This window comes from Trichosurus vulpecula, chromosome 4, assembly GCF_011100635.1.
Source record: "Trichosurus vulpecula isolate mTriVul1 chromosome 4, mTriVul1.pri, whole genome shotgun sequence".
Taxonomy (NCBI): Eukaryota; Metazoa; Chordata; class Mammalia; order Diprotodontia; family Phalangeridae; genus Trichosurus; species Trichosurus vulpecula.
In genome coordinates, this window is record NC_050576.1 from 314,371,197 (window position 1) to 314,515,375 (window position 144,179).

General features: G+C 35.4%; 1 protein-coding gene across 4 annotated transcripts; it reads left to right on the forward strand.

The window, feature by feature from the left end:
• Window positions 1-992: 992 nt before the first annotated feature.
• PCDH17 (protocadherin 17) lies at window positions 993-117,020 on the forward strand. Of its 4 annotated transcripts, XM_036755086.1 has the most exons (6): window positions 2,849-6,058; window positions 13,826-13,870; window positions 43,007-43,065; window positions 43,197-43,369; window positions 90,973-91,056; window positions 112,332-117,020. In XM_036755086.1, exons 1-6 carry the CDS (start codon window positions 3,470-3,472, stop codon window positions 112,991-112,993), a joined length of 3,612 nt encoding a protein of 1,203 aa, XP_036610981.1. In that variant the 5' UTR covers window positions 2,849-3,469; the 3' UTR covers window positions 112,994-117,020. The 4 variants fall into 4 exon arrangements, with proteins under 4 accessions (XP_036610983.1, XP_036610984.1, XP_036610981.1 ...); XM_036755088.1 differs by lacking the exon at window positions 90,973-91,056 and having other exon boundaries at window positions 993-6,058; XM_036755087.1 differs by lacking the exon at window positions 13,826-13,870.
• The last annotated feature ends 27,159 nt before the right edge of the window (window positions 117,021-144,179 follow it).

The following is a 144,179-nucleotide window of genomic DNA, read 5'->3' on the forward strand; positions in this document are numbered from 1 at the left end:
GGCGGGGAGGGCTGGTCATTGGGAAACCTAGGAGGGAGATCGCTGTTTGTTGATCCTTAGGTTGAAATAGGGGTAACCGAGGGGCGTTGGCCCCTGAGTATTATAAACCTGATTTAATTTGTGGCTGTCTAAGCTTCCGGTATCTATGATGAGTGTGTCTCTTTAAAAGAGAGGCGGTTTTATGTTGCTAATACGGTACATCTATCACTGCGGTTCAGCTTTTCTTCTGAAAACACTTTAATAATCGAGTGACTCTCATTGCACGGATACAAGGGGACAGCCGATTTTCCCCGAGGTTGAAGAAAGTTGCATATCGATTCGATTCGTGTTACAAGCTGCAAACGTACACGCGTGCAGTCACGCTCTCTCTCTCTCTCTCTCTCTCTCTCTCTCTCTCTCTCACACACACACACACACACACACACACACAGAGCTGCATTGCTTTCAGAGTAAGCCACATTAAGATAAGTGAAGTGTGGACAAAAAGGGTGTCCGTATGTGTGTTTCTGAGAACGTGTGCGTGTGTGTGTGTGTGTGTGTGTGCGTTAAAGAAATAGATACCTAATAGAAAATCCAGAATCTGCTGCAAGGTTCCGAATCTTACACACACCCTGGGATTCCGCTTTCCTGTGTGCCTTTGACACAGAGAAAAATTAAATTGCTTTCAACCCCTCCCCCCACCTCGTTTTCTAGTGAAAGACCACGGAGAAAGCTTTTTATATGTAGTTAAAAGGCCACAGAGACTCTGCAGTGTAGAAATGAGGCGCTGCAGTTTACAAGCGACAAGCCCTTCTCACATTGTTAGTCTCCAATCTAACTGATCTAATCAATGACACCGAAGCATTGGGGATTCTAGCACCGCCTCCCCAAGCCTTTTAGCTCTTTTTCATTGGAAGCTGGAATAGGAGGCAGGTTCTTGTTCTTAACGCTGATTGGCTGGCAGGGAATCAGTATCAATGTTTAAGCAGCGGCGTGAGGTGAATAGAGTCAGTCAGCAAGAGGCACTGGGAGAGAGCGAGAGGGCTGGGAGCCCAGCAAATGCAGCAACAGCAGAAGGGAGACTGAAGAGACGCTACTCCAACTGTTGATTGAATTCGTCTTATTATTATTAATTTTAATTTTCTTCACTCACTCGATTTCGGAGATGGATTTATTTTCTCTGAAATCAGAACATCTTTTGCATGCTGTTGGCTGATCCTGATGAATGCCTGATTGAAAGAGGCCACCCACCCATAACAGAGAGGGGGGAAATCCCCACTACAACAGATTGCAGAATTAACTATGCACATTGGGTCTGGACTTTTATGAATAGAGGACAATTGGGGGGAACATACCGAACTGAGAGCCGAGACTGAGCTGTGGAGAGTTACTGGAAACCTACTATATAATTTTTTTTTATTTCCCCCCAAATCAGAAAGATCTCGGGGTGGCTCACGCCTAAAATAGAGGACAGATTAAAAAAAAAATACACCCAGCAAAGCAGACGCCTTCTCGGTGCTGTGGATAACAGCCTTGTTTTCCTGATCCTCAGCCTCCCGGAGAAAGAGGTATAGTAAAAGTGCAGCTGGATTCAACACCCCCTCCCTTTCTCCTTTTTCTTCTTCTTCAAAACATGATTCTGATTTTTCTATCTATAGAGTGAGTCAGAGAAGTGTTAGGAAGAAGCTGCAACTAATGTCTGTGAAGGGAGGAACATGAGGCGATAGTGAATGCGATTTGTTCCGCTGGATCTGACTCATCTAGCAGATCGGAACACCTGAATTTCTGGATGTGTCATTCACTTATTTTGGGGGTGTTTTAAGAACCTGAAATTAAAAAATAAAACACTTCTATCTATTAGCCCCTCGAGAGGTAAATCGTCCTGACTTGGCTTACTGCTGCTGTTGCTACTCCCCATACCAAGATGTCCAGAAAGACTGTTTGAGCTTGAGACTGCAGAATGCATTACACCAGACATTAATTTGTATTTGTTTAATCCATTCCCCTTCAAAACAAAACAAACAAACAAAAAAAAGGACATACTTTGCTCGCTTAAAATATTTACCACTTTTATTCATCGCCAAGATTTTCTTTTCTAAATGAAGAGGATTGGGAGGCGGCAGTGCCATTGGAAGGAGATGCTGAATAGAAAGAAAAAAGAAGCACTTGACAGCACAGCCCTGTGAATGCAGAAACTGTTTCCCTTTTAGCCACAGAGTGTATGTATGTGTGTGAGTACTGGGTGGATTTTCTTGCTTTTCCTTTTTCTTTTTTTCCCTCCCCCAATTCTGAACATTCAACCATGGGTTGCCTGTTGATTTCCTTTCTATCGGAGAGGAAAGCAAACTGGAATTAAACTGCATAGAGCAAAGTGCTGTTCCTTGAGAGGATGTGGTGGTGGCGGCTGCTACTGGCCTGTCTTAGAGAAATCCAAGAGTGTATATGCGAATGAACATAGACTGAGATTTTTTTTTGTTTCCTGTACACACATACGCATACACTGCTGCTGCTGATCTGGTTGGGGGTTTCCTGGTTTCGAGAGAGCATTTTTCAAGACGAGAGGGCGGAGGCTGGTAAAGGCAGGAAACTACAAATCCGGACACTAGTTCTTTGCTCTGCATTCCCCTCCTCCCCTCCTCCCTGGGGTTGCTTGGAAAGGAAAGGGAGAACTACGCCTGCCAGCGAGATGCAGTCCGCCGCTGCCGCCGCCGCCGCCGCTGCAAGCAATGCAAGATTAGATCTCTAAATGCAGCAAAACACTCCCTGAAAACCAACAAGCCCGCGGGGCCACCAGACATTTCTCTGTACACAAGGGAGGGCTTCAAATCTATTTCCGAGACTCGTCTGTTTCCTTTCCCTTATCCCCGTCAATCTCATCGCGGGAGATGAGTAACAAGTAAGGATTTCACTTTACAAGCCTGCTTAGAGACACACCTCCCCGCTCTCTTTATCTCCCTCCGCCTCTATTTTTAATAGTATTTCGGAGACTGCGTGTGAGAGTGGCTTTTCAGCGCACTGGTGGAGGGGGGGGAAAGAAAAGAAAAGAAAAACCCTGCGTATTTCTAAAACCTATTATCGCCGCCTCCTCCCTCTCCCCCTCCCCCAGCCCCGGACGATTTTTTCTTATCATCCACTTCATCAGTGAAGTTTGTGGATCCTGAACTAGAGCTGGGGTTTTCCTGTAGATACGAAGCACTTGTTTTACCCCTGCGCTAGGAAGCTGCTTTTATTTTCACTCAGTGACCCTTAAGCTACGGTCCATTTGCTGCTCCTCGCTCTGGGCAGATGCTGTAGCTCAACAGGTTCAAGGAACTTGGGGAAGAAACAAGAAGAGCCTGAATCAAAAAGCAGCTAGAGGGAGAAGAGAGACAGACCCTGTCTCACGCACGCACACATAGGAGCACACACACAGAGCCCTGTTGTGTTGTACGCTCGCGGCACACAGACACGCACAGTCCTGCAGCTCCTGCCCCCACCCCGTTGGTCTGGGATGTACCTTTCCATCTGTTGCTGCTTCTTGCTCTGGGCTCCCGCCCTCACGCTCAAGAACCTCAACTACTCGGTGCCGGAGGAGCAAGGGGCCGGTACCGTGATCGGCAACATCGGGAAAGATGCGAGGCTGCCGCAGCAGGGGCTTCTGCCCCCAGAGCGAGGCGGCGGCGGCGGTGTCAGCATCGGAGCCGGGCGCGGCAAATCGGGCAGCTACCGCGTTCTGGAGAACTCGGCGCCGCACTTACTGGACGTGGACGCTGACAGCGGGCTCCTCTACACCAAGCAGCGCATTGACCGCGAGTCCCTCTGCCGCCACAATGCCAAGTGCCAGCTCTCCCTAGAGGTCTTCGCCAACGACAAAGAGATCTGCATGATCAAGGTGGAAATCCAAGATATCAACGACAATGCGCCCTCCTTCTCCTCCGACCAGATTGAAATGGACATCTCAGAGAACGCCGCTCCAGGGACTCGCTTTCCACTCACCAGCGCCCACGACCCCGACGCCGGTGACAACGGGCTCCGCACTTACCTGCTCACCCGCGACGACCACGGCCTCTTCGCCGTGGACGTCAAGTCCCGCGGAGACGGCACCAAGTTCCCGGAGCTGGTGATTCAGAAGGCGCTGGACCGTGAGCAGCAGAATCACCACACCCTAGTGCTGACCGCCCTGGACGGCGGAGAACCTCCCCGTTCCGCCACCATGCAGATTAATGTGAAGGTGATCGACTCCAACGACAACAGCCCAGTCTTCGAAGCCCCCTCCTACCTGGTGGAGGTGCCCGAGAATTCCCCTCTGGGCACCGTGGTTATTGACCTCAATGCTACAGACGCGGATGAGGGCCAGAACGGCGAGGTGCTGTACTCCTTCAGTAGCTACGTGCCAGACCGGGTGCGGGAGCTCTTTTCCATTGACCCCAAAACAGGACTGATCCGCGTGAAGGGTAACCTAGACTATGAAGAGAACAGCCTGGTGGAGATTGACGTACAGGCCCGAGACTTGGGGCCCAACCCCATTCCGGCCCATTGCAAGGTCACGGTCAAGCTGATAGACCGCAACGACAATGCGCCCTCCATAGGCTTCGTCTCGGTGCGCCAGGGGGCGCTGAGCGAGGCCGCCCCACCGGGCACTGTCATCGCCCTGGTGCGGGTCACTGACAGGGACTCCGGCAAGAACGGGCAGCTGCAGTGTCGCGTCCTGGGCGGAGGAGGGGCGGGAGGGGGACTTGCAGGGAGCGGGGCCGGAGGCCCAGTGCCCTTCAAACTGGAAGAGAACTATGACAACTTCTATACTGTGGTGACTGACCGGCCGCTGGACAGGGAGACCCAGGATGAGTACAATGTTACCATCGTGGCCCGGGACGGAGGCTCTCCCTCTCTCAACTCCACTAAGTCATTCTCTGTGAAAATCCTGGACGAGAATGACAACCCGCCCCGTTTCACCAAGGGGCTTTACGTACTGCAGGTACATGAGAATAACATCCCGGGTGAGTACCTGGGTTCTGTGCTGGCACACGATCCCGACCTGGGCCAAAACGGCACCGTTTCCTACTCCATAATACCCTCGCACATCGGGGACGTGTCCATCTATACCTACGTGTCTGTGAACCCCACGAACGGGGCCATCTATGCTTTGCGCTCCTTCAACTATGAGCAAACCAAAGCCTTTGAGTTCAAAGTACTAGCTAAGGACTCAGGCGCCCCGGCTCACTTAGAGAGCAATGCCACGGTGCGAGTGACTGTTATGGACGTGAACGACAACGCACCTGTGATTGTACTGCCCACCCTGCAAAACGACACAGCCGAGCTGCAGGTGCCCCGGAATGCGGGCTTGGGCTATCTAGTGAGCACTGTGCGGGCCCTGGACAACGACTTCGGGGAGAGCGGGAGGCTCACCTATGAGATTGTGGACGGCAATGAGGACAACCTGTTCGAGATCGACCCATCCAGCGGCGAGATCCGCACTCTGCACCCCTTCTGGGAAGACGTGACCCCCGTGGTGGAGCTAGTAGTGAAGGTAACGGATCATGGGAAGCCCACCCTCTCAGCCGTGGCTAAGCTCATCATCCGCTCGGTGAGCGGCTCTCTTCCAGAGGGTGTGCCCCGGGTGAACGGCGAGCAGCGCCGCTGGGACATGTCCCTGCCACTGATAGTCACTCTGAGCACCATCTCCATTATCCTCCTAGCGGCCATGATCACCATCGCGGTCAAGTGCAAGCGGGAGAACAAGGAGATCCGTACTTACAACTGCCGCATCGCAGAGTACAGCCACCCGCAGCTAGGCGGGGGTAAGGGCAAAAAGAAGAAGATCAACAAGAACGATATCATGTTAGTGCAGAGCGAGGTGGAGGAGAGGAATGCCATGAATGTCATGAATGTGGTGAGCAGCCCCTCCCTGGCCACCTCCCCCATGTACTTTGACTATCAGACCCGCTTGCCCCTCAGCTCGCCCAGGTCTGAGGTGATGTACCTGAAACCTGCCTCCAACAACCTGACTGTTCCTCAGGGGCATGGGGGCTGCCACACCAGCTTCACTGGACAAGGGACTAATGCAACCGAGACCCCCTCCACTCGGATGTCCATAATTCAGGTAGGAGACTTTTAGCATAACCTGGGACTTGACTTTAAAGCTTTGTTTTTGGAGTTGTCCTGACACCTATCGAACAGGACTGAGACACTGCCAACAGCAGTGAAACCCTCTGGTTTACATTCTGAATACTGTGTGTGTACATACTCTAAGATATACACAGAAGTATCATACATGTATGTAAATAACAGCACAAAAATTACAAGATGTAAATGTCTTGTTTCTGTTACTTATTTTAACGTGGTTTTTTTTTTTTAAATAGACTTCATTTAAAAAGTCGAGCAGTGTTCAGTGTTTGTGGTTTGGTTTGGTTTATTTTTTATTAGTACATATTTCACTTCATAACAAACAACAAAGAACCCTCCCACCTTTGGGAACTTTGGTTTAACTTGTTAATGGTTCTTTGTTAACACTGCAAATAATAATAAATAATAATAAATGTTATGCTACAAAACGAAAAGGTTGTCATATTGGAACAACAAAAATAGCAGTCAGATTTCCAGTAGCTTGAATCAGTTGTGACCTACTGTTTACACTAATATATTTAAATATAGTTTTATCAAAGCACATTTTAAAAATATATGGACCTAATTTAATATTCAGCTGGAACTACATCTTAATTCACTTGTGTAGTTTAAGTTTTCAAATCACAGATATGCTTTGAAACTACTTTTTAAAAGTTTGAGTGAAGAAATGCTCTGGATAATGAGTATTACTATATTTGAAATGTTGCATTTATGTTGTCTAGTTGTTTTACTAATATTCTCTTCTGAGTCTTTGGAGAAGTGAACTGAGTATATCAGAAAGAAGTGACACAGACTCATTTTGTGTTCCCTGAAAACGGGAGGAAAAGTTGCACTATAGTCACTTGTACCAAAAAAAATATTTAGGATGCAATTAAAATCATAAATTGTATATTTGATATGAACAGATAATGTCAAATTCCCCAATACTTTAAGTATATATGTGTATATAAATGCATATATACACACACATATATATTCTATACTTTAAATTAAAGGCCATTGACACATGGCAAAGGGAAAATATCCTGATCTTTGATCCACTATAGGTATGTATTTTGATAATTGCAGGAAAAGTCCCTCTGCATAAGTCAGTTGGAGCTATTCCTTAAGCCATTGTGGAGTTCTATCACAGCAGCAACTTCATTTTATGCTTATCATGCATTTCCATGGCTACCAATTACTTTAGGGGAGAAATACTTGAAATCTAAAATTGAACTTATTAGAAAGTGACACTTAGGGAAGATGGACAATGCAGGGGTAAAAACATGAAAATTTGATTTACACTTATGTGCTTTAAAAGTCAAATAACTTTTGATGGCACTTGTTTTGGGTAGTTTTTTTTTTAATTTATTGTTAAACTTGAGTGCTTAAAATGATAAGTCCACTCTTTTTTGTTTTTTGCATATAACTGTAATAGTTACTAAAAAGAATCAAATTATATTTTCCCACAATCATGTAATGTCTCCGTAAAGTAACTAATACATGTACTGATTAATGCTACTGAATACAAAACTATCATTTGTAGTGTTAAATCCCAATGGTTGGAGATTTTTTTTACAGTGTTTACTGTATGGTTAATAATGATTTTTTTTTGGAGATCTATATAAAACTGAAAGAGGAAATTCCTCCCTTACAAAGGTGTTTTGTGGTTTCTATGAAAGTCTTTCTGTGGCTATTAAATCTGCTTTTCATGGTCATCCTCTAAGAGAAAGAGAGTTTTATGCTAAAAAAAATATGTATGTAGGCAGTCACCAGACAAATGCACAAATACATTGGCTTCATTTTTTAAAAACTTCCTTGCCTAAAATGGTGGATAAGTGCCCAGCCTCTCACCATCTATTTCCATGAGTCAAATTCTTACTGGAGTTCCAGTGGAAATGGAATTGGAGTAGCAGAATACCAAAACAGTCTGAGGCATTAGTCAGATTGGGTAGAATACACCTGGGATTGAATCAGTCAGACCATTTTGAGAGGACAAGTTACAAGTGTTTCCACAAACACTTGGGAAGGCTTTGATCCATCCTAACCTAGAATCTAGTCAGTAGATTGAGTTCCTTTTTTTAAAACTCAGTTCCAACATAGAAAATTTCATATTTAGTCTACAGAAAGCAAAGGACATTTCGGCTCTGTCCTCCTTCCCTTCGTCCCCATCATAATACATTTCAGCAAAATATATAATAGGCATTGTTCCTGAAATTAGTTCTAGTTTTAGAACCTGAAACAAATTTTGGTCCAGACATGGCATTCATTGGTGTGGGACCTCCACTAAAGCAAATCAGCAATATATAGGCTTTGACACTTTTCTGGGATGACGCGAGGGCATGGAGAGGTTATATACTTGCCTAGTCAGACAGAAAGTCAGATCCTATGTGAGACTTGAGAGTCAGTCTTTCAGAACTCTGAGGCCTATCCTCTGTCCTCTCATAATACTTTTGTCAACACAGTTTCCATCTTCATATTATTTTTCAAAGTGGTCTTCCTCTGGTACTTCTATAAGTGGCCTGGAATGCCTTCAAAAACACCCTTGGGGACTTGCCTCCTTTTATTGCCCACTTGATCAAGATTGGACGCTTTGGCCCATGTTACGTACCTATATTTAATTACCTTTTGACTGTGTATGGTTTAACTCCAAGTATAATGTATATGATGCATTAAATTAAGGGCAATGAATGATCCTTTTAATTTAGTTATGTTTTGCAAATGCTTTAAAATGGAGCATAATACCTTAAGCACCTAGGTACACCATCATCTTATTTCAGGTCGATGAGTTGGTTGTATGCTCTTAAAATGACAGCAGAAATACACAACTCTGAATAAGAACTTGACATGAATTTCTGGGGAGATATTATAGCTATGTAATATGTATTTGATTTACTTATGAATGCAAAGGAAGTTCAATACTTGTACTAGGTACACGTATGAGTATGTTAAGGACTAACAGAATTATAAAATCTCACATTTTATGTCTTTTCAAAGTAGAGTCATATATAAGACCAATATGAGAGCTTCACAGATTCAAAAATTATGGCTATATTTTGTAGGCATATCTGTGGCAAAACCATACTTTAATTGAATTCAGATACATTAAGAATTCTATTTGTGCCACACCCAAAATAATGCACTTTTTTATTCACTCAGCATTAGGATAAATCCTAATATACTATTTGTCAGCTAGAGTAGTAGGAAACCAAACTTTGTGCAACAACATTTAATTATCAGGTGTGTTTTCCCCATAAATTCTTCGCAGAAAAGCATGATGATGTAAAGGTGGACAAATTGAAATATACCTTTCATATTATCTAATTATAGTACAAAGTTTAGCCAATATACACATAAAGTAGAAATATCTTTTAACATATGTTTAGATATTTCATTAATTTAAAGTATACAATTAGAAAACATACTAAGGCCACTTCCTTTGAAGAATGTTAATGGGACAAAAGGAATTTGGGCCTGAGATAACAATTTAACTAGACAGGATCAAATGGGGCTTTAAGTATCTTCTTTTCTACGGTCTGATGAACATGCATACCTTAGGGAATACTCATGTGGCATGCTAAAATGAAACACCGATCATTATTGATACTTCAAAGCAGCCACTGTTCATGCTCTGTCAACAAATGTAATAAGTCTCAGAATAACTCTATCAGGAACTGATTTGGGGAGGGGGAGGAAATATTCCTGAGTAGCTGAGGGAATCCCAAATTTACTTGCTGCTCTAATGTCTTCAGACTTTCTTTAATGTTACTACAAGTAGCTTTTATGTGCACCCATAGAAGGAAACGTGCTGAGCCTACATTTTTAGTACAACTGAAATAATTAAAAGAAAAAAAGGAAGCTGCATTCTCTTCCAATGTTTTAAAACTCCAATTTCAAACAACTCCCATTAACTTTAACTTTATAGACTTTGCAGAAAGGGAGTAACATCATCTTGATCTATGTTCGTGAGCTTTTCAGTCGAAGAAAGTGAAGTACATGTTTTCAGAGAGGAAATGAACCCTTGAAACATGCAACATTTAGCCGAGGTAGTTTCTAATGCTTGCACAAAAATCTAAATGGAATAAAATAAGTGATGATTAGATAAATGAACTCTGTGAAAAGAAGGTTCTCACAAGAAGCCTTAGTACTTTTGAGTGAAAGGAGGTAAGGAGAAACTTCTGTATGTTTTATTGATCCCATTGGACAATGCCTAATGCAGTCCATGAGGCAATGAATGATTTTGAGTTACTAGAAGCTACACTGGGGATGTGGTACAAGCAACTCTGCTGAGCATGTGTACATATTCACCCTCTCCAAATCCTCAGGAGCCATAAAGATTGAGTTTGGAGATTCACTGGATTCATACTATGCTAATTATACAGAACTCACCTAGAATATTTTTCAGTATTATGTGGCAAACTAGCCTTTTTACCCTTTAGCTCATAAAATGTCAGGTTAACTTGAAGATTCAGTCACTGGTTATTCTGGTGAATATTCAGATTGTACAGACATGTACAACCTGACTATTTTTTCTCTCACAACATTTATGGAATTCTAGAATGGATATTAAAGATAATATAGTCCAATCTCATTTTTCATAAAAACTAAAAAATAACCGAGACCCAGGGAGGTTGTGACAAACCAAAGGTTACGTTGTGAGTTGATGCCATAGCTTAGAAGAAAACCTGAGTTTATTTACTCCCAGTCCAGTGTTTTCTAGACCAAAACCCTAATGCCTTAGGTCTGTGCTTATTTTGAATGTCTGGGACTAATGTGGCTGAGAATATCCTTAGATAAATCTCAACACAGATCCTAGCTTGGCCATTGGTTTAATTAAGTGCTGGATACAAATTCTTAAAGATAGAGTTAAAATGGTGCAGAGAGAAAAGGCATAAAAAGAGACAAAATAATATGCTAGCCTCAAAAGTGCTTGAAGAACTTTAGAATGAATCTAAATTATTATTTTGTTATTATTATTAATCATTTGAGAGTCAGGATGCTGTTTCGTTGTTTTTCAAATATTTAATAATCCTATTGAATGTGATTTTCAGTACACAATATGGAATATGAAATTAAAGAAATGAATGATAAAGATAAATAGAAGTAAAATGCTGCATAGAAACATTTGATTTTCAAATATTTAACTTGATAGGATGACTTGATATGATTAAATATATTTTTTGTGAATTATCTATAGCCTTCAGTAAAATTAGCAAAATGTTAGCTATCTCTATATCTCTATATTTACATATGAACCATATGTAGCCCCCAGGTGAAAATTCAACAACCTTTTCCTAAAGAAAATGAAATGCTTTCAGTCTCACCTAAAGAATTTTGAAATTTCATTTAATCCCATCAAAAATTAAAATTTGTGAAAATTTAACCCATAGAATTTTCAAGTTGTATGAGGCACAATTTGGTGAATAAATATGACTTTACTTGGGAGAGGAAATAGACACATATACTTAAAACATTTCTCAACAATGTGAATATAGTGAGTACATAGGAAACATTGATGCTATCTTAAAGTTTACATATATCATCCTAAATCTTTACATGTATACTACTAAAGCAATCTTGACCAAAGGATTATCGATTTCATATGTTCAAAGAAAAATTTTGAAATTAACCTTCAACATTTTCTCATTTACAATATTTAAAACCAAATTTTGCTATGTTTCATTTCTACAGATTAATCAAGACTATTAACCTGTTTTTGCTATTGGCAATGCATAAATTATGTAATATGTTATCATGATTTTTCATAAGCAAATATGTACATTACAAAAATTATCAGAATATGTTATAGGCAAGATCTAAACTGATGTTGGCTTGTATATTTGATGAAAAAGGAAAGCCATCTCTAAATATAATGTGAAGCATTAAAGTGTTTGTGTTTCACCAAGCAAAGCACTGATTTGATATATAATCCATGTATATGTTTGCACGTGTATATATAATGTATACACACTTATTAATTCTAGCAAGAACACACTCCTATGCTTATTCATCATTACATAAATAATTTCATTATATCACTATAGCTTCTAGGATACTTACCCACCCCACAGGCTACACACCTCAGGAAATAGTTTGGGAACTTAATGTTATAATAGCATGTGAGACCTTAAAAGATCCTAAAGTTAAATAACTTATAAGGGAGAGGGCTATAAAGATCAGAGAACTCTGTATGCAATGGTAGTATTATAGATATTCATTAGGTAGCTTAACAATAAACATATCAAGAAGAACATTAGATATACATGTATAATGTCCACATGTATGTGTGCATTTATATATGTGTCCACAAGTGTACATGAATATACGTATACACACACACATATACTTATATGTATATATTCCCACATGTTTGTAGATTAAAGCTCTTGTTAGGATAATAAGTAAAGAAGGAATAAACTACTAAACCTGGGCTCCTGACAATTATAAATGAAAACTTAGCTCCTTAAAAATGTTGGCAACTTATGCAATATTCTCAATAGCAGGCAAATTCTTACAAATCCCCAGTTAATTTTGATATTAGTCATTGCTTTAGAATATATTCCCTACAGTAATGCTATTGTTTAATAAATCCCATAGGGCACTACCTCCAATTTATATTTTTGTAAGATACATGTGATTATATATATATATATATATACATATATATATATATATATATGTACACACACACACTTGCAAGCATATATGTGCATATACATACTTGGACATGCAGACACAGGTGCACATACATGCATGTGTATGGATTCATGCAAGCATGTATGCTTCAAATAATGCCTTCACATTTAGCATAACACAAAGATCTGTTGACTTTTCACTGCCACTGTGAAGATAGAATGGCTCTTACCCTTCCCCCAGTTAAAGTTAATCAGTCCTTCTCTGATCTACTGATAATCCACTTTAGCCATGGGTGATACAGACAAATATGCCTTTCCAGTGAACTTAGTATTTTGCAGTTAGTCACAACCCTCATTGGTAATTTTGACATTGACATATCATGGTCCTCCAGTTACTTAAAATAAATTACCTTTAATAGTGAAGGCTATAATGGTATCAACAATCTCTGCTGTGACTAAGCAAAAGTGTGCTGGAGTCTCCTCTGCCTTCTACTGCAAAACTGCAAACCCAATATTTTCAAGGTAAAATGAAAAAAAAATGATCAAAATTAAATGTACCATTTTGCTGTGTGGGTGGCATCATTCCTTGATGTACTGTAAGTTCTTTCAGTGATAGACATATGAAATGAGTTTCAGACTGTGTTTGAGAAAATCTATTGATATATGTGTAACATACTTTTATTTGTCTGTTCCAGTACTAGTGACACTATGATTACTGGTATTTGCAGTCCTTGCCCTGGAATTCTTCCAGGCAGTTTTATTGTATTGAAATGGCTCTTACAGTTCATTGAGCATCCAGCATAACATTGCTGAATATGATTGGCGCGTTTGCATATATTTATTCGAAAAAAATCAGGCAGTTAAACTGCATAATTATGGGAAAACGAATCATAACAATAAAAGACCATTTAAGTTAACAAGCTTTGTGATCAAAGGATAAATACAGGTTGGATAAATGAGACTCTAGATGTAACTAATCTACATAAATAGGCTTTGGTCTGATTAGAGGAAAGGAATATATTAAAATAATTTAGTGGTATTAAAAACATTTTGCTTCAGTCATTTTTATAACATCAAGACTTACACCATCTTATTTTTTTTTCTTCTTAAATTTCTATTCAATTCAATAGCCAGGAACACTATTGATGGTGGAAGGACGATGTGAAGCAGCTCAGGTAAACAAAAATACCATTTCATTAGTTTCCATTTAGTTTTTGAACACATTGTGTGTCCAAAACGCGTAATGTTTTAAAAATTTGAAATGCCTTTTTGATTGATTTTTAATTAAAGAAAAACATTAAAGGGACAGTTTTTTGTTTACTGTCTTTATCAGCTAAAAGCAGCCTTTGTACTGTTTGAAAGCTGAAGCATTAAAAATCAATTTCTAGTCTTCAAAGCTATAAACTCTTACTTGCTTTGTAGATATATACTGTTTTAAAAAACCATTGCATGCATGCTTGTCAAGGAAATTAAAATAAACAGTAAATAATGGCTTTGTCATAATTGTGAAAGATTTAAATGTATTATTAATGATAGCTAATGACATCTTCAAAAGTAACTTAAGAATCACACTGTGAAGCCTTCAAACTGTTTCTTACAACAGTATTGCCTTTTAAAAGATTTTCTTAACTTTTCTTGGCAGTAATTAAAAAAGAAGCATGGTAATTCAGATATAAGATATTAATCAATATTGTTACTTACAATATTTCTACCTGCATCATTACAGATTACTAAGCATCCATTTAAACATAAAATTGTAGCCTGCTGTTCAATAAAACATGCTGAAGTATACAAAATTGAATTAGGAAGCATCCCAAGTGTCAATATTTTAACTCAGTAAAATAGTCAAGCTGCAGGTCTTTTAATGTATATGGATATGAATGTCCATAAGTACAAAGAATCTTTCTTATTAAATGATTCCAACATCATTCTATAAAATTACACAGTAGAAACTTAGAAATGTGAACTCATTTAGCATAAAAAGAGTTGTGCTCAGAGACTACTCATATTCAAAGCATACAGTTTGTTTAATCTAAACAGTAACTCTCCATTTTCTACAAATGGCCAAATATATTCCCCCAGATCTGTTAATTTCATTTAGCTTCATAGTGCATCTGATAGTAGTCTATTAAGCTAATTCTGATGATTGAATATTTGATAGATTTGCTGTTTTGCATAACACTTGTATAATTTGATATGCAGATTTGAAGATCATAAAAGCAATCCGGATTTAATGATCAGGAGCAGGATTATCTAGACACAGCTGTACAGTATCTAGTCAGTACACTTTTTACCATGATCTCATCATTTCAGTAGATCCAAAAGAATAAGAATAAGCATGACTTTTAGCACTTGGAAAAAAGTTTAAAAGCCCAAAATATTGCTATAGAAATCTTTGTGAGTTATTTCAATATTTGTACTGCCCTTCAGACTAAGTAAATGAAAAGATTTCTTTTTTTTAAAAAAAAGAGAAACCTACAGTGTTAAAAATAAGTAAGGTTGATTCTTAACAATATACTTCTAATTGGTTTCATTGAATACACATACAGAGACACACACACATACAGAACAGTGCATAGATATTTTCTAAATGGACTTCAAAACATTATTAGGTGCTCATTAGGCAATCTATCAATAGCCAATAGAAGAGACCATCTAATTGTAGATGAATTCTATTGCCATGTTTTCTTGGGATGGCAGTAGAGCAGGAAAGCTTCCATTTTTTACTATGGAGCTATGGATATACATCCCACTTACACATCCCACTGTCAACCTTTTCATTTGAGAATAATGATGAAGAAAAAGTGTAAGTCATGTGGAGTGCAGAGTAATCAACTCTCCATCATTTTTATTGATGACAATGGGTATTAAAAAGTACACATTCACTTGAATTCACATAGTTTTAAGGTAAGGTCCTAATCAGTCAACTGTTTAGCCAGTGGGCATGAGATGGTAATTGTTGCTTTCTGATTGCCCTAAGTCTACCTGATTCTTCTGTCTGTTTTATAAATGGGCTATTTTTAGTTTTAAGCCAACTTCTGATTTCTCTTTTGTTATGCAGGGTGTGATCACACCAAAATGGCGAACTTAAGAAATAATAATAACAATAACAAAAATAAATCTCCCTCTTTTTGTTTCTTCACAATGGAGTTTAGATAGAAATGATACTGGGACAAAGTGTCATTCCATCATTATTGTTATATTTACTCTTCTATGCACTATTGTTCAGGTGGATAAAATAGCTGGTTTAAAAAAAATTGACCAAAAGTATTATTATCATCAATATTAGTTATCATTATAAACATTATACATACTGTGAAGGATTAGATCATTAAAAACAGTAAACTGGCACTTGTGTGTGGAAATCTATCTGTCTGTCTATCTATCTATCTATCTGTCTACCTATCTATCTGGATCAGTTCATAAGCAAAAAGGGCACATTTCTATCAAAAAGACTTACAAATGACCAAATAAGGATTTTCATTTCAACTTACATTTAAAGTATGTGACTTTACATTTTGAATTGTGGCATTTGCATCTATGACAATTATTAGCTAGATTTCCAGATCTTGACCTTCTTGGTGAAGCTACTGTTTATCCCCAGATGAGAGTAAGAGAAGAAACAGAGAATTTGTGCTGTTAAACAAATATAAGCCACAGGAATTTGGGATAGTTATTGGTGCAAATCTATTGTAAATTGCCTGCACTGGCATTAGATGTGGCTGTACCAGCAAATGAGGAAATAGGCCCACATATTGAGAAGCTGGGGGAGGAGGAGAATACATTTAAAAGATACTTTTTTTTGGTTCTGATTTAAATTTTGAGCAATAGGCTTTCCACAGTATTTTATAATCAAGACAATTACATAGTAATTTGGGTTAGAATGCATGCCCAGTTTCCCATCTCAAAACCCAATTTGTTACCACCTGTGGCTATTTCTATTAAAAAAAGAAACATAATTACTATGAGTCTCAGCAGTCTAAGAGTAAATTTTTGCAATTACAATACCTCCCTTGGGCAGATGTGTGAAAATGGCAGATTAATTCCTGCCAGGATCTGTCTGTTCCTTGTGTAGTTTTCAGTTTGCAAGTGGTTTGGTATAGCCTACTCATTAGAATGGCACTGTTTGCTATGGTTAAAGGTTATGTCAGTGTTTCCATAGTAAATCTCTAGAAATAGAGATCCACAAATCTCCTATTAAATTTTGCTCTAGGCAAAAGTTGACATGTAAAGAAGGTCTTAGAGGGGAGTAAAGATTCACTCCTAACTCCCTCGTTCCCCCAACCTTTCCTATTGCCCCCTTCAAGTTTGAAGAAAAGGAAGTTAGGCTAACTGCCAATGTTGAGACAGTCAGAATTGTTAAGCAGGCAACTGCTAGGAAGCCTTTTGGAGAGTAAAAACACCCCAGCAGATAACATCTTAAGGGCTATCTGTGATCTGATTTTTTATCCAAAGTATATTATATTACTTAATATTTCTGAATCTAAAAAAAAACTAGGAATTAGAAGAAGGGAAGCTTCTCTAACTCTGTTTCTCTTATAAACAAGTATGTATTTGAGGAATTGAGGTACATTGGAAATACTTCTCTAAGAGCTCTGTAAATTCTTAATGTGCCAAATTGTACCTGATTTTAAGTGTAAAAAAATATTCTCTCTGATCCTGGGGAAAGAGAGAGAGGGAAAGGGGGAGAGAAGTGGTTTATGTTTCTTTATCAATCGAAGAATATTTCTAACACCCACCTTATCTACCAAGTAGTTAAAAGAGGCACCAACCTCAATCTCATGGAGGCCATTAAAAAACAACAGTAACACTGTTATAATCTATGAATACTGGAGTATTTTATCAAAAATGGAGTTAATTAAAACTGACAATTTGTTAGAGGATGATTTCCATAAATAGATTTTAAAAATATATTTGTTATTAAGTTGTAATTTAAGAGTAAATTCCATAGAAAAGACTAGGTAATACTAATACTTTGCCTTGCATATCATTTTATACATTGTATTTTATACAGCAATGAAAGATGTATCTTGCAGTAGTTTGGAGTAAAAAAAAATCAAATTAAAAAAAAGTGATGGGGCATACTTTAGTAATTTCAAAATATATTTGTAAATGCTTTTTTTCAAAATAAGCACAAATATCTCAATATGAATTTAAATACAATTATGCACGAAAATAAATGAACAATTAAAATTATCTGCTAGAACACAATTGAGTTGGTCTAAAATTCTAAGCTTCAAGCCAGAAGCCAACATGTGGCATTACCTTGCAAACAGCCTATGCAGGAGATATATTGTTGTTTGTATTATAATAACCACTCTTTCTTTGTGGGGGTGATAAAATGATTTAAAAAAGGATAATTTTCTTTCGATATAATGTGATTTTGTGAGGAGGTCTTATTTATTGGGTAATCAAGGAGTTAGTTCTGTAGGTATCATTTATTTTATGCTATATTATTTAATCTATTCCTAGATGATGTTAAACGGTGGCTCCATGTACCTTTTATGAAATGAATTGAGACTGTTCTTTTAACAGATAATTTGAAGAACTTTTAACTTCTCATAAATTACAGATAAAATCATACTTCATTTCAGTTACTGATTCAATTTGATGATAAGAATACTATAAACCTCACCACTCACCATGTTGCTCCTGAAAAGTTAAGCTTCAGCAATGCCTTCTCCATAACCCAAAATTCATTATCCAGTTATATTAATCAACTTTTTTGTTGTACATTCATTTCAGTTGTGTCTAACTCTTCCTGATCCCACTTGAGGTTCATTTGGCAAAGATACTGGAGTAGTTTGTCATTTCCTTTTCCAGCTCATTTTACAGATGAGGAAGCTGAGGCAAACAGGGTTAAGTGACTTGCCCAGGGTCACACAACTAGTAAGTGTCTGAGGCCAGATTTGAACTCAGGAAGATGAGCCTTCTTGACTCCAGGCCTAGCACTCTATCCACTACGGCATCTAGCTGCCCCACTAATCAGCTTACATTCAGGTTTATGAAAAATACATATGTGTATTGGATGACCACAAGGCATAAAACTATATGCTAAATAATGCTTCCCAAACCAGCATAGTTAAACAAACTCAATTCATTAAAATAATATAAAAATATGGAAATAAAGAACTAAAATCATTATTGAAAAAAGCTGAGCCTGTCGAAAACTCTCTGAAGTGAAATTTTATTACATTGACTCTTTAAATTTCAATTGGACTTTGAATATAGAATAGTCCTAAAATTTGGTTTGGGGAAAGAGAAGAGAATATGATTTTATGTAAACGTAGAACCAGAGTTAAAATTCAGATTGAACTAGAGAAGAATAATCACACTTGAATTTCATTTACTTGCCTAAAAGTTTTGGGGGCTTAAAGCGGATCAAGAGTGATGTGTAGCAGAGATATATAAAATCAAAAAGCCTCGAAGTCGCAAGTTGAAGAACTGTAAGAAATTCAGATAAAGGATTGTCTAAAATAATATAAGAAAAAGGCAGTTTTAGTAACTCTACCTCTTTCCCAACGCTGCTCCCCCAAATTGTCTTTTACTTGTAGCATTATGCCAGTGTACCACTCATCACTGCAATTCAATGCTAACCATAAGTTTACCCTAAAGCATTTGAATATTTGAAAGGGAAGTAATATTACTTATCAGGGATAAGGTTGATACTGGATGCTGTCCTTAAATATTGTTTCAGGAAGGAAGTATGAGGCTTCTGTGGTCAGAGCAAGGACTTTCTTGGAATCAGCTGTGTACAAATACTTCCCTGCTGACACTTCTTTCAATCTACTCTCTGATTTTTAGTCACCACCAGTGTCATCCACACACACAAACCTTTATGACTCCAGGTTCAAAACTCATGCTCAGCATAGCACCGTACTTCCTCTCCTAGGGATAGAACAGAAACCTAAAACTGTATTTCATTGATAAAGGGAGAGCTCCCCTTTTGCCTGTCCATGTCACCAACTTCTATATAATTTATAGTATTGGAGAATTACCTAGAACACTGAAAAGTTAAATGACTTGCTTCATTATATATGCAATATATGTCAGAAACTAGACTTCAACCTGGGTATTCTGGCTTCAAGTCCATTTTCTTATTCATAATGCCATTTCCCACCCCATGTTTCAGATAGGTAGGTAGATATCTATGTCTATATTATGTATACGTTATACATACAATGTGTATATGAATGCTCCACAGGTCACAGGTTGGATTGTCCATTCAACTACATATCATGATCTGGACATGATTTTTTTTCCTTTGTGAATAGTTAGGGTAAATTTTTGAGAGATTATGAATTTCACTCTGGTGACTTTGCAGTCTTCTAGAGCTTGAGAGTCAGCATGACGTTATTTACAAACAGGAATATTTGGAGCATCTCACTTTCTTTAGGCAAGCAATCTTCCTTTGACTTGATCTGGGCCATGACAAGGAAGAGCACGTTTGGTGTGAGCACACATTTACCTGTTTTATTTCTCACTGGATGTTGATTATAAGAGGATCATTAATGAAAGTTATCTCTGTTGCTATATCTTTTGAGGATTCTTAATTTAATTTTGACATATGAAGAGGATACATATCATTGGAAATACTAATACTGAAATCACAGGTACTGTTGATTCTTTTAACTAATATACTTAATAGGGTTACTGTGAGGTTCAAATGAGATAATGTAAGTAAAACACTTTTAAAAAGTCAGTGCATAATATAATTGTTAGGGAGTGATAGCAATAGCAATAACATTGCTTATTATTTTAATATTATCTTGTTCCTTTCATCTGTTTTGATAGAGTTCAGATAGAAACTGTCCTAGGACAAGATAGTTCTCTGAAATTATTGTTATATTTAATGACCTGTTGGATATTGAGGAGGTAAATAGAATGACAGCTTTTTGTAATTGAATAAAAGTATTAGAATGTAGGCTTAATTTCTGTAAACTCACTGAATGCATGATAGGATATGATGATAGGTAATGTGCTCTTTCTTTGTCTTGTTCCAATATGATTTTACTTATTATTATTTTCAATTTTAGGCCTAGTTATTTCCTGGATTTGAAAGGGAGGGGGCTATGTTAGTGGATATTTGTAGGGCACTGGGAAGAAGTGTAACTTGTATAAAAAATGAAAATCTTACCATTTCTGTTAGGATTTTTTTAGGGGGGGAGTACTTTCATTTACCTCATAACAGCCTAAATGTAATTTTAAGAAGTAAATAAAATGCTGACAGTTTGAGTCACCTAAGAAGCAATAAAATAAACTCCTCAGCCTGATTTTCCCTTTCCTGTTTGTTCTGCAGGGCATAACAATGTGCATTCTTAAGATACTTTAGGGAATAAAAATTTCCATCTGCTACTCCTCAAAGGAATAGTTGAATTCTCTTACTCTCTGAAAAAGCCTCTTTACAGGTTTATGCCACCTGGACCTTTAATCTGCAGTAAGAGAATAAAGCATATTCTCTTTGATCAGAGGTAGAATAAAAAGGGCCAAGTTTTGAGCTTGCAAAGCACAGGCCATAATACAAAGGAAGCCAAGTTGAAAACAGTTTACTGCATGGAAAATCACCTTCAAAGATATTATTTCATTTCTAATATCCTAGGATTTATGTTTAGTTTTCCTCTATAATTTGAATTTAATTTCAATTTGATAGGTATATATTAATCACCACTTTATGTGTAATAAGTGCTTAATGTTTGTTGACTGCAATGCATTCATTTGGGCACCAGAAGCTTTGTATTAATAGCTTCCATCATTTTCACTGATTAAAAGGCAGTACTTATTCATGGGAATCATGACCACAAGTAAAGAAATGTTATAGTGTCATAAGGCAGAATGGTCTTGGTTGGTACCTTTGCCAGTGCTGGGGTGGGATGGACGAAGGGAGAGAGGAAAGTGGTAGTTCTGTTCCAAAGTAATATGATATGGGTGATGGAAGAGTGGAGATACCATTCCAGTTAGCTAATTGCAATAAACATAATATCTTGTTAGGAATACTAAGGTAGAATCAACATGGTGGGAAACATAGATAAAAGGTGCATTAAAGCAATTCAAATTCAATCATTAGGTTTCATTGCACCCATCTGCTACCAGGGAATATAATTGGTAACTTGATTCATTGACCTTTAGCTCTCATTTTGGACCAGTTTTTAAAATCTGCATTTTCAGGTTAGGCTCCTGGAGTTAATTTGATTGGAGCAAAACCCAGCACGTTTTTAATGCAATTACTTTTTTAAGCAAAGATTTTTTTTAAATACATAATCAGACTTAATGGGCTGTTGTATATTCTACTAATCCAGTCAATGTAGTTATTTAATACTGGATGTGGTTAAAAGCAACTAATGTTCAACTTCATTAAGGCTTCTATTAACTAGAAGGATTGCTGAACTTTTTACTCTTATTTTATGCATGAACTACTACCTCTCATTAATTATTTCCAGGGGTCCATGTGACACTAAAATTATACTTACAAGCTACAATTACACCAAGATTATATAGCATGACAGAAGAACTAAATAAGTACAAAATTATGGAGTACTTCAAGTATTTTTCCTAATTAAAAAAATTCTATATCTCATTTTTTTCTGGCATAGACATTATGTCTTACATGTGGTAGAGCAGAGACTCATCTCCTAGTAGAGTTGTTGAATTGTTTTTTTTTTTTCCTAACTCTTTGGTACATGTTTGGGATATCTAGAATAAAGACAGGATTCCTTGGATAAAAAGGAAATGGACTAAGACAAGGGAGTATGATTTTCTCCAAGTCTTGGTTTGCTGCTGTGTTGTTTGAAATTTGTGTGATGGGAAAAGGAAAATGATTAGACAGGTGTTTCTTCAGCCTGTGGGATCAAATTTCTTGAAATATTTATGTAGTGAACAGCCAGATGTACACAACATAACCTTATAATCCCATTTCACAGCTTTTCCAAATACTGGGGAGCTCAATAAATAGGAAGCCGATTATATTGGCAGCACAACTCCATTAATAGGATTCAGATCTGCCTTATTGACAAGCCAATGTTGTTAATATGATTCAGTATATTAAATTGACAGGGGAAAATACAATGATAGAATCCATCTGCAGGCTAATTGACAGGGAAGCTCTTTCTAAAGGTTTTTAATGTGTTTTTTATTGACAGTATTGTCTCAGTAGGTACATACCTTTGGTGAATGATGTAAATGTATTAGATACTGTGCTACTACTACTATGTGATAATGAAGGGATTATTGTTGGGTATCCCAGACTTAATTTTCACTTTTCTATAGGGCACAAAAAGCTTATATACATGATCTTCACCAACCTGCAATCTTAGTAGCATCTCAAACACAAAGGCTTCCTGGAATTTGACATGTTGTGAAATTATTTTAAATGTGCTCATCAGTTTTTTTAAATGAACAGAGACAATTCAGAGTAATGTAATATGGTGTCATAATTTTCATTATATTTATTTATTGGCTCTGTAATAACAGGCAGAATTATTGTTAGGCTTTTAATAAGAGCTAATGTTGTACTGTGGTACTGGGGGCACTTTTGAATATGGGAGGTGTTCTGATGGCTTAAGAAAAGTAGAATCACGGATACACAAATCAGATTCAATAGGGTAAAAAAATTGTCCTTTGAATTCTTTGGAGCAAATACTTAAAATTTTAAGTTACTTGAAATTTATTAGAATAAGCTTTTAGGAATAAGAGGAGGAAAAATGGGAGGATGTTCATTCTTTTTCAAAATACAAGGCAATATGGTGAAATAATCTTGGTTGAAGAGGTGGAGGAAAGAGCAGATTATCCTGAAATGCTGACTACTACATTTGTCATTAATTTTCTTACTGGATAACTACCATTTATTGTTAAATTTATATCAAGATGGAGCTAATTCGTAGATTGTATGGTATATAGAGGACAGATATCAGTTTTGCCCATAGATAATATCATCAATAAAAGTCAATCAAGTAGAGATCAGATGGGGGAATTAGTCTTTGGACCACAAGTTGGTTAGGCCATCTCCGGTATTTCAGAGATAATGCTTGAAAACTCTCTGCTTTTAGTACTTTTAGTTGAGATTTTTTGGTTGTTTGTTGTTCAGTTGTTTCAGTCATGTCTGACTCTGTGTGACCCCATTTAGGGTTTTGTTGGCAAAGATACTAGAGTCATTTTCTATTTCCTTCTCCAGCTCATTTTACAGAAGAGGAAACTTTGACAACCAGGGTTAAGTGATTTGTCCAAGGCCACACAGCTAGGAAGTGCCTGAGGCTGTATTTGAACTCCGGAAACTGAGTTTTCCTGACTTCAGGCCTACCACTCTATCCTCTATGACAGAAAGTGTTAAAAAAAAATAGTTATGAAGGTCAACAGGAAGGTCAGAGCCTCTACAGGGAGAATATGTATGGTTCTGTGTGGTAGTATGCTACCTTGAGGCCGGTTATTCCTTTCCTAACTCTTGGGCATTTGTTTTGGGCTTTTTTTTTTTTTGGCAAGTCTACATTCCCATTACAAAACTACATTTCCCTCTGGCAAAAGCAAAAGCAAAAAAAAAAAAATCCCATGCAGACTCTCATGGCAATTTGAAGCCAAAGGAAGCTGCTGTTTATTTTCAGTATGCTATATTTGACAATTTACATTTAGAGCAATTGGTAGGTGACATTATGTGATAACTTAATCTTTGTTGTTTTGTAGTTGTTCAGTTGTTTCCACTCTTTATGACTCCATTCGGGGTTTTCTTGGCAAAGATACTAGAATGTTTTTTCATTTCCTTCTCCAGTTTATTTTACAGATGAGGAACTGAGGTAAACAAGGTTAAGTGTCCTGTCCAGAGTCACACAGCTAGTAAGTGTCTGGGGACAGATTTGAACTCAGGAAGATGAATCTTCCTGACTTACAGGGCCAGTGCTCTATCCATTGCTCTACTCAGTGCCCAACTTAATCTTTAGGCTCTCGAAATGCAGACCTCTATCATAGTTAAAAATATTTTCTAAAGGAAAGAAATAGCAAAGAAATTCTTTGGTTCCAGCCTTCTTAATTTATGACCATATGCAACCCTTTGTCCTTACATGTTAATCCTCATTATCTGCCTAAGCAGGCTGGGATACCTCCACTGTGGTTGATCACTCTCACTAGAAATTCGTGGGCAGGGTCCAAAGAAGACAAAAGAGATAATGGTCTGTACTTACAGTGTTATCTCCTCATTTATTGATTTCAGGAAGCCTAGAGACCTCCTGGAACTAATCTCACTAATGATTTAAAAAAAAAAATTAAAGGTTTCTAATGCTAAACTCTCCCATAAGGAAGTTGGGCTTAATGTTGGCCTCTAGACTACACTTAAGAGAAAGACTAGGCAATGAGAAAAGCATGAAGGGTAGCTGAGAAAGAATAGTAAAGCAAGAGTGAAATAAAGAGTAGATCCCTAACCATTTGGTGCAATAAGGGACCTGAGAGATGATCTTATTCTAATCCCTACATTTTACATATGAAGAAATTGCTATCCATAGAGGGAAAATGACTTGTTCAAAGTCACTATTAATTAATGATAGAGCTGAGATTTGAATCCATTTCTTTTAACTCTAAACCTAATGTTTATTTTTCTAGCAAACCAAAGCACATTTCATGATTTATAGGACTTTATTAAATTCTGGTACTCTGGGAAATACAGGATTCTATAACATTTTAGGAAATGCCTAATTGCTATATAACAGTTAAGGAATATGCTGTCTTCAGAGGTGTTATCAAATAAGAAAATGTATACACAGCACTTTGCAGATCTTGAGGCATTATATAAATGCTATTATAGTTATTGTTGCTGTCTTTGACCTTGTATCATAAGTTCCTAGGGTTCAAAAGTGGGTCTGTGTAACCTTATCGGGTCCAAAGCTGTGATAAGAAATTAATTTCATTCACAGAATCAGAAAATCAAATTCAAAACAGTTATTTGTTATCAGAGGCAGTATGGTATATTGGAAAGACTACTGTACTTAGAGTCAGAAAGGCTTACATTGGAATGCAACAATTTTCTCATCTGTGAGTTGAGAGTATTAATTGAGATGTCTCACAGGGTTATTTTAAGGATCAAATGAGGTAATATGTATGAAGAGCTTCGAAAACCATGAAACGCTTTATAAACATAAGCTAAACAGGGACCACCCTGATTCTATGCTTTTATGCCAGAGAGTTTTCAAACAAACCCCAAACACATCAGAATCCCTGCTGGACTCTAGAAATAAAACACTACTGTGGCTTGAAATGATTCTTTAGTCGGACCCTGTGCCCTGAGTAGATTTCTGAAGCTAAAGAGGTTTACAGAGCTTGCTCAAAGCAATGATGGTGTCCGAGAAGATCTCTCATTTCAAAGCAAAACCAAAGTGCCTAGCATGTCCTCTTCTCTTGTTCCTCCTGTCAAAGAGTCACAAAGAGGCTGTTGGGAGATTTGGAATTGGAACATAGAAGTTGACTTGAATACCTTGAATGAATTTGCTTTATTTCCGCAATATATACTTTTAACTTGGGAGTATGGACAAGTTTCTTAGGATGAGAAGAATATTAAACAAAGGCACAATGAAAACTGGGTCATGCACAAGTGCAAGATATTCCTTGTGTCACCTGCTGAGCCTGTGGGTATTTAGATGTCATGGTGATACTATACTGCGAAAATAAGTAAGACAACAGAGGGAATATCAACACGTAAATTCTGTAGGAGTGAGGCCAGTCTCTAGGCCAATACCAGAATGATGTCTCTCTGGACAAGACTGGGTCACTGAAAGTCTTTTTAAATATACTATATTGTAAATAATAGTACACTAGTACACTTAATGTCTCTAAGCTCTTTCTGCTTGCAGGTGTTTCCCTGGTGGTATTGAGCTTTCTTATAGTTTAAACGGTATGGGATTGAATATAAACATGTTATAGATTGTCTAACAGTAAAATCCACTTTAAAAGTATGTTCACATAGATTTTTAACCCAGGCACTGATTACATAAGGGACACTTTGGTTCCTTGCAGAAGAGGAAAATCCCAGCATGAAAAATAAATGAATAATTAAAAATACGTATTTTTTTTAAATCCTGGAATTGTTTTCCTCCACTAAACTGTTAACTGATCTAACTTTGCAAATAGGCAAAGCATTCATTAACCATTTATTTAAAGCATATTCCTCTACAGAAAGCTCATTGTGGATTTCATATCTAGGTTTATGGAATGGAATTGAAAGTTGCATGGTAAGGCACTTAGCAGAAGCCGTCTTTTCAAGGAATCTGTCTCCTTTTAAAAAATCTAAATATATCTAAATATCTAAATCTAAATCTATATGTAGATTACAAACAGTCTCTAACAAAATCAAGACCATTGTCTGTTCTTTCAAAACTAGATTTGGGAGGATATAGACCTATTGTTTTGTAAAGTGATTGCCATTATATAAGATCACTCATTTCACAAGAGCAGAAAAAAGCTTAGAATTAAGGTCTTCAGGAAAAGAAAGAAGCAGAAGATGCTTGAATTACATATTAAGTGACAGTCTGATAAAGAAGAGAGATGTTTCATTTTATTTTCTACTAATGTTTAATTTAAAAGATGTTAAAGTCGGTAAAGACATTTTAGTTCATTTTAATTTCAGGTTAAAACACCTACATAAAATAGACTTGCATTGACTCATGCATTTTGAAGCTGTTATTCTTGTAATTCAGATGAAAAAATGATTATTTTAGTAGCCTAAATACTCATAGATGTGACCAATATTTAATTTTTCTTAATTTGTGATTACATTTTCCTTTATAACAGTTATTTCTCATGACAGTTTACCCAAATGTCTGTGTTTTATATTTTACAAATTTCTATAATTGTCTTCTTGATATTTTTCCTCACTTAGAACCCATAAGAAATGGGATGTTTTAAAATTTCTACTTCATTTTTGTTAGGATTTATAAATTATTCCAGCAAGCATACTAAAGCTTCTGGCTAAAATTTAACTCTAAGTAGGACCTTTTGGGGGTCTAAAGTTCTTCAGCTTGGTCAAATGTCAGAGTTCTCTCAAATGACCTACAAATTGTTTTAAATATCTGATAAAGGCTATCAATATCTACTTACTTAGATGAATAAACGACTCATCGACTAGCAGAAAAGATTTCATTCTCCTATATCTAGAAAGCAGTTGGTTGTCAGTCATTTAATCAGTCAACAAGCATTTATTAAGCTCTTACTTTGTGCCAAACACCACTGTGCACATAGGCATAAATGGAGTTGCTCAGCCTTACTGCCCCCCGGTTCCCTGCAAAAGTCTCTGCTTTCAAGGAGCATACATTCTAATTAGCGAGTTAACATACATGATATAAATAGAGTATATTAAGGTAATGTGAAAGAGAAAGGCATTAATAACTGGGACAGAAGGAAAGGATGCCTACAGAGGGTAGGACCTGAGATGAGAAAAGAGAAAAAAAACCAAGCTATTAAACAGGAAGCCAAGCTCTATCCCATTTCAGTGTTGAATCTTTCTATTCCTTTTCTTTTTGGAGGATAAATTTGTTTATTTACTTTGATGTTTGGTACATTATACACAATAAAATCAAATGTGTTAAAAGCAAATACATTAATATACATTGATTAAAATAATTTAATTTGCAAAATTTGGACATGTGTTCACTTAAAGTATTTTGTAATTTTAATCAATTTCCAGTTCAGATAAATGATAGACAGATGGATAGAAAGATTGATCAGTTGATAGATAATGAAAGACTCAGCATGCCATAGTAGATAGAGGGCTGGCCTTGGAGCAAGGAAGGAAGGCAGGAAAGAACTAAAGAAGGAAGGCGAGAATCAAGCATTTATTAGGTATCTATTATGTTCCAGATACTGTGCTAAGCATTTAAAAATATCTCATTTGATCCTCACAACAACCTATGAGGTATAAGTATTATAATTATCTCCATTTTACAGTTGAGGAAACTGAAGCAGACAGAGATTAGGTGACTTATCCAGCATCACACATCTAGTAAATGCCAGAGGCCAGATTGAACTCAGGTTTTTCTGACTCCAGGCTCTGCTCTCTGTTCACTGCACCACTTAGTTGCCCAAGAAGATTTAGGGTCAAAATTCAGACTCTGACAGATAATAGCTGTGTGAACCTGGACTAGTTAGTTAACCACTTTGCACTCTAATCAGCTTTCTAAGACTATAAGTAAGGTGCTGACCTCTCTTCATTGATAGAGGAATTTTTTTTTTTGTTGCTTAGGTTATTTTTTATTTTTTTATTTAGTGTTTAATATTTTAGTTTTCAACATTGATTTCCACAAGATTTCGAGTTACAAATTTTCTCCCCATTTCTACCCTCCCTCCCATTCCAAGATGGCATATATTCTGATTGCCTCGTTCCCCAGTCAGCCCTCCCCTCTTTCACCCCACTCCCCACCCCATCCCCTTACCCCTTACTTTCTTGTGGGGCAGGATAGACTTCTATGCCCCATTCCCTATATATCTTGTTTCCCAGTTGCATGCAAAAAAACAACTTTTTAAAAACTTTTTTAAGCATCTGCTTTTAAAACTTTGAATTGCAAATTCTCTCCCCTCTTCCCTTTCCACCCACCCTCCCTGGAAAGGCAAGCAATTCAACATAGATCACACATGTATCATAATGTAAAATACTTCCACAATGCTCATGTTGTGAAAGGCTAACTATATTTCCTTCCAACCTATCCTGTCCTCCTTTATTCAATTTCCTCCCTTGACCCTGTCCCTTTTCAAAGGTGTTTGCTTTTGATTACCTCCTCCCCCTATCTGCCCTCCCTTATATCATCCCCCCCCCTTTTTTTATCCCCTTCCTCTTACTTTCCTGTGGAGTAAGATACCCAATTGAGTGTGTATGTTATTCCTTCCTCAAGTCAAATCCGATGAGAGCAAGATTCACTCATTCCCCCTCACCTGCCCCCTCTTCCCTTCCAACAGAACTGCTTTTTCTTGCCACTTCTATGTGAGATAATTTACCCCATTCTATCTCTCCCTTTCTCCCTCTCTCAATATATTCCTCTCTCACCCCTTAAATTTATTTCATTTTTTTAGATATCATCCCTTCATATTCAACTCATCCTGTGCCCTCTGTCTATATTTCCTTCAACTCCCCTAAAACTGAGAAAGGTCTTATGAATTACACACATCATCTTTCCATGTAGGAATGTAAACATAACAGTTCAACTTTAGTAAGTCCCTTATGAATTCTCTTTCTTGTTTACCTTTTCATGCTTCTCTTTATTCTTGTGTTTCAAAGTCAGATTTTCTATTCAGCTCTGGTCTTTTCACTGAGAAAGCTTGAAAGTACTCTATTTTATTGAAAATCCATATTTTGCCTTGGAGCATGGTACTCAGTTTTGCTGGATATGTGATTCTTGGTTTTAATCCCAGCTCTATCAACCTCCAGAATATCATATTCCAAGCCCTTTGATCCCTTAATGTAGAAGCTGCTAGATCTTGTGTTATCCTGATTGTGTTTCCACAATATTCAAATTGTTTCTTTCTGGCTGCTTGCAGTATTTTCTCCTTGATCTGGAAACTCTGGAATTTGGAGACAATATTCCTAGGAGTTTTCTTTTTGGGATCTTTTTCAAGAGGTGATTGGTAGATTCTTTCATTTTCTATTTTACCCTCTGGTTCTAGAATATCAGGGAAGTTTTCCTTGATAATTTCTTGAAAGATGATATCTAGGCTCTTTTTTTGATCATGACTTTCAGGTAGTCCAATAATTTTAAAATTATCTCTCCTGGATCTATTTTCCAGGTCAGTGTTTTTTCCAATGAGATATTTCACATTGTCTTCCATTTTTTCATTCCTTTGGTTCTGTTTTATAATCTCTTGATTTCTCATAAAGTCACTAGCTTCCATTTGCTCCAATCTAATTTTTAAGGAGGTATTTTCTTCAGTGGCCTTTTGGACCTCTTTTTCTGTTTGGCTAATTCTGCCTTTCAAGGCATTCTTCTCCTCATTGGTTTTTTGGAGCTCTTTTGGCATTTGAGTTAGTCTATTCTTTTTAGTGTTATTTTCTTCAGTATTTTTTTGGGTCTCCTTTAGCAAGATGTTGACTTGTTTTTCATGGTTTTCTTGCATTACCCTCATTTCTTGTCCCATTTTTTCCTCTACTTCTTTTACTTGCTTTTCCAGATCCTTTTTGAGCTCTTCCACGGCCTGAGACCAATTCATATTTTTCTTGGAAGCTTTTGATGTAGGCTCTTTGACTTTGTTGACTTCTTCTGGCTGTATGTTTTGGTCTTCTTTGTCACTGAAAAAGGAATCTAGAGTTTGAATTTGAGTCTGAGTTTGCATCTGAGTTCATTTTCGCTGCCTGTCCATGTTCCCAGCCAACTACTTAACCCTTGAGCTTTTTGTCAGGATATGACTGCTTGTAGAGTAGAGAGTACTTTCTCCCAAGCTTTAGGATCCAAGCACTGCTGTTTTCAGAGCTGCTTCTATTCCATCCTCACCACAGGCTCTGTCACCGCAGCACTCCTCCTCCTCCAAGAACCGATAACCAGGACTGCAATACAGATTGGAGCAGGGCACAGCAAGAGAATCTTCCTTTGTGCCCACAAAGCGGTCCTTGTACTCCCTCTCTGATCTGCTGCTACATTCCTCCCACTGTGTGACCCAGGGACTCAGGAAGCCACTGATGCTGGTGCTCTGGAGGCAGCCTCAGGAGCTTCCTGCTGCGGCTATGGTCACCGCGGCACCGCGGTACCACTTCCTCCACCCCCAGAGGTGGCAGCCCGACAGCTCTGAACTCGATTCCACAGTTTCCCCCTAATCTGCTTTTTGGGTTTTGTAGGTTGAGAAGTCTGGTAACTGCCACAGCTCACTGTTTTGTGGCCCCAAGGCCTGTTCTGGCTGGCTGACTCTGGGTCTGGTCTGTCCCAGCTCGGCCCATGCGGGGAGGCCTCCGCTCTCAGCACGGCACGATAGACCTTTCCCAGTGATCATCCAGGCTCTCCTGGGCTGGAGACCTGTTTCCCTCTGCTATTTCATGGGTTCTGCAGCTCTAGAATTTGTTCAGAGCCATTTTTTACAGATTTTTGGAGGGATTTGGGGGGCAGCTTAAGCAAGTCCCTGCTTTCTAGCCACCATCTTGACTCTGCTCCCATAGAGGAATTACTTATACCAATGAAGTGGTATAATTCCTACCCATGAATCCATCTGTCTATAATTATCTGTCTATTCATTATCTATCTATCTATCTATCTATCTATCTATCTATCTGTCTGTCTATCTAATCTATCTATCATCTAACTATTGAAATGTTTATTAGATATCAATAGTTATTCAAACAATTTTATTTTATCTGGCCAAAAAATCATTTTATTATATAATTGTAATATTTTTGTTAAGTTTCAGTGTATTAAAGAAAATGGGAATACACATACTCAGATTGGACTATCTTGGACTTTCACTAGAAGTGAAAATATGACCATTATTTTTCCTTAATAATCCTGAAATCGCTTTTCATCTTTATAATGTGATTGTAATCATCATGGTGATAGTTATTAGGTAGTTTTCAGCAGTCTTCAGGGTGGCTCATCACTGTTGACCTTTTCTGCTGAATAATAGCATGGCAGCAGGTGTTAAGAAACTCTGGCAAATGCTATTTTGTTCCTGTTTTAAATTGTCTTTGATATGGACAACTTTTGGAAAGTGTTTTAAACCTTTCAGTTTTCATTCAAAATGAGGTTTAATGATTCACAGAATTGCAAAGTGGGGAGACGAAGGAGACCATCTAGTCCTACTCATATCTGAGCATGAATTCAATGCCTAGAATTCCCAATAAACAGTCCTTCAGCTGTTGCATGCACTCCTTTAGTGAGAGGAACTGATCACCTCCTGAAGCTGCTCTCTGTACTTATAGGTGTCTCATTGTTAGGAATTATCCTTGAATCTAAAGATATGCTGGCAATCATTTAACAATTGGTTCTGGGAGGAGAAAGACCGATACACTTTTAAATTTAATCTGCATCATTTTTTGTCACTTTCTTAAGGCTAGAACATCAACAAAACAATACATCAAGCACTGATTTATAGCATTTACTGATTTCCAAGGTGTAAATGCTCATACTCCAGGACATCTCTACTTGGATCAATCCTTAATCTGTCTCTCAGCAATTTTCTACTTTTGTTCCTAATTATGCCCTGTGGCGCTCAAGACAAACCTATTCTACACGGTAGCCCTTCAAATACTGGTGAAAACAGCTCTTATGTACACACTACCCCCACATTCCGCTTTAAAATGTTCCTCATGTATTATGATCTTGAACCTCCTGGTCACATCACTCTAGATACTGTCCAACCCATCAATGTCCTTTTCCTTCCCAAAATCTGAGGCTGTGAATTTAACAAAAGAAAAGAAATAAAACAAAACAAAAAAAAAAACTATTTTCAATGTGATCAAGGTAGTATGCACCAGGGCTATCACATCCTTGATACTGGATATTATTTCTTTCTTAACAAAATATAGGTTTTTCATTGGTTATCTCTTGTTTTTGGTGCTATGTCATACTGTTAACTTTTTATGCTTGCAATGAATTAAAAGCCAAATATTTTTTCAGACAAGCTGTTCTCTAACAGCACTCCCTATATTAAGCTTGTGAAGTCCCCACTCCCACCTCCAAGTATAAGGCTTTATACTTTTTCTTACTAAATTTCATCTTAATAGATTCAGCTCAAAGTTCTAGCCTTTCATGACCTTTCAAAACCCGGATTCTGTTATACTCTATCTATCTCCCTAGCTTCATGTCATTCCACATATTTGAAAAATATGACATCTATGCCTTTACCCAAGAAAGTGATAAAAAAGTTAAATAGCACTGGGCCAAGAATATATGTGTATATATATGTGTATATATGTGTATATATATATATATTTCAGGCACTCCACTGGAGATTTCATTTCAATTTTAAATAGAACAGATAATTGATACAGGTTGTTTTTGTCCATTCTGCCAGGTTTTTGAATCTACTTTATTGTTTTATTGTTAGGGCAACCAGGTGGTGCAGTGGATAGAGCACCAGGCCTGGAGTCAGGAAGACTAATCTTCCTGAGTTCAAATTTGGCCTCAGATACTTACTAGCTGTGTGACCCTGGGCAAATGACTTAACCTTGTTTGTCTCAGTTCCTCATATGTAAAATAAGCTGGAGAAGAAAATGACAAATCAGTCCAGTATCTTTGCCAAGAAGATCTCCAAAAAAGGTCAGAAAGAGTCAAGACAGGACTGAAATGACTGAACAATAACAAACAGTTCTGTTTTCTTGCTAAGAGATTTCAAAGAGGCTAACTGTGTAGTCGACAACACTTATTGAGATTGGATTAAAATGCAATTGTGAAATATTTAACGGAATAAATAAAAATACAACAAAGCATAGATAGTATTAATACATGGTTTTTAAAGTCAATATGTACCCACTGGAGTCTTTAGGTACAATTTAGTGTCCCCTCTTTCTATCTGAGTTTGACACTGACTTTCTGAACACCTCTTAAAGGATCATGCCATACTTTTGCATGATGAATCCTTTCTTAACTACTCTTGTTTACATATTGACATACATGCATATTATTTTTTAAAATAAAATTTCATTGATATATTTTGTTTAGGTATCACCTATACTCCCCAATGTATTCTTCACTTTGCCCTTACCGGACCAAAATATTTCTTATAAAAAAGTTTCAGAAAACATACCTAACACACTGAAAAAGTGAAGTTGTAGATGAATTTTTAAAAAATTGGTGTGTCATTAAGTTACCTATACCTTCACATTGGTCTTTTTAAATGGTTCAATGCTTCAGCACTCTCCCCCACCTTTTTGGTGAGGGGAGACTTTGGAATTTGATTCTTGGGAGATTACCATTTTTTTCTGGGATGACTTTCTGTGTTGAACTTTATGCAATGGGATAACGACCATCTTTTCTCTGAACCATTTGAAATTTGTTCTCACAAATCCATGGTACTCAGGAGACAATACCCAACTTTTGTCCCTTCTATATCTCCAGATTCTCCTCATTTCTACTTCATCAATTCCTCTTTGGTGGTGAGATTCAATTCCTCTTTGATGGTGAGATTCGAGTCCACAGTATCACTTCTAATGACTTCCTTAACCTTTTGAAAAATGAAATTATCATTGAAGCAAGCCCATGATTTATTTGCTTCTCTGCATTTCCAGTAGATATCGACATAATTGAAATTTCCTTTATATCATGATTCCATATAAAGCTTCTGATTGTCTTCTTAATTCATCTATTACTTCTTTCTGTCCAAGTTTTGTGCATCTGTATCATTGTATACTCCGATGAAAATACCACTTTCATTTTATTCTCCATTAATTTCCACCCTAATATACTCTACCATTCTGTCCTCTTCTCATTCTGGTTGCTTTTCTATGAGAATACTGATATGCTATGTTACTACCCACTCCCACTTCTAATATATGCCTCCAAAGTCATATTCAAGTTATAGGCACCATTCTACCAATTCTCAGTATAATTTGAGATTAAATTTGGCTTTTTCTGTGGTAGTTCACTTTGCCTGTTATCTACTGACATCCACTTTGAGCACTTGGGTATTTGGCCATCTGAGATCATGGGTTTTATAAATGCTTCCTCTTTTGTTTTTTTTTTCCTCCTATGAATTTCTGATTACTTATGCTGCTATTTTTCTTTCTACATTGTTGCTACTCTGTTTGCTATCCAACTTGATCAAGATTTCTAAGCAGTTGTGTCCCCTTCCCTCTTTCCTTTCCTGTTTAAATCTATTTAGAACAAATTTGGAAGCCTAGAGGCAAATGCATTCTTAGTAATCCTTGTTAGGTATACTCCATCTCAGTCAGAAAATGCAACACCTATTTTTAGATACTACTATTTAACAAGATATTTGCATCCCAATAATAACTCATATTTTAGTAGCACTTTGAGGAATTAAGAAGCACTTTTACTGTGGACTGTGCCCAGGCATTCTTCTAGGTCCATCTTAAAGATGATTCCTAATATGGCAACATTCCAAGAACCCAGAACCTAGAGAATAAAATAATCCTTTTCTTTTGGTGTGTCTTTTGGAAGTATGACTTTGGCATTGTTACTGATGGAAATATATTCCTGAAGGAAAATCCATAGGCATAAGCCATGTTGAGGTTGAAAGGAGCTGGAATGGGATGTAGGACATGTGGGCTCTCAGAAATAACATAGATGAATAGACCAGATTCTACACTGAAGATATGAAAAATTAGGTACAGGAATTTTTTTTCATCAATATTCTTACATTGATAAATATTATTAGTTGGCTGCTTCACCTCTTCAGACACCTGTGATTTTATTCATATGTCTTCCCTCTACCAAGAAAGTTTGCAATCATAGGTAGCCACTAATCTTTTACTGATAGGGCTTTTCAGACATTATTAGGCAAGTCTTCAGAGGACAGAAAAATAGTCTGGTCTTTGTAGAGTCCATATCCCAGATCGTTCTAATTTGGAAAGTGTCAGATTCCTCAAAAACAAAGTTAGTTCTGTAATGTGAATGGGTATGAAAGTAGGAATTTAGTAGAGGACAATGAAGTAGCATAAAAAAAAAAATCATTTCAGAGTGCCAGGCAATGCCATTTATCCAATATACCCAAGGCAGCATAGTAAACAATTTTCATTCTGGTTCCCAGATGTTCCCCAAGAAAAATTTCAAATGAATCTTTGTCTCTATCCATTTTTCTATTTGAACCAATTTCTTCTCTTTTGTCCTTTCCTGTTGCAGAGGAAGTGACTAATGTCCTCATACTACCCTACCCAAACAACTCCTTTTTGAATTCCTTTAAAGTTCCCTAAATTCCAACATGACTTTTCATCCTCCAGGTGCTAGTCCCTCTCACCTGATTGACTTTATATGTTTTATAAATGCTCAATAAATACTTTTGATTGGTTAATGCCTTTATACTTTCTCTTCCCCAGTCAAAACTCCAAGCTATCATTTTCTAATTAATAAAGCAATTTATACATCTCAGTGATAACTGTAAAGTTTATATAAAAAAAAAAAGTTGAGTTACTTTTATCCTGAAAGGGTCATTCTTCTTCTCCTTCCACATTTTTATATCCATACTGGTCCGTGGAAGTAAAATGTGTGGTCACCATTCAACTAATCAATCAACACACATTTATAAAGTACTCATTATAGACTCAGCACTGGGATACACATAGAAAAACAAAAGAAAAAAGTAACATTGAATGAGTTCCTCCTCGCAATGAATTTGCATTGTTTGAGAGAGGATAGAGAGATACATGTCAATGATTTGTTAAATGCTTGACATATTCCAGACTTGCTGTTAAATGGTAGGGATATAAAGAAAGGCAAAAATATAGCCCCAAACCCTAAGATGATTGCATTCCAATGGAGAAGACAACATGCAAAAAATTGTTCATGCGAGATATATGCAATGTAGAAACAAAGTAATATCAGAGGTAAAGTAAGCAAATACATTCCATTGTAAATTGCAGCTATAATCTCTCTTTCTTTATCCTTTTAAAACTTAAAATCCCCAGAAACATAGAGATATTCGAAAATAAGGGCCTAATCTCTATGCAATAGTGTACATTGGTCTGGGGCACACTGAATAATTGGGAGCATGTGGTAAGAGATATGACAAACCTATTCTATACTTTTGATTTTCTTAATTTCTTTCATATTTGTTGAGTGGTCTTTTATGATTCATAAATTACACAATTAAATAGCAACACTGAAGATATTGGCAGCATTAATAATGGAATATAGAACTGATTTTTCAATATGAGAGGGTTTTTAGTCTTTCACTAACTTTCTTGAAATTCACATTCTCCTGGTTGGTGTTGGACTAATTAACCCCAGGTTTATTCTAAGTGTGTTGGGTCCTCATGTACAAATTTTAGTTTGGAGGAAATTTTATTTTTCTATTCTGAATGAGGAAGGAATTTGGAGATTCTTATCTATCCTTTAGTAAAAACAAACAAAACACATACAAATGTTGACTATACTATACTTCTGCAAAATGTTTTATTTTAGAAATCACTGATAAATATAGTTATTGCCACACTTCATGTTGTATTAAAATATATTTCCACAGTCATCGGTGCTGTCAGATACCTTTATAAGTAGTGGCTTACAAAACTGTTGTTTACTCTTGCCGTGTAGAGAGAAGCACACCATATATTCTATCGAAGGCAAAGCCATCAGGAGCTATGTCAGTATGAAAAGGCTTAAAGTGAATTATTCACCTCTTAACACTCCCTTGTGTTCACTCACTGGCAAAAAGAATACTTGTTATCAATGCAGAAGGCAGTACCTGTAAATTTAGGGAAAAGTACACTCTGATTTTCTACCTAATGCTACCTGTGTATACAATCAAAGGCATTTTTCTTTTCCTTTCCTTTCCTTTCCTTTCCTTTCCTTTCCTTTCCTTTCCTTTCCTTTCCTTTCCTTTCCTTTCCTTTCCTTTCCTTTCCTTTCCTTTCCTTTCCTTTCCTTTCCTTTCCTTTCCTTTCCTTTCCTTTCCTTTCCTTTCCTTTCCTTTCCTTTCCTTTCCTTTCCTTTCCTTTCCTTTCCCTTTTCCCTTTTCCCTTTTCCCTTTTCCCTTTCCCTTTCCCTTTTCCCTTTTCCCTTTTCCTTTTCCCTTTTCCTTTTCCTTTTCCTTTTCCTTTTCCTTTCCTCTTCTTTTCTTTTCTTTTCTATTCTTTTGGTAAATAGTATTTTTATTTTTTTCTAATTACACGTAAAGATAGTTTTCAACATTCTTTTTTAAAATAAGATTTTTAGTTTCAATTTTTTTTCTCCCTCTCTTCCATCCTTCCTCCACAAGATGGCCAGCAATCTGATATAGGTTATACATGCACAATTATGTAAATGTATTTCCACATTAGTTATTTTGTGAAAGAAGAAATAAAACAAAAGGGAAAAGCTACAAAAATATCCCTTCTTTGTCTATTTTTCCAAGTAGTTAATATAGTACTAGAATTAATTGTTCTTGAATATTTGGTTGGATTCACTGGCAAATCTATCTGGCTCTGGAGACATTTTCTTAGGGAGTTTATTGATGGCTTATTCAAGTTCTTTTTTTCTAAAATGAGGTGATTTAAATTTTTATTTCCTCTTCTGTTATTCTTGGAAATTTATATTTTTGTAAGTATTCATCCATTTCACTTAGATTGTCAGATGTATTAGCATACATTTGGGCAAAATAGTTCCTAATTATCGTTTTAATTTCCTCTTCATTGGTGGTTAATTAACCCTTTTCCTTTTTGATACTGGTGATTTGGTTTTCTTCTATTTGAAAAATCAAATTAACCAAAGGCTTATCTATTTTCTTGTTTTTCTTTCATGAAACCAACTCTTAATATTATTTATTAGCTCAATAGTTTTACTAGTTTCAGTTTTATTAATCTTTGCTTTGATTTTCAGAATTTCTAATTTGTTATTTAATTAGGGATTTTTAATTTGTTTTTTTTTCTAGCTTTTTTAGTTCTGTGCCCAATTCATCAGTCTCCTCTTTTTCTATATTATTCATGTAAGCATTTAGAAATATAATATTTCCCCTAAGAACTGCTTTGGCTGCATCCCATAAATTTTGATATGTTGTCTGTTTGACCACCTCATTCTTTAGGATTAGAATTAATTTTTAATCCATCTTTCTATGTCCCTTTATTACATGCAATTTTTATTGTATCATGATCTGAAAAGGATGTATTTGATACTTCTGCCTTTTTCATTTGATTTTGAGGTTTTTATGTCCTAGTACATAGTCAATTTTTGTGTTGGTGCTATCTACCACTGAGAAATAGGTATATCTCTTTCTCCTGCCAATCAGTTTTCTCCAGAGGTCTATCATAGCTAACTTTTCTAAAATTCTATTCACCTCCTTAACTTCTTTCTTGTTTATTTTGTGGTTAGATTTATCTAGTTCTGAGAGGGAGAAGCTGAGGTCCTGCACTAGTACAGTTTTCCTGTACATTTCTTCCTGAAACTCAACTTCACCTCTAAGAATGTGGATGCTATACCACTTGGTGCATATATGTTTAGTATTGATATTAATTCATTGTCTATGGTACCTTTTAGCAGGATGTAGTTTCCTTCCTTGTCTCTTTTAATTAAATCTACTTTTGCTTTATCTAAGATCAGGATTGTTAGCACTGCTTTTTTTTTCCTCTTCAGCTAAAGCATAATATATTCTGCTGCAGGATTTTACCTTTCCTCTGTGTGTTTTTCTGTGTTAGCATTTTTCAAAAGGAAACCCCTTTTCCCCTCCCCCATCATAGGAACAGTCTGAACCTCTTTCTAAACAAAATTGTACCTGAATATGTTGTGCGTCTGTTATGACATATAATAGTACATTCCAGCATTGTCATTAGAAGAATTTATTAAGTGACCATGAGAATGAAGCCAGTTACAAAACCAAAACCAAACAAAAATGCCACCTTGGAATATTATAATTTTCTTGGCTCACACCAAGATTCGGTCTAGTCCTAGAGATTGTCAGAGAGAGAGAGAGAGAGAGAGAGAGAGAGAGAGAGAGAGAGAGAGAGAGAGAGAAGAGAGAGAGAGAGAGAGAGGGAGAGAGGTGGGGGGATGGGGAGAGGGAGATGGAGAGGAAGAGGGAGAAGAAAGAGAGAGACAGCAGGTTATATAAAAATAAACAGAGTGATAGATTCTTAGGTGCCTGCTTCAGTTCATTTATATTTACCATCTATAAGCTAATTAGCTAAACTTCTGTATAGCCACCATCATTAGCCATAGTAAAAATAATCTGTGAAAATAATTTAAAACTAAGTTCTGCCCACTAATCTGAGCTTTTTGAAAGTAGCTTTGTATTTCAGTTTCATTGGCTGCTTTTTCCTTCACTTAAAATTATTATTATTATTAATTTGTTTATTCTCTTTAAAAAACTATTTCATACTTCCTCTCTCTTATTCTGTTTCCTTTACTCTTTTCAGTTACATTTTTATTTGAAATTTCTCCATTTTCCTTCCCTCCAATTTTTTTCCGTTTCTTAATTTTGTTTCCTAAGCTTTTACATAAGAGGATTTTTTCTTTGTTCTCTTGAACACTTGCAGATTATAAATGGTATTACCTCATAGAACATAAAATCATTGAGAAAAAATGGGTGTAAAGAGAACATGGCATGAGATCTTTTTTTCTTTTCTCAGATTCTGATGCAAGCAGTAGATGGGAAGATACACATGTGTATATACATACACACATATATGTATATAAAATGTTTTAAAGGTATAACCATTTAAAAAACTCATTAAAATTGAACTTTTTTCTTTTTTTTTGAATTATCAGTTTATGATCTTTATTTCACTGATCATACCTACAACTTTAATTATAAAGAAAAGATACTGAATTGTTCCTCTTATTAAGCTGATAAGCAAATGTTTGACAGATTCTTTCCTTCTGACCTGAAGAAAGTTTGGGATCTAATAGTACAGACTCATGCATAATTGAAATTCTTTAAGATGTCAGAGCTTCAGACAACTGAAATATTCTAAGGCTAGCTGAAACCTCACCTTGCAATTGTCAGGAGTTTTAATTTTTCATAAATGGACCCTTTTTGCTAGCCTCCAATATTTGTTTTTCACTGACTACAGTAATGTGTTGGCCTTCGTTCATGGTCAAAAATGATCTGTGAAAAAATTTCAAAACAGAGTTTCACAAAATATCAAGGACATCAGTTGTATTCTACATGCAGACAGTTTTACCTTTTACCTTTTGCATACAGCTTTTTGTAACTGGCACATCAAGTTTTCCCTGAAAAGCCTGTATTTCCCCATTACAGAGACAAGACTAATGACGCAGCTCCAAAATTAGAACCCAGTGCAGTGTTAATGAAAACATGCCTGAAATACTAAAGGCTGATGCCAAGGGGAAAAGTGTGAGGAAAAAACCTAATAAGACAGAACACTTTTCATTGCCTTCTCTTAATGTTTAGCTTGCAATAGGCAATTGGACAAAAGAAAAAAAAATGCACAGCTAGATTAACCATTGGATGATTTCCCTCCTACCTTTTCCAAACTTCTAAGACAAGAATAAGATGTGGAAATTAAAACATTTTGTTCCTAGAAGTCTTTTCTTTTCAGCAGCATAACTCAGGGAAGTCAAGTGCAAAGGAAGTAGTTTGTGGGGAGGTAAAAAGTACCACGATATTTAGAATTAGCTGTTTATTTAGGTATTCAGTATACGACATTTAGACTTATCTCGGGCCTTTTGCTTCAATAATTGTACATTTTCCACATTACCGGTCCTTATGTGCTAGAAGAGGTTTTTAAAAAGCCATAGTTGCTCACAGCGTAATGGCGTGATATGAAGTGATGCAGGAAACAAGAGATGCTTTGTCTCTAAGTCAGCTGCAAGGAGAAATGATGTGTATGAATGTACAGTAAAGGGACTTCAGTGAAAGATCTAGTCTCTTTCTCCAAAAAGACTCTGGTTGATGATACAAGGAGAATTCAGTTCTTTTTGGCAGATCTCCACATTAGCCTGGGTACTGTTTAAAAAAAAAAAGATGAAAAGGAAAAAAAAAGTTGTAGCTCTACAATTTGGTCATTTGAAGTGTTAGTTATACTTTAAAAATAATGTGTATTCTCCCCCTTATTTTTGCATCATAGTCATTATTAACATATAAATTCATACTATATATATATATATATATAAATAATATAGAAGAAACCAGCAGTAACAAGCATTTCAATGGCATTTTCAGATGCCATTTCTATACTTTCAACATGCCTATTAATAAGAATGAGAATTAATTGTAGAGATGAGATCAACCATATGTGCAATGCTTGTATTTGTTATGGGCACATTTTGAAGAAAAGACTCCTAGAAGATCACCCTATTTTTCTTCACTGAAGACCAATGCAGTAGATTACTTCAAATTATATTACCTCAATAAGGGCATCAGAATCCCCACAGATGATATAATTATCATTAAAACCAGCATTATTAAACAACTCACTTTTTTAATATGCAGAAATTAGGTCATTTTCCCACTCCTCCCACAAACATTCAATCTTAATATCTGACTAATGAAACAACATAAACAGTGTCATCCATCAGGTTCCTAACAGAGAATGCCAGTTATGACAGCCTCATTGTTTACTTTAGCAGGTAATTTGTGGACCGGAATCATTTAATTGTTCCGAGTACATAATTACATGCCAGCATTTTCCAATTTAATTAAAATGTACAAATCTGAAGATTAAGGGAATTTTTGAATTATTAATCATTTCTCCACTAGGAAATCTTGTTGCTCTGCAGGAGATTTGTCCAGTGTACAACTATACGTATTTTTTTCCTTCTTTTTCACAGACAGACAATTTTCCCGCAGAGCCCAATTACATGGGCAGCAGGCAGCAGTTTGTTCAAAGGTAAGGCCTATTAAATAACTTTCTCAGCTTCCCCATTTGCATTCTTGTCAAAATTGCTTTGCTAGACACTACACTTCAGATTGAAACTAGTAGAAACAACACTTTGTCCTCTTTTCTTCTGTGTATTACAGTAGCTCCACGTTCAAGGACCCAGAAAGAGCCAGCCTGAGAGACAGTGGGCATGGGGACAGTGATCAGGCTGACAGTGACCAAGACACTAACAAAGGTTCCTGCTGTGACATGTCTGTTAGGGAGGCACTCAAGATGAAAACTACTTCAACTAAAAGCCAACCACTTGAACAAGGTGAGTGAAGTTTCCCAATGCCTATAAAATGTAAAGAAAGCTTAAGCACTCACTAGAAACCTATTAGTCTTGTAGCCACATTTATCACATAGTGGAATGGCCCATTGATAATATATCAAAGGAAACAGTTAATCTTGCAATTGCCCTAGAAAAATGTTATTTAATATTTTAATAACAACATAATATGAGTCTTAAAGGATCTTAGCTTTTCATCTAATGCAGAATTCTTCTTTAAAACAACAACAACAATCAAGAAAACTCTAGTACTCATATACGAAGTATTGAAACTGTACCAAGTTGGGTACAACATGTGCCATGTTCTGTTGAGGCAGACGTGGAATATACTAAATATGTCTTTTATAATATATGTGCATGTATTTATGCAATATAAATATGCATACCTATGAAAAATTTTGTTAATATTGGCTAAATTTGTTATTGCAAAAAAAACCCACATGGTATCAGAATTTGCTTTTCTGAAATATTTAATAATTTAAGAAATACAGCATAAAGTAATGATGTAATCTGATGACCAATAAAACATCCATTTACAGCTAATAAAGTTTCTATAAACTCCATAAATTATGAATTAAAGTACATGATGGACAAAGGTAGTAATCTTACCTTATTATAAATTATTTTAAATGTGTTTCTATCTAAGAGTCAATGTCATTATTTTCTTAAAATGTTTTTTTTATTTTAATATATTTAATTTTTAAAGAACTAAACATTTGCTAACAATGTCACCTACATATAATTAAGCCATTAAGATTAATTAAAGATGGATTGGAGTATGTGGTTATTGTTTTCTTGTCTCACAGGGAAAAAAGGGAAAGCATGGTTATGTTATTCTGAAAGACTTTGGAATGCTAATGGTTGATAAAAGATGTTATCTAGAAAGTGATTTGTAATAGTTAAGAGTATTTTAAGTTGAGTCTTTAAGCTTAAGAGCAATATTTATTAATTGATTATTAGTTGGAACCAGATTCTTTTTAGTAGTGTCTGATTTATAATCATAATAATAATCAAATATAACACTACTTCATTTTTATTGTTACATTTTTTTTTTGCTCTGTAGAATATTTAGAATGCTGCAGTGAAATTATTCTCTATGGTATAAGGGCAAACCTCACAAAAGACTATGTTTTCCAAGTAATAAGTACCAGAAAGATTATTTTTTTCTTGCCTCTTTACCACAGTGACTCTAATTATAATTGGACATTGATCTGTATAAATATACAATGCCTCCCCCAACCCCTTTAGAAATAATTTAAGTACTGATGAATTTCCTAATTTTTTTCATAGTTGGCTTGTAATAAGAGTCTTCAACCATTGTTATGAAAAAAAGACACATATTATGTGAGATATAAGACATGGCTTGCTCTAAATTCAATATATGGCTTCCATGGAAAAGGGTTAAATGATGGCCTGTTTGACTCATACATATGCGGCATGATACATATCTGAAGTGTTGTCTTCAGGTATGATACATAAGCACATTTCGCCAAATATTCCTATTACTTGTGTTTGTAAAATTGCAAAACCAGTGAAAGGTTTGCCTTCATCATCCTATCTTGATTCGTCAAAAACAGCTCATGCTATTTATTGGCATGAATTTTCTCTGTTTTTTTTTTCTTCTGATATATAAAATGAACTCTAGGTCTTAAGAGAGAGAAGCTAGCAAATACCAGAAAAAAATCACTGTGGAAAGAGGGCAGAGGGTCTTTTCTCCCTGACAACGTAATTTTAGCATAGGAACTGAAATTCTGCTTCCAGCATTGATACAGAGATGTAATGATATATAGGCAGTTTATTGATTTTTTTTCAAGACTCAAATGTGCAAAAACAAGGTCTACATTATCAACTGAGGATAAAATGAACTTGGACATTGTTTTCCCTTTAAGAATAAAAGCATCCTTCTTTTATGAAAGAGAGAAAATATCTATAGAAATGGATCCTTTAAAACAAATAGTCATTTCAGAGCCTAACCTGCAAGTGTGACTGAAAATTGTGTAAATTGGAGTGCAGTGTGTAAGAAGTTTTCAAAATATAGTGCAATCAGAAGAGAAAACTTGCAAATAATTCTTGAGAGTCATAACTCTTAGGACATTTTGACTACATATGAAAAAAATGAGCAATTTTGTGTCATTACGTGAACCTGTAAAATGGGAGAACATTTTAACAAATTTTTTTAAATGTGCCACTGCCCACTGTACAGCATATTGAACCAGGCTGAATGACAAAGCTGAATCCCTGGGCAGGGAAAAAGCACAGTTCCTTCCACATAATAGACAATTAAGGCTTGTTAACCAATGAATGAGGTGATATCACATTTAATAATTGTCCTCCCTTTACATAAAATCATTTGGTTGAATTATGTTAATTTATAAGGCATTATACAGGATATTTTAAAGACAATAAGGATGACTTTGCTATTTTTAATAATATTTTAAAATGCCATTTTTAAATTGATTTAACAATTTGTTTGTTAGGTGTTAAGCAGGATAAATATTTTTCTGGTGAATAAGTGATGACAAATTTAGGCCCTACATGTATATCCAGTAGAATGGACCTAATATGAAGTTACACATTTTTATTCCTATTTTTAATTTTCTGGAAATTAAGGTAAACTTCCTGTTACACTTCAGAAAATCTTTGGCTCCTATGTCATATTAGTATTTTAAACTTTTTAGTAGGGTCCCATTTTTCCCTATCCTTGAATTGGACCAGTGGGCTTATTATTCTTAATTAAATGTCATTATTTATAAATGATTCTTAAAATTCTACCTTGAACTTTTTTGTATAGTTAGGGAAATAGTAAGATTTTCTTTAGCTTATAGTAAATCATGGAATCAGCTTCATTACTCTTATTAAATTTTGTACTAAAATAATGAATTTTTTTTGAAGTGGCCACTCTCTAAAATGCCTGGAATTTCTGTAGGTGGGGTCTTGTCTTACAGGAGAAGCATCATTTATTTTGAGTCTGTATTATCTTTAGTTTATTTGCTTATTAATCTTCCTCATTTATGTTAGAGTGCTGGGTTCTTGTCATCTTGGCCAAATCCTAAAAATTAGGAGTTTTTTCATAATGTGATTATCACTGCTAAATTGAGATGGGGTATAACTTAAATACTGTTGTTTTTGATAGGTCGTTAGATAATGGCAAAAATTGTTCACTAATGATCTCTATAATCCTGCAGCTGGAATGGGAAGGGTTGGGGATTATTTATTTTTGCTTGTTTACTTTGCCAAATAATTCCATTTCATTCCTTTGGAAATGATGTTTGGTTGTATTGTTTTGAATTGGTTAGTGTGGAATTTCTCTACATCCCTTGCCTGTGGCCCCTCCCCCTCAACTTGTAACCAGGACTTCTAATTAGTACTTATTAATAATACATCTTTAATGTAAGGATAATTTGCTTCTTTAAAATCGCCATTTTAAATCTTCCTAATAAGTTGCCAAAATGAAGACTTCTATTAATTAATTAATTTTAAAATATTTTCCTATTTAAAAAAGTGAGCAGAGGATCACAGGAAATGAAGCAAAAAGGGCTCCCCCCATATATTTAATTATGCATTTATTTGGGGGTCAGCGAACATGTAAGTTTGAAGTGGCAATCAAATAAATCAACACATATAAATATAAATAAGATGATATTTCAATGCAGGATAAAAACTCCTACTTTTAAAAATGAAGAATAAAAATGGAACAAGTTTACACAGTTCATACACCTTTGAACATTGTTATGGATTTCTCTTCTTTAAGGAAATTCTTTACATTTGAGCATCTATTTTCTAACCATACCCTGTAAATTATAGGCTTTTGACTGCCAGTTGATACTTTTTACCCTCTAAGCAAGATTTCAATAATCACTGACTGAAAGTCAGCACTCTTCATTGATTCTCCAATAATAAATGTGCAGTCTTCAGAAATGTTGACTGATGAATCCTGTGAGCTCCTCATTGATAGATAACCTAGTCTTAGGTCTCAATTTCCCCACAGATAATCAGTCCTCTAATATCTGTATAATTGACTGGAATTGGGGCCTTGAAGCCTGAAGCCAGTGGAAAAGAATTCTATTTTTGTTGTCCTCTAATCCTCTAATCCTAGAAAGGAGGAGGGCTGCTGCCCTCAGCTTTCCACATTAGTAATGGGCTATTGTTAACTCTATCCTCTGGGAATGTTCTCTGAACATCCTCCCTGGTCCTTTGGAGATCCTGCCTTCAGCTTCTGGTTCCATTATCATTTCATTTATTTTTCTATTCTGTCATCCTCCTGGCTCTGTCTCTTGTTACTGGGAAAGGATGTGGCATAGTGGATGGGATTTTGGATTTGAAATCAGGAAGATCTGGGTTCAAACTTTGCTTCAGTCAGTGACAAGCTGCAGTACCTTGGGCAAGTCGTCCCATCTCTCTTTGCCTCATTTTATCAACTGTAAAATGAAGATGATATAATCAACTACTTCATAGGGTGGTTGTGAGGAACACAAGATATAACACATGCAAAGCATTTCCATCCTTATATTCTGATATAAATGCCAGCTAATATTATTATTGTCAACTTTTGAGAATGAGGTCACTAATTAGAATACAGTGAGACTAAAATTGTGTTTTTGTCCTTCGTTTTTGGAGAGGACCATGACATCAGGGAAATGATGACATGACTTGTAGTTGACTTTGATTTGAGTGAGGGAGGGCTGTGCAAGGTTGTGACCTCATTTTCTCCTCCAGAGCCATCTGGGTCCAGTAGCCTGATATTCATCAGGATGACTGGAGATGACCCAGGATGCAATGAGAGACCCTGGCCCTTTTAGGCTAAGGTCTTTTCATGTACTCACTTAGAGTGAGGTAACACCTATTCAGTGAATAGGCCTCTTTAAGAAGTGAATCAAGGGATGGCCTCTTTAATTAGAAAAAAAGAGAAAGAAATCAAGCTGGGAGGAGAAGACCCTCAGGGTTGCTGTTCTAAAGAGAAGCAGTTACCATTGACATTCACTCTAAGGCAGTAGGACCCCAAATACAGCCATTAAGTGGAGCTTGGGCAGCGACCTATTGTGGTCCAATCTATGACATAGTTCTTCAAATGTGGTCAGATTCTGGCTAAAATATTCAGCTTTGGGATATACTAATTTAGTTGGGAACATGTGCACCTTTTGATTGTTACCATGAGAGTCCCAGACTGGCCTCAACTCATGCTCAGGCCCAAGAACCCTGGAGAGATGACTAATTCTGTGGCTTCTGTGAAAACTCTACAGATACAGTTTGCCAGGGAATCTCACTGTTAGATCTTCAGTACCTAGTTTGACAAGTAACACTTCTAAATTCCTCTGAAATTTTAGCCTATGTATATATACATATGTGTGTGTATATATATATATATATATACACATATGTATATATATATATATATATGTATTTGTTATTAAGATCATAATTACAGTGAGTTACTTAGTTTTCTTTAATATGGAGAGGAGAAGGCAGGGTGATGGTAAATTAGCTTACCTAAAGATTCAAGTGATTATTTCATTTACTATAATGCTCTTATGAAATTTGTGGTTGAAATGTCTACCATATCTTTTAACATTAATATATAAACTTTTGAAACTTTGTGGTTCTTTTTTTCCTGTTCTTTCCTTAAGGTACAGCAGGGAATTAGATAAGCCAAATGAAAGAATGCTAGAGTAGTTACAGTTCAATACATTTAGATGATGGATCTCATATGAAATGAATATAGACTTTCTCTATCAGCAGAGCTACAGTAAATGAATTTAGTCAGCCAGAATCTGCAAAGAACAGTGCATTCTCATTAAGTGAATTTTGTAGTTAGCTGAGTGTTAAGTGGGAAATTCTTTGGGTGTTACAGCTTATTGTTGAAAAACTTTACAAGATATATAATTCCTTGCTTCAATAAGTATAGTATGATAAATAAAATTAAATCTTTCTTTAGTGAATAAGCCATTCTAGTGCTGCAGTATTCTCATTGTACAATTCTATAGATGTAGGAAGTACTCTATTATCTATATTAGTGATTAATATTAGTTCAGTGATTAAATTAATATTAATTAGTTTAATTATAACTAATTGGTGTTTTACTTTTTTCTGTGTGTTTCAGAGAAGCATAAATCTACAGAGAGTGATAGGGGCATAGGTAGAATTTGGAGAGGTGGGTAAGCAAGAGGCAGAGATATTTAATTCTATTAAAAATAAAATGTGTAAAAATAAATTCAAGTTATCTAGGTACCTGGTAAAGGCAGTTTTATTGTATATTGATCAAGAGAGTCATTACAGTTGCCTTTTGTTTTTGAACTCTGAGTGGGGCCAATGCTTTCTTTCATGGGTTTCCTCTCCAGCCTCAATTGAGCAGGTCTCCTACATATCTTCATTTTGTATGCCTGTTGTGATGGAGTTAGTGGGACATAACTATGCCATATACTATCAGGTCATAACTCCTAAGACTTGAAGTTCTTGGTAAAGGCTACTGTAACATGTTGAAGGCCCTTTTGAGAGGTATCTTTTTGTGTTATTCAGTCATTTTCAGTAATTTTACTCTTCATCACTCCATTTAGCGTTTTCTTGACAAAGATACTGGAGTGGTTTGCCATTTCTTTCTCCTGTTCATTTTATAGATGAGAAACTGAGGTAAACAGTGTTGAATGACTTGGCCAGGGTCACCCATCTACTAAGTATCTAAGGTCAGATTTGAACTCAGGAAGATGAGTCTTCCTGACATTGGGCTCAGCACTATATATACTGCACCACCTAGCTGCCTTTTTGTTTATCATCACACACTTAGGAAATCTAAGTTGCAAGAGGCAGTACAAATACAATTGATTCCACTTTAGTTCAGGAAGCTTTGGACCGTGATCCTCATCCACTGGCATTAGTTTTCTTCCCATATTTGGCCTGGGACTGGAGTGGAGAATGGAACACTTTAGTAAATACCATCATTAAACACATTCGTTGGGATCCTCTCTTTTTTGGAGGGAGGAAGGCAGGGCAATTGGGGTTAAGTGACTTGCCTAAGGTCACACAGCTAGTAAGTTTGTCAAGTGTCTGAGGCTGGATTTGAGCTCAGGTCCTCCTGACTCCAGGGTTGGTGCTCTACTCACTGCACCACCAAGCTGCCCCATTGGGATCCTCTTAAAGACTGTTTTTAAACAAAATACTCTCTTTCATGAATTTGGGTTTTATTCTTTTTTTTAATTGCAAACCCATGCAATAGTAGTAAATTAAAATGATGTCTTAAAGATGAAAGAGTGGAATGCACATGGTAAGGAGACCTAATAAGCATTCCATTGTTCCTGGTTTCTTTCTAAATAAATAGCAGAGACAATTATCTGGTATCATGATCAAGTGCATTCTCATTTCGAGTGCAAACCTTACATTGTAGAATTTGTGAGGGCAGATTTGCTGGTGGTGTATGAACTCATTCCATTGATATAGACCATCAACATTTATGATATTTACATTATTAGATCTTGGAACACTGAGAGATCAAAATACTGGATCAGGCTCATAGAGCTATCTGTATCAGATGCAGCACTCGAACACGGGTCTCTGTGACTTCAAGCCTGACTCTCCACCATGCTATGCTGCTTCTGCATAATATAACACATTTCTATTATAAATGTTATTGTTATTACTTTTGCTATCTTGTATGCATGAGTTGGTAGGAAGGTGGAGATATTCCTATTCTTAATGAACTTATGATCTAATGGGCAAAAAAGTCCTACAACTTAAATACCAAATTATTATGTTACCTCAATGCACTGAATTAATTTATTTCTGTTCCTCGACTCAGAAGTTTTGATTTGGTGTAATATATAATCATAGGAAGAAACCAATGTATTAAATAGTATAATATTTATATTGCATTATGTCAAGCCAATTTTTAAATGCAAGATTAGAAAACGTTTTAGGGAGAAAGCTCCAGTGAAAGTGAGATACCAAACCAAACCAATTGTACTAAATCACGTACTTCCCATCATCATTAAAGAACAAAGGGCATATTTTTTTCCTGTGAAAATAGGTGTTTTGCTCCTAATTTCCTCAATAAATTCTAGTATAGGAAAACTGCAGTCTTTGTAAACAAGAATCCATTGCAGTTGCAACTCAACATTTGCATCAGCGCTGTGTCAAAGAACAAATTATCTCAACACTTTACCTAAGTTCTGGAGACGTAAAGAGTCTTATTTCTTATTTGCCATTGTGGTTAACAATTGTGATATTTGATGCACTATCTGGGCTTTCATTCAGAGGGTTTCAAATTTTGAGAAATGTAGCCAATGTTTTTATTTTGTCTTCTGAGCTGAGTCCAACACTGCTCCATGTGATTAGATCACTCATATCAGAGGAATATGTTTGCCTTCTAAATGTGGCAGGCTCAGTTCACCCATCTGAATCTGAGAGGGAGTTAACAATTTGCTCAGGCCAGACAGGAAAAAAAAAAGAAATCTTTTTCGCACTTTTAAAAGTCTCCTTGAACAGCTAGCAGCCTCCCACGGAGCTGGAAAGCTATCATTGCTGGACAACATTAATGGCTTAGCTAATTCAGAAGAATAGCTAGTCATACAGTCAATGATGACTGTAAACTTGTTACACTTCTGACTGAGCTAATTGAAGTAGTTCATATATGAAGCAGTAAATTAGGGAATAATTTTAATTGTAGTTAGCATTTGCATAATGCTTTACAATTTGCAAAGAACTTTAAAAATATTATTTCATTTGATTATCGCCACAACCCTGGGAGTTATGTGCTATCGTTATACCCATTTTATAGGTAAGGAAACTGAGTCAGAAGTTAAATGACTCATCTAGATCACACAATTAATAATAATAGCTTTTATTTATATGTATATAGCACTTGTTTTGCCTCAAGTACTGTGCTGAGTGCTCTCTTTACAAATTTCATCTCATTTGAACCTCACATCAACCCTAGGAGATAGGTGCTATTATTATCTCCATTTTTGTAGTCGAAGACATGGAAGTAAACAGAGATTAAGTGATTTGCCCAGGGTCACAGGGCTAGGAAGTGTCAGATTTATTTGAATTCAAATTTTCCTAATTCTAAGCCCAGTATTCTAACTACTACACAAACTAAATGACAAATAAAAATGATTTGTTCTCTTTAGTTAATCATGTAGGTAAAGAATTTATAAACTGGATTTTATATAACTTGATCCTGGTAAACCTGTGCCTAGCCAGAAACAGACAAAATGTTTTAGGCGTAGAATAAAAATTCAGCATGAGAAATCTTTCAAAACTATGATTTTTTGAACTTATCTAAGTGAGGAACATCCTACAAACATATGTGATGACTTAGAAATACTGGATTTTCCATTTTCATAACACAGAAGCCAACAAAATTGACTTTTGAAGTCACAATTATTTGACCCCAAAACCTAAAGACTATTTAAATTACATCGAATTTTGTAATTGCTTCCTACTTACAATTTGCTAAGAATCTTTGCAAGTTGTAGGAGAGTCAACTCTAGCTAAAAACTATCTAAAACCTTGAATAAAACAGCAATTAGTATAAATTCCATGTCTGTCTTCAGAAGTGATTTTTTTTTGTATTTTTTACTTATAGTTTGTGTATGTGAAAGTTTTTACATTTGGAAAATTTATATTGTAGTCTGAAGGGCTTCCCCTCACCCCTTACCTCCTTGATTATGTTATTTCTCTTTTGTACTCTTTGTACTTCATTTCCATTACTCATGTGTATGAGATGATATAGGTTAGTCTTTTTAACTTATCCTCTTGTTTTTGACTTTTTTAGAAGTGCCCTTCAACCTGGTAAATGGATCAGGGAAGAGGGACAATTTTTATTTATTTGTGTAACACTTTATGTGGATAAAGTACTTTTCATCTATTATCTAATTTTTTTCTTCTTAACAATCCAAAGACAAATATAATTTACCTCTTTTGTAGATTTAAAGAAAGAGAGGCTTAGGAACATTCAGTACTGTGTCCAAGGTCAAATAGCTAGTCAGTGGCAGAGAGTCATGTCTTGTGGTTTCAATATGGTGAATTTCTTTCATTTATATTGTTATGAAGGACAATTAAGTTTTATTGGTTTAATCAAAAACTATCATTGGATCCATTCTGTTCATGGTTCAGCTGAATAGGTTAACAGAAATGACGGGGGAAGAGGGCTTCAATGTGAAAATGTCCATGAAGTCTCTCTATGTGTCAATCAGTCAATAAGCAAGTCAATCAATATATATTTATTAAGTGTTTACTATGTGCTAGGCACCATGCTAAACACTGGGGATAGGACAAAAACAAAACACAATCTCTGTTCTTAAGGATCATGAAGGCTTATGGGAGAGATAAGACATAAACATCTAGGTACATTCATGATCTATTCAGAGCAGATATAAGGTAATCTGAAAGGGGAAGAAATTAGCCCTAAAGGGATTGAGAAAAGTCACCAGTAGAATGTGGGTTTTGAGCTGAGATTTGATAGACATTAGAGAAACTAAGAGGCTTATCATAAAATTCTCTTTGATGTTGCAACTCTCTTATAGCGTATCTGGCCCCTAAACTTCAATGTACTGAAATTCAAAAATGAATTTTGCACCTAATGCAAAAGGCTAAACACCTACAGTAAATGAGACTGTCAGTATACCCACTCAGATGCCAACACATGCGTTGGTCTTATAAGCCATGATAATAATAATGTTAAAGGATTTATCATATTTACATACTTCTAATTAAGCAGCGAACTGTATTATTTCTGAAAATTTTGTATAACATGGAGGTCCATGTGCTCACATATGGATCTGTACTGTCTTTTTCTTTTTCTTTCTCTCCCTTCCTTCCTTCCTTCCTTCCTTCCTTCCTCCCTCCTCTCTCCCTCTCCCTCTCCCTCTCTCTCTCTCTCTCTCTCTCTCTTCCTCTCTCTCTCCTCTCTCTCTCTCTCTCTCTCTCTCTCTCTCTCTCTCTCTCTCTCTCTCTCTCTCTCTTTCTCTCTCTCTCTCTCTCTCTCTCTCTCCCTCTCTCTCTCTCTCTCTCTCTCTCTCTCTCTCTCTCTCTCTCTCTAGTTCTTACTTATATTAATATGGGCAGCTAAATGGTGTAGTGGATATAGTGTCAGGACTGAGTCAGGAAGACTCATCTTTGTGAGTTCAAATCTAGCCTCAGACAGTTACTAGCTATGTGGTCCTGGGCAAGTAACTTAACCCTGTTTGCTTCAGTTTCACTATCTGTAAAAATAAACTGGAGAAAGAAATAGTGAACCATTCCAGTATCTTTGCCAAGAAAACCCCTAATGGGGTCATGGAGAGTTGTACATGATTGAAAAGAATGAATAACAATTTGTGTTAAAGTGGTATTTTAAGACAAATTTAGTGAACATGCCACTGAAGAAAATGCCTTGCCCAGAAAATTTGGCTGTATGTTTTTCTTAAATCTATTGTAGAATCCATCATTTTAAATTTTTTTTAGGACTTTGGTGTAAATTGATAAACTAGCTTTACCTATATGCCCTCTCATTGCATATATATATATATATATATATATATATATATATATATATATATATATATATATGGAGAGAGAGAGAGAGAGAGAGGAGAGAGAGAGAGAGTATTTGTGCACATGTATATATATATATGTATATATATGATGTATTTATTATGTTTATTTGTATATATTCATATATGTAAATATTATTTCTTTCATTAGAATGTAAGCTTCTTGAGGTTAAGGACTATTTTATTTGTCTTTGTTTTCCCAAGAACCAGAACATTATCTGGTATACAGTGGGCACTTAGATAAGTGCTTGATGGTTCATTGATGGACTGATTATTTCATGTCCTGAAACAGTGGTGCTAAGGTCAAGCACTTTTTTGATTCTTCTACAAAGTAGTCAGGTTTATCTAATGAACAGCTAGGTTTCATGGCTAGGGAGTAACCCTGTTCAGCCATTTTCCAAATGGTCAAACAGAAGATTGCACTATAGAGTACAATCTAAATGGCTTAGTATAAAATCATCACCATTACAAGGGGGAAAAAACAGTCATATTATCCCTATGGTAGTTCATCTTTATTTAGAAGGAATAAGACTGCATAATCATATGACCTGGCATGGATAAACATGTAAGAATTCTTTAATATGCTGTTGCTTTTTTTCAAGTGCCACAGTGATATCTCTGATTTTGAACATCCTAAACCCATTCTGTATAGAAATGGCCACATGTTTTCATCTTAGTATTTGTCATGATTGATCCATTTGCTACATATAGAGTTAAATGGTATTTCTTGAGGTCACAAACTAAGTCATACATAAGAAGGATTCAACACATCTCGAGAAAGGAATATTCTAGCATTAACAATCCCTTAAGTTTTAAGCACCAAATGCAACACTAAGTAATTCCTGTGGGTCATTGGGCATTGCTGGCAGGCCTAAGGGATAGACAAATAAAGAAGGAAGCAAAAGCAAGGTGAAAAAAAGCAATTGACATAGTTATAGAGGAGAAATAGAGAAGCAAGGAAAAAGAATAAAAAAATTAATAGAGCATGAAGTGGAGTGCCACCAAATTTTTTACTTTTGGTTCCACTCCATGTCACTAGTATCATGAACCAAACACCCCTGAAAGAAGACGTCAGGGAAAGATAGATGACAGTGTCGTAATGCTCTTTTGAATGACTATAAGTAATAAGGGATTTAAAGAGGATTAGTGTATAGTATTAAATGCATGTATAGGCAAATGTTTCAGGGAGTATGTACATTCTAGGAAAAGTAATTAAATTGATATTGTGAATCGAGTGAGAAATGAATGAAATTAGAAATTTTTCTATGGGGAGCTAGCAAGGTAGAGAAGTTGATGCAAATTTTTCCAGCCTGAAGAGAGGCTGTTGCTATTTTTAGTTGTATATGTAAAGGTTTCACAGAACTGGGAAGTGATAGTTCATTTTTACCTGACTGAGAAGACTTACATCTGCAACACATAATCAGTTTTAGATAATCAGACGATGTGTATTCATTTGAAATACACAAATGAAACAGGCCATAGGAAAGTGATTGATTTAGGATGAGACTCCAAGTGAGGTAAGAATATGTGTATGAGGTAGCATAGGAATCAAGGTGTGAAATCCAAATGTTTATTAGAAATGAGGGCACCAAAAGATGGCAAGCACAGGGATGAGGAGATCAAATCAAGAATAGGAAGGGCAGCAAATTACTTTTACCTGTGGAATTGTTTTCAATAGAATGGTGTCAGTAAGCATAGGCTTCTGGATTATGGGGAGCTTTAGGAATAGCTTTTAATAGGGAATGATTTTAAGAGGCAGCTAGGTGGCTTAGGGGATAGAGCACTGGGCCTATAGTCAGGAACACTTGAGTTCAAATCCAGCCTCAGACATTTACTAGCTGTATGATCTTGAATAAGTCACTTAACCTCTGCCTTCATCCGCTGGACCAGGAAATGGTAAACCATGCCAGTATCTTTGCCAAAAAAATCCCATGTTTAGTAAGGTCCATGGGCTCATAAAGAGTCTGAACAATTGAACAACAATGTAGAAATGATAATTATCTCTGTACTCATGGTTCTCACTATTTAAAGGGAACAAAATGATTGAACTAAATTTAGCAATAACTTCTTTTGAAATATTGAATGAGCAATGCTCCAAAGTTTTCCTCAAAGATCAAGATTCCTTCTAATTCTGGGAGTGGGTAAAATATAAAACTTTTAAATAGATTTCCAGTGCTTAAGGTACCCTTTTGATACCACTTGCTTCTTCCTAGTCTCTTTTACAAAATTTGCCATTACTAACTCTTTTTAAAAGAGAGGCAGTGTTGCGTAGGAAATGAAGAGTTTGCTTGGTTTTTTCCCCCAAGGTCAGGAAGGTCTGCATTTAAACCCTAGTTCTGACTATTATTTGTATGGGCCCTGTGACTCAGGGCACATGACAATCTCTCCGTGACATGGGCAACTCTATAAGATTAAAAATTGCAGAAAAGTTGCTGCTCTGCATAAGTAGCGGTACTTTCCTTATCAGGATGACCAGAAATTCACAAAATTGGAGGTCTGGATAAACGACAACAACAACTCTTTTTTAAAGAATCTTTTCAAATTAGGCTAGATAAAATCCTGAAAATTTGATACCTATGTCCACACTGAAAACATTTTTATAAGTTTGATTTTCTTTCCCTCACAATTGATTCCTAAACTCATTTTCTCCAGAGTTTAAGCTAAAAATATGTTAACACATATGTACCTAATATTCTCTGTAACATAATAAAAATTCTAAATTGATCATGGCTTATACCTAAATTATTGTAAGAAGATGCCCTTTAGACTTGCCCTTGAAATAACGAAATGCACAAACACTGTGTAAGATTAGTGATTATGTAACTTGAAAATATGTGTCTACACAATGATCGTTTACGAGCAAACGTACTGCCAGATCTATTTTGTAGAATAATTGGTGAGAACAGAAACAGTTTAAAGAAAGTAATTTCAGAAGTTTTTTAGATTCCAAAGAATTATTTTTTTCATTTAAAATTTTTAAAAATGCTGAGTCATCTTGCCTTTGGTAGTTTGGGGGGCTTAGATTTTTGAAACATATAAACATTTTATTTTGAATTTACATTTGATTCAATAATTTTGGGATCTATAATTGTCTTGGTATAGTATTATTTTTACTAATGCAAGTTCTAGCCCCCATGTAACCCAGTGAATGTTTTTCTGAGTAGCTGGCTGAAAATGCAGTCACTCAGCTAAATACCTCAGGATGAACTTTTCTGGTTGGAGGTAGGTTAGTCTTGGTACAACAGATAAGGTCTCTCATCAGACCCATGCTTGAAATAGTAAGAACAAAATAGCTCTTGAGAAACTGTGGAAACCACCAAATTATGAAGCATCAAAGGAAGATTTTAATTAGGATATATTGCAGGTGCAAAGTGTATGTAGGTTTTGAGAGGGGGATTTTAGAGGATTGGGGAAGACTTTTTGGAGGAATTGTCATTTGATTGGGCTTAGTAGAAATTCAAGTGGCAAAGAAGAGGGAGAGTGAATGATTCAGGTATAAGAAAAAATGTAAATTAAAATGTAGAGGCAGAAAAGTATGAATACTGTGTTAAGGGAACAGTCACGAGCCATTAATATGCCAGGCACTTTTCTAAGGGCTGGGGATACAAAGGAAGGCAAAAACAGACCCAGTCCACAAAGTGCTTACATTCCGATGAGGGAGACAACATGTAAACAGCTAGAGCAATATGGAGTCTCATTTGAACAGAGCATGGGACATAGGAAAGGAAGAAAAACTTAATAAAGCTTGTAAAGAGGAGAATTTTCATTGTCTTTAGGCAAAGTTTGACATTTAATTTGTAGGCAAAAAAGCTAGTGAAGATTTTTGAACAGAGTTATAGGACCATATAGAGGGAGGACTGGTTTGGTTGTGGTATCAACTATAAAGAATATTAAAGTATGGGGGAGAATTTTAATCAATAAGCATTTATCCAATGCCTACTGTATGCCAGGCACTATGTTAAACACTGAGGATATAAATACAGAAGCAAAACAGTTCTACTGAGTCTACTGGGAGGAGACAACATGCATGTATATGTATGTGTGTATACATACACATAAACATACATATGTGTATGCATATACATGCATATGCATACATGTGCATATACGTACACATACATGCATTTTGTTGTTCATTTGATGCAGTCACGTCCAAATCTTCATGACTTCATTGGGGTTTTCTGGCAAAAATGCTGGAGCAGTTTGCCATTTCCTTCTCCAGCTCATTTTACAGATGAGGAACTGAGGCAAACCAGGTTAAGGGACTTGGCCAGGGTAACACAGCTAGTAAGTGTCTGAGGCCATATTGAAAAACAGGAAAATGAGGTATAACTCCAGGACTGGCACTCTGTCCACTGGTCCACTGTCTTACTTAGATGCATGTATGTATGCATATATATATATATATATATATATATATATATATGTATGCATATATTTAAGAAAGGAAGACCTATTAGAAGGTAACTTCAGTAGATGATGTGAGGAAGAATGTGGAAAGCGGAGGGAGAAGGTGGTACCTGTCAGAATAATGTGGAGGAGAAGGACAATATACATCTTGTGATTTCAGTCTGACAGCAGCTGATAAATTAAATATTAGATTTAGAGAAGAGAGAAAAGGCATAAATAATACCAAAGTTTTAAACATGAGAGACCAAATAAATGTTGGTACTGCTGAAAAAATATTGTCAAGTTAAGTGGCATAAAGATATTTAGGAGAAAAGGAGATATTCCTTGTAGATGTGTTGATTTGGAGGTACAAGTGAGACATCAATGTGGAAATAGTTAGAACTTGTTGTAGGCACAGGTCTGGATATTTTGAAAAAATTCTCGGGTCTTTCATACTTGTGAATCACCTCCATAGAGATGACAGCCCTTATCTATGGGAATGAATAAGATTGTCCTTGAATGAGGTGTATAGAAAGAACAAAATAGTATCAAGCATAGAATCTTGAACTCTGCTGCTTGAGCAATAATAAAAAATTTAGAGATAGAAGGGGCCCCAGAGATAACTCCACCTCATTTTACTCAAAAGGAAACTATGAAGTCCAGAGGTGAAGTGACTTTCCTAATGCCACACAGCCTCCTCACTTTCAGACCAGTGTTATTTCTGTCACACCAGGCTTCTATCTCATCTACTGATACTTGTACAAAAATTAAGCTAGTACTGTATTATAATATTACTGAAGTATGTGCACAACTTTATAAAAGGTGAAATTTTCCCCTTAGCACTGAACAATTAAATTAATTAAATTAAATTAAAATAATAAAGTTTGTCTTTTTCATAATACAGTGAATCTTATTTGAATAAATGAGAAGGAAGACCAGTCAGAGTAATAGAATATTTACAAATAAGCACATAGTGTTCTGATTTCTTTTATTTGTGCTTCAATAATTTAATTTTATTTTTATTCTATATTTGATTTGCCAAACATTTAACAAATGTTATCTTACTTGATTCTTACCAAAAAACTTGGCACATGAGTGCTATTATTATTCTCATGTTACAGGGAGAAAATTGAGGTAGAGAGAAGTTATATGATTTTTCCCTTGGATGCACAGCTAGTAAATATCTGAGGCAGGATTCAAACTGAAGTGTTTCCTCAAAACCATCCCCAGCAAATGGTCATCCAGTCTCAGCCTCAGTACCTCCGGTGATAAGATAGTACCTGAACACTGTTGTACAACTCAAATTGTCAGTGTGTTTTTCCCTATGTCAATATGAAATTTGCCTCCTTCTACCTATTGCTTCTAGTTTGACCCTCTTGGTCCAAGAATAATCATACATATTCTTCTTCCATGTGATCTTCGTTAAAACGTCTAAAGAAAGCTATTACATCCCTCCTTTGTCTTCAGTCTTCTCCAGGCTCAGTATCATATCTTGAGACTAGCCCTTGAATGGAATCATTTCCAGACACTCACCCTAATAACTCAGCTCACATGTATATATTTAAGGTTTACAGAGCATCATTATGGTTTCAGTTTGTCAAACTAGGTCCACAAAAATGTTTCTTGGACAAATATTTCTATGTAATATGCATCTGATAATGTATGCATTGAAAGACAAGTAAACAGATAGATTGCCTTGAATCCCGGAAGATCTGAGTTCCATCAAATTTTACACGTACTCATTCTGGTCAAAATTCACTTAACCTCACAGTCTTCCTAGGCAGTTCTGTAATATAGTTGCAGAGGAGTGGATTTCCATTATTCGAGTTCTTCACCACAGAGCTCCATAATTCAGTGAAATTCCAGTACTAGTAAAAAAAATGCTTGTGTTAGGAACCTCATTGGGTCATTGTGAAGAAAAGGGGTTTAAATACTATAAAGTGTTAGATAAATGTGATCTCTTCCTTCACAGGAGACAAAAAATAATGCTTTTGATCAATTCTAGTGAATACAAATATAGTGAAACAACATGAAGTTATAAAACTGTTTTAAGAAGTAAATATTTGGGTTCTTCAATTGCTATTAAAATTCATATTTTTTAAAACTTTGGGAAAGTAAAAATGTTTAAAAATATTAAATTTGAAAATAACATAAATTTGAAATTATCCTTCAGAAACAAAGTGAATCCTTGATTTTTATGTAAAATCTCCCTTGATATCAATGGAAAGTTTTGCGGAATGAGTTCAATATAATAATAATGATGTTAATAATAATAAAATTTATATAGTGCAACAAGATTTATAAAATGCTGTATACAAACTGGAAAAATCATTAAATAACACACCATCTAAGAAGATAACCATTTCCTAGACCTGTATATCCCTCTAGGTCTATTCTTTCTAAGACATCCAATTTCAAATTTCATAGTAAAAACTGTTGCTTTAGAGAAGTTGGAGTTCAAATCCTAGCTCTGTCAGTTACTCACTGTGTGACCTCAAATAAGTATCTTGCCCTCTCTGGACATGAATCTCCTCTGTAAAAATAAGAAGTTGAAACTTTATGTCCCCCCAAGCTTTCAGTTTATAATTCTATGCATGTGTGAAGTGTTAGGGGAAAATATATCATATTTCATTATCTGTATAGTTTCTTTTGTTAGAATTCTGTAAAATATAACTAATAAATTTAGTATGAAAATTGATAAAAGGACAGTTAAATTTTATCAATACTAATGTGAATACATGGTGTTTTAAAATTCTTGTGCTGGAAGGAACTTTAGGCTACACAAAGTGTCCCCAAATCTTTAAGCTACCAGCTTAAAGTTACACTAATATTTTGGACACCCTGTACAGTACATTTCTCTTTTACCAGATTAATAACACTGCATCTAAAATTTTAAAGCTGTCAATTATTTAACCATATCTTAAAACCCTAGCAATGAATATTTCAGAATTTTCTTTTGTTTTTTGCAGAATCTTTACTTAAACTGCTATTTGGATTTAAGTTCATTTTCCTCATTAATGGTCTCTGTATTAATATGGAAAATATCTCTAATTGTTTTCCATTTCGTTATTCATTACTTGAAGATATTCATTAATTCTTTTTCCCCAAGTAATGTCATCCCAATTAGGTTTTGCTTCTAGGTCCTAGATACTATCATTTTCTTTACATTTCATGCTTGTTCTATTCCATAATCTTTTTTTAAACCTGTATCTTTCAAAAAAGAAGATACCCAAACTAGAAAAGATTAGGGGCATCAAGGCATAGTTGACACAGTTAACCTTAGGAGTCAACAAGACCTTGATTTCAATCCCATCTTAGAGATTTAGAAACTAAGTAACTCTAGGCAAATCACTTAAACCAGTGACCCTCAGTTTCTTTATCTGTAAAATGGAGGTAATAATAGCTACCTACCTCATAGGATTTTAAGGATCAAATTAAATAATGCATGTAAAACACTTGACAAACGTTCAAATGTTAGATAAATATGAGGTATTATTATTGTTATAATATCTTCCGATAATATCTTTGGCGATTTAAGTATGTGGGAATTTGCAGACTATGTTCAGATGGACAGTCTGTTTGCTCCTATCATTAAATTATTGTGGCCGTGTCTCTGCTCACAAGGGAATTACGGTAACAGACTTCTACATGGTAAAAATGCATTTCCACATCACCACAGTTGCAGATATCTAAGGGCTCCAGCTGCAAAATAATTTCCCTGAGGACATAACTTCCCTGAGGAAGTCCCTAGAACATGATAGAATTTTTTCCGTCAGGTGCAAATACATTAGGGACAATCAAAAATCCTATGAGAGTTCTTAGTAAATAGTAATACCTGCAGCAGAAGAGAAAGGAAGAGGTATGAAGGAGACTGCTCTAGAGAATGAACCGTTAGAATATTCACAGTGCTATCAAATTCTCTGGGGAATTTTCCCACAGTGAATGCAGTCTTTTTGCCCTCTCTGAAATCTCTGAAGGAAAAGTGAATTCTCTATTTGGATAGTTAGGATTTGGGATATATTAATAAATCTCTGGAGAGTCTCCGGATCCTTTGGAGAATATTGGTGATGTCCAAATGGCCTATACAACAATGTTTGAATTATACATGTAGACACATGAAGGAGAGAGATCTTTGATCTGATATTTTTGTTAGGCAAGATAATTTGAGAATGGAGCTATCATTAGCAACTAGGAGATTAAGATATCAGTTAATTAACAAGCATTTTTAAGCACTGGTTTTTATGCCAGACTGTACTAGAAAGAAAAAAAAGTAAAAACTTACGTTGAGAAGTGGCATGTAAGCTAAACCTTGTGGAAAGCTTGGATTCTACAAAATAGAGATGTGACAATGAAGGAGACAATCCATGCAAAAGTACTAAAGCAAGAGATGCATTGTCAATTCTGGGGAACAAGAAATAGGCCATTTGGACTTGGGATGTATAGTGTACAAAGATGGGTCAAATAAAACAGGCCTGGGGAGATAGACTCGAGCCTGACTTTCAGGGGCTTTCTTTATAGATCATCTGATAGTTCACATTTAATTCTGGAAAGCAATAGGGAACAACTGAAGATCACTAACCAAAAAAGTGACAAGGTCAGAACTATGATTTTGGAAAATTATTTTGGCAGTTGTTTGGAAGATGATGAAAGGAAGAGAGGAGAGAAATTGAACATTGAAAGTCCAATTAGAAAGCTTTTGCAGTAGACCAGGAGAGGTGATGAGGTCCTTAAATGATTTTAATTTGTTTTTATCCTAGCCAGAGTTGGCTTATGAAAACACAAATAAACCTCTGAATGAAGGAATTTTAGTCGTTGTTGGGTTGGGTTTTTTTTTGCATATCAAAGACCCCCTTAGCAATCTGATAAAACCTATAGATCCCTTCTCAGAATAATGTTTTTAAATTTGTTGTTGTTGTTCAGTTTTGATCAATTCTCTGTGAACCAATTTTGGAGTTTTCTTGGAAAAGTTATGGCAGTAGTTTGCTATTTCCTTCTCCAGCTCATTTACAATTGAGCAACTGAGGCAAGCAGAGTTAAATGGCTTGTCAAGGATCAAAAAACTAGTAAGTGTCTGAGGCCAGATTTAAACTCATGAAGATGAGTCTTCCTGACTCCTATCCCAGACATACATATCTAGTTATAAAGGGAGCCAATTATATTGAAATACAGTTGTTGAAATATTTTAAAAGTTTACAGATTCCAAGAGTAAGAACTCCTAAATGGATTTTTTTTCACAATTTTTTATATTAAATCTGTATACTGGGAAAAATATCCATTTCAAAATCAAATCTGGTTGTTTTTACCCCCTATAGCTGCCTTCTGTCTTCCAGCATTAATATTTCTTTATATATATGGGAAAGAGGGTGTAGGCTTTTCCTATTTTTATTACCCTAATGGGATTCTCCTTTTTAGAAATTGCATTCTGAGATCATAAAAGTCATTTATGTACTATAGTTTGAAAAAGCCAAAATAGTTTTTCCCATTTTTTTAACAATACTAATCACTTTCCTTCCCTAGTGAAGAGGATACTTAAATTCGATAAGATAGATTCACTAATTAAATCTCACCTCTTTATTAAAAAATGTATTAGTTTCAAGGTTAACCACTTCATAAAACATGTGTATCTATTTTAGTGTTAATCCTTAATAAAGCCGTTTTATCATCAGTTGACTTGAAATAATTCCCAATACTATTAAATCTGATTCCTCAGATTTAATAAGACAGTTATCATATGTTCATTAAAGATCAACTGACTTGGAAGCAGCTGTTAATCTTTAACAAGCAAGTTGACTTATAAAGCTATTTTCAAATTCCTACATAGCAAGTATGCCTTTTCATCAAAGGAAGAATGTACTGAGAACATTTGAGGGACATTGGAGGGGTTTATGTCTTTTTCATCTTGCACACTTCCATGAATTTATTTTATTTTCCAAAATAATTTAAAACTAATTCCAAACATGTAAAGCCTCCTACTTTCTGTTTTTAAAGAAGCAGTTGGTGATTGTTAAAATGTTTCCAGGTATGCAAAAAGGGATTTAGGAAAATCTTGCCACATCAATACGATGGTATGTTACTCATATCCTAATACCCAGGGAAAATGGTACCAGAGTTAAAAGCTTAAATAAGTGGAATCCTGTTTCAAATCCTGATTTTACCACTTTTTTGTGTGTGTGATCTTGGGCAAGTGCCTTATCTTTTCCATGCCTCAGTTTCCTCATCCCTATAACGAGAAAGTTGACCTAGATAAAATGTAAGGTCCTTTCCACTGTTACATCTATGTTTCTATGAAATGCACTGACCTCACTGGAATTCACTTTCTTATCTGAAAAATAAGAAACCTTGACTAGATGATCTCTAAATAACTGATACCTTTAAAATTTTATAATTTAATCAATTATCAAGTATCTATTAGCTGCTTATTTTGTGCCAAACACTCTGTTAGGCCTTGTGAATATCATGTGGTAGCAATAGTCATTGTAAAGCTTTGTCAGTCAGACTCATTTAATAATTAGACTAGAAACTTGCTATTTAATGTGGTATAGAAAACAGTACAAAATTTTACAGTGATGACTTTCTATATGATTTTCTTATTGGGAAGTGGGGGTGAACCTATTAATTCATTAATGTAGGAAATGAAAATATTAACATCTCAGAAATCATTAGCACAAGAAATATTCATTGTCGAACCATGTTTTCAACACCGCTGCTATTAATGAAGAAATAATATTAGCTCACATTTGTAAAGCATATTATGAACTGATAAATGTTTTACATACATTATTTCTTTTGAATCACATGACTAGCCTAAAAAGCTGGTGCAAGAATTATTATCCTCATTTTACAGATGAGGAATTGGAAGATCAGAGAAGTTTAAATGACTAGCTCAGAGCTAAAAAGCTACTGACTATTGAAAGTGTTTCAAACCTAGGTTTCTCCTGACTCTGAGGCCAATATAGTTATCATTACATTATAGTGTCTATTTAGTGGAGGGTTAAAGGTGATATGTTGGTAGTTGACAGAAAAGAACAATGTGTTACCAAAATAGCCCTCTCCATGCAGAATACAAATGAGATTTGTGCTATGATTTGTATTTGAAGCTATGACCTCAAAGTCTTGGGTTTTTGTTTTCTATTTTTTGTTTAGTTATGTAATGATTTCTTTGTAGATTTATGTTTGGTCCGAGATTGTTTGGTTAACTCTTGTAAGTTCCCTTTTCTTGAAACTCGGATTAGACCACGAATCACGAAAGCATGTCTTCTGGCCCTCTGATTTCAACTTGCACAAACCTTCACCACAGCTGCTTCATTATTTCACTGTTGTCAATTGTATATTCGTGGTCAAACCAGTAGCCTTCTCTTAAGATGGGCACTTAAGAATTGTTACAATAGCTGTGCACTTATTAGTGCCTTCCCATGTTCAGTAAGTGATTGTTGAAACTTTTCAGGAAACTGAATTAATCTCCATTTTAGATATGTCTTCCAAATACAGAGGAGATTCAGGACTTCTTTTTATTTCTCTTTCAAAGTCTAATTTAAGGATTTGTTTAGGTCTTAAGTTCCAATTGCACAGCACTGTGCCTGAAAGTCTCATAGAAGACATGTTGCCTTTGCAAATTCAATTCTTGACTTCTTTGAGGTGTTCACAATTAGAGAACACACTTTGTTGCCTAAGCAGAAGGTCAGCTTTCTGCTTTACATTGTGAATGGAAAACTTAGCCTGTGTGGTAGGTGTCTCTGGTTCAGGCTGGTTTGTAAACTAAATATTTTTATTCTAAGAATAGTGCCCACTCTGCAGAATAGTTGGTGATCAAGTACCATGTTTTGTTTTGTGTGTTTATGCATGTCTGTGTTTGTGTTCAAACACACCAGCATGCACACACACTTCCAGAACTCAGGAGTCTATAGATTAGAATGCTCATGTGCCTGTCTTAGAGACTTTTGAATGCTCCAAGTACATTTATATGTTGACTTGGAAGAATCTTCTAGATGTTTCAAAATATATAGTGCCCACAAAGGGCCAGTGGAAGTTGTTGAATTGTGCTCCCACCCTACTTCTCCGTCTCCTGATTAGAACATGCTATCTTAATGCAGTATTCAACAAATGACAATATTTGAAAAATATTGGTTCAATGTAAGATATTGGTAGGAAGGGAATGGAAGGGACAGTTATTTCATATCTCATACGTGCCAGGCCTTGTGCTAAACCCTTTACAAATATTATTTGTTTCTCACAACTACCCTGGGAGTTGGTTGCTATTATTTTATCCATTTTACAATTGAGGAAACTGAGGTAGACAGTGATTTTTTTCCCCCACCAAGGTCACAAAGTTAATAATTTCTGAGGTCACATTTGAACTCAAGTCTTCCTTACTACAGGCCCAGGACACTAGTTTCTACTGCCTAACTGCTTTGGTACCAGAATGATAGAAAATACGGAACACAGAGTCAGGATTCAAAAAAATTTTAACTGGAGAGAGTAAGGAGGCAAATCACCAACAAGGAAATATAATAGATGAGGCATGATGGGGCAAGTTCATGAGAAAGCAATTCATATTATTTTGAATACATTTTATGTTTTCTGACCTATGTACCTCTTATATCCTCTCAGTAGAATAAGCTCCTTGAGTGCAGGAATGAAAAAAGTTATTTTCATCTTTGTATTTTAATCACTTAGTAGTAGGCACTTAATAAATGGCTGTTGAATTAAACTTTGATATTTGTGTGTATGCCTATATATATGTATGTGTGTATATATATGCATATATATGTATACACACATTATATATATATGCATATATATGTATACACACATTATATATATATATATATATATATATATATATATATATGCAGAGAGAGAGAGAGAGAGAGAGAGAGAGAGAGAGAGAGAGAGAGAGAGAGAGAGAAAGAATGTACTTCATTGGCTGCATGAGTGAACTGTCAGTCAAAAAACTAATATGTTTGGATGAGTTAAGGGACATGTTTACCACATTTGGAGTTCTGTATTTAGTTTAGGATGCTTCATGGTAGGAAGGATGTTGATAAAATAGAATATATTCAGAATAGGGAGACAGGAGTAGGATGTAATAGTGATCATGCCACACTGAAAATAGCTAAAGGAACTAGGAGTCTGAAAAAAATGACTTGGGACAGAGGAATGGGAAGCACTTGTAATTCATGCTAAAAGGCCAATCAAAGGTCAGCATAAGGGTCCAAGTTGAAGATGGATAGATTTTGTTTCAACACATGGGAAAAAAAGCCTTGCAAAAGATTAGAGCTTTCATAAAGAAAAATGAGATTCTTTGGGAGCGAATCTGTTCCATGTCACCGGGGGGCTTTAATTTGGCAGTTCGTTGACCACTTGCCAGGTATGCTCGTGCTTAGGTATATATTGGACAAGGTAACTTCTGAGATGTGTTCCATTTCTAAGGTTTGTTGGGGGGGGGTGGTCAAGATATGATAAAATATGATATTCAGATTTTAACTTATTTGATATCACCAAAAACACATTAAAATAGATTCTCTGTTTTAAGATAAATTCTGTAACCTTGCTAGAATCCAAATCACTCTTAGGATTTTTGGAACTATTGTGGATACGATATTTTTAAGGAAGAGCAAACAAGAGGTATTATTGAAGTATGGTTTAATTAAAGTCATAAACACAAGGTTCTTTGGATTATGGCCAAAAGGAAACTGTATTCCACATTCAAATCCTTATGGAAATATTGTGTCGGATAGCTCAGTTTCTATGGTTGTCACTGTTCAACCTAACTATTTTTAACATCCTTAGGAAAGAACAATATTTTAATATATGTTAACATATGCAAACCTATGGTTAATAAAATAAACAGGTAGAAATATAGTTCATTGCATTTGGAAAAAAAATCAAACTACTTTCTGTGTGTTTGTTGTAATGGAGTTATGAAACTACCACCTAGGTCCTGATTAGTGTGAATAATGAATCCTATAAAGTGGTAACATTATTTGAATTCATGCTGCGTATTTCTATTGAACTGGAACCAGTGCCTGTATCTGGCATAAATATAACTTCAAATAGTGTAAATTAAAATACACAGAGATATGCAAAACTTCCATATCATAGTTCTCCATGTAGAGATCTAATTTTTGGTGGTTCATCTCAAAAGTGTATTTTCTCCTTAAGTTATGTAAGTTTTTTTTGGTTTTTGTTTTGTTTTGTTTTAGTCAGTGCTAAGACAAATTTTATTTTAAGAGGCATAAAGATCATGTAAACAGCTGATCAGATATGCTTACAAAATGATATTGTAGTGATGTTCAAAAGCAACAGTATTAACCATAATAAATGTGGGAATTAGAAAAATAAACCAAAGTTTTATATTATCAATACAGCAAGGTGGCACAGTGGCACAGATTTCCACAAAGGAAAATCCAGTAAATGATAGAAATATGTGTCAATATATTGGGTATGTTTCTTGTGATAGACCTTAAGTCTTCTAACAATTTTAACATTCTTATATATTCAGTTAAATTCTACATATCTTAAAATGAAGGAGGGAGACTACTGATGACCAAGTGAAACTTGCTAAATATTTAGTTGCAAATAATATAAGGGAATAGGATCAGTATCTTATTTAGCTATATAGATGTAACCCACCAAAATATGAGCCATTAAATATCTATAATTGTGTTTTATTTGTGTTTAGTCTAATGAATAAATCATATATTCTTTACCTTATGTCAGGTCTAATTTTCCAAAATAATCCAATGGTGGCATATTCACTAATTGCATTCATTGCTTTTATTAGCTATATTTTATGCATTTTATTTGACATGTAGCTATATGACCTTTGAAAATATGATCGCCTGTCATTTTCCAGTGTACTTATCAACATTTTGGCAGAATAATCTAATAGGAATTTTTCATTATATGTCAAAAATTACATCCTTTGAAAAATGCTTGCAAGGTAGTAGATAACTATAGTGTGTACTTTTTTTTTAACTTAAAGGAGTTCATTACTTTCTAAGTAACCATATAGCATTAATGAAAGCTTTTAATTTGAGACCAGATATCTAACAATTTGAGCCAAAATTCTAGAGTATCTGCTTAATAAAAATATAAGCATGTTCACACATATTTGTACATATATGCATGCATTTAAGGGCCTGTACATTGAAGACTTAGGTTTGGTCCCTAATTTTTCCAGGACCTTATTGTGTGACATTGGGCAAATCTTTTCGCTTCTCTAATACTGTTTCCTCATTTTGAGGAAGAGCATATATTTCCATAGCATAGTAACTTTTACATAGTAGGTGCTTATTAGGTGCTAAACTTTCAACTGAAATGACAATTTGAAACGAATCTCATGATTTAATTTCCCAATCTGTTTCCATAGTATCCCTAGACCTGCCTTTTACAAATTGATGTGTGTACAATAAGTTAAAGTGTTTTTCAAACTGGGTTGTGTACAGTAAGTTAAAATGAAAAAGGGAGAGAAAAAAACCCAAGTAAAAGCATAAGTAATGTTTGAACTTTCTATCACTGTGACTTTCTTTGAAAAAGTTATAGCTTTGTAGTTTACACATTAATTCAAAAAGTGTATGGAAACTATTTTTACTCATTCTTAGATATAATAAAATATGTGTGTGTCAATTCCAAACCCAAGGCCTTTACAAGTAAACATATATCTCTCCTGCGTATTGAGAAGTAGAAGTGGTTAGGATATAAGGGAATTCATGATAATGAAAGTCATTTGGAATGTAACTCAATGTTAATACATAATACCCAGAGTAAATAATTTCTATGCCTAGTATAGCGTATATCATCCTTAAAAATTTCCTCTTAACATTCTCCAAAGATTTGCATACACTATATGATCTGATAAAAATTGTCTTATTTGAATTAATATGAAATTTTCATTTGAATAAGCATCAGGCCATGCCTTTAATATTTTGGAACCACATTGAAGTTTATTAAAATTTGATAGAAATTCACCAATTTAAAGGGATATGCTTTCATAAATACCAATGAAAGCTGAATAGTTCGAGGATTATAAAATCTGGAAGGAGGGCTTCAGCTTGAAAGGCTAATCTTTAAATGGATCAAGGTGTAAAGAAAATTTCTCCCTACCTTTTCTTTTTCCTTCTTTTCTCTGGGATTCTGACATGGATATTTATTGTTTTCATGTCTTTAAATAACAGCCTTGTGTGCCTATTATAAAACTGTTAGTTCTTTTCTATACCAATGAAGTAAGTGATCTCCAGTACATTTTACCAGGAAGAATGAGACCATTCTTCAGCAAAATGCCGGCTGTGTGTTACTGCTGACTTACTTGCATGTAGGCTTAGCTACCGTTATTTAATGTTAATATTCATTTGCTTTTAATTTTTGCATTGTACATATTTTAATTCCTCCTTTGAGGTTATCTAGGCCGACTCTGGCAAAGACTTACTAAAGTTCAAAATAATGAATGTGAAAGCCTAGGTAATAAAAAGTTAGCACGATGCTGCATGAGCCCTCATTCACCTACTTCCATAGTAATTTAAATGTTTTACTTAATATAAAAGACCTACCTTAAGGAACATTAAAATGTTGTATGAATTTTATATCCTTTTTATGCAATGCATTTCTGAAAAGTGGCAGTGAAATGAAGTAATGTTAAGTGAAGTGATGGGGACGGGGAATGTAGAAAAGAAAGGTAGAAAGCAAATTATATTGTATTCAATGTTTCTTCATACCACATAGAGCCGTTCTTTCTTTTTTATTTTGTAGTAATCCTCCCTCCTGCTTTTCTGTAGTGGATTGATAACTGGCCTCGATGCCAAAAAGAATGGGATGTAAGTCCTGTCTTTGACATATCCTGGCAATATGATCCTGGCCAAGTCATGGCTTCTCAATGCCCTAGGCAGCAGTCCTGGACTACAAATTTCAGAGAAGGTTTTGACCTACATTATTAGAAGGAGTTTCCTCACCTAGGATTTCCCTATAACAAATAAACTATAAGCCTAGTGCCTATCTACCTTTCCTTTTAAAAAATCCATACTTTTGAACTTACAAAATATTTCAAAATTATTTTCACTCTTCTGGAATAGGGTTAATGTATTCAAATAGATGGCCTAGGCTTACATGAAACCAAATTAGGAATTTATCTAGATCTTTGCATATTCAGAATGCTTTCTGTCCACTTTGCTAATTAACCTACAAAGACCCATGTCTGGTGTTTAAGAATGGATGAAGAAGCACACATTTCTCAGCTTACCCAAGGCCAAAAAGTTAGCTCAGAGAAGAGTTCGGATTAAAGGTTCCAGTTTCTGACTGCTTATCACAAGGGATGGGAAGTGTTGGCAAGACTCTCTAATATATTATCACAGCTCTCAGACTTTTAAGGTCTGAGAAGGGAGTGAGGTTACTGTCTGAGTACAAATCAAGCTCTTTATGCCCTCATTTAAATGTTTGCGCTATAGGTCGAGGAGACTATGGATCGTTTTTTAAAATGCAAAAGCACCATGGCTAATGTCCATTTGCTATGACAGCTGCATCCAGTATGTCTTTCCAATAACCCATTTCTTCTCCTCTCAGCCAGAATAAATGTTCACATTCCAAGACTCCAATCTATTCAAACTCTCTTCTCCCTCTTTTTACAGTCCTTTGTTAGAGGTTCACACTGTTCTTAGGGAATTGCAGGTGGGTCATGGAGCACATGAATCCTCTCCATCTTAGGTGGCAAAGTTGGACAAAGGCAAGTCAATTGAAAGCTTTTGTACCTTATTATTTCAAAGACTTTCTGTCTTTGAGGAGACAATAACTCAAAAACTGAGGCTTAATCTAAACTTCTCAGGCTCACAGGGAATTACATTTCGTCGGGGAAGTTAAAACCATTGTACACGACTTTTCTGCTTTTCATGTAATGATTTATTTGATTACTCAGAATTTTTTCCTTCTCTTTTGTTTTAGTCATTTTTTTCTTCTTACCACAATTAAAACTTTTAAAGTATATATTCTGGGAGTTTATATATTGTTTCAAAAATCCCTGTGCAAGTATATAAAACCAAAGTCCTTTTTTGCCTTCTTAAGGCTTTGAAACAGTTTTAGGTATTTAGGTGCCTTTTTTTCTCAGTGGAAAATGCATCTCAACCAGACATATAATTAAAATTTTCATGGATTAAATCTGGTTTATAAAATATGCCACCTAATTTTGTTTTAAATTTTAAAACTTCTTCGTAAAACATGAATTAATATATGTTTTCACAGCCTTAACAAGGTGAATACCCTTAGAAGAATTCTTGAGAAAAAAAAAACCAAATACTCTTAACTATAAAGGCCTGTCTTAGAGCTTAGGGCTATTGAATTGAAGCAAGTAGTAATGAGAATGAGAAAACTGTTTAATTGATAGTACCAAGATATTCTGGTGCTGTACAGTAAAAATACTGTTTCCTGTTCAATTTGAGATCAGGAAAAAACAACCACAGTAAGTAACTTCTATTCACATAGGATTTAAAATAACTGCTTTTAATATGGGGAGATTGGTTTATGTGTCAAGAAAGATAGGCAAATGAGCAATCTGCCCCTCCACCCCCCCCTTTTTTTGGCCGAAGAAAACTTGGTTCAGCTGAAGAAATTAGAGTACATCCAGCCCTTTACATATGGCCAGGGATATGCAAATAATTAGAAACACCTTTTTTTTTTTTTTTTGGTAAACCATAGACTTTTTATGTCTAGAAACTAACTCATTTTTAACATATCCCCATGCCTACCACAGTGTCCAGAGCATGGTAGTAAATTCTTGTTTATAGAATCATATGATTAGACATTTAGAACTGTAAGAGACTTTGAAAGTCACTTAGTGAAACATTTCATGTCACAGACAAGGACTGAAGACAGATCAATAGAGACCAGTAATGATGAGATACTCCTCACTGAAAGTACAGGGATAACACTTTACCCACATCATCATGGGATTGTTCCTGGGTTCAAGTCTGTTAAAATGTACACATTTGAAAAACTAAAAACAAGACTGTAAACCCAAGATATTCATATTTTTATCCACCAAGGCTAGAGCACATGAAAAGTATGTAACCAGTGTAGGTTGGGAGAATGCTATTTTTAAGAAAAAGATATTGGAGCAAGAAGTAATTTTCAGAGATTGTGATTTTATATCTTTCAGAAGGAAAGTTACATGAGTTCCATGGATATTAAGTAAATACAATACTCTGTAGGTTCTGGCATAAAAGATTATGATGCAAGCTGTCTCTTCCAGGTCCTGCCATAAATTGACATTAGCTTTCTTTTAGATCAGCATTTGATTAATCTTTAAAATTATTTGTCATATTGTATCTGCTTTATTTTGTGTAAACTGCAAAGATCCCCTGTTGTGTATTTGGGAATATGTGCTGTATATGATGTTGTAATTGTTCAGGTTTAATACAGTATGTTCTTCCACTCTCCACCCCATGAATCCTCTGAGACATCAGATGTAGGCCATTGCAGATGTATTATCCTAGAGTAGATTAATCAAGGGTCTGAATCTGTGTAGCAAATCCTATGTGTCCATGGAGCTAGGTTATAAAGTTTGCATAATTCTCACAAGAGGAGTGCACAGATATTGTTCCTTTTGTGTCACATAAAATTTGTTATATTCTCTTCTATTAACCACTTGATTGCTGTCCTGTGCACTTACTAAGTAGGGCACACTTCAGCTCCTATGCGGCTGCTAGACTTTAGGGTGTCAGCCTTTCGAGTGAATAGCATTTCAAAGAATATGACTTCATGCTTTTCAGAATCAAAGTCAAGCAGGCAAGACCCCTTTTTATGCTTCCCAAGTAAATTAAAACTGAATGAAGTTGGGATAATGGGTTGCAGGGGACAAAAGTACAATTTTTTCTCTAGCATAGAATGTCTCATATAGGGCTGAGGCTGATTGCATTTTAACAAATAAATGGTGAAAGGGAGAGTCCTCTTGGCTACTGAGAGATTGGAATAGAGACTATTGAGGATGAACCATTAATATTCTGTGAAAGATTTATCCAGAGAATGTAAATAAACATGATGAGTTTGTCTTTGGCTGTCATTACCTACCATGTAACCCTCAGAACACATTCTGCCATTTGTTCCATGTATTAAGAGTCAGTGCAGCAGTCAAAGTAGCCATCACTCTGCCCTTGAGTGTTGTGAGGATGCAAGAATTCTGTCTTTCAATAGAGAGCAAGCAAGATAAAATCCAAATGTGGGTAAAATAGTCTGACAAACATGGAAACAGAAATTAACATATGCTTCTAGAATTATATCAAGCTCTTTAAGGAGAGAATAATTACTTGAATTACTTTTTCCTCCCACTCTTTTGAAGCTCAAATGAGATCATGTATATATATATATATATATATATATATATATATATATATATACACATATATATATATATTTGTTTCAACAAAAATTCCAGCTGTTTTTATTGTTATTACTATATATACACAAATAAAAAATGACAATGATGAAATTATTCTCAACTTTTTTTGATCATTCATCTCATTCTTATCTTCATTAATGGTGTTCTAATAGAATTAATCCTAAAACTGTCATCTTGCTTTTGTTTTATATTTAATGAACTGCGTACTATTGCATAGGTGGATAAAGTATTTTTTAAATAATTGAATCAATTATGAGCTCATCTTCTTTAGGCTCACTGAAAATAAGTTCAAGATAACTCCAGGAGTGTAGATAGAACACCATAGAGGATATATGCTTTATTTTGTACCCATATGCCTTTGATTTTTTCCATTGGGTCTCTATGTTTTGAAAATTTTTGATTCCCAGTAGTTTAGAGATTAAGAGCATTTGCCATGGTGACACCGTTATCATCATCATTATCATCAGCATCATCAACATCATTAGTATTATTATTTTTAGTGGTGGTGGTAACGGTAGATTTTAAATTTCAGTATAGAATATGAAAAGAATACTGCTAATAAGAGCTTGGTTCTTATTGTAGCACTGCCACTTCCTGTGTGATCTGGAAAATCATTTAAGCTATCTAGCCCTCACTTCATTTTTATTGTCTATAAATAAAATCTATAAAGTGGAAATAAGGATTCCTTGTTTTAAAGGTCAAAGGAAGTTGTGTATATGAGAATATTTTGAATATTACAGAACATTACAATATGCTTATCCGTAATATAATATACTATCTGAAGCTGACCTATAAATCTGTTTTCTTAGATGTTCGTTAAGGGAAAAAAATACTTCCCTTCATTTTCTAATAGGTAAGCAGTCAGAAAGAATATAATCCATCCTTTGTTCTTTTAGAAATGCATACGTCTTCTCAAACTGCTAATGATTTAAAATAATTTTTCCTTGTCTCAAAAGAAGGGCTTATTTTTAGAGGCTTAAGTACCCTAGACCGAGGTAAATAGATACTATTTCGGTTGGAACAATGTCTTCTTACCCCTGATGTTTTAATTAAGATAACTATGTTAAATGATCTATAAGAGAGGTGCAAGAATAAAATTTCTCTTACAAACCATGAACATTGAAAAATTATTCTTTCACTAATAAATGACACTGACTGGTTCTTTTGACAAACTGATGCAAGGGCATGGGGAAGTTTGGATAATCTTGAATGCAGGGTATCGGTATCTTATCATTCTTAGCAGAAAAGGTTCTCGTAACTCACTGTAACGGCCATTATAGATGATACTGAGTGAAATGTATTAAATATTCCAAAGCTGTAATAGTGGGATTGAATTTTATTTTTATCAATTACCCTGGATAAAGGAAGGCAGTGGTTCTCATTTTTCAAGGTATAAGGCTCTTCGAATCTTCGGTATTAAAAATATGGTTTCCAAAAGAATTATAAATAGAAGCCCACAATGGAAGAAAGTTTTTACTTCTATAAGACAGATAAAATGATGCTGGATTTTTTTCCTGTTTAATAGAAGAGAGGAGTCAAACATGAAGGCTGGCAGTACTTTCCTCTACTTAAATTCCACCCACATCCCCAGTTGAATGACATCTTCAACAAGCTGTTAATTGCCCACTTGGTTTGTTATAAATGATCCTTAAAATTTTTAGGATTTCTGATGCCGATTTGAAGAAATTATTGGATTAAATAGGTTTAATTGCTTATTTTTTGTCCACCATTCATGGAGACAATCTTCTCCGCCAATGGAGCACTTAGTGAAGTTTTCTGTTACCCTTTTCTTTTCTGGCTAGAGCTGCGTGCATTTGTTTTCATTAAATGGATAACTGTGTGCTATTTAGCCTGGTATTTATTCTTACTCTAGTCCTTCATGGGTATACAAAGTAGCTTTTATTTATTCATAAAATAAAATTGTTTTTATGCAGATTAGCGGTGTTGCAGAACAGCAATTTAGCAGCCTTCTTGCATGAGTGCACCGTATTAGAAATCTAAGATGGCTTTTTTTTCCAGAAGAGTTGATACTACTCTTCTGTTTATTTTTTTAAAGTCATCTTCTTTGAGCTGTACTTTAATAGGTTTAGTCTCTAGAGGACAAAACTGAGAGTTAAGATTGCAACGATGATGCCAAGTAAGCAACAGGTTCATCATGGTACACTTAGTACCTCTTGCATCCCCCAAATACATAATGGTTTATATAAAACAAATTTGTGGTAGGCTTTTCTCATAATGATGACGATGATGATAATGAATAATATTTGTATAGTGTTCTAGTTTGTCATATATACATATATACGTATATACATATATATGTATATGTGTGTGTGTGTGTGTGTGTGTATATATATATTATATATGTGGATTGTGTATATGTGTGTATACAAACACAAAAACTTATCCTCCTGCTAGGTAGTGTCATAAGTTTTATTATCCCATTTAACAAATGAGCAAATTGTTGCTTATAAGGGCTAAGTAACTTGCTTATGGTCAAATAGCTAGTAAGTCAGAGGTAAGATTTGAAAACAGATGTTCAATACTCTATGTCCAATATTTGATGCACTTTATGATGTTGCCTCTCATGCCTCATACGTATACATGTATATGTGCATATGTTCATTCATGCATATACATATATGAACATGTGTATGTATTCACCTATATGTGCATATCTTACCTATATTTTACTTTAGACTCAGAATATCATTTTAAAGACATGAAATAGTTACTACCTGGTGTGTAGTAACAGCCTACACAACACTGCAGGATGATTGTTTCTGGACATTCAGTAATGTAGTTTGGATTATAACACTTATTTTGAAATAGTAGTATCAAATATTGCTTTCTTCCTTTTAAATTGTTGCAAGATTCTGAGATTTTTTTATCACCTAAGTAAATACGTACTTTTTAAAATGCCTCTAATCTGCATTTTTCACTGGCCATCTCCTATACTTAGCCAAATCAGTTGATGTTGCACCTGCATTCAGCGACAATAAACAAGCAGCAACTTGATAAAACAATAGAAATAGGATCACATTTCCAAATCCAATTTAAAATCATATTGTATTGCTTTATGATTTATACTTAAACAGCCTAATTTTTTTTCCAAAATTTAAATCATAGACCCATAAAATTATTGTAATTTTCATGGATAATGTATATAGATCTTAACCTCAAAGCAGCTTCAAGTTTACATATAATGCTTATGTTTACAGCTTCATGTTTACATATGATGCTAATATATCTTAGCAGAATTCCTGAGAGTCATGTATAATATAAAATCTTATGCATATTATATGTGTAACATATATACACATACATATTCACAACTATATATACATGCATATATATATAATATGTATATATACATATTCCGTAGGTAATTTCTCATATATGTTCATGAAATACATGCAGCTGACCTTGTCATTGCAAGGCTCATTTTGATATGTCACATAGCTATATCAATTATTAGCCATGTAACCTTACAGAATTGCATAGCATATTGCTGCATGTGGCTTTTGGATATTATGCCCAGAGCCCGAGGCATCTTCTATTACATCTTCCTGTTCGGTCTTCTCAGTTCCACATACCTTCACAAGAAATGCTACATGATCTTTCATCTGTCTTTTATACCTCCCACAAAAGCAGAACGAAATACCAGCTAACCTTTTCAGTTCAATTACTGAGAGAACAATTTGTTTTTATAATTAGAGCTCAGCAGTGATCTCTGTTTATTTCACCATTATCCAGTTCGATGTAAACAGAGCTCAATTTTGACAACTCTTTAGCTCACGGCACAGAGTTAAAGTATCAAAGGATAACGGAAGACTTATTAGATTAGCTTTTGCCATGATCTTTTAGTGTCCCAGATAATTATTATCTGAGGTATAGCTGAGTAGTTTAGGCATACACTGTTGGAACACATGAGTTTTTTTGGTGGTATATAAAAATAGAGTCATTGTCTAGTATATATGCAGGTGGATAGTATACTTTTCACTAGAATATTGGAGTGACTCTGATGAGAAATAATTTTCATTTCTACGTTGCTCTTTTTTTATTTCTGCCAAAAATCAAAAGGTGAAAGGTTGTAACAAGTTCTTGACTTCTTCAGAAATCATTTGCTCAGCTGTCTTCATAATTCTAATTACCAGTCTGTCATTCTTCCTAGTACTCATTTGAACTCTGCTGCAGTCCCTTGATCAAACTTTTACATTGTATTTCACCACCTTTTAGCTCTGCATTTTTAGTTCTTATTGTCTCTTGAAGCACTTGGATTTTTATTCCTGCTTGAGTTCTCAAATTTAATGTTCTTTCTACTCATTCTTGACCATCTTTACTATTTTCTAGGATGACAAAGCTTTCAAATTTTTTTTATTGGTATTTTAAAAATTCTGCTTTTTTTCTCAGATAACTTTTCGAACACCTATGTGTATATACCTGCATACATACATATGCATATATATACATACATGTATGTATATATATATACACACTTTTTTTTTCTGAACAAGTGGCTTTTTGTTACTTGATCACTTGAATGAATTTTCTATTTTTGTTACCTTTGTTATTTTTCATTCGTAGAAAGCATAATAAAAGTTACAAACCAGATTTGGAGTTTAATTGCAGGTCTACTGCTTAGTCTATATATGACCTTGGTAAGTTATGCCCTTCTCTGGATTGGACTAAATCATCTTTAAGATGCTTTCTAGTTTTAAATCTTGATATGGTGATCTCCTCATGTTTATATGTATGCAACATAATTTCCCTGTCACAATTTCCTATTTCAACAAGTAAATTATTTTTCCTAGGCTTAAAAGCATATATTCTGAAAAAAATTGAAGCATACCATCAGTTGATATGTTAAGATATTTATTTGGCCTTTTCTAGAACAAACTGATTACAATCATAGACAGTCTATCCCTGTATCTTAATGACAAGAGACGAATGGAAAGAAAAAAAATGTACCATGCAGGATAAAAAAAAATATTTTTTATTTTTTGCTGTGTCTAGAGACTAGCACTGTAATCTTGACTTTTTAAAGTACACTGTGTGGCCTTTAGCAAATCATTTAGCATTTTCTGGCATTATATTCCTTATCTATAAAATGAAGCATTTGGACTATATCATGGGCATACAAATTTTTCAATACTGGAATTCATAAAAAGAAATACATCCAGATGTGTGCATTGCACTTGGCTTTATAATAACCCACATTCAATTTCATTTACACATCATAGGAGTAGTAGACAAATGTTTAGACCCCATTGTTCACGTAGCTTGCAGCATCACCTGAATAGAAGTATAACATGCAACAACTCAGGGAATCCTCATGAAATTTTTGCTTGGCAATCTCTATTAAAAGAGAGCCTACTAATTTCTGGGACCACCAATTCTACACTGGGACAGCTTAAATTATTAATAATTTTTTCCCTTTAAATTCACTACCCCCACCTTCCATCATAAACTTCCCTGCCTAGAATTGCCCTCTGGGTGCAAGTGGAAAAAAGGTATAATCTCTCTTTCACCTAAGAGCCCTCCAATGTTGGCATAAGGGAAGGAGCACAGGAATCAGAACATACGGGTTCAAATCCTCCTCTGACACTCCTTGTTTGACCTTGGTCAAGTCAGTTATCCTCTCTGTGCCTCAGTTTCCAAAATGAGGGAATAAGATTAAAATAACTAATGAGGTAGATTCCAGCCTTTTATGACCTTCAGAAATATTTGAAGACAGCTATTGTGTATTATGTCTTTTTTCTTCAGATCCCCAGTCCTTTTACCAATGTTCTTCTCATGCAGGATTCTCTCTTTGTCCAGTAATGACAGGGAAAAATACAAAGCAAGAACAGGCAACAGAGGACTAAACATTGTACTTTGTTTCTTTAAAAATTGTGTCAGGAATTAGTAATGCTCAGAATGCACTGCAGATACCAAATAAATCTAAGGATGACAAGGCTTTATTTTTTTTAAGCTACGTGAGTGAAAAAGAGGAGTCTCAAAGAAGGGATAGAACCATTTTGCAGAGCAAATGGGGCACGTGCACCATGGTAGAATGCATGCAAAGCTGTTCACTTATTATTGGTTTTTTTTCTGGTAAGGAGAATAATCTTTGCCCTCAAGAAGATTAACTAAACGTGACCGACAGGGACTTGGTGTCCAAGAAGAGTAGATAGATAGTAAGTAGGTAGATAGCAAGAAAGCACCTAGCTATCCTTGTTGAGGTCAAATAACCACTTCAGATGAACTTTATGCTAAGGTACTAAAACAATTAGAATGATTGTAGAACCAATGTCAGTGATCTCTGACAGATCATGGTGGACATTAGAAGAGATATCACAGAAGAGTAAATACTCTCTCAGTTTGGGAGGGAAAAGAGGAAAATGAAGTATTCAAGCAACAGGCTAATTGATTTGAATTCAATTCTTTCTAAAGTTCTACAAATAATATTAAAAAGATGCTTAGTGAACAGTTAAAGCTATCATAGATTCATCAAATAAAATTCATACTAAAATGTCCTTTCTTTTACTAGTTTTCTAGAGGAGTAGAATGCTATACACACATATATAGTTATCCATCCATCTCTCTCTCTCTATATATACACACATATATAATCTCATATTCACATACATATGTTTTATATGTGTAATGATATGCACACATGCACATTATGGTTATATATATTTTTATGTACACATATAAGCATACTGTACTTATGTACACATAAATCATGTTTTGTATATACCTTTTATGTATGTGTATATATATGTATGTATGTATGCATATATATTATATGTGTATGTATGATACATACACATTACATATTAAATCCATCAACACAGATTTTAGCAAAGCACCTCGAAAAAATTTCACCTTTTTTTGGAAGAGATAAACCAAAGGGGATTAAAGAATGGTTTAAAGTGCTTAATGAACAAGTAGATCTGAGAGTAGTCATTTACACTTACATATCTTCTTGGAGAAGTTCTACAGTGGAGTGCCACCACCCTTGACTCTATCTTCTTTAATGTTTTTCTTAGGGATCTATAAAGGCAGAAATGGCATGTGTATTGTATTTGTAGGATCAGTCTAGGAAAGACAACCAACACATTACATTTAGGATTCAAAAAGATCTTTATAGGCTAAAATATTAGGCTATTCAGATAGCCCATATTCTGATCCAGAAATTCAAGAGCATCCGGTGTAGGAAAACATTGGTTGTGAAGGCTTTTGAGATTATCAGTTAATCAATCCATGAGCATTTATTGAGAACATACCATAGTCCTATCATTATAGCAGGTGCTAGAGATACAAAGACAAAAGCCACATGACCTCTTTCTTTCTCAGATGGAATACGTGGCATCAATGGAGACACATACATATGTAGGTATATACAAAACATGATATAATGGAAGATGTCAAGAAAGACCTCATGTCTTTATTTTCAGTCTTGAAGGAAATGAGGGATTTTAACAGGTGGGGGTGAGGAAGCAATGCATGCTAGGTGGTCACAGAGATGGCTTGTCACAATGGTTTATTTGTCTAGATCAGAGAGTGCATGAGGGGAAGAAAAGGGCAATAAAATCAAAAAAGGAAGTTGGGGCCAAGCTGTGAAGAGCTTTGAATATCAAATCTAGGAGGTGACAGGGAGCCACTGGGATTTATTGAATAGGTAAATGACAAGACCAGACCTATGCTTTAGGGAAATCACCTTCTATATGAGGTAGTTATGTGGAGGATAGATTAGGGTGGGGAGAAATTTGAGTCAGGGAGAACAATTACGAAGATATAATCATATCAAGATATGAAGAGCCCTGAAATAGTATTGTGGTCATGTAAAGGGCAACAAGGGATATATGTGAGAAATGTTGTGGAGGTGGAAATGACAAGATTTGGGAATTGATTGGTTATGTGGAGTGGGTGAAAGTGAGAAGTTTAAGACAACACCAGGGCTGCAAATCTGGGGACTGGAAGCATGATGGAGCCCTCAATAGAAATAGGGAAATTCAGAAGAGGAGTAGCATTCAGGAAAAAAAAGTGAGTTGTTTTTGATATGAACAGAATATCCACTTTGAAATGTCAAACAGGCAGTTTATTATGTAAAGCTCAGGAGAGAGACTTTGGCTGCATGTATAGATCTAGGAATTATCTACAGGAGATAATGATTAAACTCATGGCAGTTGAGGAGATTACCAATAAGAAGGGAGGAAAAGGGCCCAAAACAGAACCCTTCATAGACTATAAGACACCACCTATCCGGGTAACTCCTTCCACTCTTGAACAACTCTAATTTTTAGAAGATTTTGCTTGTGTAGATATAAAATTTGCCTCCTCCAGAACTCAGGCTGTCACCATTAATACCACAGTTTAGATACCTTCTCTCACTTAATAAACCAACAAGCATTTATTGAGCTTACCATGTGCTGAGCCTTGTTCTATGTGTTGGGGATACAATTAAAAAATCAAACAGTCCATGTCCTTAAAGAACTTTTAAAAAATTAGTCTTTCGTGGCCCAACCTGGGAATGTTTCACTCTTCCCATGTAGATTTAAAAAAGCATTCTCCTCATAACAGCCCTGGTAAGCTATATTATTATTTCCATTCACAAATGAGGAAAACAAGGTTCAGAAAAGATTTACTTACCAAAGTCACACAGCTAATAAGAAATGACAGAACTAGGTTGCAAAATCATTCCTCAAAACTAACCCTCATTTCCATAGCGGTGTTTCTAGTGGATAATGTAGTCTGATATACAAATAACAGATTTGTAAACAAACCTTTGGAACCTAACCTGATTTGTAAATTGGAAACAAACAGTAAGACCGTGAATGTGTGCTGGTATCACGTATTGAAATTTGTAAAGCACATATACAGTGTATTGTATGTAGTAGGTGCAATATGAATGCTACTTATTGATTATTATTACTATTTATGTTGGATATAGAAAGTTCTCTCTAAAGAAAGAACAGTGGGATTAGGCTCGATCTGGATTTGAAGCTTGACTGTGCTATTGCCTGGGGAAATTAGTCTCCTTTTTTCTAGGCTTTAGTTTTGTTTTTTGTTTTTAATATAGAAAATGAGAGTGTTGGACTACAAGATTGCTGAAAGGTCCCTTTCACTTCTACATCAAATAGGAAGAAGATTTGCCATTTCTTTCTCCTCCTTTTTCTCTGTTTTAAAGATGGGAAAACCCAGATGGAAATTGTCAAACAATCATTATGCTTGAGCTGGGTGGATATTTTTATATTCTTGGATACCTGTCCTCTGATTTCATACCTAAAATCTGAATAGTCTCTGTGATTTAATCACAACGTAGTCTGTAGCTGTCAGTGTGCCATTTTGTTTTGACATTAAAATGAAAAGGTTTAAATTCTTTTTTTTTCCCTTCCCTGTAGCCATAGTCAAAGATAATGATGATTACATGGCTTATTATGCCTTCATGATGTTTTTTTTTTTGCAGGCATTACAAAGTCTGCTCAACAAAGTGCTCTAATACGAAAGAGAAATTTTGCAGAAAACCTAATACAGATCATGGCTTTCTCTCTTTGATCATAATTCTGATAATGTGAATCATTAAAAAAAATCGAATTCGGCATCTTTTTCCAGGTCAACATAATGAGTAATGGGCTAAATGTCAGGAAAAATTAAATTAAATAGCTGTGTAATTCTCTATAGAGGAGTCTGCTTAGATGAATAGAATTCCCACCAGGAAACCTTGAAACCTAAGATGTGTGCACAGGGCTTGGAAGAGGTTATTTGAAGCTAAGTGAGCAGGGTGTAATTTGCTATGCTACCGTACAGTATGCATTGCTTTCTCATTCAAAGAAACTACAATAATGGGGCAGAAAAATTCTCCCATAAACAATATCACAGTTGTATCCAATGGTTTCATGCATTTGTATTGAAGATACCATTGTCATTTTTTACACACCGTTAGGTTCAATAGCCTTGCTGCAACTTATAACCTGGTTGGATCAACTCCAAGGCTCCACATTTTCTAGGCACACATGAGTGCTCAATAACTACCTGTGTACTGACATGTGGCAGCTTGTACAATGTAGATTTCTTTCAGTCTTCTCGGGTAGCTCCAAAATAAGCCACCTGTACGGATTTGTTTCAGATCCTTTTAATGTTCTTTGACATTTCCACTCTGCTCCTTCTGCTATTTTTTTTCCTTCTCAAAATAGGAAAGGATTGCTTAGAAAAACAGAGTATTGAATATTCAAATTTTTTAGACATAAAATTCAAAAGAGCTATATCACATATTAAAGAATCCAAACACAATAATATTGTTTTTCATGGAAGTTAAATTTACATTTCAAAAGAAATGTCTTTATTAATAATGCACATACTCATTGCCAACTTCACAGTTTGCTTTGGCAAAACAATGTTATGGTCTTGAGGAAAGATTTTCTTCCCATGTTGTTCTCTTTCATTTATGAAAAGGAAGTCAGATACTTCCCCATAACTTTATTGAAGATGTTTTAAAAACAGTTTTGGTTGTCCAGTCTCCTAAGAAAAGACAAAATTGAGTAACCCATGACTCCTTTTTGTAAGTATTATTTTTAGTACAACAAGATTAAGATTTTGAAATACAATTGTACTCCTTTTTTAATGCAAGTGTTGAGAGATAGGACTGACACTTGAATTTTTAAACTAATCATATTGACTAAGATTTTATTCTGTGTTTTGGGGAGAAGATTTGCATTCTATCATGTAAATATAATTGTCACTGAGACAGTTTTACTCCATTATCAAGCTATAATTCACAAAAAAAAAATTTCTTTCCTTTTAAAAGAATCTCTTGCTGATCCCAGTAATTCAGCATCATGCTTTATTTTTCTTTGTAAGAAATAAAAATGACATTATCTTTGAGGCATGGCAAATGAATATATGCTAATGAGGGAAATAGGAAAGTTAGAGAACTAAATTTTCATTCAACTTTCTTTAGCCAAAAAAATCATGACTTGATTATATACAAAGTTATTGTGATAGCAAGTTACACCTTTGAAAATGATTGTTAATAATTCAAGCAAGGAAGAAGACTTAGAAAATAATAAATCTATTTATATTTCTATTGTTAAAGCTATTCAATTGCCTTAAATAAGGTATAAGGTCATGTATTTCATAAGAACACATAGTAAATCAATGCTTTCAAGTTCTGAAAACTGCAATAAAGCACAAATTCTAACTTGAGCTATTTCTCAGATTATTTATTCCTAAAATGAGGCAATTGGGCAAAATCTCTAAATATCTCTCATATAGTTGAAATTCCATGATCTTATGGAATGATGGCAACATGTAAATAAGAGTTTTTACTGCTAATATTCATTACCTTTCTTCATATTCCTTATTCTTTATCCAAACCAGATCTTCCCCATGACTTTCATTTCTCATATGCATACCAAGGCTCACATTAGTCCCTATTCCTTAAATGTTTTCATTTTACATTTTTGCTATTGGAATTCAATCTTCCTTCCAAGCACCACTTAGATGCCGCCTCTTTCATCAAGCTCACATTAATCCTCCCCAGGAGAAAGTGATCTTACCCTCTTTTAAATGTTCATAGCAGTGTTTATACCTCTCTGACACACTTGCACTCTTCATATTATATTTTGTGGGCATGTGAATGTATCTTCCAATCTAATAGATGCTCCTTGAAATGAAAGACTATTTCTTATTCATAACCTTAAATGCTTCAGTACCTAGTACAGAGTTTTGTACATGACAGATATTGAGTAACTTTTATCGAAATTGAATTAAATTTAATAATAATTTATATTTTTTAAGGTGAAACTGATGTACTGATTGAATAAAAATGTGATTTTAATCTTTTTCTAGTTGATCCATCCACATTTTCACATCTATATTCTGTCCCAGGGCATCCAACTGGGTGGCAGCTTAGCTGAGCTAAACTGAGCCAAAATATATGATTTTCCACTTCCTTCCGCCCCGATTTAGACATTGGTTTTATTTTGATCTTTAGCTATAACACATATTTATATGAATGCATGTGAAATATATGCCTTAGTATGTGTATATGTACAAACAGAAGTATATATGCCCATGTCAAGGTCATATGAAAATCTATTTCCATAATAGTAATCTATTTCAACTATAAAATAAACAATCAGGATATAAGTAAAGCTCACTTTAGGAATAACTGTAAAGATTAAAATCTATATTTTGTATAGCTTCCTGACAGTTTATAGTGAGAGATTGCACGAACTGAAATTCTGCATATTACATTTAAAATATGATTATATAAAAAACAGACCTATTTCAAGATGAAAAGAGAACCCCTATTGGTCTTCAGAGCATAAGCTTGAAGAGCTATTAATTTATAACCCTATGAAGCAAATATTCCATTTTAAATTATTCAATATGATTTGAATCCATCTTGCATAAAATAATTTGTGTTCCACTGGCTGATCTTAGGCAAGGTATTTACTAAGCTTTGTAGTCAGCAACATCTATTTTGCTAGCATAGGTTCTTATCAAACCCTACCAGGCTTTCTTCATTTAAGATCCATGAAAAGGAAGACTGGATTTGTATTATCCATATCATCTAGCATCTCCTTTTCAGCATCAACTTTCTAATTTGCCTCTTTGCCCTTCCTAGGTTTCTTTTTCGACTATCTGGAATTTTTGAGCTTAAGTTTCCTTACATGACAGTTGATGTTGTTTTCATTGGAATGAGACTCCCTTTGTGCCTGGAGATGAAAGGGTAATAGGTATCATAAGCCTCTAGTTATGTTGTGGGAAAGGAAACATTTAGAGATCTATGTCTGTTTGAAACATATACTCTTAGATCTAGTACTAGAAGGGAACTTAAAGGTCAATTTGCCAGCCCCCCTCATTTTACAGTTCATAAGATCATAGATTTTGGACCTGGAAGGGACCTTAGACATTAACTAGTTCAGTCACTCTTTTTAAAAACATGAAAAAAGCTGAGCTCCATAGAGATTTTAGTGACTTTTATAAGATCACATAGCTAGTAAATGGCAAAGCCAGGTTTCAAATTCAGGTTCTGTGATTCTAACTTCAGCCTTACCTTTTGTATACTGAATATGAAATTGCATTTAACAAAATTCATTTAAAAAATGAAATGTTTCAAAATGAGAAATGTTTAATGCAGAAATTGAGTATAGAAGGGAACTACTCCAAAGGTAGCAAAGCCAGAGAGGCTGCTTAAAAGAGAGAAAATCCAAATAGTGACAACTAGAGGCTCCTACCTTAAATGCCTTTAGCAAGAGCTGCAGTACCACTTGAGAATATTTATCTAAATGTGGCAACAATGTGGCTCACAGTTTAATTCTTTTGCTTCAATTTGACAAATATTCTGTATTTTTTCTCGTTCTCCAATGTGCAGAATATCACAATAGGTGTCTTATAAACATGTCCATAAGCCAGACTTATTTTCAGGTGTTTCCATCTGTTGTGGGAGTGCACTTTAAGAATGAGAGAGAAACAGACACAAATTAAACAGGAAGCCAGGAAAAAAGAAAAATGACAGAAACATCTGCAGGGCAACAGTGCGAAGAAATGTTTAAGCTGCCTGTTATTAAGTACTCAACCTGTTTTACATTGGAATTTTACATAATTACATTTCAGGGGAGGGGGAACAACAGATGTTGAATAAAAATTGAATATAAGAAAATGAGACTTTTAAAGGAAAGAAACACTGGTTGGCAGCTACACCTTTTTATTGGGGAGGGCAAAGCAAGAATTCTAGATAGCAAATTCTTTTTCTTTCACATTCATTGGCCATTTTGGAAGATTAATGAGAAAGGAAGTATGTGTGTGGGGCGGGGAGGGTTTCTCTTTGTAAGTCTGATTACTTGGATATTTATGCAATTCCAATAATCCCTAAATCAGCCTTCCAGAAAACATCTTAATCTTGCCATCTGCATTTTCACCAATTTTAAAAATGAATTAAATATTCCATTCCTGTATTTTCTTGAGTAAAGGGAACTGGACTTTACAGAATGCAGAATTTTAAATGGGAGCCCAGGGCAGTCAGGTGCAGCACTGCAAAGTTAGGTGGCTATAACCAATCAGTAAATATTTATTAAGTGCATCCTATGTACCAGACACTGTGCTAAGTGCTGGGGATACAAGAAGAGGAAAAAAGACAGTTCCTTCCCTTAAAGAGCTCAAGCCTAGACTTGCACAGGGTCACACTGCCAGGAGGGGTCCTAGGTAGTAATTTAGTCCATGTCTTCCTAACTTAAGAGTCCAGGTTCCTATCCATCATGCCATATGGTCTCTGTCCAAATGAAACTAATCAAAAGTAAGCCCCACATGCTACAAGATGTTATAGGAGTTTTTTGTTTGTTTGTTTTCTCCTAAAGCCTCCAAAATGCACTTAAGATCTCATGGTATTTAATCTGTGCAAAGACTTAAACAATAAGTAGTACATTGAGTACATGGTTTATGTTTGATAAATTTCACTAAACTACACTGAGTAAGCATGGAATAGTGGCTACAGAAATAGCCTTGACCTTGGTTAGAATCCTTACTCTAATATACACTCATGAAAATGAGAAGACATTCACCTCTCTGTACCTTAGGCAACTAAATCCAAGGCTTTAAGATTTCAGAGGAGTTTCTTGTCTGTGTTGGCAGAGAAAGTTTCCATCCCTGGAGTTCCTCTCATCACCCAGCTCCAAACAAACAGAACTCTAGCAGCCCTTTTGTTGGAAGTTTTATTAATTTCACTTACTTAACCATGGACTGTTAGTTACTTTAGTTTCAGTGACACATGATCTGAGAGGGAAATTGGCATAATGGAGAGATTCCTGGAACCTGGAATCAGCAAAATAGATTCAAATCTTATTGTAGCCCTTACCAGGTATAGACCCTGATACATACACAACACTCATTAAAAGAGGCGATAATTTCTTACAATAAAAATCAAAATGAACTCATTACCATCCTAAAAATAGTATTTTTTTCATTGGTGATATTGAATACTGGGGCTGCTTATCTTAAATGCCTTTAGCAAGAACTGCCATATCACTACAGAATATGAATCTGAGCATGGTAACAATGTAGGGTTAGCAGATGAGTTGTTCTCATTTAGTTTGTATTGAAATTTTCCCAGAAAGGAGTCATTCAGATAATAAGAATAAGTTTCATGTTTCTCTGCAAATCTAGTGCTATATCTTTTGGGATTTATAGACGTAGTAATACTAAAAATGGAGACCAAGTTAAAGGAGGACCTTGTAATTGGGCTGGACCCTTTTCTCCACCTTGTTTTTTTTTTTTTCTATTTGTTAACTAAAAATATTTTATTTTTCAAGCATTCCCGACTTTGCTTTCCTTTGCTATCCTCACCCTACACACCATCACAAGTAGACTTCAATCTGTTGATCTGCTTCTGCCAGGTGAGCAAAAACTTCATCTGCTAGCTATCTTCTCTTGTAATCAGAATATTACATTTTAGATGCTAAAACTCTTATATGTATATGTATGTGTATATATATATATATATATGTATATACACAAATATATTTTAAATCCATGACTGGTAGACAATTATTTCTCTGTGGTCTTATAAGTAAAATGACATTTTTGGAAAAAAGAAAAGAACAACAAGTTTGAAATGTGCTTTGTTTTTCCAGATGAGGTTATCATAAATTTCATCTGAATAATATTAAAATTAAATCAGTTTATTATATTTGCATAGAGACCATTAGTGTTTTGCAGAATGTCATCTTCAGAGAAGAGGCTGGTGGGAAAAAGAGGAGGAGGGAAAAAACCATATACAAACTGTTGTGTGCAGTTTTATCGAAATGTATTTATTCCAGTCTCTCTAATTAATTATCAGAGAGTATGAGTGATCTCAACAGTTACCATAGTGACACCTGCAAACCTACCCTACTGATAATCTTATAGTAATCTTTGTTTTACAAGTACTAGGACATTGATGGAGCCAGGAAAAGAAAAACTTTTTTCCCTATGGAAAAATAGTTAAACTTGGCAGGGAAGGTATTATTCATTTTTTCCTCCTCTTTTGTGTTTAAGCTGTAGACGTAGAATAGATTCTACTATTTTAGAAGCTGAACCATCAACATGACACAGTTCATCCACCTTTCTCTATTTTGCAGAGCCAGTCACCCTTTGCAACATAGAACTTATTCGTATCATGTAACTTTAATTAAAATGATAGTTTGTGTGACTACATTAAATTTATACCTGCTCCCAAGCTCTGAATGGAAATATCATCAATGTGAGTTTGCCCTCCTGATACAGGTTATGACCCCAGATGAAATTATTCACATGTTATTTTAAAACTACATGAATCACCTTGAAATCATTTGACCAGAAACAGAAACAAAACTACTTACTTGGAATTAAGGAAATTATTGTTGAAAGACATCATAGAAAACCTATGAGTTTTAGATAATTCCTCAATTGAATCCAATAATTGAAAAAAATCAAGCAACTTTGGAAACCACTTTAACTCTTTGGTACCACTAGGTTATTGATGCTGTGAATTATAGTAGTATCTTTAAATGGTTGAATACTCTTTTTATTTTCTTTATGCTTCTATACTGTATAAAAATCAGTGTTTTCTCACACTGAAAAACACATGGGAAGTAAGTTTACTTTCTGGATTGTTTGGTTTATCCTGAAAAAAAATTAATTTAGTGATGGTTTTGTGCTAAAGAAAAATTGACATCACTTTTAGTAGTTGTTGCAATGCTTGAAATCCATTCCTGTATACAAATCCAGAACTCTAAAAATCCTTGTATCTAATGTTGTCTTCTAAATGTCAGAGAAAAAAGAAGGTAGAACTAAATACTAGTTTGGACAGAGATGGGCAAAGACCTATGATTTCATTGGTATCAGCAACTCCAGAATGAGGAAACTTCCTCTGCCAATGCAAGTTGGCACCTTCTCTGAAACTTAGGTCTTAGAGAATTGCCTAGAGTACTAAGAGTTCAAGTGATTTTCCTAAGGTCACAAAGTTAATGTGTGTCAGTCAGGACTTGATAAAATATAAATGGAAATAAAATAACCTCCCCACATAAAGCATTACTTAAAATCATGTTAAGCACTCTAGACATTAGCTTTGGAGGAGGAAATGATCATTGTTTAGGATTTCTTACAATGATTTAGGATGAGAGGTTTGATATTTTTTAAAAAAATAGCTTTTAAATATATATTTTATCATGTTAACCTTAAGTAGGGATGCTTTTGAATTAAAAAAAATCTTTTAAAATATTTGGAGGTAAGAGAGCTTGTAGGGTTGAAAAAAAGAGGAAAATTATATGAATGGACAACACATTTATTGCCTTGTTTAAAAAATAATTAGCACTTCCAGTGTGAAATTTTGCTAGTCCCTATCCTCTACTTTGTTTGACATCTGTTTCACACACAGATACACACACAGATACACACTCACACCTGCTCTTAACTGAGGCTGTTTATCAATGTGATAAGCTGAGCTAGCAGGGAATTGTGATTGAGCACAGGGAAAACTAGAGGGTGTTGAAAGGTGGTTTGCACTTTTATTGCAACCAGTAAATGTTTTTAGAAGTTACAACCCTTAAGAAGGGCAGGTGTATGCCAGAGACTTCCATTTACCACATGTCGCTCTGTTTATCACATCTATACAACATATGTATACACAAATATCTAATTTAAAAATGTTTTTTAAAGTGTTTCATTCTTCCTTATTAGGCTCAACTATGGTAAAAATCCCTTATCCTTAGAATATCCTTGTTTCCTGTCCATCTAAAAGACATTATAGCATCAGGATTATGAAACTTAAAAATCATTTTGCATCGATATGAATCTTATCCTAAAACTCTCCATTTCAGAATTCCCTTGTGTGTTTTCTCATTGGTTAATACATCAGTGCTTTCTTCCCAACATGTAAATTTTAAAATATTTTTTTCAAAGCAGCACTTGAATTACTGTATGAGCCATAAATAAACCTGCACACTAAATATATCAGTAAGTTGGAAGAGAAGCTACATCTTTGTTTAGGTGCTTATTTCTATAATACATTTTTTTATAATGTCATATAGCATTGTGTATAGATACAATTCTTTACAATAATAAAATAAGATAATTGAGTTCTAACTATAAGTTTATGTCCTACCCAGACCAATTATTAACTTAATAATTTTTCTGGGTCACATTTGCAGCAATTAAAATATCTAGATTCACATAATAGCAGTTAGCTGGTGTTCTTTTCTAGGGTAAAGATATACTAAGAGCTCAATTCGTATAACCACCCCTGAAAAAAGAAAATTATTCTCTTAAGTCAGTTACCGTAAGATTTATATAATAAATACTGAATAAAGGATTTCAATAATTATGTGTGATGTTAAGTCAGTGACTTGAAACAAGGAATGATAACAAATTAACATGTCACAAGAAATTTTAGATTAGTTTATTTTTTTTTGTTCTTGGAAAAATGATTCTGATACAGTTAGCTCCTCAGGGCTGAGACCTCATCATCCCAATTAGAAATACATAGATGGTGCCGTATATATTTAGCTCACCATGTATAATTATGGCATGACTAAAAAAATCTCAAGATATAGTCATCAAACCTCTGCTATTTTTTCTGAAGATTAGAACATTGTGCAGTTTCCCTAAACATATATATATATATATATATATATGTAGAATCTGGGCCTTATTGTTTCACAATATAATTGCCAAGTATCTCTTTTCTAGTTATAGACAGTTATTCATTCCTTCCCCGTTCCCCAAGGATCAAGGGATTTATAATTACTCATTCCTCCCTATCAGACAACATTAATGCTCAGTTAAGTCAGTTCTGTTTATCTGGAGTGATAATTATTCCAATACCATAGCCATTTAATAAAGCATAGGACAACTGACACATATAGAAACAGTTAAAATGGGAGAGAAAAGGGCTTAGAGTTTTCTAAATAGGCTGATGTGGATGTGCCAAGAAGTCATCAAACAATCTTGAATTTTTAAAAAGAAATGCACATAAGATAGAAACAATGGTGAGGAATAGATAACAAAGGCAAAAATAAAAATGTAGCATGTGTCAAAAGGACTAAATCTAAGAATCAGCCCAGACTGGAAAAATGATGTATTAGGGGAAAGAAGAGGATCCAAACAGATATAGAACTACTGCTAAGGATAATCCGGATGAAGAGAACGCACATCATATGAAAGGCAGAACTACTCATCTCTTTTTTCCTTCTGTTTTCTCTGCCAAGAAGACTACTTTTTGGAAAGGAACTTATAAGCTAAGATAATTAATGAGATACTTAGAGAGAATCTAGGTGCTCTTGATGAATTCAGTCACTAGGCCCAGGTGAACAAATCCCAGGACACTAAAAGGATTGGCAGATGGGATTGCTGGGCCCCTGTCCATGATCAGTAAGAGTAAATACACTGATTTTTAAAAACTGAATAGACTCAGACTACTTACAACTCCTTGTAAAATTCTAGATCTTATTGTTAAAGAAAGTTAGTGAATATCTGGAAAAAGGAAATAGTGATCACAAAAAGTTAGCTGGCTTCACTGAAAATAGGTCATACCAAATGGACCTCATTTGCTTTGTTGACAGGATTAGTAGGTACCTAGGTGAGAGGAATGTTGTAGTTGCACAATACCTAGACTATACCAGAATCTTTAATGCTATTATTGTGAATGACACGGTTTGATATGAGCCATTGGATGAGTGACTGCAGTCAAAGAATAATCATATGACTCAGTGTTTGCTTGTAAAGAACTCTGGTAGGTTGGAAGGCTCTGGAAGGCTCTTCCATTTAACATTTAGAGCAACATATAAAACATTGATGAGATGGTTATCAAATTCTCAGATTAGACAAACCTGAGATTAGCTAACATACTGGATAGTAAGTATGTAAAAGGACCTCGCAGGCTAGACCACATGGTTGAATCTAATAAGGTCAAAGATAATTAGGATAAATGTAAAGCCCTACATTCAGTTTCAAAAATGGAACTTCACAAATACATAATGGGAGACGTGATTAGATAGCAATTTTTAAAAATCTGTGGTTTCAGTGTGCTGTGTATTCAAATGAGTCAGCAATAAAATAAGGCAATGAAAAAGGTATTATAACATCTAATGGCTTTGAGAGCCATGGTAATAAAACCAGGATCTTGATAGTCTTGCCAGACTCTGCCCTGGTCTTACTACATCTAGAGCTTTATGTTTAGTTCTAGATGCTAAATTTGAGGAAGGACATCAATTAAACTAGAAAGTTTCCAAAGGAAGGAGACCAGTATTGTGAAGACCTTGTATAGCATACCTAGGAAGATTTGGTTGGTTCAAGAAACTGGCACTGTTTTCATGAAGAAGCAAAGTCTTGGAAGCATCATGATAGTTATCTTGAAGTATTTTAAGCAGAGAGGACAAGCATTTATTTAGCACCTACTATATACCCTTCACTGTGCTAAGTGCTTTATAAATATTATCTCATTTGATCCTCATTATGACCTTGTTAGGTAGGTGTTATTATTATTTCAATTTGATAGTTGAGGAAACTGAGGATAGAAAGAGGTTCAGTGACTTTCCCAGGGTCACACAGCCAGAAAGTTATGGAGTTTGGATTTGAACTCAGCTCTTCCTGCTTCTAGGCCCAGTGCTCTATCCATTGTGTTACCTAGTTGCTTCAAGGATTATCATGAGGAAAAGGTTTTTATCAGAGGGAAGGTCCTACATTAAATGGGTAGAAGTTGTTCAGGAGTGGACTTACGGTCGCCCTAAGAGAAAACTTCCTAATAATTATTGCTGTCCCCAAAGAGAAAAAGCTCTCTTTTAAAAAGTCAGAGAATATCAGTTGCATTTTTAAAAATGCCTTTCTTTTAGAAAGCTAAATCTATTTCACACCAGTGACTTTTGTTGTAATATTCCTACATGAAAAAATATATTTTCACAGTGCCTCATACGTAGTAGGCTTAAAAAAATCAAATTGGAGTTTGAAAAAATAAGGAGAATGAGCTTTATATAGAGAAGTGATTTTTTTTTTAAACTCGAGTTAGTCAGTTTCTAGCTAGTTTAGAATTGGAATTTATTTCCTTTCGTTCCTGGGACACTACGTCAAGAAAATGCTAGAGATGACAAAATTCTTTGACAGTTTTTTTTCAGGTTAATCAATGGATATTTATTGAAGTGCTACTATAAATAACATTATATTCTGTGGAAAGTAAAAAGGAGTATAATATGGCATCTTTGCATTAAACAAAACCTAGTTGAAAATGGAAAACATGTAGCTTAACAGATGACTAGCAGTTTTGTCAGAGATTTAAAACATTCTATGTTCATCTATAATTATCAAGCCAAATATGTAGCACAGACAACAATACTGGAAGTATGACCAATCAGGAGTCATAATGGATCTTCAAAGAGGGCTTTCTAGCAAGATTTGGACTTCAACTGAACCTCAAAGGTTAGGTAGAAATTAAACAGAAGAAGATGATGGCATTTTAGGTCAGGAAAACTATGAACAAAGACCCAAGTTTAGAAATACAAGGGGTAGTGATTATTCAAGTTTGACTGAAACAAAAGACTGATGCTGGAATAAAAGAGTAAAAAAGATTGGAAAGGTAATTGAGGAAGGATTGTGAAAAGCCTTGAATGCAGGAATGTTTGGACCGTATTTTAGAAGCATTGGATAGCAATTAAATATTTGTTAACATGGGTGTAAAATGTATAGAAATACAGACTCATCGTTCAACTTTCCAACCCTAACATGGAGCTGCTAAGTTATTATTGGATAGAAAAAGAGTTTGGAAGTAGAATCCTTAAATATTAAAACTCTAATTCTTACAATTCTCTGTGAAATCTTCTGACATAGGTCATGTTTTTGATCTAAAATGAGAAATGGCCTTAAATTATTTACGTTCGTATTTGTGCTATTTTTCACTACTCTTCACATTTTTAATGCTTTATTTTCTGTTGTGTTTAGCATCCCCAGCAATGGAGAAACTATTCTGTAATATAACATAATGTTTCGAACTCTGTAACAGTTGTTATAAATTTTCTGTTTTTTACATGGGGCTTTTCAAACCTCTTAGAAACACATTTTCATTGTAACTCTGGTTCAGTGGTTGCCTTCATCAGTGACTTGTTGTATGAGCTTTGATTATGTAGTAAATGATTTCCAAAGGGTCACATCTCTTGTTTGTCTGCATGTCAATATCTTGACCTATTTTTCCATTTTCTTCACTGGCTCAATGTAGTCTAATGACTATAGAATATGAGAACAGTTCCCAGGAAAACAGCATTTCACTGTTACTAATACACATTCCATAAAACACATCTATATAGTCAATATAATATATATGTATACCCACAGATGCATACATCCTCATGGATTATGAGAACTTTTTTTTGCTTAACATATAGTTCTTTCTTAGAATAAGCCAAGCATTTATAACATCATTTATTTTATTCCTTTCAACTTAACAAGCATTTAGTAAAGGGCACGGACACAGAGGAGGCACTTAGTAAGTGCTTATTCCCATTTATTAAATACCTGCAATGTGCCAAACACTGTGTTAGTTGCTGGAGACAGGGATAAAGACTGAATATGAGATTTTCTTGATCTAGGGATCTTCCAGATGAGCAAATTCCCTCTTCCAGTTCAGGTGAGCAGAGTCTCTCAAAGTTTTCCTGGAGTACAGAGAGGTTAAGTACCTATCCTCACAGAACCTTCAAGTATCAGAGGTGGGGCATGAACCCAGGTCTTCTTGGCTCTGGAATGAGTCCGTTCTCATTTTGAGTCTCTATCTCACATACTATGTCATGCAAACTGTAGGACCTAAGGGTAAAAATACAAATATGAGAATTTTTGACCAAGAAGCTTACATTCTGCTGGGAGTGTGGTGTGGCAGAAAGAATACAGCATGTACAGAGACATTTGAATTTGACATATACAAAATGAATGCAAAGTGACTTGGGGGAAAGGTTACTAAATGTCTTTTTTATAACAGGTGGCAGGGGAGTAGAGATCGTACAGGAGTTGGAAGTTCTAAAAGGCACTTTCTACCTCACATAATGACGATAGCAGTTGTAGGAACATACATAGAAACAGTGCCTAGTTCAAGGTGAATTACAGACCAATATGTTTACATTTAAGTTGCACTGTCATGGATTTCCCTTTACAGACATGAAATAAACATTTTCTGGCTATTCCTTTCCAAAGACATCACCCCTCACGAGAGGCAGATGATAAAACTCAGTTACAAAATAATTACCAACCACTGATTTTGGATTGTTTACTTTTTTGTGGGAGTCTGTTGCAATCACTAAGTTTATTTTTTCTCCATACTATTCATGCTGGAATGAATTGTAGGGGAACATCACTCTAAATGTCATTCTCTCCCACTCACTCCTCCTTACCATTCTCCCCACAGCTCGTAAGAAGATGTGGCTAAACCACTATCTTTAGAGAATTTTATCACAGTTTGAACTTTGCAATAAAGAACACTGCTTTAGAGCATTATAATGCTTGTATTCCTTTGCATACATGCCCATCTAGTTTAAAGGAGCTCAATGGAAAACTTCAGACATTTCTGCAGACCAGGTTTCTATATATTGAGCCAATATCCTCTGCAATGGAAATACTATTAAAAGATTAAAATTCAGTTTAAAATATATCTATATATCTTCTGGGCCTCCCAAATCCTATTGGCAGGTACTGATTACTGAATAATAAGCAAGAGAGGATTAGCTACATCTGCATTAACTCTGTAGAGAATGCTAACAATGACACCGATTCTGTTTACCCACCTCTAGCAGTTGAACAGAGAACATGTGTTAGTAACAGAATATGAACAACAAGATTTATGCTGGTAAATAGATGCATGTCCCCATAGAAATTAGATAGCAAAGCAGAGAGAAAAAATCCTAATATGAATATCCTGCTTGTTACTTACAACAAGTTAGGCTTAATAGATGTGTTTTCATTGACCTTCCTTACAGGATTAGAGCTTTGCCAGAAGGATGACTTGAATTTTAGATGTGTTCATCCATGTCATCAAAGATTCATGTCATCAACCCGAGATAGAACTAGCAAACAGAGACACTGAAAACATAAGGGAAATTCTCCACTTCTAAAGATGAGAAAACAGTAATAGAGTTAACATCCTTTTTATGCCTGAATTTCATTGCAGTATTTCAATGGCTAGAATTTAAAATTTGGCCTTGTAAGCCAAATAGCATCTTTGTGAACTGTGTGCCAAAGCATCGGTTCCTCCCTGCATGTAAATCAGATACTTTTGGCAGCTGTGTTAACCCTTTGGAAGGTACTGTGGAAGTACTCTAACAGTAAATTACTAAGATGAAGCCTGAGAGCCTGACAGAGAGACTTACTGAAACTTCCAGGGGTTTCTGACTAACAATCACTGAATAAGATATCCTGAATAAGAAATTAGTACATTTTGAATAAAGTAACAGTAGGAAGCCAGGATGAGAGGATAGTTATGATTATTGTTGAAGTATAGGGTTTTTAAAAAAAATGGCCAACCCATAGTTTTCCATAAATGAGCTAATATTTAAATGTTTTTTTTTTATTCAAATAACACTAGAATAAAAAAATGCCTTTTGACCTCCGTATTTGAAAGAAATTTTAGGCAGGAGTTATATTCTAGCTCATAAAATCTTAGAGCAGGAAGGAATTTTGGAGGTCCAGCCTCATTTTTAGATGAGGAAACAGACCCAGAATAGTTTAGTGATTCTCTGAAGGGTCTGTAAGTAATTAGAGGCAGGACGACTGGTGGGGCTGGAAACTAGGTCTCCTGATTCCTGGTCCAGAGTTCTTTCAACTATGCCATGCATTTATCAATTATCCACAATTGTGATGGTTGTAGAGAGATGGGGGCATGGAATGGTCTACAAAATGTTAGAGTTTTCATCTTTTGCATGTTAGACCAGCTTGGAATTGAATGAATTTAGTATCAAATTGTGGAATGGGGGCAGTTTTCTGCAACAATAATAAATTACAACAAATACTATAGTAATCTGCATTTAGTGCTTTATGGTTACTAAAACCTTGTACATGCAGAATCTCGTTTGAATCTCATGACAAACCTAGTAGGTACACTGATAAGGAAGATATATTATTATTAATATTATTTTTATTTCACTAATGAGAAAACCATGGCTTGGCAAGGTGAAATGACTTAGCCACTGTTCCATGACTTTTAAACGTTAGTGCTCAGACTCAGTTACAGAATGACAGTTGAAAGGGCTTCATGTGCCATGCGATACAATTCATTATTGATGCACTTTGAGCTTCTTGAGAGCACGGATTTTTTTAAGTTTTCCTTTCTTTGTATCTCTAGTACTTAGCATAGTGCCTGACATATAGTAGATGCTTACTAAATGTTTGTTGACTTCAGAGAAAAAAAAAACAAACAAACAACTCTATCTTCATCTTCAACAACTGGTCAGCCAACCCTTGGGGAATTCCAGTGAGGGAATACTACCTCCTGAGAAAGCCTATTTTATTTTTAGACAGTACTAACTCTTGAGAATTTTTTTCCCCTTTAATTTCAAGCTTTGATTTGCATCCACAAGTTATATATATCACTACTAGTTCTTACCCCCTCTGCCAGCCTTTTCATTATATGTACAGTGTTGCTTCTGTGTTATAGATTAATTTTTTTCAAAACTGAAATTGAACAAGTTTCAGCAGTCTTTTTGATTTTGGTAAGACATGGCTCTTATTGGCAACACTCATTAACATTACCTGTCACACTCAGGTCAAATTTAATTTTGGTCCTATTTATGTTACAGGAGGTGGAATGAAATTTCAGTTAACTATTATCTTCAATTATTTGCCTGTGTTTAGGACTATGTGATAAGTGACAAAGAATAGCCTAATATCATCTCTGTCCTGAAGGGCACTCATTGGAGAGACAAAAATTACAAATATGAAACAATTAGGAAACAGTCAACAAGCATTTATTAAGCACGTACTCTATGCCAGGCAAAACAAGTTATAATCAAGAGAAAAATCATGTTTTATCACTGTCCTTCCAGTTTTCCCTGCTTGACATGTTAGTTCGTCTTTACTTTCCCCCTTTTCTTTATATCTTACAGACTATGTTAACAATGCTCATTCCTTTAGAAAATTCTCTCAGATTCATCTCTCATTTTCTGTTCTCAAAACCTATTTGATATAATAAATAAGCTTGTTATCAGTCCACCACCAAGGCCACAGCACCTCATCCTACAAGAACTTTCAGAACTGTTACTTTTACCAGTCTGTCTACCCTTTCAAGTCTCAAATATAATTTTTATCAAACATTGACTCCTCATTGTCTTCTGAATTAAGCTAACATTTTTCTCCATGGTGTTATTGTTGTTGTTTTATATTTTGGCTTGGCTTTATTTTCTTTTGAGACTGGGTCTCTCTATCTCACCAAAACTGGAAAGAGCCACTTATGGATGATCCCAGTGTTATTGGTTAGAAAGCAGCAATCGGTTCTGTTTTTCTGCATTGGTGTTGGGGTTGGTTGATGCTTCCTGAGGCAATCTGGTAGTCCTCCAATTCAGACCAACCACAGGTGTCTCAAATTCAAGTAATCCACAAATTTTGGGCTCACCTAGTTCCAGGAATTACAGGCCTGCATGATTATGAAAGGCTTCCTTCCCTGAATTTCAAAAGCATTTCATGTTTTAGTTTAACATTACATTTCTGCCTGTTTTTTACCACTACCACCTAACACAAATTATCTGCTCTGATCAGGTTTTTTCTCTTACTGTTCCACCTACACACCTATATGGCCTACTTATGCTTTTTTTTTTTCTCCACCCTTGCCTATGGCATTTTTCTTTGATCCTCAATGCCTTCCTTTATTATCTCATCCATTTGTAATTCTCTACATCCTTCAAAGTCCATCTCAAATTAGGTTAACTACTCAAACCCTTCCTGATATCTCCTTCTGAATTTCTTTTATACTGTAATAATTATCATACTTTTTAATGAGTGATTTTTCTCAAATTATCTCATATTGGAATCCTCTGTGGGAGTCTAAGCCCCTTGGGCACAATGACAATGTTTAATAATTGTTTTTTTTTTTTTTCCACAAGCCCCTCTAGTGCCTAAAGCCATGCCAGTGTTGATGGACACATGGAAGATGCTTTGAGGCAATTATGAGATCCAAAGACATTTCTCCCACTAAATTGCAGCTGTTCTTTTACTTATGGGTTTGACTGGGTTGAATTTCACCCTGCCAAGAGGTTCTATCAGGGTCCTAGTCCAAGTAGTAAGTCATTCCTATCTCACTATCACAACAAAAGTACTTCAGGATCCTTTACACTTCCAGGATTGTGAATTGCCAATATCTGATTTAGATTCTATGTTTTCTTTTTAATCAGTTTTCCCAGTTTTTATCTTTAAATTTTCTGTATGCAATTGCTACTTAGTTTTCTTCTGCTGCAAACATATGCTGCTAATTGTCAATGCAATCTCAGATAATAGCCTGGATCTTAGTCCCCCCACTATGTCCAGAGGGTCACAGAGACTCTTGAATGTTCTCTGAAGGCATGCAGGTGCACTCAGCAATGGTTGCAAATGTTTGAGGCACCTTGGAGCATCCAGCTGCTGCTGGATTCTCTCAAATAGTATGTAGACCAGTAGGTTCTAGCATCTGAATGAACTCATGCTAATGTATCAGAGGAAAATTTTACGGTGCAGGTGCATTCTTCAGGACTGCCTTTTCAAAAATGCCCATGTTTTCCCAACTTGACCATGTTTTAAGAAATTACTCACACGATACACACATCTGAGATGAATATGTGAGAAGACAGACAATTGACAATTGGGACAAATGACACTCTAAGAGTTTAACTCCCAACTACAGTCTTAGACATTTACTAGTTTTTTTTTCTTATGTAAATCATTTGAACATTGATCAGTATATGGTTATTAATAATGAAGTAGAAGAAGAATCAAATGTTAGGATTCATGATAATAATTACTAACTGTGACAGAACAATAGGCTATTATTGGAGAGGCATTGTATGAGATGAACTGCTTGTAATGGCTTCCATTTTCCCCCCACACATTCCAGAAAAGAGTCAAAAACAAACTGCTGCATCTGTAATTCACCTACTTAATTAGTTAACCAACTGTTGGTCCCCATGCACAGCTGAGAATCATGGGTAATACAATGCAATATATGAAAGATTATTCAGCTGAAATAAAGTGATTAATTCTTCCTATGTCACATTTTCCCTCACCCATTCTTCTTCTCGCTTGCCCTAGGGTTAAACCTAGCTTATTAAAAATAATTTTAAAACCTACTCAGGTGAATGCTGAATATGTGAATGGTGGGGGATGGAAGAAAAGGGCTGCATAGATGAAGCATAGGACACAATATACTCTGATATTAATAACCCTCTCTCTTTTTCTGAGTTCTAAAGTATATTTAATACATGTAGTCCTTTAAGCAGTGTTAACAGATGAGGATATTGAAAGTGAAATATATTTTCCTTTTCTTTTGTAGCTAGGCAGAGGAAAACCTAAAGCCATATTAGGTTTAGTGTACTTAATAATTTTAATATCACAGTCATAGATGGAAAGGATGAATATAGACATATAGATTATTATGTTGCAGGAAGCCATTGTCCATTCCTCTCATCATTGGTGTGGAATATATGAATTAATAATCAACACCAGTAGAGGAAGACCTATTTTTCCTGAGGAGGCATGCTTCCAGGACATTTGTAACCATATGTCCATAGGAGTGGATCTCAATGTATTGGAAGTCTTTTGGGATTTCTTTCCAGCTCTAATTTTTAGTTTTTCCATTTTATCTGTGCTTATACACTAGCTCAGGTTCATAGAACATGCAGTCTGTTCTGCTATTACCCCTGAACTCCAGCCTCAGAGGCCTTGACTTTTGATGGTTTTCTGTCAGGGGGAGCACCTGAGATGGGGCACTTAGTTATAGCATTCATCTCCTGAACACTGGCGCTGGCCATAAATAGAGACAGGTGACTGCTTCCTACTTTCTCAGACAGCTAATTAGGTGCTATGGAAGCTTATGTTGGTGAAGGAAGGGGAATTGGAAATAAAAAAGAAAAACGAGAACAAATAAAAAATGGACTTCCATTTTTAGAGTTTTCTACTTGGGAACAACACCGAGTTTTCAGATCCTGCTAGAAACAGCACCGGCTCTGCTAAGAAAAGAGCACTCTTTCTATTTAAAGCTATTCACAAAGCAGAAATAAAACTATTTTGTTGACAGCCATGAAGTGGAGAAAATTCCCTCTCGAATTGGGTACTGCCTTAGCCACCGAGAAGCAGAATGCCCCCATTCATGTCCTGTTTTATTTTTATTTTCAAATTTCCATGACAGAGATTTATATCTTCATAAGAAGACAATTAATTCTGTTCTGCAGAGGCAGATAGCATATGTATATGTGAAGTTCTTATGCTCGAAGCATATGCATGGTTGCTGATTTACAAATATGTGGGCTCCCAGGGCATTAGAAACTAAGGGAACGCAATCATTTTATGTTCCTCAACGATTCCTGTTGGTGGTTAAAAATGAGTTGCCTAGCATCCATCTCTGGAAGGAGTTGCACAGGGGCACTATGACATGGAAGAGAAGTCTAAACCTCCAATTTGTTTCTTTTAAGTAAACTGTCTGCCTCGGAGCTAAGAAGAAAGTACATTGAGGCAACAGTGTACTAGTACTGAAATAGGAAGACAGGGGCACAGTAACACTGCATGGCAGAGTTCTGCAATACTTTCCCCAAACTGGGAGGATACTAGAGTTCTGGTAGACAACGCCCCCAGAAAAAAACCTCCCACACTTTTCCAAAACACATATAGCCCAATGACTTAATCTTTGTAATACCTCCTGTGCTCTGAATTTTAGGCATTTACCTATAGGTTTGGGGAAATTTTCATCTATTAAAGAAAAAGATATCCAATGCATAATAAAACAGAAACATTGCACTATGGAAATCTTATGTTTATCAAATTTATGGAAATCTTACTGCACTTTGAAACAATGGCATCATAGACTCTTGGAGGGGGAAATCAATTGATCAATGAGCATTTGTTAAGTGCCTGTTACATGGCAAGCACTGTACTCAGAGCTGGAGACAAAAGATGATGATGATGATGATGATGATCTAGATAGCACAGATGGTCCTCTCTGAGAACGAAGGACAAATAAAAACAACAGATGGCACAGTGGATAGAGCAGTGGGCCTAGTGTCAGAAAGACCTGAGTTCAAATTCAACCTCAAACATTTGCTAGTTTTGTGACCCTAGGCAAGCCACTTCATGTCTGTGTGCCTCAGATTCCTTTTCTATAAAATGGGGATGATAATAATAGCATCTACCTCCAAGGACTTCGTGAGACTCAAATTAAATAGTAGTTTTAAAGCTCTTAGCACAGTTCCTGGCACATAGTAAGTGCTGTATAAATGTTACTTATGATGATGATGATGATGATGATAAAGAACCTTAAAGTTTACTATGCACTTTATACAGACCGTCTGATCTGATTCTCATCCTATGAAATGATTATTGTCTATTATTAGCCAGTATTATTTCCATTTTAAAGATGAAGCTGAAGTCTCAAGGTTTAGTGATTGCACAGGGTCACATAGATTTTAAAGGTCTAATGCAGTATTAGAACTCAGGTCTTTCTGAAATCAATTATATTGATTGATTCCACCTAGCTGCCAATAAATGAAATAGTTTCTACTCATAAAAGTCTTAGAAGTCATCTGGTCTAATCCCTGCCAATGATAATAATACTCTTGGCACATGGTTATCTCTCTTTGGCTTAAAAATGGGCAGTGACAGGAGTTTCACCTGCTGCCTTAAGCAGCCCTTTCTATTTTTGATGGATGGAATTGATAATAATTTTGTTTTTTTTTACTCTTTTTTGGAGCTGAAACCTACCTCCCCATAACTCCATCTTTGGGTGGATGCTCTCTTGCTATGCTCTTTAAAAAATACAGCTTTTCAAGTACTCAAATGCTAAGCCATTATTCCATTCCCTGATGTGAATTGCCATATAGCACGATTTTCCAGTATCCTAATTCTCCTGGCTTCACTCTTTGGGTCATAATCTACATTGTCAATACATCTTTTGAAATATGTTGATGAAAACTACATAGGACATTCCGGAAATATTCTGCTCAGGGGCAGAGCACAGAGGGACTCATCACCATCATTCTGGTAGCCTTTTGCAAAATTGTCAAAATTATCTGATACCATGGCAGCCAATTTGCTTAAAGTTTTACTTGCATGTGATTTTCTTTGTGTAAATGTGGCATAAAATTCTTTTCCAGTGACTTATTTCTTTTGAAGATACTTTTTAGCATTAAAAAAGAAATATGAAGATAACAATTCTTTGATGCATACTGATAATCCTCATACCAGAGGGAAAATCAAAGGCTAACTGAAGTTAAAAAAGAAAAAAAAAGCAGTCCATTTTGTATTGCTGAGTCTGGCTGTAAGAGTGTCTCAGATAAACAAGGCAACATGAATATGCAAATTTCCAACAGGTCTATTTAATAATAACTTGTGAAGAGAACTAGTGCTTTGGTTCCCCTTATTTCTAAATCAAGTGAATTCCATCTAAACTTCTGATCAAATGTAGTACAGTTGTGAGCCAACTAAATATATGTATCATATAATCCAATACCTAAAAGTTTAGAGTAAAAGTTAATGCTTTCTCAACTCACCCTTTGAAACTTGACCCTTTTCATTCATGGCATTGTCCAATAAAGGAATTATCTTTATATCAAAAACATCATTTCAAATAAATTAACAGAAAATCTAATATATTGTCAGTTGTGCTGCTATAATAATACAACGAAATTCTATTTTATAAAAAAAATCATGAACTTTGTCCAAGGTACCATAGATTCCAGTCCCTATCCTCAAGTAGTTTACCTTGTTCTGCTTCACTGAGGCGTCATTGATGTGAATTTTTGCAGATTGATTCAGTGTTTTTATCTACATGTAGAACTAGGTTTTTTTAAAAAAGTTTTTCTAAAGTTAATACAGAATTCATATTAACATTTATATAATTTAAAATTTATAAAAATGGAAAGAATTCACTTACATTACATGTTTTCTATTAGAGATATGCTAGACCTGATGGATTCCAATTTGAAGAAACTATTTTTGGACTTTTAAAGATACGTGTCTAAAGAAAAAATAATAGTAGAAATGTTATAATTAGTATTCAATGTCAAAATTAAATAACATGGAGCTACCACATCATACATATAGAATAAATCTCAATGTCATAAAATAGCCAACAAGATTTTATGAGGTTAACTATTTTTTCAATATTCAACAAACATTTTAGGGTCTAGTCTTTCTGGAACATGGACACACATCTGTAAATACATTTGATTTGTGGAATAGGTAGGAGCAAAGTACATGTCCTCATTTACCATATAATGAGCCAACTTCTATGGGAAGCAGGCATAGTTTTTTTTTTTTTCATAAAAGTAAAGTTTTGGGGATTCCACTAATTCCACAATAAAGCCTATCAGAATAGACTTTTAAAAAATGCATTAGGTACTGAAGGCATTATGGAAATTTTTCATTTCAGTAATATGGAAAGATTGTTTTGTTTTTAAATCATTTGTTTGGTAAGTGGGGAGGGGGCCACACTTGTTCAAAGGCCTTCCTGATTAGAGTTTTGACTTGCTCTACATTAAGGCATAATGCTTCTTAATTATCAGTCAGTTATATTCATTCCTTATATGTATATGATGCTTTGGAGTTCATAAGATATCTTCACTTAGGTTATCTCTTTGGATCCTCACAAAAACTATGTGAAATAAATAGGGGTAAGTATGGTTGACCCTGTTTTACAGATGAGAAACTGAAGCTCAGAAAATCTAAGTTATATAGATATTTAGTGGCAGGGATGGGTCACAAATCCAGGCCTTCTGAATCAGTCTGTTGTACCTTAGCTGTGTTTAAATCTCCCAAAAGAGACTAACAACTTCTAATCTTTATCTATTCAACTAAAGAATAGATTAGGAATAAAATACCACATCATCAGAATCCACAAATGCTTCCCCTTTTATTCAGCCCTGGCTTGTTGTTAGAGTTAAACCATAGTATAAATATATTTCTTTGGGATCTGGTCATAGACTAAAGTGGCCATTCCCCATCTGAACATTAGGTAGTTTTAGCACTCTGAACTCTTGGATATGGAGAAGGAGTATCCTTCATGCTGTTCCTCCCAGATAGAATTTCCCTTTGTGTTGTTGTTGTTTTTAATGAATGACTACAAAAGGGGAATATCTCTGTTTTTGTGTTTTCCCCCACTATGGGGAACGTGACCTTGCCCCTTAGGTAGGGCTGTCCGGCATCCCAGCAGTTGAATAGCAGCATGATCTCCATCCTGCTCAATTAATAATGTCTTTCTCCTTATGCACACCCTCATTCAAAGTTATTATTCTGCTGGATAAGCATGCACCAAAGCATGAATCAAACAGTCAAATTTGTGACTGAATGATTGGCACATAGTATAGGTGCTTAACAAATAAATGTTTGGTAAATGAAATCCAATTGAAGGCTATTTGGACTCTGTCATATACATGTCAGACAAGCTCCCCATGTCTCAGGGAAGAAGACACTGATTTGTTAATGATATCTGATTCCAAGATAAAGCCAATTTTGCATCAAATTTATTTGTCTATAATTTCTTCTCCCCTGCTTTTCTTAATATTTGCTTTTATAAATTCCCAATCTAGGCAAGTACAGATTTTCCACAGAGCTTATGTTCTTTTTCTTTTTAAAGCTGATCATTTAGCAACCTATTTTAAAATTTGTTCTCCCAAAGGTGTCTAAAGAAGTTTTGATCATCTACCTGCAAAGCTCCAGAGACTGAGGAAAGTCTCTATGCTATTCCTATTTATTATACAAAAATGCATTGTTATATTTTTAACAGGAGGCAGAAATCCTAGAGATAACAAACACCAGTGTAATAACTTGCCATAGAACCTTTTGTTCAAGCGTGTATGTATAATATGTATGTGTGTAGGCATATGTGTAACAAGCATATAAACTTTTGCAAATTTTATCTTTCTGTGTATCCATTTATTTATGGTTACCTTTACACCATTTCTCCTTTTTTTCCATAAATACTAATCTGACCCTTAGTAGTGATAGTTCACTTTCATTTATGGTCTCTACTACTAGTACAAAAATACCTCTTCGATTTACTTTTCTGTCTGTGAACTGAAGCAGTCCAAATTACAGTCTAATGGTGAGGTAAGTTGCTTATAATGTATTATAATCAACTTAGATTTTTTTTTACCATGACCACATTATTCTCTTTTTTGCCTCTGTTATTTTTTCTTTATTTTTTTCTTCCATTTTATTCATAATTAATTCAGCCAGTATCAGGCAGGCTACCTAACAAAATGAAGGATTAGTCAAGATTGGAATATAAAATTGTATTATTCAATTTCAAGGAGTGCATAGGTATTGAAAAACTAAGAAATCCAAGCTTTAAACTTGCAAACGTATTGCTAGGCACAATAGATAGTGACTTTTTTCATTGTTGTTGTTTTTTTGTCTGCACGATTGTGGTAGGTAAATAGAACAGTAGATGTAGGACTGGATAAGATTGTAGATTTGTGGTTCTCAGGTCAACAAGGGTGAGGAGATACAGATTCATCGTGTTAAACCATATTAGTTTAACAACTCTGTTGTATGCTCTTTCCTTTCTTTTCTGCTAGACCTTAAAAAAGATAGAGAAAGTTCAGACTAGCATATCAGACTAGAAAACAAATGTGGTTATCACAGATATCAGCTGTGTAGGATGGCAATACCTTGGGCTAGACCCAAGGCCATAAAAACTTTTTGAGGGTATGATGAATTCTCAATATTTCTTTGTGTTTATGTATAACTTAGAACGTATCAATATATTTATTCAGATTAACTACAAACTAACTCTTAAAGTCTTTTGCATATGTATTTAACATATGTATATGTGTGTACACTCTAGCTCATTCGCTGAAAATAAAATTTAAAAATTGACCTAAATGAAAGTGAGACAATGTACCAAAATACTTTTTGCCATTTTAGAAGTGTGAATGTTTCATGCTATGAAATACGACATATTTTTCTATAATGTCAAGATACTCAGAAGCTTCCCTTTATAAAGGAAAGAACTTCGTGAAGTCAAATTTTAGAAGTCATTTTCTTATATCTGGAAATATAAATATTTATATTCCAAACCCAGATTTGGAATCTACCTTTGTAATACTTCTTTGTTTCCCCATTCTGCATGCCACTTATGGGTGAAAGATAAGCTTTTTATTTAGACAAAAGCTGGCTGTGGAAGCTAATAGGGATTTTCTCTGGTATGGGTCCCTTGATGGTATTACCTACCATCAATTAAACAGTAATTCTTAGGATTCTGAAATGTGCAGAAGATCTTAGTTCCCTTATGTTGACGTATATTTGCTTCATAAGGAACTTCAATTGACTTAGAAAGGATCAGTTCCATAGATTATAAGATTTAGGCCTGGAAGGGAACTTATAAATTTTAGTCCAACCTCTTCAATTTATAGATGATGAAACTGAGAGAGGTAAAGTGAGCTGGCACAGGTCACTTAGATAGCAGCATATCAGCTTTCCAAAACCAAGGTCCTCTAGCTCCCAAAACAATTATTCTTTCTGTGTGAAAGGAATAATTATTTTGGGCAATAGCACCAATTTAGACAACTTAGTGGGCCAAGGATACAGTTCAGAATATTGGGGTCAATGAAATTGCACAGGAGAGAGAGAGAGTTTCCTTCCTATTTTCTTGTTCAGCGTCTTTGAAACAGCAGTCATTAAAAAAAAGTTTTATTTAGATACTCCGTATGCCTATTGGCAAAACAGGGAAGCAACATTTCTTGCAGAAAGCATTATCATTTGAAACAGAATGTCATGATTTGTCATTCATTCTGAGCTCTATCTCTTGAGCAAATCCATTTTCACATACTTGCACTAAAAACAAAAAGCAGGAGTGAAGAAAACTGATTACATGATCCATACGCATGTCTAATAAAATACCAGTGTGCACTTTTTGACAAGCTTATTCATAATGCATTCTGAAAGAAAATTCCATTTCTCCATTCTCAGCAGGAAAAGTAGACTTTTTAAGAAAACCTTTTATTTTATGACTGTCACCCAAAATAACAATTACAAGCAAAGTAGAGGTAAAACATGAAAAACCAGCTTGAAGATTTTTATGAAAGTCTGAAAGTCAGTCATTGCCCTGTTATTTGATTTGAAAAATTAATCCACATAATGCCTTTGAGTTGCTTAAGTACTGTTCACCGTTTTCTAAGATGAGTTTTCCTGAACAAAGACTAACTGATTTCTGCAGCAGATTAGTTTACGGTGAAGCTTTCTCAATTCTGTTGAGAATGATTCTCCAGTGGCAGCCTTTCACTTCCACTGGGCTATGGGAATTCTTTAATATCTAGAGAATCATGTTAAATAAAACCATTGTCTCAGCCTGAAGGTTTATGCAAGCCTGCTGAAATGTTTTAATTATTGTTTTCTTTATTTTTTTAATTAAAAGACCAGAGGTCAAGCAAGCCCACTGAGATCTGATCACTGCCTCTATAGAAATTTAAAGGGATGTCTAATGATTGGACTTGTTGTTTTCTCATTTGTTTTGCAGAACAAGAAGAGTGTGTTAATTGTACAGATGAATGCCGAGTGCTTGGTCATTCTGACAGGTGTTGGATGCCACAGTTCCCTACAACCAATCAGGCTGAAAATGCAGATTACCGCACAAATCTCTTTGTACCCACAGTGGAAGCTAATGTTGAGACTGAGACTTATGAAACTGTGAATCCCACTGGGAAAAAGACTTTTTGTACATTTGGAAAAGACAAGAGAGAGCACACTATTCTCATTGCCAATGTTAAACCTTATTTAAAAGCCAAACGTGCCCTGAGCCCTCTTCTCCAAGAGGTCCCCTCAGCATCAAGCAGCCCAACCAAGACATGCATCGAGCCTTGCACCTCAACTAAAGGACCGATAGATGGTTGTGACGCCAAACCAGGAACTCTGGCAGAAGCAAGCAACCAGTACCTGTCGCCTAGTAAACAGTCAAGAGACACTGTGTTCATGGCCTCCGATCAGATGGCTAGGGTCTTTGCGGATGTGCATTCCCGAGTGAGTCGAGACTCCAATGAGATGGACTCTGTTCTTGAGCAGTTAGACCATTCCAACCGGGATCTAGGCAGAGAGTCAGTGGATGCAGAGGAAGTTGTGAGAGAAATTGATAAGCTTTTACAAGATTGCCGGGGAAGTGACCCTGTGGCTGTGAGAAAGTGAAAGAAAAAAAAAAAAAGCATTGGCATTTTCTTGCCTCTTCTGTTGATTTAGAAACAATCCCCCCTGGTTATTACAGTTTGACAGGGATGAAGGAAGACCAATGCTGCTTTAAGGCTTTTAGTGAACATCTGAAGTGCCCACAAGTATGTTCTTTTCACTGCTGTTTCTTTTTCACAGATAACACTGGTTTCATTTTGACCAAACTTACACTAGGACAGAGTCAAGTATGCTTAAAGAAGGACAGGAAAAAAAGAGAGAGGAGAAAAAGAGGGAGGGAGACACATCTTTTGACAATCTGTTAAGAACGTATAAGATGAGAGGAATGAAATCTTTCTGATCCTTGTAAGACTGTCCTCCATGGTTAATGCTGACTTTACTGTTTACCTATAACCCTGTGAAAAACAGGGTTGACAAATTTTGATGTGTGGTGGATTTCCAGCAGTCATCACAGGCCTCTACTGAAAGTCCTGAAAAGATTTTTGCAGTAGTCCAAGCTGCGCCAAACATTAACACACATTTGTGGTAAACGTTTCTGTATAAAGTTACCTGCCACACATGAATACACAAAGAACATTCCATATCATTAGTCAACAAAGCATATCCTGGTCATTCGTAATACACTTCCTGCCATATAAGAGTTAAGTGTAAAAATGATATAGTCCATTTTGTCCTGCACACACATTTACTATTTCACTTCATTAATGAAGAAAATTTTTAAAGGTTTAAATGCCTATTTAGCATTTTAGTGTCCAACAAACATATAAATAATGATCAATGTTTTAAACTTGAAATATAGTGAAGTTTTCAGAAAAAAATAGTTACCATTGGATGGTACTATACAAGAAAATTAACATTATTAACACTTTTTTATCCATTTGTGGACACTAAAATAGCTCAGGAAAGTGAAAATGTCCTAGACATACATGAATCACATGACCATTTAAATGTGCAAATGTAAGAAGATTCAATGTGTTTACATCAAATGACATATTTTTATTGATTTATTTCAGATTCAGTGCATATGAGCCAAATTGTTGAGTGTATAAGAGCTATATTGTGTATTTTATTAAATTAATATATAGTTGTGTTGCAAAAATATTTGGGCTTATATTGTAAATGGCAAGTGTTGCCTCGGTAGCTGTCGAACTCTATGAGTTTTGTTTTTTCCTGCTTCCTTTTCCCCGTGGAGTGTGGGAAGCAGTGCCTCAGAGCAAAGTCTCTTGTTTAATGTATGGTCTAGCAAGTACTACAGTACATAATCTGTTCAAAATGTGTTTGAGGGAGCTGATGGAGCTAACTGAAAAGGTCAGAAAATACATCCATCAGTCATGGTTATGTGCAAGTCCTTGTAGAAGCTTCTTATTGAAAATTCATGTTTAATAACAAAAATTACACTTGAACCAATACCTGGAACTTCTTGGGTTCTTTCTCCCCTCACAACAATACACTTAGCTTCTGTTTGTGTAGATATGATGCCCCTGATTGATTGTTCTGAGTATCTTAAGGACTTCAAGACTCAAGCTGCCATTCTGTCTCCAAAGCATGAGAGTGCTTTTGTGCATGTCTAGGTACCAGCACTGTCTATGCCCATGTTTTTTTCCTATGTGCTATCTCATATAATATTACAGGCTTTTAAAACAGATAGTATTCTTTCTGATTTGAAGAGCTCATTTGCTCTCTTTGTCAGAGTAGCATGAGAGTGACCAATTCTTCTCTATGTTTTCTTTCTATTTTCTGCTGTGGATTTTGGCAAACATCAAAGTACTTACAAATAAGAATGGGAAACCCTCCAATTTCAGATGGTCAAAAAATGAAATTAACCCATTCAGAGGAATCAGGAGATGAGAAAGTGCTTTGACTATTTTTTTCCCTTGAGTTTTTAAAATACCTGGCTTTTTACAATTTCATGACAGAATATCAGGATCATACCTTAAAAAATGTTGTGGAGTTAGATGAAAGCTATTTGTGCACTGGAACAGAGAAATACAATATTGTGAGAGTGGTGGAGAAATCCGTGCCTTCCTTTCTGGTCACCAAGCCAGTGTAGAAACAATATAAATGTATTGAAGTCCTTACATTAATTTTTTTAGTGATATGAATTCAGTTTTGCAATTTCAGACCTCACAAAGTTCTATTTAAGCTATTTCCATCAATTTCAGATGTGATTTTTGGACAGTACCTCATTGCAAAACTGTTTTCAGAGGGAAGAGTGATCAAATCTCATCAGCCTTACAATCTTACAAAGAATTGTCTTTGGTTCCTGGTAATAGCTTTTCCAAAGCACTGCTCTTGGTTTTTTATTATTCTGAAATATTTAAATTAGAAAAAAAGACAAAACAAACCAACAAAAAAAAAACAAGGGATCTTGTACATGTTGAACCTAGCTGCTCTCTGTATTTTGGACAATTTATGTATCTGAAATGTGTTGTCTCTGTTATACAATATTATTTTGCCAGGAGACTACAGGTTGATTTAGCTTGATAGCTGAAATTTGATGGAGAAGTGACTCTGCTATTTAATTCTACCAAGCACTGTCTCTCTTCTACTAGACACAGAGATCTACACAGAAAAAAAAAAAAAATCAAAGGTGGTTGTTTACATGAAATCAAGTGAGTGAATAGGGTTCATTTTTTTCAACACTCCTAACCCTGAATAACCAGCTACATCATTCATTGTATGTGTCTGAATATGTTCAAAACAAATGAACCGTGAAACATGAGATTTTAAGAATTGGTTGTGCCAATGTAAGAAGAATTTACCTTTAGGCTCTCTGTCACTAGTGATTTACTAGCTTTAGGTGTTTAACACATTATATGTATTTAGTAGTGATTATTTATTTACTTGACTGAGGTAATTCAGCACCCATGACTCTGAGCTTTCTAGCTGAGTTGAGGGAATCTTGCTTTTATTCATCTGGCCAGCAGCTACCTTTGTCATAGACCTCTGGTGCTTTGCTTCCCATGAAGCCATTTGAGATTGCCAACTTCACACTTTTGGAACAGCCTGTATCAGCAGGCAATGCATGATCAACCAGTGGAATTTGAAGGGGCCTCACATCATGTATAAAATAGGAAAAAAGCTCACATCCTCAAATTAACCCCTCCATACACACACACACATGCATACGTACATACATACATTAATTAGCTCATTTCTCAGCTGCTAAAAACCGCAATTTTCGAGGTCAAGCAGAATAAATGCATTTTGTAGAAACTTTTGAAAGATAATGTTCCAACAGTTGTTTATGGATAATAATATTGCCTACAATACTGTTATAAGGAAAGAGAATCAGTGTTATTTAGTTCTTTCTCAAAATAAATGCTAAAGGGGAATCCAACAATTTCAGAGAATACTTTCATAGCCTTGCTTTAGTGACTTCAGTGAACCTTATTGTAGATAGTATGTTAAGGTTGACTCACCACACCGTAAATTAACTGGATTCATGGTCAGAAAATTGACTTTATCTTGATACCCCCAATTAGCAGAGACCTTTTTAACTATGATGTGCCATTAGAGCCTGTAGATGGTGCCCATTTAGAAATGTGGCCATAAAAAAATCATGTGATGACTAGTAATGGAGCAGGATGCTTTATTAAAACCAGCTTTAAAACTGAATGTTGCTTAATGGAGTAGAAGTTGCTGAGGTCAACAAGTAGTCTGAGGTCTGGCATAATATACATGCACTCATTATTGTCTAATTACATTCTTTTTGACAACAGACAGCATTTATCAGAGCATTAATTCAGATGAGAGTTTTGGCTATCGAGATTTGTTGATTTGAAACATAATTGAATGAGACCTGATTCAAGTCTTGATTCCCCTGGCCCCATTCTTCCACAGGTTGGCAGTTCCCATCTATCAGCTTCATCATCCCCATAAAGTTCTGAGCTGCACCAAGGAATTGGTGAACAAGGACAACAAAAGCAGCATACATTGTATGGATTATCTCAACGCTATTGTCTAATGGCTGTGTTTAATGTGACCTATCTGGAAAATGAGGACTACGAATAAAAAGCAATTACTAATAGTTGTGTTTCCTCCTCTTGCATTCATTAACACCGGAAGCAATGTGTTAAACACTGCATACCACAGGGAGCTTGGTGGTAATTACTTTGGAAAAGCAACTTGTGGCAATGCAATTGTTACTGCTAGTTCTCTGCTCATCAAAAAAAAAAGGGCAAGACTCTGAATCTTCCTTTTTCATTGATTAGAGGTGGTGTTTCAGTGTTTTCTCAACAGTACAGTTTGGAATCAGCAGACTTAGGGGATCCAAAGTGCCATTCATACAGTGAGCATGGCACTAAAGGAATACAAAGTAATATAGATTTCACAACAGGTCAGCCCTCAAAGAAATTAACAAAAGAGCAAACTACTTTTTAGTGACATCAAGCCTGAGTGTTCAAATGATCAAATAACAGTCACACTCTTATGGTTGGGATTTTTAAAAAAGTGCTTCATTGTTCAGGCCAACCTAAAAGTAACTAATGTGGTTAAGAAAGTAATCAATAGATTTGGACATTGATTTTCAGAAAGACAGAGAAAAACAGATGAGGTTTCCTAACTATGAGATATTTAACATGTGACTATGCCTCTTCTGTAATATCCTGGTAAAAAAGTCTCTAAAAGAAAGTCATATTTTAAAGATAAAATATTTTCTAAGCCATATCATAGTCAAACAACTATGGCTGAGGTGTAATTAGCATTTAAAATATTTTTATAATAGGTCTACATTTTATAATAGACCTATGGCATGTCAGGTAAGACTTGATTTCATCTAACAGAAAAAGTTACATTAGTTAGTATTCACATAACTCATTTGAAATATTGTACTTGGAAATTTTAGAGCTGGAAGCAACCTTAGAGGTTATACATTCAAATCCCCTTATTTTACGGATGAGAAAAGTGTCACATAGAGAGGTCAAGTGATGTCCAAGATCATAAGAGTGAAACTAGAAAAAAATAAAACTTTTTCTGAATCAGGCAGTCCAATATGCTGTACTTTATAATATGCCGACTTCCTTAGGTGATTTTCTGATTTTGATTGCCATTTTGGTTTACTCAATTCTTTTAGATTCTACCTTTGCCTCAATCCACATTTTATATTCTCTTTTAACTTGTGTTACATAAGCAAACCTCCCTTCTACAATTCTACTACCAAAGTCATAGCAATATTAAAACTGACAATAATAAATGAGGAAGAGGAATTACATTTTTGAGAAAAATATTCTATTGTCTGAACTGTGTAATGCAGTACTTAATTCAAAGAAGTCAGAATCTGAGAACCAAGGAGGTCATTTTAGTATAGTCCTGCTAGAATGTTCCATAATCTATATGGCATTTATTTTTGTCTCTTGCTGTCACTAACTGCAAGTATAACAGAAATGATTTGGCTAGATCCCTTATATAAAGGAACAGCCCATTTCATAGCAAATCAGTCATTGATTTTATGTACTGATGAAGCTCTTAATTCAACCAACTCATGAATGGTTCTTTGCACATCAAGACCATCCAGTAGAGAGCCCATTGTTATGTTTAGAAAGTAGCCAATTAACCAGAGGTTCCTAGATCCTTACTCACTCAGAAATCCTATAGAGACTTACAGGACTACTATCCCAGGTTTATTCCCTGTCAACAAAATATGAAAGCCACCTAAAGCATATATTCTCACCCAAAGGCTGAATTTCCTTGACACTAACACAGAATATTCTTTGCAGGAGATGTGCAGCCTGAATTCTTAAAGGTCAGGATGGTATCAGCAGTTCACATAGAAATAGATCAGAAAGTTAATGAACCATCTTTAAACCTTTTAAGACACACTTTCCAGGATGCTTGTAGCAGACATCACAGAAGGAAAAATATCACCTTCTGTTCATTTTTTATGTCTACTGATAATTCCAGGTAATACTCATTTTATATTTAGTGATTAGATTCTGGCCTATCCAGGATTGGAAGATGCAGCTTCCTAAGCCTTCATATTTCAGTTAGCTTACAACAATAATTATTTTCCTCAAATTGCATGGCAAAATAAAAATGAATAGTGTTTTCTTAAAAAAGTGTGGAGATTGTTTTACATAACTGTCTTCAAGTTGCCACTTTTAATTTATGTCATATTAGCATCTATTTTCTGAAAATGGATATTCTTTTACAAATCAAGTAAACAGAAAATTGACACAAGAATTATGTAACATTCACTTCCCAAATAAGAAATGCTAACAACATGAAGGACTATTTTTGTACACTTATTTTGTTCTACTTTGTGGTCGCTAAAAATTCAGAAGACTTTTTTTAGGAACAAAGAATATTTTTAATATTCTATATATAAATATTATGGCTACTTTTAATTCCTTAAATGATTGGAGAAAACAGAATCTATTTTCTACACATCTTTTCAGCCTAGTCTCCATTTTCATCATTACTTGTGAAAACAAAATGTTTTCCTAGTGATATTTATATGAAGAATACACACACACACACACACACACACACACACATACATACATAGTCACTTCCCTGCGAGTTTATAGCCTGTCAGTAATTTAGGTACAGAAAGTAACACAAAGCTTAAAAGAGGATTTTACATTTATGCACACATATATTCATATATATACAGAGAAAGCAAGATAATCAAAGGCATGTTCAATCTGACTAAGTTTGAATTGAGCAAGAGTAAAATATTTAGTCAGTTGGTTTTATCTCAGTCTGGTCTCTAACCAGAAGCACTAACTTTATTTTTTTTTTACTTGATACACTGAAAAAAATAATATTTTTCCTTGGGTTTCAATTACCCCTCCAAACAATAGACTAACCTTTTTATTTTAAAAACATTATATTTAACCAGGATTACTAAATAAATCCATAAGAAAGACAAAAATACACTTTAATGATCCATTACTGATGACAATTACTTTTAAGATTTAGAAAACCAAGTTCTACATCGATAAGAGGCAATACATATTGATCGATCTTGTTCAACTGCTTTTTTTTCAGTGCCCTTTCTATTAGATTTTTAAATCTTACTTTCTAACCCACTTTCTATTTTGCTACTAATGTTGAGACACTGATACATTTCTTTGAAAAAGGAGTTGCATATGTCTTTTAATTCTAGTTTCATCCAAAATAGCTTTGTTCATGATAGTATTAACTGAATATTTTGCAATGTATTCTCTGTACTATCTCTTATAAAACTTCTCTTTTCCTTTCATCTTTTCTAATTTTAATAATTTGCTTTCAATTTCAGTAAGAAGCATATGTGTTACCACATTGGTAACTACCTGCTTACTTTGAAAAAAAATCCTTCCTTATATCTGAACAAGTCTCCAGGTCATGTTGGGAGAAAATATTTAATTCCTTTGCTATTATAAAGGGTAGAGTGGGGTCTAGTTGGCCCTATAGACTTAGATGAAAGATAGTAGTTGCACTGAACCCAAAAAAAAATACTTGAATTGATGGAGAGTATGGTGGGAAGGGCAGTGGAATCACACAGAGAAGGTTTGGGTTTGAGTCCCAACTTTACTGCTTACTACTAGTTAAACGAATCTGTGAAAATCACTTCAAATTTCTGAATACTAGTTTCTTTGTGGAGACATGGGATATTTTCACCAGCAACCTAGAATACAATATGAATATGATCTATTGTTAGGATCATAGAGGCTATTAAATGAAGCTCAGAGAAGTTACTTGCCTTGAGTCACACAACCAATATGTATGAGAAGAGGGAGGTAAACCCAATTCTTTCTGACTCCTGGCAATCTTTGTATTCCTGCCTAGAGGCACCATGGAAATTCACTCATTTCTTTGTTGGGGACATTTGGCTCTTGGTTATGATCAGAGCTAATGTCTTATATGAGTTGTTTTTCTGCTTCTTTCCAGGCTTCAATGTCAACCATCACATATTTGGGGATGATCCTTTGCAACTAGATAGAATAATGTAGATGGAATGTGGAGCTTATTACTCTCATTTTCACCAATCTTCCATGTGCTAGCACTGCAAGGAAGTCAAAAGTAGTGCACTAATTACATGTGAACTTGGAAATTCACTTAATCTCTTTGTGCCTCACTTTCTCCATCTATATAATGAAGAGTTTAGACTCAATTGCCACACAGCACCTCTACACCTAAATTTATGATCTAATAATCCTATGTCATAGGCAAGGAAGTAGACATATACCGTACTTTCTGATCAGCAAGCTGTACTTAATATGCATGACTCCAAAAACCACCTAGCTCTTGTCTTGCATGTTCACTTCTTGCTGCCATTAGAGAGGCCATGGTATAGTTATTCAAATTGTTGTATACACACACACATACACAACATACACACAAACATATATACATGCATATATGTATACACATATACACACAAAATACACATATGAACACATATGTATATAAACACATGCACATATACACATACATGCAGTACTTATATACATGCATGTATACATACATATACATACACATATCTATATCTATCTATAAAACATAAGATCAGCAAAAGAACTTTCAAACATTAGAAAAGGAAGACTGTTCCTTAATCCCTATCACTGGAGAAACTCAAGAACTAAGTATAAGAGAAACTGTAGAAACAGTTTCTGAAATACTGAGAGAATTTTAAATGGAAAAATGTCCATGAGAAATTATATGATTCTATAATATTTTCTCATATTGGTGAGTCATTTAACTTCCCACAGTCTCAGTTCCTCAACTATAAAATATAGATAATAATACTTGCTTTGGTGATTGTCATGATAATAATTTATAGGCTATATTATATATAGCCAAAAACATAGCTTACCTTTTCTAAGTGAAATTGGGAAGATGGGATAGTGTAAGGAGTTAAAAAAAAGTTTAGTCTCTCTTGATGACATGTACTATTTTACATATCTTTAGGGTGTGGTGGGCAGTTAAAATGTCCACTTTTGAATTTATCTTTGAAGTGACACTGGTTTAAAAATAATGATAAAATTTTGAAAGGGTGACAGGGCCATACAGCGGCAATGTTAAAAGCATGCGTGTTGGCAGCCTAGCATAATTATTAGTCACCATCCCCAGTTCACATGAAGGATCTTATTTGGCATAGGACGTCCAAATATACAACAATTAGGTGAAAATGGAAGTTATTATAAGTAGTAATTAATATTTTGTCTTGCCAATAGACCAGGAGTGCTTTACTCAGCACTTCATGCTTTAAAGACTGCATCTTAAAGCTCACATTAGATTCAGTGGTACCACATAAAAAGAAAGAAGTTAGACACACTTTTCCCCAGTCACTACCTGTATTAATCTTGCTGCTCATTGGTGAAGTCTAACAGATCACCTATGATTTCTCATAAAGACAAAATCCTCATTCTGGTATTTTAGTGGTGTTTTGTTTTGAAGTTGGCAAAATTCAGTACTCCACATTTTTTCAAGTGATCCCAATGCACTCTACCATCATGAGGTGAAATGTGAAAGATCTGTGATGAAATATAAACAGAGAGAACATGGCTTATCAGATCTGAACCTCATGCCAACTGAAGAACTGTCTTTTCTTGGTTTGGACCAGATCTGAATTTGTAGATAACAGTACCCTATAACATGGGGCTGCTGTCTGTCCACAGCAAGTGATCAAAAGAAGGAAAATATGTTTTTTTTTTCCTTTTAGCTGAACCATATTCATCATATTTTTCTTCTGCTTCAAGGTTCAAATCCTAGGGTGACAGCTGTCATTTTAAAGGTGACTCATTACAGTCATTTAGAGAGTCCCCTAACAGATGGATAGGTCTTTGTTTCCCAGGGAACATTGTCAGGTTATGATTTTCAGCAGCTTTTAATCATTTTAACAAAACTTATACACATCTGTCAATTACCCTATTCAGAAATGCTAATAATATAGCAATCTGGGGATGACAGAAAGCTTCTTAAAAAAATCTATAACATTTCTCTTTTTATGGATGAAAGATATGGAACAAACATACATTTAAAAGTTATCCCCCTCCTTTTCTCAAGCAACAACTTCAGGCATTTAAAAGGATACATTTCATTTTTATATTGTTTGTTATTTAACATTCTTGGATACATAATAAATTAGAACAAGAAAACCATCACATAAAACAGGGCTATCCAAAATGCGACCACAGGCCACAGTGGGATTTATGTGGCCCACCTACAAGCATAGAAATTTACATAAATGCTTTAGTAAACAAAGACAAGCTATCTCAGAGTTCTCACTAAAATGGCAAAGTAAAATATATCGTCTGTTGTTTCAACAAAAACCTAAGGTTGGACAGCCCTGACATAGAACATTGTAAATGGTTCTAACCCAACAAAAACACAGAAGTAAAATAGGCATTCTTTAGATAGGCCAGAAGTCTAGTGAAAAAAGGGACCTTCTGACCAATTTATGAACACCTCTCATTTTTCATATGATGAATCCGAAGTCTTAAGGGGTTAAGTTACTTGACAGAAGTAGGAGTCCTCTGAGTCCCGAGGGTCCAGTGCTTTCCCTTGTAACGTTGCCTCTCTTAAGAGATATTGTCCTATGTAACAATAAGGCTTCCAGGTAAATGGAAGTAGAGGCTGTTTCAGTTCTAAAGGGACTATATTTCAAGGTTTTAATAGAAAACATGCCCTAAGTGAATTAAAAAAAACAAACTTTGGTGCTTACACAAATAAATATACGCATATTTCTCTGAGCACAAATTGTTACAGTTTTCTTTTAAGATGCTCATTAGAACAGTCTTTGCCATCTACGTCAGTATCCAATTTTCTTGGTGTTAATAAGATCACCCAGGTCTTTCCTGTCAATGCTGACTGTGTCATGGCAGTACTCACCACCATTTTTCCAAGAACGTCCAAGGCCTTTGCTTCACTTGCCACTAGTTCATAGGAATTATACACTCTTTGGTCAAATGCTCTTCAGTGAAGTTAAACAAGTGGCAGCTGGCACCATACAGCTCTGTTATAATGAAAACATGAGGTGGCTGCCATTACACAGTCCTGCTCTAATGAGAACAGTAGGAGGCTAGCATTACAATGGTCTAATGAAAACAGGAAATGGCTGGCATTAAATTGGTATAATAAAAGCAGGGGGTGGCTGGCATTACACTGGTACAATGAATAAATTAAGAGATGTCTGTCCCTACCAATCTCACCTACATTATATATGACCTCAGCACACACAATATAATCCTTGTCCACTCACAATCATGCTAGTGGCCACTTCAAAAAGCTGTCCTGGGTTGTTGTTTGGAAGAGTATTTTGATTCTGTTTGTGTTTACTTCAGAACAATGTGACTGTAGTGGCAAATAATGACAAAACTTAGACTGAGATCTTTCTCTCTTTGAAAAAAGTAGGATAATTCCTGACATATAACCTGATAGAGTGTGAAAGTTAAAGAAGCTTAGCTAGGAATGCAATTCAATACAAATTTTCCTTTAGTCTCCTGCTTTCTTGATCCACTCTTTCCAGTTAAATATCCAGGTGTGACAAACTACTTAAGAGTATTTCACAAAAAGAACAGAAAGAGAACAAAAAGGGGGTAGGGCAAAGATAAATGCTGAGGAGGAAAAATAAAAAAAAAAGAATTTAAGAACAAAACCAATCATTCAACTAATAGGCTTTCTTGTCTGAACAAAAAGGTCAGGATTTCTCGTGCCTTGTTTTTCAAGTTAGTCTCCTTAGATGAGAGTTTTTGTTGTGGTTGTTTTTAATTATTACTGCAGCAGGGGTCTTGTGTGTGGTTTCCAGACCATAAATATACAAGAGTTGTCTGTTTTATTGTGACTTTTACAGCCATCTGAATCTGATTCATTCTTGTCTCCCTAATCTGGGGTGGATTCACAGGCAAGTTCATAGAGTTCAAGGCCAGTGCATTAAGACAGTCCATCAATCTACTATGTTTCCCTGTTGCTCTAACACTCATTTTTCATTTGGAATATCACCCACATTAAAAAAAAATTGGCTAGCTCCCCTCTAAACTAGTACATAGGAATGAGGAAGAAAGCATATCCTGATTTCTTCCCCCAAACAAGGTTTAGTATACTGCATAGTTCCATTTGAAAATGTTTTGCTTCCAGCAAGCTTACACAGGCTCCCAAAAGCCTTTGCTTCTCTTCCCAGATGATTCTAGGGGGAAAAATATTCCAGTCAGGTACCACTAAGTAAAACAGCACTATGATGCAAATTAGGCACCCATACAGATAATCCAATCAAACTTTTTCATTCATTGTTTGGATACTGAAACTCATTTCTTTCTGGTCTGTAGTTTACATGTTACTTTATGACTCTTCAGAATTAGCTTAAAGAACCAATACTTGACATTTTATGAAAGGCTTTTATGTCTAACATATATTGGAGGAAGCAAAGAACACAGGAGTATAATCATTTTCATGTATTCTTTAATTTTAGGTTCCACTGAAGAATGGGACAAATTCTTTCCCTATATATTTCTTATTAGAAACTCCCTCATATAGGTTGTATGAAAATTTAGTGTGGGTGGGGTGAGAGGAGCGGGACAAACCAGGAAATCTGCTGTTCCTTCTGTGGTCCTTAAACATATGTACATGCATACACACACACACACACACACACACACACACACACACACACAGAACCAGATTGTTTTATATTTTCAGGACTCAAATGGAACCTCTGATGACCAGTACCTTAATATATGTGTTATATAAAGCTGTCACTGAGTTTTGCATGTAGGAGCACAAATATGGCTTAATTGAGACCCAGCAATGCATGCCACGCATTCAGAATTAGAAACTGGCTCTAGGCCACCAGTCCTGGCAACCCAGAAACTGATTTAATCTTTTGCCAAGTTTCTGCTAGGCCCGAAGCAACTGAATCCGAATCGCAGTGTTAAAGCCCCTTCAAGAGAATAAAATCTCTTTTGAGTTCTTTGGGCTGAGTAATGTGAAAGTGAAAGACTACATTTCAAGTAGAATATAGAGACACACAAGGCAGAAGATTTTGGATCAAAGAAATACCAACAGCCTCAATGGTGTCCAATTAGAGTATAATATGGATTGCTTCCTAGTCAGCCCTTCCCCTCCATCAAGGTTGTTTATTCTTTGCAAATATAGTGGGCACAATGCATGTTGCCCACGTTGCCAGCCTCTGCTAAAATATGTGGTAGCTTATGAATATTGTATACCATAAATTTGCTTGACAGGTCTCATCACTTTGTAAGCAATATTTTTCATTAGCCAACTTAGCAGGCAAATGGCATTTTGCCCTATTTCCAAACTAACAAATTCTGTCAGGGTTGGCATATTTATTACATTATTAAATACATCAGTCAATACCACCTGGTGTAATTGAGTCTTGTTATGTGATTCAGATAGTTGTTAAAACTATGGATTTTTCAAAGTCAAGTCAACTACCAGAAAAGAATATTGTTTTAATGCAATTTTAGATAAATAAGTATTTCCACAGCAACTATTCCTGATTTAAGATAATGAATTGACCTTTCCTCAGATTCTGTTCAAAATCATTTATAATTGTGTTGTGCTGAAAGTACTGCATTAAGCATCTGATTATCCTTGATTTCAGCTTTGTGCAAAATACTGTACCTGCAATTATAGGATCATAGATGAATGAGGTGGTGAGAGTGAGAATCATCCAAAAGTATGTGTGTGTGTGTGCGTGTGTGCGTGCATATGTATCTGTCTTATAGACTGATTTGGAGAAGGAGGGAGAGGGTAAAAAAAAAAAACAATTTTATAGAGAAAGAAACTGGTAAAATGCTTTTTTTTTAAGCAAGAAATAACTTTAAATGCTAACAGAAAGCCTATGGTGAGGAAAAATGCAGCTACTTCTCCTGCAGATCTTTACTAAGCATTGACTTCTTAAGACCAACACTAAGTAAGCAAATATGATTAAGTTAAATTCCAAGAGGGAAAAATTAAAAAACAAATAGAATTTCAAAGTCACTCAGAAATTGAGAGACAAGTCAGGAAACAGTCTTGATTTCAAGGTCTATCATTCTATCTCCCCATTCCACTCCACCCCATCCCATCTCACAAAAACCTAAGTTTTTTTTTTGTTTTTTGTTTTTTGTTTTTTTTTTGGTGAAAAGATACGAAGAGAATGCCAAAATGACAGAATATCTTCCTTACTCTAACGAGCATGCTATGTTTCCTGTTTTAATCTCTCTTTGGTCTGTTTTCTGACCTCATTTTTCAACTGAAAGTGGATTCTCCAAAGTTACCAAGGATCTCTTAATTATCAAATCTAATGGCTTTATCTCACACCTTATCCTTTGCGACCTCCTAAAATCTTTGACCCTATCAATCACACTTTTAATTTTGAAATTTTCTTCTCTATAGATTTTCATGGCCCTGTTCTCTACTGGTTTTCCTCTTATCTTTCTCACTCCTAATTCTCCTTTACTTGATGCTTACTCAAGTTATGCCTGCTATTAATGAATATCCTGCAAGGCTGTCATAGGCCTCTTTCTCTTCTCCCTCTCCCCTTCCCCTCCTTTCCCTTTATGCTACTTCTCTCCTTGATCTCATCAGCTTCTATTGATTTAACATTCACCTCTGTAAGGATGAGTCTCAGATCTACATATCTAGCCCTAATTTTTCTCCTGATCTCTGAACTGGATGTCTCTGTGGAATCTTAAACCCAATGTCTGCAAAGCTGAAATTCCCCCAAAGCCTTTTCCTCATCCTATCTTCCCTATTACTGTCAAGGGTACCACCAATCCTCCTAGTCACTCAGGCTTACAACCTATGTGTCATTTCCAACTGCCCATTCTCTTCTCCCCCCGTCCCCCCACACACCCATATCCAATCTGTTGCCAAATCCTGTAGATTCTACCTTCTCAACATCCTTTCTATACCCTCTTTTCCTCCTCTGACACTGCCACCAGCCTGGTATAGGCACTCATTAATCCCCACTCTTATCCATCCTTCACTCAGTTATAATAGTGATCTACCTAAAGGCAGGTCTAATTCTGTAACCCTTCTCAATAAAATCCAGTGACTCTATTTTACTTTTGGGGCCAATTATAAAATGTTCTTTTTGGTTTTAAAGCCTTTCATATCCTTGTCCCTTCTTACTTTAACAGTTTTCTCACCCCTCACTGCCCTTCACATATTTCATGATCCAGTGACCTCCTTGGCATTCATTGAACAAGATATTCCATCTCCATTCATTTTAACTTGCTGTTCTCTGTGACTCAAAATCTTTACCTCCTTACCACCCCCACCCCCCAATTCCTTCAAATCTCAGCTAAAATCCAATCTTCTGCATGAAGTCTTTCTTGGTTCCCATTAAAGCCCATATTTTTATTGATAGTTTAAAAATATAATAAAGAACACTAATCCACTTCATGGCAATCCATATATAACTCACTTTCAGCAAAACATTTAAAATTCTGATTCATACAAAGGATAAATTATATGTGATCACTCCCATTGTAAAATGATTCTTTGCTTAACAAAAATACCCTCAATAGGACTTCATTAAATGGCAAGTCCCAAGTAATATGATAGGATTTAAAGTATAATAACCCATATTCCCACCCACTCACCCCTGGAGAACCTATACTATATAAAGAAGAAGGTAGACATGAACATGACTACTTTAATCATTAAGGTCATCCACTCAATAATAAATTATAAATATAACAATTGAAGCCTGGTAGAGTTGCTGTTCATAATAGTCTTTAAAAGTAGGTACTACTGTTCTCATATTACAGCAATGGGAACAGGCTCAGAGAAATAGTGTGATTTGTGTACGTTCACACAACTAATAAATGCATGAAATGTTACTGCTGAAAAGCAGGATACATCTGTGACCAATCCAGCACATTGGTAGCACCAAAAATATCCTTAATTAATTTGCCTCATTATCCAATTAAAAACATATTTTAGTACTGAAAAAGAAAGACATGACCAATAGGAAGTAGCTTGGTGGTATAGGGCTGAACTAATCTTTAAATCATGTTGCTGTCACCCAAGGACGTAATTCTCAAAGGGTGTTCTAGTACACTAGTATGCACAGGGCTTCTCTGAGGGTGCCGTGAAATTTTGCTCTCCATATATCCATTTATAACTTCATGAATTATCAACTAGCTGATTTGGCCTTGACTATGATTTCAAGTACTTTTGAGCTTGCAGTTTTAATGTTATGGTCCATCAGAGACAAGATTTAAAAAATGCTGCTCACTGCTTTCTTTTCCTACCTGATATTAGTAATTGATCTATAAATTAGCATATATTTCTTAATTGCCTAGTACATGCCAGATACTGTTCTGTGAACTAGGGATATAAGTAAAAGACAAAAAATTCCAGCCTCTTCTTGGAGGTAACTTACATTCTAATTGGATTGTAGAGAGAAAATAATAAGCTATATGCCTATACTTACATCTTTGCCTTTATTTAAGTATATGTCTGTATCTATGCATTTATATTCATCTATATATATCTAAATTTTTATCCATATTTATCTGTATCTTTACCTATATATCTGTATCTATATCTATAGGTACATTTATATAGTTATCTATATAGAAATAGAAAGATAGATTGATAAGGCTAGATAGATGTATCTATAGATATCTGTATAGAAATATAGATAGCTATATCTATAGATATTTATCTATCTATTGAGATAGATACATGATATACAGAATAAATATAAATAGAATATATATGAATATATACAAATAAATGCAAGAAAGTTTGGGAAATAGGGTACTATCACGTTGGAGGAACAGAATGAGTTCACGCAGAAGATGGTGCTTGAGTTTCACCTTAAAGAAAGAGAGAGACTCTATGAGGCAGGAGGCAGGAAAGAGTGCATTACAGGCATGCAGAAGGGTCAATGAAAAGACAGAGAAATGGGAGAGTCAGTGTCACATGTGAGCAACAGTGATAAGGCCAGTTGGGCTGGATCTCAGAGTATGGGAGGATGAATATCCAATGAGGCTGGAAAGATACATTGGGTCCATGTTGTACAGAGCTTTAAACTCAAAATGGAGGAGTCTGAGTCAAGCTAGAAGAGTGGCAGGAAGAGTTACAGTCAAGCTCCCAAAAACAAATCCTCCACAAATATTTAGAAAATGAACCAGACCAAGTGAAGATCAGACATCTAAGGAAAAATCTATCTATCTATCTATCTTTCTATCTATATTTCAAGTTATATTTTCAACTCAGGTAAGCAGAGAAAGATAGACAGATAAATCTGTAGGAAATGGGGAATGGGGATCTGGCCAGCAATGTGCTGCATGGAACATTCCAGTGTCTACAAACTGAAAGAAAAACCAAGCTGAACACCAAGGAAATAAGTGGGCCCAGACCCACAGAGGGGGCATGACTTTGTGTAGGATGGAGGAATAGATGCCAAATGACAGCTCTGCCTTTCACTACTGAGTTCTAGGTCACAGATCCGGGACAGAATGAGGAGAAGATCTCTGCCTAGGGATGAGAAAGTCCTTCAGGCATTTTAAAATGAGGAGAGGCCATGGGCCTTACGCTATGTACTGAGTAAGTTGCTATTTCAGAAACAAAGAGTAGCTATATGGTTCTGATTCAAAGAGCACAAGAGGGTCTCATTTCTATTATCTAGTGGCTAGAGTCTAGCCTAATCTGAAACCTGTAGTAGAAAACCAGGGCAGTAGTCTCAGAATAAAGAATCAATCTAAGGACACTGTAGTTCCATCCTTCTAAACCTGAAGAGTTTTCCAGTTAGCTAATAGTGGCTTAGCCCAACAGCAAATTACTGAAACTTCGAGGAACAAGGCAAAAGTTGTCAGACAAACTCAAACACAAGTCAGGAAGTTGCAGAACTCAGACCAGTACAGTAGTGATCAACTTTTTCCCTGCATCAGAATGCTTTGAAAGCATTGAAATCTTGCAGGTTCCCAGCCTAAGCTCTTCCTGAGATCCCATAATAACACAAGACTGAAGACTCCATTTAAACAGCAAAAGGACCCAGAAGGACACAAGTCCAAACCACAATTTCCTCTAAAAATGTGCACAGCATAGCCCTAACATAAAGTCTGAAGTTAGGAAGTAGTTTATAAGAATAAACAAACAACCACACAAACAAATCCCCTCTTAAAGGCCTATTTGGTAACAGGGATGCTCAAAACACAACTGAGAAAAAGAGAATGACTTCTGTGTGTGTGTGTGTGTGTGTGTGTGTGTGTATGTATGTATGTGTATATGTATATGTATATATTTGTGTGTATAAGTGTATATATATACACACACACATATATATGTATATATATATATATATATACATGTATATATGTATATGAGCCAAGTCTAAAAGAAAAACAGCTAGAGTATAGGTTCAAATAGAATTCTTGGAAGAGATTTAGCAATATACATTTTTTCTTTTTTTGAAGTGTTAAAAATTATTTTAAAAATCAAGTGAAAACACTACAGTAAAATTGGTAACAGAAATGAGAGTTATGGAAGAAAAAATTGGAAAGAGAATTAACAGCCTGGAACCAGAGATACAAAACATTATCCAAGAATCAAACTCCCTGAAAGTTAGAATGAATCATATAGAAGATTATGATTCTATCAGATAACAAAAATGCTAAAGACAAAAAAAAAACCTAAAAAATTGAAGGAAATATAAAGCATCTCATAGCAAAACCCACTGACCTAGAAAATAGATTGAGGAAAATTTAACAATCATTAAACTACCTGAAAGCCATGAGAAAAAGGTGCCTACATATCATATTTTAAGAAATTATAAAAGATCTTACATCTCTTGGAATGAGAAGGCAAAGTGAAAATGGAAAAAAAATCATGAGTTACCTCCTGAAAGAAACCACAAACTGAAAATCCCCAGGAACATTATAGCCAAAATCCTTAGAATCCAGGTTAAAAAATACTGCAAGTAGCCAGAAATAAGGAATTCAAGTTTTGAGGAATCATAATCAGAATCACATATGATTTAGTGGCAATCATTATAATGATGGAGAGAATTTGGAATATGATATTCCAGTAGGCAAAGGATATAGTTTTTTGTTGTTCAGTCATGTCTGACTCCATGACCCCACTTGTTATTTTCTTGGCAAACATTGTGGAGTAGTTTGCCATTTTCTTCTCCAGCTCATTTTACAGGTGAAGAAACTGAGGCAAACAGGGTTAAATGATTTGCCCAGGGTCCCACAGTCAGTAAGTATCTGTGGCCAGATTTGAACTAATATATTCCTGACTCCAGGCCTGCCTCTCTACCCACTATGACACCTAGCTTAACTAAAACATAGCTTTGTCAGGAGTGAAATCTGAACCCAGGCTTCCATTATAAGACCAGAAAATTCCTGGGGACAAAGGAAGCTCCTGTTTGATAGACTCCTTGGCCATCCTGACAGCCTGAATTCACTGTAGAAAAAAAAATGAGAGGCACTATATTTGTGTAGCAGTTGGTATTTTACTAAGTGTTTCACTGGTCTTGTTCACCTTAGAATTATAAAATAAAGAGCTTCCCATGCATTCATTGCATATTTTCATTGTCGGCCTTTAAGACTTGTCTTGTGTTTCAGTTATGTCTTTAAATTGTAGTTCAAGTCCTTTGAGCTCTAATCCCAAGTGAGCAAAGTCAGTGTTGTGGCTTAATGGGAAAATTAAAGTGTTACATAAGCTTCATGCCGGAATTTCTGAAGCCATTGTCAACCTTTCAACCAGCTGGATAGAGACATCAAGGCTATGGATTCCTTCATTGGCCACAGTCTCAAGGTTCAATCTACTCATCTCTGTTATGCTTCCATATTTTGAGACTCAAGAATCTCAAACAGTGCAGTGAGAGACAGAGACAGAGAGACAGAGAGAGAAAAAGATAAACAGGATGAAAAAGGATGCAGGAAGATAAATAGTTATCATAATTGTGAAAAATATTTTTCAGCAAGTTCCTCTCAAAAAATATTGGAAACTGAGTCAAATTTATAAGAATATGTCATTTCCCAATTGATAAATGGTCAAATGATATGTACAGGCAGTTTTCAGATGAAAAAATCAAGCTATCTATAGTCATATGAAAAAATGCTCTAAATCACTATTGATCAGAGAAATGAAAATTAAAGCCTATTCTGAGGTACCACCTCATTCGTATCAGATTGCCTAATATGACAGAAAAGGTAAATAACAAATGTTGGAAGGGATGTGGGAATATAGGGACACTAAAGCAATGTTGATGGAGTTGTACATTCCCTTTGACCCAGCAATACCACTACTAGGTCTTTATCCCATAGGTATAAGAAGAAGAAATAGAATCTATACGTACAAAAATATTTATAGTAGTTCTTTGTGTGGTGGCAAAGAATTGGAAATTGAGGGGATGCCCATTAATTGTCACTGAACAAGCTGTGGCATATGAAGATGATGGAACACTATTGAAAGCAGGATGCTTTCTGAAAAAAAAAACCTGTAAAGACTTAGATGAACTGATGCAAAGTGAAATGAGCAGAACCAAGAGAACATTGTACACAGTAACAGCAGTATTGTACAATGATCAACTGTGAGTGACTTAGCTATTTACAGCAATATAACTATCCAAGACAACTCCAAAGGACTTAATGATGAAAATTCTATCCTCCACAGAGAAAAAATTGATGGAGGCTGAATGAAGATTGAAGTATACTTCTTGCCTTATATATATTTGATCTATGTTTTCTTTCACCACGTGACTAATATAGAAACCTTTTTCATGACTGCACTTGAGTAAACGATATCAAATTACTTGCCTTCTCAATGGGTAGGCAGGAGGAAATTTGGAACTTAATTTTGAAAAGAAATGTTAAAATTGTTTTTTGATGTAATTGGAAAACATAAATATTATTATTAAAAAAGAAAAAAAAGAGTCAAGAATTTCCAAGGTTCATGATTGCATCTGAATGCCCAAACAACATGGAAAATCTCCTTCCTTGTGAACTTCAATTTTTAGGGTGCTATGAGAAAAAAAAAGTTTGAGAACCATTGACTATGACATTATACTTTCAAATTCATTTTCTGAAAATAAATGTGTTGACTTTATACAAAAACAGCATGTCCTGACTGTAGTTATGGATGTAAATATCTACCCATTGTTTCTGTCTAATATACTAGCAACATAAAGGAGATTTCTAATCTGCAAGAATCTTGGGTGCTTGCTCAGTAGCATAGACATTGTAATTTCTTTGTAGTTTTAATTAGAACATTTCAGATTTAGGGGCTTTTAAAAAAATAAAAGCCACTAAATCTGAAATGTCATAATAGAAACTACAATGAGATTGCAATGATTTCACAAAACTGTTCCTAATCCATTTTTCTAAAAAAAAAAATCTGATTTCTGAGATTTAAACAATGCCAAGTGGCTGACAGAACATCTCAATAACTAGAAGGGAATACATAGCCCTTTTACAATTTAATATTAAACACCATATGACTTTATGACTCAAGTTCTCCTCTGACCTCAGAACAAAAATAGTGGAGTGGCATAAGGGCAATTTGACATTCCAGTTAGAAGGCCATACTATGGTGTGCCACACTCCATGGGTGTATTTGGAACATGCAGGTAAGGTGATGGTATCTAGAATAGAAGGGAGTATAGTATCCACCAAATGAATATACATTTCCATTGAAAATGGGATAAAGACACCCACCAAATGAATATACATTTCCATTCCAATGTACGGAATATATATTCCATACATTACTATGTAATATGGTTAATTAGTTTCATCTCCCATTATCTAAAGGCATCAAGCAGCACATGAAATTGTATCCTTTTTTATATTATGAAGTGCTTCGGCAATCTAGTGAAGCCTATGACACCCTTCTCAGCATATTGTTTGTATTTTATTTCATAAAATAAGATACACAAAATTACAAAGAAAATCATTTATGCTAAAATCCAATTACAATATATTTCTTTAAAAGTTTATGTACTACAGACAAAAATTCACATTACAGGCACTAGAAATTACCTATCCCATTTAGATATCAAAAGAACGCTAAATATGGCTACTGTTTTCCTGGGAATATTTGCAAAAATGTCTTGCTCATACTTTGTGTGGAGGTGAGAATTAGACTCAAGGATTGTGAAAGAGAAGGTAATAACAGCCTCCCCACCAAATGGGACAGGATAACAGGAGCAAAATTTTACTCTGTATTTCCCTTAATAATTTAAAGGATGTGAAGGAGGCTCTACTGTCTTTTTTTAAATAAGGACTCTAGTATTGATTATCTGTAGTAGTTGATCTAAGCCTAGCTTTAAAGGAAACAGAAAGAAATTATAATAACAGAAAAGGTGGAAGAGCTTTCTGTTATCTGGATGGAGGTCTATGATTTGAATTGCGTGAACACTCTTATAGAAAGAACTACAATGTGATAGTTAAAAGAAACTTTGAATGAATGAAAATAAACTCACATTTCTAGCACCATGGGAAGTCCCTATAAAGATCCTGCAAACCTTCAGGCATCCTTAGTTGTTCAACAAACCAAAAAAGGCATTCCCTTATTATTCAGATAGGTAACCTAAAGAGTCACACAGGCAGATTTTTTTATTAAGTCCTATAATTGTAATTGCCTATATCATTATAGTTATGTGTAATTATTTGCTATAGTTATATATAATTAATTATTATAATTATATTTCATTGCAATATATTTCCATTGACCAGCCACATTCAAGCCAAGATCACTACCTAGAGTTGATAGTCCTGCTGCTTGGTTTAGCTAGCTATTATCACTATAGCTGAAAGTGAGAGCCACTTTGTTCATCCTATCTTTCCAAATATATTTGTCCAAAAATTTCCTTTTTCCTGTATTTTCCAAAAAGATTTCCTGAGACCTCAGGTACTCCTTGTTCTTCCTGTCTCTCCACTCTTTTACCTTGTTCCTTAGTTATTTTTCCCCAGGAAAGAAATGTATAAAGTTCATAGATTGCAGTAGACCATGTTCTGTAAAAATGGTAAAAGAACAAATGCATTTCCACTATCAAAAAGCAAAGTTAGTTTGTGCTTTGGAATATGCATTAAAATGCACGGTCTTGAATTGAAGACGTGATGTCAGTCACTTGGGTAAAGCCAATTTGACATGCCAAGGGAAAGTCTGTGTTGGAAGAAAGTGCTTATGTGGACTGATGATATTCTAAGAGAAGAGTAGATGAGATATGACTCAGAATTCACAGCTCTGCTTTGGCAAAGCTCCTAACAAGGACAAAAGAATAGGCATTGAAGTATCTCATTCTCACCTTAACGAACACTTAAAATGTAATTTACTGTTTCTCTCAATTACAATATATTCCACAAGTGTTTACTATTTTTGGCATGCTGCAAACTCCCAGGAAAATGATGATGAATGAACGTAATGATCTCTTTGGTTTGAACAGAAATCTGGTGTTAAGGCAAAATAAGATATTTAGACTAATCTTCATGGTTTTGACTTGAAGCTTTAATCAACTGCCAAGAAGATGTGCTAACACCATAGTGAAAGAGATATTCCAAGATGACAGACTTTTTTCTAGGGAATAAGTTATTTCTCTCAAAAAAAAGAGAGAAAATGGCATATTTCACAAAAGTGTTATTTGTATTAATTATCTGGAAAGCTCAACTCAGTTCTGCTATGAATCCTAGTAACTTAGCAAGGGTTCCCATGGTTTCCAAGGAATTTAAGTAAATTCAAGAATTCCCCATTTCTATTCAATTTCTCACTATTTAAAGAATGATATACACATTTGTCAGCTACTTAAGACCTTATCTATATAATGGACAAACAAAAATACCCATCCTACTCCCAAATTTAAACAAAAGTAACACTATACAAATGACTAAAAAATATTTTGGCAGAGGATGAACTGGTGCATAAGGAAGTGGGTGGTAGTGTTTGAACAACAGAACTGGTTGTCCCTGAGGAAACATTTCAGGAGAATGTTTACTCCATACTGGTGCATTATGTTCCATTAAGGGAATGGTTTCCAACAAAATATTTCTGTCCAAAGTGCCTGTAATTTGATTTTTCTGGCTTTGGACTGTGTCCTAAGAACCTTGGGCAACTATGAGGCATGGTGGATAGAACACTAGCCTTAGAATTAGGAAGACTCATCTCCATGATTTCAAATCTAACCTGAGACACTTACTAGCTGTGTGACCTTGGGCAAGTCACTTAACCCTGTTTGCCTCAGTTCCATATCTGCACAATGAACTGGAGAAGGAAATGGCAAGCCACTCCAGTATCTTTGTCAAGAAAACCATTGAATGGGATCATAGACAGTGAGTAGCCACAAGAACCTCACCTTTGTGATTGATTCAAGGATGGTCCCTTAGTTCCTGTTTATATCCCCCATATAAAATGTACTTATTAAGCATAAAAATGAACCCATCATTTTATCATCCAAATATTTTATTTTTTACTTTCTGCTTATCAATAATGCAATCATTCTTCCAATTATTATACTTCAAACTTTATTGAGAATTATCTTCAGTTCTTCCTCACCTTTAAGCTTCATGGCTGGCTTCTCATGTTAGAAGCCATTGATGATCTCTCATTAGGATTCCCATTTCCAATAGATACTGCTATGCAGTGGTAAAAGGGCAGGATATGGACTCAGAAATCCTGAGTTCAAGTCCAAGATCCTCCATCTATAAGTCCCGTGACTACAGGAAAGTTGATATTTTTCTGAGACTTAGCTTTCTTATCTGTAGGCTAGAATCTAGATAACATTCCCAGCTCTAAACCTGTAAACTACAAACTATGAACATGAACCCTAATTGCCTCTGTCATGGCAAGAAAAAAAACAGGTAAACTAAGTTATAAGCTTAGTCCGAGAGATGTAGCCATTGAACCATGGGAAAGTGTGTTTCTGTTCCCGAAGGTATTTATATCATAGAGAAAACAGTCATGCTGGTTTTATAACCAACCATTCACCAACTCTTAAGGGCAATTTATTATCTTTTGTGGGGGGAATGCAATCTGATAATCTGACATGATCCTTCGGAGTGTGAGACAATGAGGACTCTTTATTCTTTGGGTGGTCTATGTGACATGATGAAGGTTAACAGCAACAAAAGAAGCCAAAAATATTAACTTAGATATGATTTCCCATTTATTCTGAAATGGATGCTTAATATTAAAAAATTCATGTGTAGAAAGGGAAAATGCAATGGACTTTATTCTCTGCCACCCCTTATTTGGAATAGTACAATAGACTACAACCCAGTCTTAATTGTCTTAATTTATTTCCTTCTCCTGTCCTCTATTCTTGATACTATTTTTGACATTAATTTTTCTAGTGTGTAGTTCTACTTAGAACACTGTTCTGCTTAAATATTTTCAATCAATATCACCTCATGTTGCAATGAATAAAGTCTAAACTCTTTAGCCTGACATTCAATACCTCCATGTCATCAGTACACACACACACACACACACACACACACACACACACACACACACACAATCTGGCTCTGACTTTCCTTACCAACTCAGTCTTTCCCTCCTCCTTATCACATTGTCTGTGTTCAAACTGAATTACTTGCTATTCTTCCAAAAAACTTCCATACTTTCTGACCTTTCTGACTTTGTTCCTATCTCTCAAAGTCTAAATGTGTTCAATTGTTTCACCTTGATCCCATCTACTCCTATTGCAATTCTACCCATATGCAAGGACTAATTCAAATACTACTGTTTTTAGGAAGTTTTTCCTTAACTACCTCCCACCTCATCAGCCAGAAGTTGTTTTTCCAAATCCCATAGCACTGTGTACCACCTTTGTGTATTCGCCCAACTCTACCTTTGAGAGGAAACAAGTATAATGGAGAGAAAAATAAAACACTGAATTCATCATTGCACAACCAGGTTTTCAGCCTTAGTCTAATACAGGTCATGGCCAATGAGCAATTCTGAGCTGAGGTTCAGCTGTACAAGAGGAGTAACAATGCTTGCATAAGCAGCTCACAGATTGTTGTGAGGAAAGCACTTCAACTGATATATCAGCATATTATTTTGAATTTATGGAAGAAGTGTTGGTTGGTGGGAAAGACACTAAATGTGTGTGTGGAACACATATGTTGGCCTCGAATTGCCATTTATTGGCTGGAGACCTTCACTGAATCACTGCACCTCTCTCAATTTCAATTTCTTCATTTGTGTAAAGCAACAAGATTATTCTACAATATGTACCATCAGTATTAAATAGAATAATGTATTGCAAAATGCTTTGGAAATCCAAAAGCCCTATATAAATCTCAGCAATTCTCTTCTCCTCCTCCTGCTCTGCCTCCTCCTCCTCCATCTTCTCCTCCCCTTTCTTCTTTTCCCTTCCTCCACTTCTGCTTATCATTTTTTTCCTAAAATATAACCTCAGAATTTAAGCTGGGTTTGACTTGGGCAGAGAGCAGTTCTCTGCTCTGGAACACTCTGCATCTGTTAAGGTTCCATTTCCTTTTTTATTGTTTTAAAAAAAAATTAGCTGACTACAACTCTTAAACTATTGTCTAATCTAGAGTTCACAGTCCACTAAGATTTCCAAATATATTTTAGATGAATTTTCATCTAGCCACATCTCCTCCCATTCTGTTCTTGCAAAGTTGATTTTTATATCCAAGTATAATAAATTTGGGGGGATATTGAGAGATGAAAACCAATCTAGTCCCATGATATCATATGTATAAGGAACTTGCAGAATCACAGTACGTAAGATTTCACAGGGGAATCTATGCTTCTAATTTTTATATTTGAGTTCAGATAGAAACTGGCTTGTAACAAATTACTATCTTACTATTGTTCTTTTATAGTCAAATATAGTTGGAATAATATTACTAAGTAGGATAGAAAAATTACCTTTTAAAAATTAAGATGAAAGCATTTGGTTGTAGACTAATCTATAGATTCACTGAAAACATGCACATGCTAACTCTAGTAGCAGACAGAACAATAGGAATTTGCATGTACCTTTCCCTGTTTGAATGTGGTTTTAATTTCTTCCATTAGGCCTCTGCATTTTAAGAAATTTCATTACATATAATTTGAAATTTACTAATATTTTGCATGTAAACATCTCTGATTGAACAATTAAAAAACTTTTCATGGTTTAATTTTATGTCTAGATGATTATAGTAGACAATTTGAGTATTCTCCATTACCAGTGCAATTTATCTCCAGGATATTTGGGATTTTTTTAAAAAGTTATTTATTTAAATTATTTAATATTTTTAGTTTTCAGCATTGATTTTCATAAGAGTTTGAATTACAAATTTTCTGTCCATTTCTACCCTCCCTCCCACCCACTCCAAGATGGCATATATTCTGGTTGTCCCATTCCCCAGTCAGCCTTCCCTTCCGTCAACCCACTGCCCCACATCCCCTTTTCCCTTATTTTCTTGTAGGGCAAGATAGCTTTCTATACCCCATTGCCTGTATATCTTATTTCGTAATTGTTCAAAAACTTTTTTTTGAACATCTGTTTTTAAAACTGAGTTCCAGATTCTCTCCCCTCTTCCCTCCCCATTCACTCTCCCTAAGAAGGCAAGCAACTCAACATAGGCCACATGCATATCATTATGTAAAACCCTTCCACAATACTCAGGTTGTAAAAGACTAACTATATTTTGCTCCTTCCCATCCTATCCCCCTTTATTCAATTTTCTCCCTTGACCCTGTCCCTTTTTGAAAGTGTGTGTTTTTATTACATCTGCCCCCCATCTCCCCTCCCTTCTAGCATCCCCTCTTTTTATCTCCTTCCTCCTTCTTTCCTGTGTGGTAAAATACCCAGTTGGGTGTGTATGTTATTCCCTCCTCAGATAAAATCCTATGAGAGCAAGATTCACTAATTCCCCCTCACCTGCCCTCTCTTCCCTTCCTACAGAACTGTTTTTTTCTTGTCATTGTGTGTGAGACAATTCACCCCATTCTATCTCTCCCTTTCTCCCTCTCTCAATAAATTCCTCTCTCATCCCTTAATTTGATTTTATTTTTTAGATATCATCCCTTCATACTCAACTCACCCTATATATATACACACACATGTATATTCCCTTCAGCTACCCTAATACTGAAGTATCATGAATTATGCACATCATCTTTCCATGTGGGAATGTAAACAAAACAGTGCAACTTTAGTAAGTCCCTTATGATTTCTCTTTCTTGTTTACCTTTTCATGCTTCTCTCTATTCTTGTATTTGAAAGTCAAATTTTCTATTCAGCTCTGGTCTTTTCACTGAGAAAGCTTCAAAGTCCTTTGTTTAATTGAAAATCCATATTTTGCCCTGGAGCATGATACTCAGTTTTGCTGGGTAGGTGATTCTTGGTTTTAATCCTAGCTCCATTGACCTCCAGAATATCATATTCAAAGCCCTTCGATCCTGTAATGTAGAAGCTGCTAGATCTTGTATAATCCTGATTGAGCTTTCACAATGCTCAGATTGTTTCTTTCTGGCTGCTTGCAGTATTTTCTACTTGACCTGGGAGCTCTGCAATTTGGTGACAATATTCCTAGGAGTTTTCTTTTTGGGATCTTTTTCAGGAGGCAATCAATGGATTTTTTCACCTTCTATTTTACCCTCTGGCTCTAGAATATCAGGGCCGTTCTCCTTGATAATTTCTTGAAAGATGATATCTAGGCTCTTTTTTTGATTATGGCTTCCAGGTAGTCCAATAATTTTTAAATTATCTCTCCTGGATCTATTTTGCAAGTCAGTAGTTTTTCCAATGAGATATTTCACATTGTCTTCCATTGTTTCAATCCTTTGTTTCTGTTTTATAATCTCTTGATTTCTCATAAATTCACTAGCTTCCACTTGCTCCAATTTAATTTTTAAGGTAGAATTTTCTTCTGTGGTCTTTTGGACCTCCTTTTCCATTTGGCTAATTCTGCCTTTCAAGGCATTCTTCTCCTCATTGGCTTTTTGGAGCTCTTTTGCCATTTGGGTTAGTCTATTTTTAAGGTGATATTTTCTTCCGTATTTTTTGGGTCTCCTTTAGCAAGTCATTGACTTGTTTTTCATGGTTTTCTCATATCACTCTCATTTCTCTTCCCAATTTTTCCTCCACTTCTCTAACTTGCTTTTTCAAATCCTTTTTGAGCTCTTCCATCGCCTGAGACCAGTTCATGTTTTTCTTGGAGGCTTTTGATGTAGGCTCTTTGACCAAAGAAAGATTCCAAAGTCTGAGCCTGATTCTGAGTCTGTTTTTGCTGCCTGTTCATGTTCCCAGACAACTTACTTGACCCTTGTGTTTTTCATTGGGGTATGACTGCTTGGGGAGTAGAGAGTACTTTGTCCCAAGCTTGAGGGGCTGCCCTGTTGTTTTCAGAGCTATTTCTACACAGCAAGCTCTGCCACACTAGCACTACTCCAACCCCAAGAACCCCCAACACAGACCGGACTCAGATTTAAGCAGGCTCTGTACTCCTGCTCTGATCCACGGCTCAATTCCTCCCACCAGGTGGGCCTGGGGCTGGAATCAATGGCAGTTGTAGCTCTGTAAGCAGCCTCAGAGCTGCACCACCTCAGCTGCCCCCGGGGTGGTGGCTGAACCACGAACTCCTTTCACTCTGTCCCTGCAGTCTTTCCCACTAACCTTCTTTATTGTCTTTGGTGTTTGTGGGTTGAGAAGTCTGGTAACTGCTGCCACTCACTGATTCAGGGACCTACATCCTGTTCCGCCAAGTTTCTGGTCTGGTTGGTCCAGGTGCTGCTCAAGGTGTGCTCTGCTGCGCTCCGCTCCCAACTGCTGTTCCCAGCTCCGTGCAATAGACCTTACCAGCAATCATCCAGGTTGTCCTGGGCTGGAGCCCTGCCTCCCTCTTCTATTTTCTGTGTTCTGCGGTTCTAGAATTTGTTCAGAGCCATTGTTTATAGGTGTTTGGAGGGACCTGGGGTGGGGGGAGCTCACACAAGTCCCTGCTTTCCAGTTGCCATCTTGTGATATTTGGGATTTTTTGTTTGTCATACTGGGATTTGTTGACTGTTAGTTTATTAAGAATAGGAACTTTCTGGCATATAATTCTGGCCATCTGATCATGAATTTCTAGGTATTTAATAGGTATAATCTTTTGTGTCTGGAAATTATTTTTTTCAGTTTCTACTATTTCCTTGCACAATTTCTACAATTAATAAGTGGAGTCATTAAAGATAAAATTTCTGTAATTTGTGAAGGAAATGATATGGTCTTATGTCATTATCATGAAGCAATCCATTACTACATATGAATCTGCTTGACTCAGCCCTTTCAATGAATCTGTGCTGACATGTCTTTGGTCATATTCATGTGAATATCCATCATGGAAGATCTTTTGTTTGTACTTTTGGATCTTTGTTTTCACATAGGCTCCATCTGGAGACAAAGCAGTATCATTTACATTCTATACAGTAGCATGGATCTATTATCATCCTTCACAATAGCTCCGGGCAGTTCTATCTGCTTATTCAGGAAATATGGCTATAAATGTCAACATTGTTACGAAATCTGAGAGCATGAACAGTCTTCTTTGCTCTTTTGAATGTTAGAATTAATATTCTGTTAGGTTTTTTGAGGGGGCAGCAGAATCTGTTTCATTATTATTGCGTGAGTTTTTATTTGGATACTTGATAAACCCATTATATTCAAAAGTAAGAATGGTATTGTGAAGATATTGATTGCTAGAAACGTGTTCTTTCCATTGAACTTTGACTTTTGGGTGCCAGTAAGTTGCTTGATTTATATAGACAGAACTGCTTCCTTGATAGTTTGATGCTTGGTGCATATTTCCTAAAAAGAACCATGGTATTTAGTTTAGCCTTCTTGTATACTAGCACACAAAGGAGTGTCACTTACTCCATTGTCCTCCATATCAAGCTGATCATCACAATGGTTTAGAGTAGGGCTTTAATTATTTGAAACAATTACATTCCATTGATAGAAGGGATGACCAAATGAGTCATAACATCAAGACCCTATTCTCTGATGTGTCTCTGTCATAGCTTCACAGATACCATAACAATCTTAGGGCACATGTATTCACCAATGTATCATCAGACTATCAATTCCAAATTGCCAGACAGGAAATTTTGTCATTTCTGCACTCCCCCTGCCCTCATCTCTAAATTATGGGCATAATAATCTGGAATTAAAGAGGGGTATTTACTACCATTATTACTAATAACATTAGTATTAGCATTATTTGTTATATGCAAATTAAAGATTGAGTTTTACAGAATGATTTAAACACAATCAACAAATATTTATTAAAAAATCATTATTTTCAAGTAC

Excerpts from the sequence above, each read along its gene's own strand:
- PCDH17 (XM_036755086.1), top strand. The coding sequence starts at position 3,470 with ATGTACCTTTCCATCTGTTGCTGCTTCTTGCTCTGGGCTCCCGCCCTC. Across the intron at positions 13,871-43,006 it reads GACGATGTGAAGCAGCTCAG|ACAGACAATTTTCCCGCAGA; the intron begins GTAAACAAAAAT and ends TCTTTTTCACAG. Across the intron at positions 43,370-90,972 it reads AAGCCAACCACTTGAACAAG|CATTCCCGACTTTGCTTTCC; the intron begins GTGAGTGAAGTT and ends TTATTTTTCAAG.